Raw genomic sequence first — 144179 nt, 5'->3', positions numbered from 1 at the left:
GTCACACAATACATGAGTTATCACCCTGGAGGTGAAGATGAATTACTGAGAGGAGCAGGAAAGGATGGCACAGAATTGTTTGACGAAATCCACAGATGGGTGAACTTTGAATCAATGCTAAGAGCGTGTTTAATTGGCAAATTGTCTGAACAAAAAACATCACACCAAAATTCCACTTTTTTAGTTCCTTCATCTGTCAATCTTCCCAAATTAGGATCATTGAGGCAAAAAAGCGAAGCATGTATCAGCCCACCAAGCAATAGCACCAGCATCCCTCAAGTTATGGTATCATCACCTGTGTTTGAAAGTTTAAGGACAGATTGGTCACAAACAGATGAAAAAATCAAAGTTATTTGTTCTACTGGCTGTAGTTCATTAACTGAGACCAATGCAGTTTGCGATCTTGAAGAAAATGGACATTCAATAAAAGGGGAGATTTTTGTTGATGATGAAGTCATGATTATTGATGTAAATCTTCATGAACAAGTTGAGCCACCATTAAGTGTAAAAGTGTTGGAAAATAGTGGCATTATTGAAATCGAACTAAGAAAAAAGGCAAGACATTTGCAATGGGAGGTTTTGGGAGAATTTTCTAAAAATCATGGAAAAACTCATGATAGAAAGTTACACATATTACGCTTTCGTTCGTGCAAACTAGTTGATATAACTGCAGTGACACATGACACATTTCTTTATCACTTTCACCTTCCTGAGACTTGTTTTATGCACATTCCAGCTGGTTGTCATGTGTACCTTCAGGCTGTCATTGAAGATATGTCTATTTCCAGACCTTACACAGCAGTTGTTGCTGACATAACAAATGATAAACTTATGGCTGATAACCACAGTATTTATGCTATGGTTAAGATCTATGCCTTTGGTACCTTTACATCCTACTTAAAAAATCTGGCAGTCAATGATAATATTTTCATCAGTTCCTATGAAGGAAGTTTTAATCTCAGTGTTATATCCCCGTATCAGTGCGTTGTGTTGTTGTGTGCTGGAACTGGTTTCACTCCAATGATAAGGATCCTTCATCACTGTCTGCACAAGACTAACAAACAAGTTTATTTGCTTTTCTTTAATAAACAATCCAAAGACATTTTATGCAAAACTGATTTAGAAAAATTGGTGAAAAAATTTCCTGCACAATTCCATGTTGAAAATATTTTATCCAATGCTGGGGTGGATTGGAAAGGTCAAACAGGACGTATCACTCTCCCTCACCTTCGACATATTTATGACAGAGTTAGTTTGTCAAAATTTACATGTGTGTGTGGGACTCCACTGTTTACTAAGCTCACTCTGAAACTGCTGACAGAGCTTGGTATAAAACCACCTGAAATCCACAGTTTCACCAATTGAACAAGATGCTTTTGCGTGATATGTGTAGATGAGCTGTACTTGATTTCCATTTCTTGTACTCAGCCTTGTGCTGACAGCCAGGAAGAACGCTCCTTTCTACACAATAGTTGAAAATGTTAACAAGTGTTAATGTAGTATTGAAATTGTGTGCTGTTCTTGGCCCTATAATATAGTCAAGTGGGGTACCCACTTGACTAGAATATTAAGATTTAAGATATAGATATTTAAGAAATAAGATAATAAGATATTGAGAATATTCTGGTTATAGTTTTTTGCAAAACTATACATATATCATTGGCAGAGGTGGGCACCCGCTACTTTTAAAGTAGCGCGCTACCGCTACTTGGACCAAAATAGCGCGCGCTACTAATTTACAAAAGTAGCACGCTACCGCTACTCGGACCAAAGTAGGGTGCCCTACCGCTACTTCTTCCGCTACTTTTGTCTAAAATGACACTAGGAAACACTCAAGTCCCTAGTGACGCAAAAATGACCTTGAAAACGAATGTTATCATTCGTTTAATCTGTCATTTTAGCGTCGTTATAGAAAACACATTCTAAAGGAAATTTAGTGTTACGCATCTTTCAAAAACACAAGCATTTCAAAATGAGAGTCACTAAGTCCTGCCCGCTTTGGCTTTAACCACATCTTTTTTAACAGAGAACAGTCTCTCCATCGCAGCACTGGAAGGAATGGGGATGTTGTATTTAATGAACAGATGTTTTAACTCGGTATTCGAAAAGCTCAAGCCAAGGACTTGCTCTTGTCCGAAAAAAGGCGTCCACAATTGCTGTTTCCTTCTGCACCGACGTTTCACGGGATGGCGCCAACACACCAAAAAATTCATCCTTGGAGTCGTGACTGGTGTTGGTGTCACCCTTCTTGGTATCAACCTGTCTTGATGTCTCCGGCAACAGTCGAATTACATCTGTCTTGGCTTTTTCTCGCAGTGCGTCAGCATCATCCGTGGAAACGTAGTGCAGAAATTGTAACCACGACGTCTTGAAGGAGGGATGACGACATGATGCCATAATGCATTTCATGTTGTTGAAGCACTTGTTGAATCGTTTCTTCACCCCTTCAAGGACTTTCACTCTCAGCTCCACAGGTCACAAGATCACTGATCTCGGTCAACTTCTTCGCGCAAATTGTAATGGTTGGATACAAGACTCCGTAATACGCCTTGGACTCGCCCTGGAGAATGTCTAAAGCCTGGCAGATAGGCTTCATCACACGGAGATATTCGCCGAAGAAGTTGACGTCAGCTAGAAATAAATGAGCTGTTTAGAAATAAGATAAACTATGTTGTAACTTCTAAGTTTTAAGCAAAACAAATCACACAAAATTGCCCTGTAATGATTTCTTTTAACAAAAACCATCGTGTAAGAAAATTTTATCAGCAACAAATATCTTAACTAACCATTTGTCAACAGTTTTACTTTAACCAATACGATAAAACCTTATTTTTGGACGTCTTAGCATCGGTGATGACTGATGAGGCAATGCTCACTGCGTGTAGTCTATATTCTATAAACCATATACAACTTTACTTTGGCTATTAGTAAAATGAACATTATCGATTTCATACCTTGATCGCAGGATTGCAGCTCCACACCAGAAAACGAGATACTCAAAAGACCGAAACTTTGCAACCAAACCGATTATATAGGCTAGGCTATATAATGTAACCGCTTGACCACGCCAGTGTTGTGAAAAAAATGACTATTTTTTTCACTTTAAATTAAAAAGTAGCGGGAGTGCGACTGAAAAAAAGTAGCGCCGCTACCGCTAGTTTGGAAAAAAATAGCGCCGCTACTCCAACTAAAAAGTAGCGCGCTACTGCCCACCTCTGATCATTAAACTATTATCGTACATTCAGCATTGATTTTCTCTTGTTATTTTTATGTTTATAAACGGTTGTCATGTGTTTACTATTACTAGTTAGCAGGCTCTATGTCTGCAATAGACTATACTCAAGATATTTTGAATAGTTTTTTTTGGTGACTAAAAATTTTAAATTACATATAGAATCTGTCAATCATGTAGCCCACCCTGTTGTTGAGACGGTTTGATATGTAGGGATCCATGATGAATATCTACTGCTTTCGACCTTGTGCAAAATGTAATTCTCACATAATATTTGCGTTTCTTGAAAAAGGATCACTTGTTGTGCACCGGGATAATTTTGATGGATCATTTTTTACTCAAATAACTTACCACCCGCAACTTTCCCAAGTGAGGCTGTCAAAATGGCCATTGATTGCTTTCAATCTTGTTCAGTATACCCGCAGTTCACCTCTGTAATGGAATCTCACTAGCAGGAGTTCACCCTAGTTCGTAAACATATTGTTGGAATTTGCCAATTTCAAATTACGTAACTGTTTGCTTTTTTCTGAAAGTGGTTTATATACCTCTGCACAAAACAATTTTAACTCAGACTCATAAGATAACTTTTCAAAATTTCAATTCTAACTCACGAATAAAAGAACTTGAGACTCATTGCGTTACCTTTGTACCATCGAAGCTTTGTTACGCCAGCAGCGGTTCTGCTGTCATCAGGGGCTATAAACTTCCTTCATAGGCCCCGATAGCTCAGTGGTTACGCGCCCGGCTCAAGATCACGCTGCGCTGGTTCGACTCTCGGGGTGTGCGCTTGAGCAACGCATTTCAGGACTGCTCTCCATTCAGCGGCACCTAGTGAATGGAATAATTCCCCGGCAACAATCGGAAAACTTCACTCTGCCAATCTCGGTAACCGGCCCTGCGTCAAGAGCCTCTACAAGTATGCGAAACTACCAGGAATAACCTATCAAGGCTTTGTCAGTCCGAGGATAAAGATTCAAAACTTAAGTTAAGAATCAGTCCTGTCACTAAACTACCCTAACAGTTGAAGAGTGTCACGATTCTTTCTATCTCTTACCAGGAAAAAGACTTGGAAAGGTTTAATGACGTATGTTACTGCCAAATTTCTTACTTAAGCCCTCTGCATTCATTTGTGACTCGTTTGTTAATATTTGGCTTTTTTCTCTTTTTGCAGACCACTGTACTAAAAAAGCCACCTGTTTTTGTTTCTCTTATAATGTTTGGCCTCTGTCGCATCTGCGTTTGGCACCTGTGGTCTGTTTTCGTTAAATCAGTAACTTATTAGTCAACGATAAAACGTCAGTTTACATCGAATTATACAACCATTATGACCTATTCATTTCGTTTTTTCAATAATTGCCAATCCTTGAGAAAGGGAATTCGTAATTGTACTGTAAATCGTTTTTGTTTCATTCTACAAAATTGCTTTTCTCTAGACGGTCGCAAAAATAAGAAATCTCAAAGTTACCTGTGTTGAAAAGATTGTCTAAAAACGCACATTAAAAGAACACGTGAAAACCAATTCAAATTCATGTGTCGTGTTGTTGGAAGCAATCTAGACAGAAGAAACTGACCAGGCAGTTCAATAGAGCAAAGGTCAACGACAAACAAAATACGTCACTGTAACGTAGCAATCAAATAGACAAAGCGGACGTTACAACGTAGTTTAATGGGATATTACCAAAAAGCAGTCAATTAAATGGTCAAATAGTTCTACTAGTGAGATAATAAATGAAAATTCTTAGTTGAAGGACTTCAACGAACGGCTCAACACTTCCAGCTCATAATCAAACTAACAGTGAACAGCAATAGATTCCAACGCTTCTAACTCTTAATCGACTTTAACGTGATTCACTCACAGCTTCTCATATAACTCTAATCTCGATCACAATTTATCATAGCACCAACTCCCATCTACTCGTATTCAATAACTTCAACTCTCAAATCAACCAATGTTAATCTCTACATGTATTAGATTACCAATTACCATCTACAATACGCAAATTACGCTACTATTTATGGCAGGTTGTTTGGTTTAGTAACTTCGAGAAGGTAGGCTACCATAATGTTACATCATAAGTACTCATTGTTCTCAAGTTTTACTACACGTAAACTTGTTTGTGACATCACAACAACCCACACCTAGCAAGTAAAGCAAAAGAATATTCCCGGCTTGCACGTACCGCTACACAGAATGTTCTGGAAATACGTCACATAATAAAGATTTCGCAATCAGAGGTCAGGCGAGGAGGAACCACGTGAGCAGGGCCGGATTAAGGTTTTGATGGACCTGGGGCTATATAGTAATCTGAGGCCTATATTTCATTCCCTTCGTTGTAGCCTACCATTCACAATTAAAATGAAATAGCAAAAATTATACCCGAAGTACAGTATTTGCTTATCAAACACATTCAAATGACATATTTTCTGGATTTAGACAAAGCAAAGCTGTAACATCATCGGTGTCTATTTTTTTTCCAAAATTTCGTTTTCCATGCAGAGTAGAGCTAACTAACACTAAGAAATAAACAAATTTTAGTCAAATGCACCATGCTTGAAAATTTCAGGAAAATAGTTTGTCTTATGCTAATGGGGCTAGTTGGAAAATAGTGGGTGGGGTTAGTTGGAAAATGTTTTGATAACAGTATGACGATGTAGTATGATAGGAGTAGGCTATGTCGTCGTGGTATGATAGTAGCCTAAGTAGTATAAGTTCAAATGTACTTGTTTTAAGCAGATATAGGCTACTGGTAAAATTTGAATAACTTGAAAAGTGCAATATATACGATATCACAAGTTTTAACAACGAAATTCCAAAACTGTTTGTTTGCATCTCAACATTCTTTGAATTAGCAGTTCAGTTTGTTTTTATTCCTTGCTATCACGATAATAAATAGTGTAGGCTATGTCATCGTTAGAAGTCAGACAAATGATAGGAGCTACAATACGTAGAAACTAGTTTTATAGTTAAAAGTTCTCTCCAATTACAATTTTAATAGATTTGAATTTTTACATGTTGATTATCATCTTATTATCTAGTGTATTGACCTAAAGTCTTATAGTTATGTATAATATTTGATCTTTTCTATTTTTTTACTATATTATCTACTTTTTTTAACACTTTCATTAAATTTTATAACCATCTTAATAGTATATCATTCTTTATTATTGTTGCAGTTTATACTGATGAAGCCACACTTGTGTGGCGAAAGCTCTGTATTTAAATAAACCGATTCTTCTGATTTGGTGTGATATTGTTTACTTTATTTTTAACAACGAGTTTATAAAAAAACGTTTTTGCGGTGATTAGGTGTAGAATGCATTGCATTTTAATTTCAAAGCAAATAAACATATTTGCTTACAACCCCATTGTTCCAGACAATTGTTTACCTAATCAAACGTCATATAAAAACCGTTCAGGTCTACTGAATCTTAGCGTATTACGTCATGGAATTTTTCCTAAAAATGAGCCAAGATTTCACCATCGTTTGTAAGACTTGTATCACACCTGTTGAGAATTACTTCACAATGTTTCACTATGACGTCACAGTAACTGCGTACGTGAGTTTGAGATATTGCAATGTATTCTGGTCATTCGTAAAATGGTTGCTTGAAAGTTGGTAGTATATTTAACTGTTTGCTTAGTGCTTGTCAGCTGGACGAAAATTCCGTCTTTATCTAAGTAGTTTGGATTGTAGTGACAAGTTTTTAGTGGTGTATCGCGTTGCACCTCATTTTCGATAGCCGCAGGCTAATTTTACAGAAATACAATTTTGAAGAGACGTTTTCAAAGGAGTGTTTCTTTCGTTCATTACATACAGACGAACGGATCCGAGAATCTTATGTTACAATTTTCCCACGAAGAGATTATGGTTTACCGCTGTGACCATTAATAATAAAGACGTTAGTCTGTCTAGTGTTGGTTCTGAAGAAAAAACAACATTACATTCATTGGCAAGATAGAAGATTAAAGACAATCGATCTGTGCTTGAAGATTCAAGTGGACGAATCCAAGCAAGTTTTGTGGAACTTTGGGACTTTATATATATAACCCTACAACTACGGTACTGTGCATTTAAATTCCTTTTGTATTTGTACGGTCTTTGCAGTTAAGTTTTTTATAGCCTAACTACTATAATAATTTTGTGTGTTTGTGTAACTTAATTTTTTAATTGTTAAATTTAGCCCCAACATTTAATATGTCTACACTCGGTGGCGACAGGGACTCGGCCGCCGTCGACTCGACTGAGTTTAAGCCTGATGATGTTTTTTGCGGTCGGGCAGGCCATTCTGGGGAGGGACCCAGTAACGATGAAGCTAAGTCAGTTCGAGAGGCCCAGCATCTTAGAAGGGATATTTTAACTCAAATTGGGGAACTTTCTGTAGCCCTAGGTTCTTTGAGTGATAAGCAGGAACTGTTAATTTTTAGATCTAAGTTCTCTACTTTAGAAGAGGAATTACGGCATTTCCATGCTCTTTTGAGTAAAATTTTTAACTCTGCAATCTTGGCAGAACTTTGTGATAGGGTAGATCCCGAATTTAACTCGTTAAAAAATAACTTCAAACAAAAAGAAAGTAAGTTCTCAGATAGGTTGGATGCTGACATACATCCTGAGGATAGCGCCTCAAATGTAACCATTAGGATGTCTGAGATCTCGTCATGGATAGTTGCACAAATTAACCTACAGCTCAGAAGAGAAGAGCTCCAGATACAAACCGAGGCCGAAGCGAGAGCTGCTGAGGCCGAAGCGAGAGCTGCTGAGGCCGCTGCGAGAGCTGAGGCCATACGAGCTGAGGCAAAAGCTGCTGAGGCCGCCGCGAAAGTTGAGGCCGAAGTGAGAGCGGCTGAGTTTGCACTCAAAGACGCCCAGTTGAGGGCTGAACAACGTAAGGAGGTAGCTTTAGCTGAATATCGATCAGAGGCGGGCTCCCGGCGTAGCTCTAAGAAGGGATCTTCTAGGCATTCCAGAAGTGAACATCAATCTCGGTTAAATTTAGATAACCTTTTCCAGACACCTGTTCAATCCGTAAGTGGTCCAGTAGGCTACAATCCACACGTTTTCAAGCTGTTTCAGGAGGTCTCGGGGCCGCGGCTAAGGGTCTTCCTAAGGATCTAAAGCCAAGGCCTGCGAATAATACCGAACTCCTCCTCCAAAGCGTACAGGTCACGGGCCGCCATCAGCAGTAATGTTTTGCCCCCTTCACAGTTTTCTGCACCGCTAGGTTTTGATCGCCCGGCTACACGTAATTTGGGTGATTGTGAGAGGCGTGTCGCGTGTACTGATTTTAACGTTTGTGAGGATCTTGATCGTGCTGTGCACGTGACTGAGCCCCCTCAGACCCTTGAGGGATATAGTTTGTCTTCTCCTGCTAAATCGAGTTCTCAACAACAGGATTGCTTTGTTGAATACCAAAATAGTAGGACGTTTTTCGATAAGGCGGCCTTGATTGGTTACGATGGCAATAATATGCCATTTGTCTTCTTTAAAAATCGTATTACGCCTTGATGGCAGCTTCGCCCTTTAAAGGAACTCGTTTGACTTTGTTACAAGCAGCTTGTGTTAAGACAGCTGCTCAAACGATTGCTAATTTGGTTTCCGTCACTCCTGGCTTGTCAGAAGAAGACAGGATAGAAATGTCGTTAGCTCGCTTGTCCCAACGTTTTGGAGTTCGTGGAGGTCTTTTCGCAGAACCGGAAATTAGAAAGTATCGCTATGGAAGCAAATTGACTTCGATCTCTTCAAGTGATTTGAAGGAGTTTAAAGATGAATTGTCGCAGTGTCTGCTTTACGCGCAAGCTTATGGTCAGCGTGATAAATTGGAAGGACGTTTTGTTTTGGATTTGGCTAAGCGACTCCCGTTTGACGCTAAGCAGCGTTATCTTGACTTTTTAGGTGATCAGTATGGTAGCACTAATGAGCCTACTTTTCAGAGTTTGTTCGAATTTGTAGTACGGGAGGAAACGCGTAAGTCGACTGATTTTAGCATTATGCTAATGGGCGATTCTAAAGTTTGGCAAAGGAAAATTGCCTTCATGTCCGGTTAGGCAGACGTCGGTAAAACCCCCCATGATAATGTGATTTTAGGTAGTTCGCAGCACTCGACTGCTGTTGGCGCACCGCGCGGTGGTGAGGCCAGAAGTAAAAACCTACCGGCATGCATTTATTGTTCGTCACGGGGTCAAGTTGAATATCATTTTTTTTCTAATTGTAAAGATTTTTTGCGCTTGACACCTAAAGATCGGAGAGATGTTATTGTAAAAGCTGGAAAATGCTTGAATTGTTTGCGCCAGCATATGGTTAGGGACTGTAATCATGCAAACAACTGTCCTAAGTGTGGGCCTAACAACGATAAGAAACACTATTTTCTTCTGCATGATTTTTATGTGACGTCACGTGATTCTCTGGATTTGATCGGCAAAGATGATGCTGGTGCCAGAGTTCCTGTGCGTAAAGTTAAGATTGGAAATGTTAAAGCAGCCTTTAACCGCGTTACTGCTGCTCGTGTTTTGAATCCAATGACTGGCAAATCGAAGTTGGTGTATTGTCAGCATGATCCTGGTTCGCAGTTAACTTTTGTTTCGAGTGATTTGGTGTGCAAACTTGGCCTTAAAGGGCGGGGAAACCCAAATTAACTTTGCGAGTTTTTTGTTTCAGCGTGATGTCATTGTGTACAACATGCGTTTTAGCAATAAAAAAATCCAAATTTTGTTGCCCTCGTCTCGCTAAGGCCGCTTTTGTTTGATACCCGTTTGCGAGGTCTCGTTGCGCATCAAGCTGTGATTCTGTTCGCTGTGACGTCACAAGGTACATATAGTTGTGGCCAAAAGTTTAAGACCAGACTTGATTTATGACGATTTTTGCATTACTTTAAAATACTGCATCAGATATAAGATGATGCATAAAGATGATGCAATTGAAACAATATATGATGCAGTATTTTGAAGTAATGCAAAAATCGTCATAAATCAAGTCTGGTCTTTTAAACGCATGTTGTACACAATGACATCACGCTGAAACAAAAAACTCGCAAAAAGTGAATTTGGGTTTCCCCGCCCTTTAAACCGTATGATAAAGCGTCGTTTAAAATGGATACTCTGGCTGGTCAGAAACCTACTTGTGCTAACCTTGTTAAACTCAACATCCAGTTGTTAGAGACGGATGAACTGTTTTGCGATATAACTTCGGTGGTTAACCAAGCTTGGGCTGACGATGTTAAAACTTTACCGCATAAACAAGATTTAAGTGGTTTCCGTCATTTTCATGACGTGAATATGTTTCATTTGAATGATTGCAGTACTGTAGATGTACTGATTGGTAACGACAACGCTTATTTGATGTGGGCTAAAGAAGAGCGTGTTGGTGAAAATCGTAGTGAACCACATGCTTTACTCACTCCTCTCGGTTGGTTGGCTTGTGGTGGTAAGCATTGATGTACGCGCATACACAAAATATTGACGTCGTCAGCGTTAACGCAAACGTTCGAAAAACCATACGCCGTATGCGTCAACGCAACTTGTAAAAAAAGTTGGCGGCGTCAGCGTCTGCGTATACACTAGCGTAAACTCATTTTGTTTGCTAGGTGCCAAACATTCACACGGTATAAACCACTCGAAACAAACAAGTTTTATTTTGAATTTCCACAAAGAAACACAAGGTTCTGAAAGTGTTCATCTGACGTTTTGCTGCGTTTTGGTTTCAATATGTCTTTGCTCATTGAAAACATTCTTTCAACTGCAGCGCTGGAAAGTATTGGCGTGTTGTAGCGAAAAAAAGACATTAAAAAGTATGCGTTGACGCTATGCGCTAAAAAACAGCGAAAACTTTACGGCGTACCCTCAAGCGCAAACTATCCAAAAAAATGTGGCCGCAAGCGTTAGCGTAAACAAAATGTCTACGCCGCAAGTTTGCGCCGTAGAATTTGCGGCGTATACGTACATCTCTGGTGGTAAGTCACCCTTAGATGAAAGCGTTGCTAACGTGTGCAGAGTGCAGACGTCTTCAGAGTCGGATGTCATCTCTGGCTTTCAGCGTAAAATTGAGTCTCGGGATATGGAAATACCAGACCTGAATAAAGTCATTCAGGATTTGACCTTGCAAAATGAAACCTGTGAATTGTCTCGCAATGACATTTTGGCTAGAGAACTTGTTGAACCGAATATTGAGTTGAAAGATGGTCGATTTGAGATACCTGTACCGTTGAAGGAAGATATTGATTTACCTAACAATTTTGTGTTGGCGTCAGATAGAGCTGCTGCTTTAAGGAAGAAAGCTTTAAAGCAACCTGAACTTCAGTGTTGTACGCGTCATTGAAATAATTTGACGGCGTCAGCGTCAGCGCGAATTGCCTAAAAACTTTACGGCGTAAAGGACTGCGTAAGCTCTTAAAGAAATTGACGGCGTCAGCGTCAGCGCTAATTTCTAGCGCTATTTTTTGCCAGCGTCTCATAAAACGGAAATATTTCAACCAAGTTCAGGCTAACAATAGCTATGAATAAAGAGCAGGTATTATGTTTTGCCGAATGGATCAGAAACCAAACGAAATTACGAGATATAGCCTATTAAGCACAATCAAGAAACTAAAATGGTCTTGGGCAGGTCATATAGCAAGATATCAGGACAATAGATGGACTAAAAAATTAACAACATGGACACCACGAGAAACCAAAAGAAAGAAAGGAAAACCAAAAGTGAGATGGAGGGACGACATTGACAAACAATGCAATACAACCAATTGGTACCAACTAGCACATAATCGTGTAAATTGGCATGAAAAGGGGAAGGCTTACGCTTTGCAGTGGGCTCTCACAGGCTGAAAATGATGATGATGATGATTATGTTTTGAGACTGTATTGTAATTAGCTGCTCAGCCTATTAGTTATTTCCTTGCAGAAAAACAAGCATTTCAAAACGTTTGTCTGACAATCTGCTGCGTTTGGGACGCATATTTAGGGGCGCCGGAGCGATTTTTGACTGGATGGGCAGGAGTATGAAAAAAGGGCACTTTTGTTGCTGAAAGGCCAATTTTTTTGTAAGTTTTAGGATAAGATATAGCGATAATGCTCATCTATCAGCTCATTATCAAGTAATGATACAAGTGTCAGCTATACAAAGAACAATGGCACGGAAGGGCATCATGCTATTTTATAATGATGTAATATAACTTACTGTGATGGAGAATTTTGTGTCGTGAATATTATTTTAAGGCAAAAATAGAACATTATAATTAGGCTAAAAGCGAATAGCATAAATTGTTATATTGCAAAGTGTGCAGTAGCTTACATGACCTTAAAAGGGCATCATTGCCCCCTCTTCCCTCCCCATCCATAGAAATTTGAGGGCAGGAGGGCATCCGCTTCCCCTGCTCTCCCCCGCTTCCGGCGCCCCAGCGCATATTGTCCTTTCAAAGTGAAAACATGCGTTCCACAGCAGCGCTGGTTGGTATTGGTGTGTTGTATTTCAAAAACAAGTTGAAAACGTTTAGTCGGAAAGGTATCACTGTTCCAAGCGTGCTGTGATAGTTTAGCATGAATAACTCTTTTAACGAGGTCCACTGCACCAACATCGCTCTTTTTAGGGGCATAGAGCCCTTGAAATAAAGTATATTCAACGTCCGCGATGCCATTCTTGGATTTTTCGCTTTCTGTCTCTGATCCCTCGTTCTCAATACAAGGGTGATCACCATTTGGCGAACTTCTTCCGCATGTATTCCAGGGAGCCATTGCAACCAACGCAAAAGCCGGTAATTCGCATGAGTCGTGCTGGCCAGAATACATTGTGAAACTCTTATTGTGAAACGAGATTTTCCATGAAAACAAAAAATGACGCATAGCGCTTGACGCTTAAAATCAGCAAAATAGTTGACGGCGCTATCACTTCCGTCAACTGAAAAATAAATTGACGGCGCTAGCCTCAGCGTCAACAAAAAGTTGACGCCGTCAAATGACGCCGTCAAATTGACGGCGTCAACGTACAACACTGCTGAACTTCATGATTTCTTTACTGACACCATGAAGGATCTTAAATCTAATGGCCATATTAAGCGTGCTGGTGAAGCAGGAAATGTAAAGGGATTTGAGTGGTATTTACCATATTTTGTGACGTCACAATTAAAAAAGCGCATTGTTTACGATGGCAAGTCTGAATTTCGAGGAACTTGTGTTAATGATGTAATGTTTTCGGGTCCTGACTTGTTAAACCCTCTGGTAGATATCTTGGCTAGATTTCGGCTTGGTAGATTTGGTCTCATGGCTGATGTGACTAAATGCTTCTTTCAAATAAAGTTACCTGAGTCGCAAAGGGATTTGTTTCGTATATTGTGGTTTGAAGATGATGACCTTGAAAATGGTAGGATGATACCATTTCGTTTTTGTGTACACCCTTGGGGAATAAAGAGTAGTCCATATATCGCTTGCTTGGCTAAAAAGAAAATGATCGAGCAGAATCCCAGCGGTGCTGGTGAACTAACTCTCTGCAATATTGCAAATAATATGTACATGGATGATTTTATATTTTCGGCTGATAGCTTAGAGGAAGCTCAGCAAATCACTCATGAATCAATCGCTTTGTTTGATAGCAGTGGATTTAAACTTGTTAAGTGGAGTGCTAACAAGGAGGCTATGATTGTCTTGTCAAATTTGGATAATGAGATGCTTTCACCTTTGATATTGTAACATTGACTCTCAGACTGAAAATATGACTTTGCCATCAGCGAAGACATTGGGTTGTGTGTGGCAAACCGAGTCTGACGAGATGCGTATCGCATGTTCCTTAAAGCCCTTAGCTAAACACACGCGCCGAAGTATGCTCAGTCAGCTTGGACAAAATTTTGACCCGCTAGGCCTTGGAGCGCCATTTTTTCTAAAAGCATGCCTGATACTTCAGCAATTGGCGATAGACAAGTTTGATTGGGACACCGAGGTCCCTGATAGCTTTGTTAATGAGTGGGAGTCGTGGCTTCGCTCTTTGGACCTGCTTAAGGATTTTTCGTTACCGAGATGGCATTTTGCAAACTCTGGTGTGTGTAGTCCGGATGATGTTGTTTCATATCAATTACATGGGTTTAGTGATGCTTCGAATCAAGCTTTTTCTTCTGTTGTTTACTTACGTAGACTGGTTAATGGAGTTCCTAGTGTGTCTTTCGTTTTTGGTAAATCTACCATTGTTGTAAAAAATCAGTTTTCTTGGCCGATAGCTAGGAAAGAGCTTGTTGCCGCTTTGAATACAGCAAGACTCGTGAACCAGGCCTACGAGGCCTTGAAGATGCCTGAATGCATTAAATATTTTTGGTGTGATTCTCGGACTGTGTTGCAGTGGGTTAAAAACCCTGATTTAAGTTTGAATAAATTTATCACGCGTCGAGTTGAGCATATTTTATTGTTATCTGGAGCCCAGGATTGGCGTTTTTGCCCTACCGATATGAACCCAGCTGATGTTGGCACACGGCCAAATCTTATTACAAAGAAAGAATTTCGAGAGTTGTGGTTGAATGGTGTGAATCTTCTCTATCAGTGTGAAGAAATTCCATCTGTAGAAAATGCCACTTCAGTACCTGTCCATAGCCTATATCTTCGTGACGAAGAGGGGTCGCTTGACGTTGGACAGGGTGGCCTTCACAGATTGATCGAGGCCGCACCTTCTTTGTATGTTATGAAAAAGAGAATCGCTTATTTGGTTGCTTTTGTTGAAATTTTGCACTGTAAAACGAGAAAGCGTAGCTTTGTGAAGCCAAAACTGGACGCCTCTTATCTTAACAGTGCTTTAGAGTTGGCTGTGAAGTTTGTTCAGAAGAGCGTGTATGGCGATGTGGTACATTTAATGACCAAACTATAGCCGGATGCCCTTGAAGAAGTGATAAAGCGAGGTAGTGTTGGCGCTTCGCAACGTGAGAAGGAACGCTTGAAAGAATTGCGTTCACTTAAAAAGTACAGACCTTGTGTAGATGACGCTGGTGTAATCCGCATTGAAGGGCGTTTAAGTAATTCTCCCGAGATCTCTCTAGAAGCAAAACATCCGATTGTTTTGCCTTCGAAACACCCTTTCACTAGGCTTGTTGTACTGTCGCATCATAATCGAAATGCGCACTGTGGAGTAGGCCTACAGCGCACTTTGTGATCTACGCGACAGAAGTTTTGGATCGCTAATGGTAATGCCTCCGTGAAGAGGTATCTTAATGATTGTGGTGTATGTGCGATTGAGAAAGTGCGGCCTATAAGGCAGCTCATGTCTGATTTACCTTTGTCTCGCACAACTGCATATAGGAAACCCTTTTTTGATTGCGGCTTAGACTATCTTGGACCTTTAACCTTTGTTAAAGGTAGAAGTCATAAAAAAGCTTGGGGACTCTTGTTCACATGTATGGCATCTCGCGTAACCATGTTGAGCTGGTTACGTCATTGTCGCTGAGTGATTTTTTACTTGCTTTTACTAGGTTTACAGATTACGTGGGCAGGTTAATGCTATCTATTCCGATAATGGAAGCACCTTTCAGGCGGCATCTAGGAAGTTACCCGAGTTGATAAAATCAACTGAATCTCACAAAGCCCTGAGACAGAAGAATATAAACTGGGAATTTATACCTCCGTATGCTCCAGCGCAAGGTGGCGCTTGGGAAGCAATGGTAAAACAATTTAAAATTGCGTTTTTTAACATTCTGGACTCTTCAATACGCAAGCCCAATTTCATTGAACTGCTTACGTACACAGGCAGTGCTGTTCGGATCGTGAACGAACGCCTTTTGGTACCTTTGAGTGACGACCCTAGGGATTTTACTGTCATCACCCCTGCCTCACTTTTGACCCCATACTTAGACCCGTGCTGTCAGGAAACCACATGATCGTGACCAATTAAGAAGGGACTATCGGTTCAATTTGTCACTTTCTCAGCAGTTTTGGAGTAAATAGATCGATTTTTACTTGCCAGAGCTTCAGGGCGGAAAAAATGGCTAAAAATGGCCGAGAATTTGGAGCCTGGTCAACTTGTAGTGGTGGGTTCTCTTCAAGACATTGGTAAACGTGGGAAGTATCAACTTGGAAGGGTGTATGAGGTAGTTCCACAAATTAGGAAAGGGAAGCCTGTGGTTCGTAGAGCTAAAGTTGTCGTCTGCAATTATGATGAGAGTACAGGGAAAGTGAAAGTAGACTACGTGTTGAGGGATATTTCGTGCCTCGCCCCCGTAAAGAACACTTAAGTGTTAGGGTTTGAGCCTGGTTTTGTCTGCGGTGGCCGACCCTTGTCTGAGCCCAGAACAGTCGGTTATTATCGCAACCATTGTATATAGCGTCATTTTTGCGTGTACCTATGGTACCAACTTCATGTATCGTCGTGTTTTATTTTTATTGTTGTTCATTCTTTGCATGCCCTTTGTATTTGCGTATTAACTTAAACGTGAGTGATTCAAACAGTTTGTGTATCGTGTGTTTTTATTCATTGGCTCACAATTGTCGTCAATTCTTTTTTAGTTATGCCATGTTAGACTGTCATAACTAGGGGCCGCAATGTTCCAGACAATTGTTTCCCTAATCAAACGTCATATAAAAACCGTTCAGGTCTACTGAATCTTAGCGTATTACGTCATGGAATTTTTCCTAAAAATGAGCCAAGATTTCACCATCGTTCGTAAGACTTGTATCACACCTGTTGAGAATTACTTCACAATGTTTCACTATGACGTCACACTAACTGCGTACGTGAGTTTGAGATATTGCAATGTATTCTGGTCATTCGTAAAATAGTTGCTTGAAAGTTGGTAGCATATTTAACTGTTTGCTTAGTGCTTGTCAGCTGGACGAAAATTCCGTCTTTATCTAAGAATCTAAGTAGTTTGGATTGTAGTGACAAGTTTTTAGTGGTGTATCGCGTTGCACCTCATTTTCGATAGCCGCAGGCTAATTTTACAAAAATACAATTTTAAATAGACGTTTTCAAAGAAGTGTTTCTTTCGGTCATTACATACAGACGAACGGATCCGAGAATCTTATGTTACAATTTTCCCACGAAGAGATTATGGTTTACCGCTGTGACCACCCATGTCAATTTTGTTGGTTGAAAAAAGAGTATCCAGTTAATTAGTGTGCAGTAAATTGACGTTTTTCAACTAACCCCAAGCATGGGGTTAGTTGGAAAATCAATTGTATGTTTGTTTATTTTAAATTTGCATTAAAAGTTATATTAACTGAAAACGTATTTTTAGTTGTATGATAGGAGACACAATAGGTGATAGTTTAAGCCACTTCAAGTTGTCGGGTTATGCACCGATTGTTTTAAATTCCATTTAAAAAAAATAACTTTCCAACTAATCCCAGTCTCCCCTACTTGATGATGTGCACGAAGAGCATGGTAATAAGCTGCTCTAATTGTTGGTGGCATTTTTTCTGGTTCCAACACACCTTTGGTTGCCATCTCCATATACTTTCTATGTCTAAAATAAAATTAATAATGGAAGGTAGCGTATATGAAATAATAACTTTTTACAGAGATGTTTAAAAGACCCAGAAAAGACCAAAGAAATTATCTTGAATTGCCTCTCTTCTGCGTTAATTTAGTTAAAGTGTTACACTCTTAGCCTATGCACAAATGTAATGTTTTTGAGATTCGTGCTAAATTGATGATTTGTTAATACCGTAGGCCTACATGTGGTTCGTTAATTTTCTGTATTAGGGTACTCCAGAGTGATATTCAGTGAGAAATATACATGTAGGCCTATCTACAACAACTGATTTAGCCAATACTTAACTAACCTGGGTTTCGTTAAGGTGTCAAATTTCTTTCCACCATAGGCTACTGTAGGCTACACTGACGACTTATTGTTGTCCCGATATCTGCCCCGATAGCTCAGTTGGTTAAAAAGCGCCTGACTTTACAAACGAAGAATTTGCAAGATTAAACGACGCTGGTTCGACTCTTAGGGTGTGCGCTTGAGTGACGCAATTTGATTGATTGATTGAATCTTTATCCTCGGACTGGGAAAGCTTCTTGGAGAGCTTAATCCTGGCAGTTTCGCATAGCCTACTTGTAGAGGCTTTGAATCACTGACGCAGGCCCGGTCACCGAGATTGACAGAGTGAAGTTTCCGATTGTTGAAGTCTTGTAGCTGGGGAATTATTCCATCTATTAAATGCCGCTGAATGGAGAGCAATCCTTAACGTGCGTTGCTCAAGCGCACACCCGAGAGTCGAACCAGCGCGCTTGATCTTGAAGCTTCTTCGTTTCAGAAGTCACGAGCTAACCAACTGAGCTATCGGGGTGGACCTTTCAGGACTGCTCTCCATTCAGTGGCTCCTATTGGATGGGATAATTCAGAGACAATCACAACCACACTTTAATACATTAGCAAACAGTAACTTGTGAAGTTAGTAACTTCACTTTGTCAATCTCGTTAATCGGACCTGCGTCAGTAGTTTAAAGCCTTTACCACAGATTATCGTAAAGAGCCTAAAACAGCTTGAAACTACTGTAAGATCAGTTCTTACTGTGCTTTAAAATAAATGAGTTTTAGATGACACAAGCACAAAGAACATTCAGTAGTCTAAGTCAAGTCTGCAAAAACAATACCATTGACAATCACTGCACAAAATGTTTCGGCCCTTCCCAACTTCGAATAAAATGTTTCGGTTAAGGTGTTTTGCCACTCGCTTTCCATAACAGCGCTTTGCCAAAAGCCAATGTCTGGTAGGGCCGAAGCCCGAAAAGTCGGGATGAAAGGTTTCAGCTTCAGGGCGAAACATCTGGTAAGCGTCAGACAAACGTTTTGAAATGCTTGTCTACAGGAAATAACTAATAGGCTAAGCAGCTAATTACAATACAGTCTCAAAACATAATATGTGCTGTTTATTCATAGTTATTGTTAGTCTAAGCTTGGTTGAAATACTTCCATTTTGTGAGACCCTGGCTAAAATAGCACTGACGCCGTCAATTTCATTAAGAGCTGACGCAGTACTTTACGCCATAAGGTTTTTAGGCAATTTGCGCTGACAGCCTGATGCCGTCAATTTATTTCGTTGACGCGTACAACACTGACTAATAACATTATCTGACGAATGAGATTAGTAACCGGATTTCCATGTATACCGGGTTTCCATGTGTTACAGTTTGAAAAGTTTTAATTTGGTTAATCACTTTTTGATTAAATTTCAGATTTTTATTTAAACATTATATTTCTAAATATGTTTCATATTACACAAGAATCTGTTGATAATTATTCTCCGAATGGGATTGAAAAAGGTTATGATCCCTTTGTTTTACCTGTACAACCAATAACACTTCAGTATCATGGATCGTTAAGCCCTGCAGCTTCATTTAGTTTCCCATTTTTGAACCGTACAGTACCAACAACTGATTGTCTGACTCATGTAAGTATTCTGTCTTATCAACCCTAGGCGGGCAATGGGCATCCAATACTTTAAAAGCAGTGTGCTACTGCTATCCACTACTAATCCATAAAAGTGGCATGCTACCGCTACTCGGGCTAAAGTAGCGCATGCTACCACTACGGTACTTCTCCTGCTACTTTTGTTATAAACTGACACAAAAAGCACTTCATAGTGATGTAGGCTAAATATGACCTTCAAAAAATATGTTATCATTTGTTTACATTGTTATTTCAACGTCATTATAGAAAACACGTTCTGGGCTAAATGCAGTGTTGTACGTTGACGCTGAGGCTAGTGCCGTCAGTTTATTTTTTAGTTGACGGAAGTGATAGCGCCGTCAACTATTTTGTCGATTTTAAGCGTCAAGCGCTATGCAACATTTTTTGTTTTCATGGAAAATCTCATTTCACAGTGAGAGTTTCACAATGTATTTCTGGCCAGCGCGACACATCCAAATTACCCGCTTTTGCGTTGGTTGGAATGGCTCCCTGGAATACAAGCAGAAGAGGTTCGCCAAATGATGATCACTCATATTGTGAGCAGTATCGAGAACAAGCGAAAAATCAATGAATGTCAATGAATGTCATTGAGGTTGAAGAAACTTTATTTTAAGAGCTCTATACCCGTAAAAAGAGCAATGTTGGTGCAGTGGACCACGTTAAAATAAGATTTATATATGCTAAGCAATTACAACATGGCGTACTGTGACCACTTTGGCAGGGTGTTCAGTGACGGCAAAGCAACAGCGGGGGGGGCTCCCCCGGAAAATTTTTAAAATTAACATTGAATTTGGTGCGTTCAGAGAGCATTTTCAGCACAAATTCTGAACATGAACAGAACTGACAAAAATAATGTTGTCGGAATGGAGAAGAATACAAAATAGATATTTATTTGACAGCGCATTGAATAAAAGACTTAATAATATCAAACATTAAGTTGCATTTCTAAAGTCACATACTTCAGTTCACTTTTTATTTCCGACCATCAAAACGAACAATATTACTTGCCATAACACAGCAGGAGTCTGAAAAAACGCGAAAGTTAAAGCGTGCTCGAGATGGAAATGATTTACTTCATGCAAGGATTAGGCACGGTCGCAACACCTTGAGAAATGTACAAGCGAATTAAAAACAAGCAGGTGAAAGTTAAAACAAAAAACAATAGCAAAGCAACTCGATAATAAACAAGAAAAGAAAGTCGATTGTAGAGATGTACCGATACCAATATTTTGGCCGATCCCGATACCGATATCACTTTTTTAGGCCGATACCGATATTTTGGCCGATACTTTGGTGTTACAAAAAGAAGCAAATTTTGGTATTTGCAAGGAATTATATCAAATGCTAAGTTTTACCTTATTTGCGTAAAACTATTAAAAAAAGCTTTCAATTGGCATAATTTATTAAAGATTTAAGAATCCAACCTCAACCGCATTGTTGTGTCATAGTAGTAGGTTTTTGTAATGAAAGGCCACCGTAATTGAGGTCTGGGGTATAAGGGAAGAAACATTACATCATAATTGGGGTTTCTTGAAAATTAATAAAGTGTTTGCGCAAACTCTCCAAATAGGCTATCATAATTGATAAGATGTAAAATGTAAACCAAGTGATTTGTGTAGTCGTACAAAAATTATTCGACAAGTAATGTGCAACCTAAGGGCGCTTGTCGTTTGGTTGAAAAGCTTTTGCCAGGCCAAGACCACCCAGGCAGCAAAAATGTACAACTCTGCATCGCCCCCACGTTGCCAAACGTCCAAAAAACCCATGTGACCCGGCTGCCCCCAGTAAGCCGGCACCACCAGTCCACGATCTAACTTCCACCCCTCGCCGCAACAAACCCACCAAGCCCAAACAATGTCATGGCAGAATAAGCAGGCTCAAAATGAAAGCAATGGGACCACGAATCCCCACCAAACCAATCAAAATGGTCCCACTGCACCTAAGAAGACAACCCCACCGCAAAGAAAGGAGCGCTCCCCCCGGCCACCAGCACAAGGCCGAGCACTCACCAGCACAGCGACTCGCCAATCACAACGGTGCAGCTTCCACACCAGCCACTTCAATTCTTGTCGATGTCAATTCTTGCTACAAAACGGCTGCTGAGAAACATATAGTTGATTGGATAGTGTAAATGGCTAGCGTGGAAGCCACACTGTTGTGGCCAGCGAGCCGCAACAGCTCGCTGCACCAGTGAGTGCTCAGCCCCGCGCCGACAGCCCAGGCGCAACAAGACCATTTATTGAATAGCCCAGCGAGGACCCGCAGTCCCACCGCCCCCACCCCGAGCCCACCCACTCCGCCATGACATTGCCCAAGCCCGGCGGGTCCACCACAACAAAAGGTGGAAACCAAATCACAAACTGACAGAACCAGCCCACTAAAAACAACCAAGCCACATGGCTCCCTCAAACGCCCAGCAATGCAAAAACGATGCAAAACTATACATTTCTGCAACCTGGGTAGTATTGGCCTGGTTTTATCCTCTGCTGAGAGTAAAAAAGAAACACAAATGATAAATATTGAAGAAATTGAGTCTCCTTCACAACTTAAGAATCAAACAACGCAAAATTGCTGAAACAAAACGTTTTGTTTGAGTGAAAGAATCACTGTAAGCAAACAATGCCAAAAGGTGCGCGCATGAAGTCATGGGAGTGTGAGGTATCAAAAATTTGAACAGGTTGTTATTTTTCTACATCAATGTGACGTTAGTTACTACTTTAAAAAATCTATATCTTTGCTTCTGCAGAAAATCTGCAGCAAACGCCTTTTTTTACATGTTTAGTATGGGCCAAATTTTGCCGATACCGATACTCAAAAACTGGCCGATATATCGGTACATCTCTAGTCGATTGCTATGTTGGTCGGCTGTACTTTTATCCGCCGTACTACTCAGTAAAAACGAAAATGTTTAACACCTTGACTACAGAAGGAAAATTCATCTATAGCATAATTCGATTCTTCTTGTTTGTGCAATAAATTTTTGAAATACATCGTCGTAGAAAGCTTGCTTTTGCTTCAGTTCTAGCAAAAGTTGTTTCCAACGCTGATCACCTCAAACTCTAATCCAACAAGCTAAAACTTGCTATTGCCTGGGATTCCCCCAATGACGCGCCAAGGTGTGCAGATCAGCGAGTGCATAGCCTGGCTGACCTAAAACCATTGCTGTTTTCGCTGCCTTGTGACGTCATTTTTCTTTAAAATTGTTTATTTTAAATAGCACTCGCCAAGCTGTCAGTGCACACCCAGCTTAAAGGTAGTGACCGAAAAAAATTAAAGGCTGTCACAATCAAGGTGCAATGCCTCGCGATGGCTTGCTTTGTATCTTCAACGAGCGTGTTGTTTTGGTTGTAGAATTCTGGTGCGGTGTGTTATTATCGGTTATGACCTGAAGTAACCTTTGTATGAGAAATCTGTATTATGTAACAGTCCTCTACTCCTACGTGACATTCTTTAGACTTCTTTAAACTTGCTTGTTTATGCCGCTCCATGCTACGTGACCGACGATGAGTTCGTGTGATGCAACACTACGTAACCTTCTCGAAGTTACTAGACCGAACAAACCTTTTATAAATAGTGGTGTAATTTGCGTAATGGATTATTATGATGATTATTATGAGTTGATTATGAGAGTTGTGCTATGAGTTGTGGATTGGTAGTTGATGCAGAAATTAGAGTTATTTGAGAAGCCGTTCGTTAAAGTTCTTCAAGAAGTCAGATTATCATTTCACTAGTAGAATTATTCGACATTTAATTGACTGCTTTTCGGTTTGACCCATTAAACTACGTCATTGAACCTTTCCAAGTCTTTTTCCTGGTAAGAGATAGAAAGAAATCGTGACAAAGGCAATGACCTCAAACGTTGGAATATTAAAATTAGAAGGGGACGAGTTTTGCAATTGAAAAGAAAGCAATCAGCATGCAGCAAGATGTTAGAATATCATGAAAGTAAAGAACATCGACAACCGATGGAAATTTTCTTTTTTTCTGGATTTCTTGGGGTGTGCAGTGCACACCTTGAACACCCTGAATATACGCCACTGATTACAACACCCTCGGAACAGTGATAGGCTACCTTTCGAGTAAACGTTTTCAAGACTTGTTTTTGAAATAGGCTACAACATTCCAATGCCATTCATTGCTGCTGTGGAACGCTTGTTTTCGCTTGGAAAGGACATCATGCGTCCCAAACGCAGCAGATTGTCACGCAAACGTTTTGAAATGCTTGTGTTTCTACAAAGAAATAATTAATAAGCTAAAGCAGCTAATTACAGTACAGTCTCAAAACATAAAACCTGCTCTTTGTTTTTTATACCTATTGTTAGCCTACACTTGGTTGAAATACTTCCGTTTTGTGAGACCTTGGCTAAAATAGCGCTGACGCCGTCAATTTCTTTAAGAGCTTACGCAGTACCGGTACTTTACACCGTGAAGTTTTTAGACAATTTGCGCTGACGCCGTCAATTTATTTCATTGACGCATACAACACTGGCTAAATGTATCATTGTGCAATGCGCATTGCGCATCTTTTAAAAAGATGAACCTTTAGAAATGCAGGTTGTTGAGTCCTTCCACTTGGGCTTCAGCACGTCTTTTATAACAGAGAAAGGTCTTGCGAGGTTTTGCCCTGGATTTCGATGTTATGTAGCCTGGAATTTTTTCACTCAGCAATAATTCTATGGCAGTTAGTTGATGGATGTTTGCATTTTTTGACTAATTTTTTAGATCGAAATTTTTTCTTTGTTCTCAAATTAAATTTAAGAATATTTTGCAAAAAGTAAAAAGCGAACTAAAATTTATTTTTGAACGCCTATGCATTCATGCATGACATTTGCAATCTCGGCAGAATAAATGTCATGTAAGTTGATGATTTCGGTGCTTGACTTAACGTTACTGGCAGTCATTGGTGCCATAGGTGTAGACATAGACGAAGAGTTTTACAAATTACTGGGGGTGCAGTTATATCAGAATATCACACGCATAAACATCAAATTCTGTATATACTCGAGTATAGGTCGAAATTTTCACAAGTGATTTTCACATTAAAAAAACAGGTTCGACTTATACACGGGACAAGCTGTTGTCTCCAGCTCTGCAGCCTTCAAAATTAACACATTTTTGCTGCGGTAAAATCATTGCCGACATAGATTACGGATTGTGAAATTGCGTCGTCTGAAGTAAAAGTTATGAATACGTTTATTTGCGTTGATTCAAACTTAATTTACAAATTTAATGATTTCTTGTCAATTCTAAACTTTATACACTTGTTAACCGATTAATTTTTTATTTTTGCATGTAGGATATAATCGGTCTTATTAGTTACAGAACATTCCATGATTGTTGAAGTCGATGTCAAGCCTTAGTGACCGCATAAAACAATGATGTCAAGCATAGGCGCCGAGTTTTTAAAAAAGCTGGGCGGGCGAACACATACTGTCACGTCATAAAGGTTATTTTGTGCGTTTTTCAAAAGGGCAATTTTGCTAGGTTGTTGGGCTAGCTTAGTTTTACATTTAAGTCTATGTCTCCTCTAACACGATTTGGAAACAAGTACTAGGCTTCCTAGTTCCTACTACTATAAATAGCAAATATCTAGCAATAAACTGCGCTATTGAACCGAGCTTACATTGAATCTACAATTAGAACAGTTATATATATAACGAAGGAGCTGAATTGCAACTAATGACAACCAACAGTTTCATCCGGCCAAACCAACACTTGTGCACAGTTATCAGTGGCGTAACAGACGCAACTGTGATGATTGAGACGACAAAGTAAAGCATTTTGGCAGCAGAGTTAATTGATAACGTCGTTTGCGAGAAAATTACTCCTTTGAAGAACAATGCTACAGTTTTTACACCGATTTAACATCTGGCGATGTTAAAACGATGTAAAAGCAGTGGAAATTGCGGTCAGACTTTTGTCGCGAATGAAGTTCCTCGCAGTCGCAGGTTGCGCAATTTACTTGATTTATAGCACTGGCCTACGAGTGGCAGAGTGGAGACAAACGGCGTGGTTGGACACCTTTGCTTGTTTAACGGCGAATCAACGTTGTTTAACGTTGCACGAATGTAACAATGGCAATAATTGACGAAAATTAATCGCTTAATTAGTAGGTGTAGTGTGGCCTATCATATGGCGACAAAACCTTGCGAATAAGGTAAGTACTAAGTAGGCTAGTATCAGAAGGTGGCAAATGGTTACAGAAATTTTGGGACTTAAAATTGCATTAATTTTTTTTTTTAATTCCTGAAATGTCCGGCGGGCGCGGCCCGCCCGCCCGGGACTCGGCGCCGGTGGTGTCAAGTTGGCTAGGTGATAATAGAGGGAAGTGACGTCGTGAATGCAGGCAATATCTGCGACCAAGACTATTAAACACTTTTTCCGGTTTTCGGTTTCATTTTCACACATTCTTCTTCATCGTGTGTCACACGGCCGTAGCCCAAAGCATCACGCAGGCTCTTGCTCTATCGTTGAACTCGGCCAAATCCTGTGCAGAGCACCTTGCTTTTAGGTCAGGGCATTCGAGTAGACGTTGCATCGTTTGCTCCTGTTCGCATTTGCAACTTGTGCTCCCCATGGAATACCCCCAGTGTCTCATCAAGGTTTTACACCTGCCAATACCAGTTCTTAAGCGGTTGAGGCATCGCCAATACTTCCACGGTTCACCTTTTCCGGAGGAAGGCTCTCCATGGGTGTGAGCTCCATATTGGCCAATGTCGGTCCTGCTGCCAGTCTCTCCTGCCATAGTTGAACCCGCACATTGGCGGCGACATCGTCTTGACCTAATGGGACAGCTGAAGAAAGGAAACTCTTTCTTGACTTCAGACGCCTGTGTGCTGGAGTTTGGCCATACAGTGGGTTTCTCAAATCTATGTCCTGACAAAATCTTTCCTTTCTGCTGGTCACGCTTCTTCTGATGTCGGGGGGAGCAATTCCAGACAGAATGTGCAGCGACGTGATGTTGGTTGGTTTGAGACAACCTGTAATCAGACGGCAGCTTTGGTTCAATATGGGGTCAAATAACTTTTTTTCTGTTGCTCTGAGACACTTTAATATATTTTTTGAACTCCTTTCCCCCAAAAACCCCTTGACAGCAACTTTCAATATATTTCTAGTATCATTTGGCAAAAAATTAACAAAAATCAGTCATGTGTGACTACGTAATCTGGGTACTTAAACGGTCATAACTCTGGTACCAATTGTCCAATTTTAATAATTTTTTTTTTAATTCTTCAGCAGAAGAAATGCTTTCAGATAATCTAGATATCTGGTCACAGCGGTAAACCATAATCTCTTCGTGGGAAAATTTTAACATAAAGTTCCCGAATCCGTTCGTCTGTATATAATGACCGAAGAAACACACACTTGAACTTCTTTTCAAACAGTGTATTTCTGTAAAATTAGCCCGCGGCTATCGAGATGACTGGTGCAACGCCTTACACCTCAAAACTGTCACTACGATACAGATTACTTGGATAAAAGACGGAGAGTTTGTCCAGCTAGCAAGCACCAAATAAACCAGTTAAATGTGCGACCGACTTCCAACAAACAACTTCAAGAATGAATCAGAAAAATTTGTGATAACTCAAAGGCACGCCAGCAGTAGCGCGACGCAACAACATGTCCAAACAGGTTTAAACCGGTCTGACACGAGTCTTACGGACGATGGTGCAATTTTGGCTCATGTTTTAGGAATTTCCATGACGTAATATTCAGTAGACCCGAACGGTTTCTACATGACGTTTGACAAGGCGAACAACCGTCTGTAACAATATCAGAGTACTAGGTTAAAAGTAAAGGGGTTTTAAAGAGGATTTTTGTAATTTTTATGAAAAGTTGTTGCTAAGCAACAGCAAATAACTTCCCAGACGTTAATCGAAAAAAATTTTTATGCATATTTTTGAAATCAGAGTTGAAAACACATGCAGAAAAGTCACAATATAGATGAAAACAAAAAAAAGTCCGGGGATTGGGGAGGTCTAATCTTGACATATACTCGAGTATATTATAGCCTACGGAATTTGTTGTTTATGCGACGTGTGTGATATTCTGACATAACTGTACCCCGGTAATTACTAAAAATTTACGCCTATGATTGGTACAATAATAATTAATCCAACCGTGCGATAGTCACTGATGCAATATAATCGTTTAGTTCACTAACACTTCAACACCAAAATTAATCTGCATTTTTCTTACGTGACACTCTAGATCAGGGTTTCCCAAACTTTTTTGGGCCACGGACCACTATTTGTAAATCTGTTTATTTGCGAACCCCCAATACAAAGATAAAAATAAATAAAACCAAATTTTGTTTATTTAAAAAACTAACAACATCAATGGGACGGATGGGATTGCTTTGCCTTAAGTCATGGAGTTATTTGTGAAAGGCAAACCGTAAGTCAGGGTCCACGGAAAGTCTGGACCTGTATTTTGTCTCCATGTTGGTAAGAGCTGAAAATGCTGTCTCACATGTAGGTCGTGGAAGAAGGCAATAAAATTTCGGTTGCCTTTTGCAATAGCAATGGGTATTCCTCCACAACACTCAACCAGAAAGATGCAATAGCTGTTTAATTGAAACTAAACATTAAAGTTCAATCAGATGATATTCGGCTAATTCTTCTTCTTCGCGTCCTGACAGATCAGTCTTTGACTCTTTGTAACAACAAAAGGGTTTAAAATCCAGTCAAAATTGTCATAAGTCTCTTTTAAAAAGTACTTCTTGGAATATGCAGAAAGCAATTCCAAATGTTGTGTAACGTCAGAGAAAATCAACTCTGTATTAATTAAGGGTTTGTTGGTAATGTAGTCACACAGAACAGGAAACATATCCACAACATTATCATTTATCCTTGTTTTCCATATGTTGAGTTTCTTTATGAATCCTGTTATTTTGTTTTGAGTAAGTAAAATGTTTGCTTCTCTTTCCTGAAGTGACAAGTTCAATTGGTTTAGAAGGTTAAAAATGCCTGCCAGGTATGCAAGTTTCCCAAGCCAGATTTCACAGCCAGATGCTACTAGTGAAGCCAAGTCAGCATTGTGCGCATGCAGGAAAACTAAAAGCTTCTCTTGCAGTTCAAATACGCATTCTACAAGTTTTACTAGTAGTCCAGTTTTAATGCGGTGATGTCCCCGTTACTGAGGGTGGCCAGATTCACATCCAAGTGCCACAATCGCCTTCACACCCTGCCTCCACATCAATTTGTCTAACGCATCCTCTCTTGTCAAGCCCACATCGCTGCTTTCCTCCTCAACTTGCCTTTTCCACGTTTTCTTGGGTCTTTCTTGTTTTCTACGACCCCCCACTTGCAACTCCAGCGCCCTTCTCAAAATATCATCTTCATTCCTTCTCAAAACATGCCCAAACCACCTCACTCAATTCGCTTTTGCCAACTTATCAACATTCTGATTTAACCCAAGCAAGTTAAATGAGAATGTTGAATACGAGACTGTTTCGAAAACAACTTTTTAACTGCAACAAAAGTGCAACAAGTAAGATTTACGATACTATATAGCAAAAGCTTTCGAAATCATTTAAGTTGTAAAGAACTGCGGCAATTATCTTTGACAGGGTACGACTACGTACTGTACAACATATATGTGTGACTTTTTAATTTCTAGTCATATCGCCACGGACCACCTGTGCAGTCGTCGCAGTCCACCAGTGGTCTGCGGACCACAGTTTGGGAAACCCTGCTCTAGATCAGGGGTCACCAAACTACAAACTGATTTCATCCGGCCCACCACATGCTGCGGAAATAACAACTGCACTACAACTGTTAGGGAAAAAAGTTACCAAACTTTTTGTAAAGGACTGACGTTGCTGTTGAGCTACACGCAACCTGCTAAATGATTTTTCCATATTGTTTCTTATGACATCACAAACTTTGTTGTTCCAAACACCAATGTTTCATCAGTGCTATATCTCTGTTTAGGCAAATCATACCAGCCAGACTAGACATCATATGCAGTAGGATTTGGACAGTACCAGTGCTAAATAATTAACTTTTAGGTTGTGTTGTATAGGGCTACTTTACTCTTTAAAATGACTACTAAAAAAAGAAAAGTAGATTCTGAGTGTCGGGTGTTTAAAGAAAAATAGGAAGAACAGTATTTTTTTGTGGAAGGCAATAATGGTACAGCTAGTTGACTGATATGTAACGAAAGTGTTGCTATTCTGAAAGAGTATAATCTTCGTCGGCACTATGAAACGAAGCATCACCTTTCGATTTTCATCACATCTTTGCTATTCCACCGCTGACTTTGTTATTTATTGTGCTCAATTCAAGTCAATGGAGATTCTAAATAGTTGTATAGCCTATCCTTTTGCAATTTTCGCACAGAAAAAAGTTTGGTGACCCCTGCTCTAAATAACAAAAACCGTCTTTTTCATATTGTGGCAATGTTTGCAGATGGTAAATTAAGTTGAAAAGCTTTACCGCTATATCTGTTGGTTGGTTCATTTCGTTTGAATAATTGTATTATATAGGCTACCGTAAATGAAATCAAATAAAATCTCGTCAGTGCATGTCATGCTGTTAATCGCCAGGGTATTTGAACAGCAAACCTGCATTGCGTGAGTCTCAACATAATTAGTTTCCACTGCAGAGTTAACCACTATCAAATTAAGACAATGTTTAACAGGAAAATGTTGGAAACCCATTAACACAGCACAGCTTCATTTTTTTTGACAAAAACATTCTAAAAGATCCAAATTCTTAACTATTCAAAATGGCCTGTTCTTAGTGTTGGTGTCGCTCTTGTCGGTATCAGCATGGCTTCATGTTTCAAATCTCCAAACTAGAGCCATTTTTTCACTTTAAATTGGAAAGTAGTGGGAGTGCAGAAGTGCATTTATATCAATCTGCAAATATTTTTCACCATCTTGTTTGCAATGTTTTTACGTAAGTGAATGTAAAAAGACACAACGTATGCACTAGCAGTCTCGATTATGAACTGTTCTGTTGGTTGCAGAAAAACACTTTTTGCTGTAATGACGGGTATTTAATTTGGCTGCCAAAAGAAGCTCTGGTAGGCCATTCTTGGTTGCCAGGAAAATAATAGTGTTTAGAGGTCTGCAAATGTCATGCATGAACACTTAGACAATCAAAATTAAAATGTAATTTGCGTTTTATTTTTCTCTAAATTTTTAAAATCTATATAATTTGAGAAGAACCGAAACATTCTAACTGAAATAAAATGATAATCTCCAATTGACTAAAGGTGAAGAATGTGATTGTTTATTCTTTGAAAATATCTGTCAGCTAGTCTCAAAATTTTTGGTCTCAAGAATTAGTCAAAAAAATACAAAGTTACATCAACTAAACGCAATAAAATTTTTGTGTGTTGAAATTCCAGGTTGTATGACGACGAAATCCCAGTCAAGTACTTACAACTCCTGAACAATATTGTCACAGTTACAGTTCTGAGGGAAAACCTCAAAATTGGCAACTGCGATGCCAATCAGTGTGTGTGTGTGTGTGCGCTTGTGTAACATATTTGTTGTGCAACTTGTGCACAGTTCTTCCGTGATGAATTGTGAAAATGTGGCGTGAAAAAAATAAATGAGATACATACCGATTTCCGAATCGTGTTTAGGATTTGAATTATTCGAATCGATTTGATTCTACTATTCTAAATTGCCCATCTCTAGTTTCTCGGTTTCTGATATTCATCACACAAAATGCATAGCTGCTCATTATTTGACTACCCAGGCAGCAAAATCTGTCATTTCACATTGATTCTGCAGTAATCTGCAATGTTGCAGACGTTAAATTAATGCAAATATGATGGATTTTGTTGTCGGAGTACGAACTAGCGAAATTTATTCGTATTTTTTATAGATTCAACGTTTACATGCATTTAAGGTACTGCATGATTTCTATGTATGATTTTTCTGGTTAATCTATAACAAAATAATCCTCTCAGTAAAGAATGTTTCTAAATGTGACATAATTTCTCATAGTTTCTCGTCTCAGTCAAAACTGGAGCCTGAGCTGTTACATTTTTTGTGGCTCCAGCTCCGACTCCACACACAGCAAAAAAAGTTGAAGGCTCTGACTCCAGCTCCTGCTCCAAAATAAGCAGAGTTAAAGGTTCCGGCTTCATAGCAAACAGAGTTAAAGGCTTCGGCTCCATTGAAAACACTTGACTCCATGGATCTGCAGCTCTGGTTGATACTATGCAATAAACAAGCAATATGTTTTTTGTGGCAAATTTATCGAGCTTGTATTTTTCATTGCAGCCTGTTTCAGCACCTTCAGAAATGCATTGGCAGTCTGTTACAAGCAAAGAAAATAAACAGGAAAAAGTTTTAACGCCAACTAATATGCAAGGTTCAATACTTAATACAGGTTTGTTAATGATATATTTTCATCAAAAATAATTATGTTTGTTAATACTGGTTTGTTAATGATATATTTTCATCAAAAATAATTATATATAATTGATTTCATATCAGCAGGAACGTAATACCAAGTACTGTAGTGGAATTCCTGTTGTGTTCATTGAACATTTCTATGTTCATTGCATAAACAAGTCACTACGGTACCCTTGCAGTTATAGAAATAACTATACTTTGTCTCGGAATGGCCCGTTTCGGTGAGTCCGATTCGGAGAGTTCCCAATTCAGAGACAGCCTTTTTCAGAGAGTTCCTTATTCGGAGATTTTTTGAAAATCCAACGACACTTTCTGTAAATCCAATAACGCCTTCTGTTTATTTAGAGAATTTTGTATTTTATTCCACAATATCGTTTCTTTTGCATATTTTATTCCACCTTCTTTGCGTCATGTTTATGTCATTTTCGGTTTATAACATTTTGAAGTTGTACTTATTATTCAATAATTGCATTTAAACTATTCATAAAAACATTTCTTTTTTCTCTTATTAATTTTAGTAAGAAATAACCAAGTCTCGTGTCATTCATACCCTACGGCATTTGGGCCTTGTGTCATCTATGCCTTGCGCCCTACTGATGGCATCATACTTTTTCGCGGCATTAGGTCATGTCCCGGATTATTCATATGAGGGTTTTTCAAACTATGTGCCATTGCACGATGGTATACACTACAGGCCACAGGGTCATCAATAATTAACGTTACAAGACAAGAGATCCAATTCACAAACTGGCAAAGAAGGCAAACGTAGCCTATGGAACCATGTTCAAAGTTCTCAAAAAGGATTTGAAGATGAGCCCATTCAAACACATGAAAAAGCAGTTGCTAAATGTCAATACCATTGAGAAACGTCTTCCCAGAGCCAGAATTCTGCTCTCACGCATTGAAGGAGAAGGCATGCTGCCAAGCCTTGTGTTCAGCCATGAGAAAAAATTTAATGTCCAGTATCATTTTAACAGTTAGAATGATCGTGTTTGGTCAAGAGATGGTGACGTGTAACCCCAGCTGGTCACTCGGAGACAAGGAGCGGCATCAGTGATAGTGTAGGGCCCACAGCCCCACACCACACTGTGGGCCGCAGTCAATGAATCAGAAAGGAGTCCATCGATTTTTGTGGACCAAGCAGTGAAATTGAACCAAGAAAACTACTGAAATGATATGCTTGAGGGTTCATTGTTGCCTTGGGCAAAGAAGCAGTTCAAAAAACGTAATTGGTCATTCCAACAAGATAAAAGAAAAGGTGTTTAATGGTCTTGGTCGCAGATATTGCTTGTATTAACGACGTCTTTTAACGCTATTATCACCTAGCCAACCTGACCTCATTGTTTTATGCAGCGCTAAGGTTTGACATCGACTTCAACGATCGTGGAATGTTACGTAATAAGAACGATTATATCCTACACGCAAAAATAAAAATAAATTGATCTCTTAAAACAGCTCTTCCTGCTGTTTTGTCTCGTGAGCTTTGCATATTGCTCAACAAGTTCATACAGTTTAGAATTGTCAAGAAATCATTCAATTTGAAAATTAAGTTTGAATCATTGCAAATAAACGTATTCAAAACTTTTACTACGACCGACAACATTTCACACTCCGTAATCTACGCCGGCGATGATTTTGGCGTAACAAAAATGCGTTCATTTTGAAAACTGCCGAGCTGGAGACAAAAGACTAAGTTATAAAGACTTTCGATAAAAAAAGAAGAGAAAACGCTTCGCCGTTGTTAACGCTGGACTCCCACTCGGCATAAAATCATAAAAAATCATAAAATTTTGCTTGATTTGGAAAAAATCATAAAATAGCATAAAATTTAGACACAATCATAAAAAATCATAAAATTTAGTTGTGGAGAACTGAGCATGGAAAATTAAAAATTTTGTAATAGTGTGATGTGTAATAGTTGTGAAGTTCCAACCATGATGACAGCATAAAATACCGATTGCGATGGTCGTCTGTGGAATGCGCTGATTTAGGATAACATGTGGTTGCGTAATCAAGTCCAGCGTTGCCTGTGGAGCTGGAATTAGATAAGGAGCGTAACGTATACTATATACTCGAGTATAGGTCGATGGCAAAAAACTCCTAAACTTCATATTTATGACAAAAACTCAGTCAGCGAATGAACATTCAGTGCTGGTAGACATTGAATCAATATTAAAAATATGCTATGTCCGCCAGCGCCAGCAATTGTTTATCTCGGACAAAAAAGCATATCCAGTTGTGCGAAGAAGAAACTGTAACTTCTGACGTGAGTGGTTGAACTCAAACAAAACTAGGCCAGCAAAATGTGCTATCATGACGTTCTTGAAGCAAAGATACTCACAATGTGTGAGAATTATTTTGAAAACTGATAAAAGACTGCAACGATCATGGAATGTTACGCTTTGAAGGTACCGTAAGTAATTAGTAAAACGAGGTCAATAAAACTGAAAGCAGGTTTCCACTCTGTTTGAGATCATGATTTTTTGCGTTTTATTTCGATAACTTCACTGTCTTGATCGTTGTTATTCAGTATTCACTCGCACGAAAAGGAAATGAATCAGCTTGTTTTCCAACTGTTCCAATTATGAGCTAACAATATCAAAATTTTTTCGACTAGGCGTACTGCATGCGTAAAACTCATTGTTTTAAACAGCAGTTCTAATAAATTCGGTTTGCGACCTAGGTGTCAATAAAAACAAGACGGTAAGCTTAATCAAAGACTATTTTAATTGAGTAAATATGCTGATGATATATTTGCGTGTGTTACTGATGTATTTGCGTGTTACTGATGAAGATTCATTGTGTTGTATTAAGTCAAAATTCCAAAAATGTATGGTTGATATCTCAAATTGGATGTCTTATAATATGTTGAAACTGAATCAAGAAAAATGTGAGTTTATTGTATTTTCTCCGAAACGATGTATTTCAAAGTTTAATGACATGACCCTTACCCTGAGTAATATCAATCTTTCTTCTTCTAACTCAATTAAATTGCTTGGTGTAACATTAAATCAACATTTGTGTTTAGAAAACTTTGTCAGTTCCACTGTCAAATCTTGCTTTTTTCATCTTAGAAATATTGGTTCCATCAGACAGTTTATTAATGTTGATGCTTGTAAAACTTTAACTCATGCACTTGTGACGTCCAGGCTTGATTATTCAAATTCATTGTTAAATAACATTCCACATTGTACTATTTTGCGTCTTCAAAGAGTTCAGAATGCTGCTGCTCGGCTAATTACTTTAACACGTCAACGTGAGCATATCACTCCTATACTAAAATCCCTGCATTGGCTTCCAGTATTGTATCGTATTCGCTTCAAAATATGTCTATTAATTTATAAAGTTTTCCATGGTTTTGCTCCAAACTATCTGGACACTTTGCTTGTTCATTATAAACCTGCCAGAACTTTGCGTTCTCAACATCAATTGCTCTTGTGCAACCCTTCACAGGCCTCGAAATTCCGGCGGTCATGGCGGACATGACCTCCGGAATGACCTCGAATGTCTGCCGAAGCTGACTCATTGGTCGGTCATAAATGACCGCCGCAAAACTCTTCACAAAAATAGAGCTAATGCAGCAAAAATATATTTTAAATTTGAATTGTTACAATTGTTTGTTTAACGCGAACAAATACGGAGCTGAAGCAATAATAGTACAGGCAATTGCTAAAGATCACATTAGAGTGGCGTAGTTAACGAGCTGATGGCAAAAGTAGCCATTTTTACATCATTTCAACGCCTTGCAATGTTGCCTTGAAATAAAGTGGTCTGAACTTTTCGGCAGGATATGTATTCTAATTTTAGCAATGAAGATTATTGCGTTACATTGATCGTTTGTTAAAAAGAAACGTCACAGAGAAGCAAGTCTCAGCTAGGTTCCGCACGTGCTCAGGCGAATGTGGCAACCTTATTCACGCTGATACTGATAGAAATAGAATTTCTGCACAGAAGGGAGGGTGTTAGACTAACACTATTGTGTTAGTTAGCTAACACTAACACTATTGAGGGCTAACACTATTGAGTCACTAATGCGCATTTGTCTGGGCGGTCCTGAGCTGGAGATTTACGACACCGCGCCGGCAGTAATCGCTTGGCACAACGATTCTATAACGCGAAAACCACGGAATAAGTGATCGTAGTTGCTTTTGTAATAAGGAAATTTGGATTGTTGTTTTCAATTGTGTTTATTGCGTCATTAACGCACTGATTTATTTGCAAGCAATCTGCTCCAGTATACTTCAGGGTCGGTTAATTAAGCCATCAACCATTGCAGAGTTATTCTGTTGTAGAAAATCTTCTACAAACACGACTACACAATACTGTAGTGTGATTTTGTGCAAAATCTACATGCAAAAATATGTCCGGTTGAGATATTAAATGTCCGCTGAATGGGCCAGTTCGGTAGGACATGCTTGACCGCCGGAAAAAAGTACAAATTTCGACGCCTGCCTTCATATAAGACACAATATGGAAATCGTACCTTCCCAGTTGTTGCTGCCAGTTGCTGGAACTGTTTGCCTATTTGTGTGAAAGAAGCAGAAAATTTAAATGAATTCAAAACTCGCTTGAAAACGTTCTACTTCAATGAACATTATGACTGAAATTACCGTATTAATTATCACCATTGTCATGTACAGCGCCCAGGAGCACAGTTTGACTGTGGATGTGGCGCTATATAAATGTTGTTATTATTATTATTATTATTATTATTAAAATAGCGTTATGGTTATGACGTCATCATCTTTCTCACCCCCGAAGGTTTTTTGAAAAGTCGGCGCCTATGTCCGTGATACCCACATGTAGGGATGGGCAATTCAGAATACCGAATCCAGAAGGATTCGGATCCAAACGAATCCAAACCGGCAATAAAACCGGGTAATAAGATTCGGTTTTAAAGATATGCATAAGTCTTGTGCAAGCTGTCAGCTGGAGACAGTGAACTGAAAAAAATGTGGTTTACCCACGCAAACGTTCGAAAACATTGTGCACGCGTTGTGCGCGCACGGCGCATGCAACTCTACGTCACTCGCTCGCATGAGCAATCAAAGAAACTAAGCGTGCAATTTTCTTCACGCTTTGTACACATGCACAATCGTGCAATGCTTTTTTTTCAATCCACGTGCGTATGCGACTCTGCGATAGTTTGACCGGTGGGCGTAACAACATTGAGCAGATGCCCCCTGCTAAAGGAGTTGGCTCTGAAACACCTCAGCATACCTGCCACATCAGCATCTTCCGAGCGATTCTTTTCGACCGCGGCTTGACGGAAACTAAGCTGCGCTCCCGTTCAGCGTTGCCAGATGGGGAAATAGAATATCAAATTAAAAAATTCTGGTGAAATTTACAGGTCTTTATTGCCAAGCTTTTTGACATTGGAACCAGATAACTTTTTGGTTAAATCTGGTGAAATTTTCCCTACTCAATTTTTTTCAAGAAAGTTTTTTCAATTTTTTTAAACTTTTTAGCAATAGGCTATAATCCCTGCTCGTATAGAAAACGTTTTGCAAGAGGTTTGCATATGGATGATGGCAGTGTCTTATGTCTTAAAAACTATTTGTATTTAAGCGAAATTGCTTTATTTAGGGTCAGGGCCGTAGCCAGACCGCAGAGCAAGGGGGGGGCAATTTTTTTTTAGGGGGGGCCGAAAGATTTTTTTGGGCAAAATCATTATAATTGTAGCTGTTGCTCGAGAATGTTGGGATTTTGCCAGGGGGGCGAATTTTTTTCAGGGGCAGGGTGCGATGCCCCCCTGGCCCCCGGCTGGTTACGGGCCTGTTTAGGGTGTTTTAAATATCTGGTGAAATTTTAGTTACTTTTTGTTGCCAAGCGCTTTCCATCATCTGGCAACACTGCTCCCATTTGGCTGGAAGTCATTTAGAATGCCTTAATGTGTTGCATTGCAACAAACATTTACTTTGATTGTGTAGCTTTTGTGTCTGAAATTTTTTACTTTTTGTGTTGCTGGAGCCTGGAAGTTAATAGGATTCAGTATTCTGGATTCGATTCTGGATTCGGTTTAGTATTCCGGAATAATTCTGGAATAGTGAATTATTCTGAATTGCCCATCCCTACCCACATGCTTTGTGCAAAAATGGATTGTGTACAACCGCAAGGTAAAGTACAATGGTGAGTGTAAACGAGAGAATTTAAATGTGCTTTTTACAAGCACGTTTGAGCAACTTGTGTTTCTTCTATAGGCATGTATGACTGATTTGAGTGTACTTTTGCTGACCGATGTTTATCGACGAAAAATAGCCAATACAATATATCGGCTAGCCTTGATATCAGCCGATATATCGGTCGAGCTCTACTTTCAGCCAATGTGTCGTTCTTCATTTCCAAGGAAGAATGGCCTCCTTCATCCCCAGACCTGAACTCACTAGACTTTGGCACCTGGTCTTACCTGGAGAGCAAGGTTTCGACTAAACACCACCAAAGTTTAGAAGCGCTGAAGGCTAATCTGAAAAAAGAAATTGCCCAAATACCTCAAATAGTTATTCGTGACTCTTGCATGTCCTTTTCGAAGCGTCTCCGACTTGTTATCGACTCAAATGGCAGACACATTGAGTAGGCTGTAACTTGTTTTTCCTAAATATTTATTTATTTGAAAATAATATTATTATGTTTATTACTCAAAAATTGTCTACCATTGGTACCACATTTTTTGATAAGTTTTACTCGACATGTCCGTCCATCCCAATAGCTCAGTTGATTGAAATCTCAACTATGTCAACAAAGGCATTTGAACAGCTAAAAGGACAGCTTTTCGTTCAGCAGCATCTGGTAAATGAAGTGATTTGTGGACAACAACACTTGAACAACTAGTAGGCTACAAACTTCTCCCTGCCAATGTCGGTATCTGAATCAGGTCTGCTACTATTCGGCGAGTTTGATTCGGCAATTTTTTGAAAATCCAATGATGCCTTCTGGGTCATTCCATATCAAAACAGCCAATATGAAGATATCTTGTATATGGTACCTCTCAGATTTTGCTGAAAAGTTGTCATACTATGCCATAGGCTACCAAACGAAAGAATCCTAAGTTTTAGATCAATATCTCAAACGGTTTTCCCATGGCGGCCATTTGAATTTCAGGCGCTACGGTACTCTAGTTTTTGACTTGGGGGGGGGTTAGCAAATAGCAATTTAAGCCATTTTCAGGGTCCCATAACTTTTATTGTAATTGTGGTAGAAGACTAAAAATTGCTGTGCTAGTTCATCATAAACTATACTACACAATTCAATAGTAACAAACAACATCTCTTGATGCATAAGTGTTAGATGGGTCATCAAAATCCTGTTTTTTTGCCCCGCATAAGTGATTTTTTCAATTTTCAAATGCTTCTACTACCCAAACCAATCAAAATATTTCTCTAAAACCTAATTATTTGTAATATTTGGAAACTTTTCTTCTGCCAACTTCAATTTGGGAGTTGTGGTACCATTAACAGAGATCTTATGGGGGTCTGAAAACCCTATTAGGCAGAAATGGCCCTTTTTTACACCTACGTTTAGAGCCCCAAATGACCGCGTGGGCATTTTATGGTCATGCTGAAATTTATACCAGACAAACACTTACATTTATTCTTTCATTTCTTGAAATAAAATCTTTGAGTATCAAACTCCTTCACTATAAATTTTATGTTTTTAAAATGTAACATTTTGGTCATTTTTGGCAAATAAACTCAAGTCCTTAATGTAGGTCAGAGAAAATTCAACAATGATTTATCATGAAAACAGTGAAAATAAGTAGGTAGGCTACTATGCTTAATGATCATAAACATTGGAATGCTGACATTGTTGACCATTAATTTATGTTTAAAATGATGCTTTCACCTCTTCTCACCCATGAAAAAGTACCCACCTGCAATCAATAAGCTATGGTGTTGAGATAAAATTGTAGGAAAATGATCAAGTCGTGTTCAAAAATTAAATTGTTTTCAATTTGCACTATAATTCTGCATTATGTAAAATGCATAGCTCAAATCAGCTCAGTTGAGTTTGCATATCATCTATTGTCTAAGAAACTGTGGAAATAGTGTCAGAACATTTTCATAATCTTTTTGGTTAAGTTTGTATTTTCGAGCACTGTGTCCGTAGGTTTCTGGTACACCAACACAACAAATTATATGTTGGAATGGCACCCAACAAGGCATTTGTCTTTGGTCTGGCAGCCATATCAAAATGTTGTTTAGACGCTTCATGAATTTTACGAAAACATCACCATGTTTATCTGAACGTTCAATAATATTTCCAATGAACTCATCATCATAGATACAGGCAATGTATATTCCTGGTTGGAACAGAGTTAAGATTTTTGATTGATCTGAAAGCAAGCGTTCTTCATCCAAATGTTTTGCATGACAGATTTGTTCTGCACTGATGTCAGTGAATATTATTGAATCTTGTGATATTCTTTTCATTCGTACTATATTGATGGAAATTGGAATAATGCAAAGGTGTGAACGTTGTTCATTAAACATGTTCCCCTAATAGTTTTTGTCGAGGCATAACGTCTCCAATTCATACTCTTCTTCATTTTTTTAAACATTGTCTGCACTAATGCAGAAGAACTGAATGTTTTTGATGTTTGTTGTTGCCCATTCAAACATCTGCAATGGTGTCAAAATATGGTTTGCATCGGGGGCCTGAAGACTTGCACGTGCTGTAAGACGCTTAACAGTGCCTCCAATTCCGTCACATAGGCTTTTCCCATGCAAAGTGGCAAAAAAGTGCCATTCAGCAGAAATACCAAAGTCATGTTTGTGATAGCACAGGTTTGTGAAGTTCTTATAATTTTTATACTGTGAAGCTGCACCATCGCTAAAATAGATTACTTTGTGCAGATTCGGGATAAACTGTTTTAGATGAGGTAACAAGCATCATAGAAAACAATGAACTGCAGTTGTGTCATGCGGCAATCTGAAATTACGGACAGGCTGAGGCACTTTAGTTTCTGTGCATCTTTGTACCACAAATGGATGAAGGGTTGCTTGGCTGTTATCCCAGTGATAACCTTGCACAGCATCTTGGACAATAAAACTATAGTTCTCTAAAAAGTCCAAGAGAACAATTGCTGTAGCAGGGGCAACTTCTTCCTGCAGTGATCTTAGAAAAGACGCCTAAGGTGCTTTCATAATGAAATGATGTTGTCGCAAATGATCAAATAATGAACACACTATTTCTATAAATTCCTGGACTGAAATTTTGCATCGACACAAGTGTTGTCCTGTCAGTGTGCACCAATTGTTTGTAAAAAATGGTATCATCAACATCAAAGTCATTTTTTCAAACATATCGTTTAAGTAAGCTTGCAGTCCTTCCTTTCCTGGGCATGAGTCACAAAGATGGATCATGCATTCCCTTTCATTTTGTGCTGTAGCCTGTAACATGGGATCAAGTATGACAAACCAAAAATCTTAAATATCTTAAAAACAATACAAAATCAGGACAGGTGAATAGAAAATTTTGCCAAATTGGAAATCTACCTAAAAAAAATACTCCTAAATGGACCCATCTACATAACCCTAAGCATTGTTCACTGCTTGGTGAGAGTGGTGTACCAACAACCGCACAATTGGAATATTGATTTGAGCTAAACATTTTACATAATGCAGAATTATAGTGCAAATTGAAAACAGTTTATTTTTTGAAAACGGATCATAGATCATTTTCCTACAATTTTATCTCTACATCATTGCTTATTGATTGCAGGTGGGTACTTTTTCATGGGTGAGAAGAGGTGAAAGCATCATTTTGAACATAAATTAATGGTCAACAATGTCAGCATTCCAATGTTTATGATCACTAAGCATAGTAGCCTACCTACTTATTTTCACTGTTTTCATGATAAATCATTGTTGAATTTTCTCTGACCTACATTAAGGACTTGAGATTATTTTGCCAAAAATGACCAAAATGTTACATTTTAAAGACATAAAATTTATAGTGAAGGAGTTTGATACTCAAAGATTTTATTTCATGAAATGAAAGAATAAATGTATGTGTTTGTCGGGTATAAATTTCAGCATGACCATAAAATGCCCACGCGGTCATTTGGGGCTCTAAACATAGGTGTAAAAAAGGGCCATTTCTGCCTAATAGGGTTTTCAGACCCCCATAAAATCTCTGTTAATGGCACCACAACTCCCAAATTGAAGTTGGCAGAAGAAAAGTTTCCAAATATTACAAATAATTGGGTTTTAGAGAAATATTTTGATTGGTTTGGGTAGTAGAAGCATTTGAAAATTGAAAAAATCACTTATGCGGGGCAAAAAAACAGGATTTTGATGACCCACCTAACACTTATGCATCAAGAGATGTTGTTTGTTACTATTGAATTGTGTAGTATAGTTTATGATGAACTAGCACAGCAATTTTTAGTCTTCTACCACAATTACAATAAAAGTTATGGGGCTCTGAAAATGGCTGAAATTGCTATTCGCTACCCCCCCAAGTCAAAAACTAGGGTAGCACCTGAAATTCAAATGGCCGCCATGGGAAAACCGTTTGAGATATTGATCTAAAACTTAGGATTCTTTCGTTTGGTAACCTAAGGTATAGTATAACAACTTTTCAGCAAAATCTGAGAGGTGCCATATACATGGGTGGCTGAGTTGATATGGAATGACCCTTCTGTAAATCCAACGATTGAATATTATTCAATTTTCAGACATTTAACTGGTATTTTGGGCCAGTAAATACGAACTGTTAGGGTAATTGGGTTCTTTCAACAAATCAAATGGCTTTTGTAATTGTTTCTCAGGTACAACCTGTACCTGGTCAGCAAAAGTTCCCTTTTGTACATGATTTCAACGTCTGGCGATGTTAAAACGATGTAATTGCCTTTACATTATATACATTCAAAAGTTTTGTTGACATCAAAAATTCTTTGACTGTTTTGAGTTTACAGCATCGTTTTGTGAATAAGGTTGTTTTGATGTAAAATATATTTGAAATATCATATAAAATCAACAAATAGCTTACCGTATTTTACGGACCATAAGGCGCACCGGACTATAAGGCGCACTGTCAATAAATTGCTTTGATTAGTTTTTTGTTCATACATAAGGCGCACCGGACCATAAGGCGCACCGGACCATATATAATAGTATATCGGTACTGGTTTTGAGTGTAGGCAATAAAGCACTACCGCACTTGATCCATACATAAGGCGCATCGGACCATAAGGCGCACGATCAATTTATGAGGAAAAAAAAGAATTTAAAGTGCGCCTTATGGTCCGTAAAATACGGTAATTAAAAAATGAATGACATGACGAGGTGAGAGCAATGTGTGGGGTGAAAACGAGAAGGGAAAAAAGGACTGAAGATTTGTTGGATATGCTAGAGATGAGAGCTACCATAGACCAACTGGCAAGGGCAACTGGAGTAAGATGGTATGGACATGTGATAAGGAGGGAGGAAGGAAGTTTTCTTAGAAAGGCACTAGATCTAAAGGTGGATGGGAAGAGGAAACGCGGTCGTCCAAGAAGAACGTGGAAACAACAAGTGAAGGATGAATTTAAAAAAGTCGGACTGAAGGAGGAAGATGCAAGGGACAGGGTGAAATGGAGAAAAGGGATTAAAACAATTGCTGCGCGGAAACAATCGGCCACCCCCACCAGTGGGGAACAAACCGACGATGGATTATGATGATGACGAATGACATAAACATGACGCAAAGAAGGTGGAGTACGTAGCATACTTGTCAATTTTATGTGAGTAAACATTTTAATTTATTAGTTCAAACATTTTTCGCTAAATTTCATTGTAATTTATTTTTCTTTGTCGGAATGCAAAAGAAATGATATTGTGAAATAAAATACAAAATTCTCTAAATAAGCAGAAGGCGTCGTTGGATTTACAGAAAGCATCGATGGATTTTCAAAAAATTGTCGTATAGGGAATTCGCCGAATAGGGAACTCGCCGAAACGGACCATTCCGATCTGAGTCTGCATTGGTGGTTTAAAGACACTACTATGCAGAATTGTCAAGACTAAGCTCTCAAAAGAAACTTTATCAGCCAGAGGATAAAGATAGTTATACCCAATCAACCTGAAGAATATTCACTGTGATACACAATTTGCCAATTTACAATTTGCCGCTTTGTAAACAATCTAACTCAATGCCGACATTATTAGTACAGCCAACCCTGCTTAATCGGACCACATCCGGACCAAGCCAAATTGGTCCGATTAAGCGGGTGGTCCCATTAAACGGGGAGAACGAATTTCGTTATTTTTTTCATCGTTTTTGAAAATAGTTTAAGCACCTCGTTGGCGTTTACGCGAAGCTGTAGCTGCACTACCATTATTCTCATGCTTTGCCCATAGATCTTGCAATTCCCTCTCCTGTACACGTAGCCTTCTTAATGTTGACTTTGGTAGGCCAACCAATCAACCATCTCGGCTAACTTCCTCTCTGACGTTCCCGAAGGCTGGTTTTTCATTTTGTTAAGAATCTCTATTTTTTCTTTAAGTGTTCGATCTACGCGAGTTATTGCTGCCATTTTTAGTCAAGCGCTAAAAGCATTCATTCTTCTGTACAGTACAGTATTCGGTGCTGCATCACAATTACTGCAATTCTTATAGATGACAATTGACCTTATGAAGTGACAACAAGCGTTTGTTTATCTGTAGCCTACTTCACTTTAAAATGGCTTAGCGAGAACGTAGCACGTTGCCCACATCAACTCTTGACGCGTCACCTCGCAGAGAAATGTACAAAAAGTAAAAAACGTTAACCATAAAGGCCTATTTTAGGGCGGAGGGTGGTCCGTTTAAGCGGGGTGGTGGTCCGTTTAAGCGGGGAAAATTGTACAGAAAAATGGATTTGGATTCGGGACCAGTGCAAAATGGTCCGAATAAGCGGGTGGTCCTATTAAACGTGGGCCGATTAAGCGGGGTTGACTGTATTATGGTAACTTTCTGGGATTTAATTAATATGCATTTTAATTTGGTTAGGTCTGACAACGACAACGCCCGAATTTGTTCATCCTAGAAATTTGAATGTTCCTCAGTGGCTTATGTCTCCACCAGTGAGCAATGGAAGCCCAGGCATTGGACAGTTTTCTGTATCTGACACTGCTGTGGTACCTGTAAGCAAGCACCTGCTTACACCAGAAGATTTCATCCTGCACAACTGTGATGATAAGATTATGTCACACTGTTGTTGTAAATTTAAGTCAAGTTGTGTATGTGATTTATCTGCACCGAGTGATTTTGTGCTGAATTCAACAAAAAAAACACAACAGAGGGATAGTACATTGATTGATTCTGTGCTAAATGCAGGATTCACCACAGACTGTACAAAAAAACGTATTTTTAATAAATTTACTGACTCTGTAAATAAAGGTTATCATGGCTCTTCCGCTTTGACACCTAATCTTAAAAACTGCTCAGATTCTGGAATTAGTACACCTGTGAATGATTGCTCAAGTTTTACTCAAAGTAGAAGTGGCGAGTTTATAAAAAATGTATATTCACTTAGCAAAAGATGCAAAAACTTTGTGGATTTTCAGCATGAAATGGCTAATTTATATTGTCACCATGTTTGCGATGCTGTTTTGTCACATCTCATGGAGTTTTCTTTTTCTCAAATGACACTGCACCGTCACTTCCTTAATAAGGTTAGTTTGTTTTGTTTTAGAGCAACACAGTGTTTATATCCACTATTTAAAGTGTGTATTGAGTAGTAGTAGTAATTTATATCACTTATGTACATTTACTGGCCCTAGTTATTTTGATGTTGAAATTCTGTACAGAAATACATGGAAGCGTCATAAACAACTTTTTCACAACATTTGTTTGTTTCTTTCATGCTGCTTTAAGCCGCTGAACTGCCATAATGAACGAATACGTGATACTTACCATGGCTACTTCATACACAGGCCATGCCAACTTGCAGCTTCAAATTTTCGATCGATCCATCAGGAGTCGATCCATCAGTAGCCAAAACTGCTAGTTGATAGTTTGAGTAGTACCTAACTAGAGATGTACCGATACCAATATTTTGGCCGATACCGATACCGATATCACTTTTTTAGGCCGATACCGATACCGATATTTTGGCCGATACTTTAGTGTTACAAAAAGAAGCAATTTTGGTATTTGCAAGTAATTATATCAAATGCTAAGTTTTACCTTATTTGCATAAAACTATTAAAAAAAGCTTTTTTTAATAGTTTTATGCAAATAAGGTAAAACTTAAAGCACAAGAGCACAAGATCAAAAGTAAAACCACAAGATCTTGTGCTAAAACACAAGCGGTGGCACCACCGCGACTGACACAGTGACAAATTAGTCTAAAACCAAAAAATCCCCTAAATTTAAAATTAGTTGTGTTCAAGTTTAGCGCTTACAATAAATAAATTCCAAAATACGCCACAAAACCAACCAAATTTGGAAATTTATAGAGCAGCAAGGGGAACTTCAAATGGGCAACATTAGGGGCCAAAGGGGCATTATTACATCATTATGAGTGACAATGGACGGATTTCGAAGTCCTTGGTACTTGAAGATTCAAGAATCCAATCCCAACTCAATGTTGTGTCATAATAGTAGGTTTTAGTAATGAAAGGCCACCGTGATTGAGAGCTGGGGTATAAGGGAAGAAACATTATATCATAATTGGGGTTTCTGAAAAATTAATAAAGAGTTTGCGCAAACTCTCCAAATAGGCAATCATAATTGATAATAAGATGTAAAATGTAAACCAAGTCATTTGTGTAGTCGTACAAAAACTATACGACAAGTAATGTGCAACCTAAGGGCGGTAGGCACTTTAACATACTGATATCCCATTGAATCATCAACCAATCAGAAGCTACGCTGTTCATGACGTCATAAAGGTTGCGTTTCTCGGAACAAAGGAAAAATGCAACTTCCCACCACTGCTATTGCTCTTGTTTGTTGTGTAATTACCAAAAAAAGTTTAAAGTAATAATCAACTCTCTGGCTGAATGCTGAAATAGCCACAATTGGACGGACAACCTAACATCTGATGGTTCGGGTTCGTTCAATTGGATATCAGTATGTCAAAGGTTCTACCCTTAAGGGCGCTTGTCGTTTGGTTGAGAAGCTTTTGCCAGGCCAAGACTACCAAGGTAGCAAAAATGTATAATTTTGCATCGTTTTTACGTTGCTAAACGTTTAAAAAAAACATGTAACTTGGTTGTTTTTAGTAAGCTGGTTCTATCAGTTTGTGATTTAATTTCCACCTTTCGTTGTAATAAACTCATCAAGCTTAAACAATGTCAGAGTAGGCTAAGTAGGCTGCGCAACAAACTCCCACAGCCACAGTTATCCCCACTTGCTGCTGACAAGTCAAAGAACATCCATGTCTTTTGATGTTGCCTATTTGCGTTGCATTTTTGTGTTTTTTTTGTATAGTGATACTTGCTCTTCGCTATTTCTGTTACGTTTAGATGATGTCACGTTATTATGCCGATTCCAGATATAATAATTTAATTCAGATAATATGAAACCAAGGAACTTTCAGAAATAATTAATTAAACTACCATTCAACGTTTTATAGGCAGAGAAAACTTTTTCTCGAACCGTAGAAAATTTCATTATCAGATCACCGCTTCAATGCGTGATGGAAATCTACAGATAAATCTGCATCAGGCATTGCAGAGTGCAAAAAACAGTGTTGCAGAACGCGTTTTCGAATATTAAATTCTCATCAGTGCAACTACGTTTATGAACGCAATAATGACGTTGTATGGATGAAAAACTTTTACAAGTTTCATACTCTGCTGAGAGTAAAAAAGAAACACAAATGATAAATATTGGAGAAATTGAGTCTCCTTACACAATTTAAGAATCGAACAACGCAAAACCGCTGAAACAAAATGTTTTGTTTAAGTGAAAGAATCACTCTAAGCAACCAATGTTAAAACTTGCGCGCAAGAAGTCATGGGAGTGTGACTATCAAAAATTTAAACAGGTTGTTATTTTTCTACATCAATGTGACGTTAGTTACTACTATAAAAAATTTATATCTTTGCTTCTCTAGAAAATCCGCAGCAAAAGCCTTTTTTTTCCGTGTTTAGTATCGGCCACAGTATCGGCCAAATTTTGCCGATACCGATACCGATACTCAAAAAATGGCCGATATCACCGATACCGATATATCGGTACATCTCTATACCTAACTAATAAATATTGTCTTCGTGTATCTTTTATGTGATTTTGAGCTATTATGATGCTATAGTTATCATACAAATAATAGACTAGATTTTGATACTTATGCTGGAAATCTAGAAAGCGCCTGGCATCATGCTTTGGCAATTTTGATTCTTAAAACCATCATTTTAAGGAGATAGAAAGTAAATTTAGCTTAGTGTCGCTATTTTGTTTCAAATTTTTCTAGGCTACGGTACTTAATTTTAATCAGGTCTCTCACAACATATGTACTTGCCAAGGCTCTCTAGATAGCTCATTCATCATCATCCAAATTCGGTTTTGTCCCAACTAATGAGGGTGGCCGATTCTTACCTTGCAGCGATTACCATCACTCGTCTAGTTGCCATATTCTGTTTATCGCATTGTCTTCCTTTAGTCCTAATTTGTCTGCTTCATTCTTCATCTTTTCCTTCCTTGTGCGTTTTGGATGTCCTTGTTTCCTCATTCCATATACCTTCAAAGTCAATGCTTTTCAAAGAAAACGTCCTTCCTCCCTCCTTAGTACGTTGTCCCTCCTATGTCCATACGATCTTACTTCGTTTGCCTGGCAAGTTGTTCAGTAGTCTCCCTCATCTCAAGCGTATCCATCAGTTCCTCAGTCTTTTTTTCCCTTCTGGTTTTTACTCCACACATTGCTTTCACCATTGCCCTTTCCGTTCTCAAAATAGCCAGTTCACTCTCTTAATATCCATGTTTACTGCCGTACAATATTGCAGGTCGCACACAACTTCAATAGACTTTTCTTTTTTAACAAAAACTTTTCTCCACAACATTTCCTAAACTTTTTCCAACCCATCCTTGCCCTTCTTGTCACAGCTGCTCCGCATCCATCACTTCCATTTATTTGATAACTCAAATAACACAAGTTGGTCACTATTTCTAGTCCATAACAGAAACTTTTTTTGAAATTCTCAGCTAAATTATTTTCTTTATCACATTTCCCACAAATAAAACAATTTGCCAGTATTGCTGTTGCTCTATTCGTATTGACACATATTGCATGTACGTACCCACGTCCCATGTACTACACTCTTTGCATGGCATCGAGATTTTCATCACTCTCCTTCCACATATTGCACATTGATCGAGTTTGCCATGTACATCTGGGCACAACGTATGCTCGTTTCAGTGGTAATGGCCAGAAAATGGGACTTCCACAAAATGGGAATAGATATGCCCAAAGCCTTTGACACCATCAAACGCAAAAAAAATCCTTCAAATTTTAGACCAAGCTGGTTGTGATGAAGATGAACTGCGACTAACCCGCACCCTGCTAGCTGGCACGAAACTTTATGTGCGCATTAACAACAAAATGTCCGCAAACTTTGAGACAACTATCGGTTCCGCTCAAGGAGACAGCCTCTTCCCAATACTCTTTACCTGCTACCTATCTGCAGGGGTCTGCTACTATTCGATGAATCCGATTCGGTGAGTCCGATTCGGTGAGTCTGATTCGGTGAGTCTGATTCGGTGAGTTCCTAACCTCTAACCCCTAACTCCTAACCCCTAACCCTAAAACGGCAATGATAATTAGGCTACGGTATCCGATAATTTAAAAAAAAAATTGAAAAAATCCCCCGTTAAGGGATTGGACTCACCGAATCGGACTCACCGAATCGGACTCACCGAATCTGACTCACCGAATCGGACTCACCGAAACGGGCCATTCCGTATCTGCAGCATTGAGCTCAGTGCGAGAACAGTCCTCCAGACCAAACCCCCCTATATCTGACACATGCATGCCTTTGGAAATGGAGTACGCAGACGATGTTGAGTTTCTGGATGAGGAAAGACAGCCACTTGACATGCTACAATCTATTGCTACAAAGAACCTGAAAAACTACAATCTTTTCATGAATGAGACTAAAACTGAATTTACCCACATATTTCTTGCAGACACAAATTAAACTGATGCTGATAGCCTTCCGATTCGAGGAAACGAAAAATGGCGTACACACAAACTTTTGGGATCATCATTGTGCAGCACTGCCGATGTCAAATCTCGCTGCAATTTAAACAATGTCGCTTTCAGATCACACTGGTAACTATGGAGCAAGAGATCGAGAATCCCATTACAGTTGCGACTAAGATTGTACAATGCGTACTGCATCCCAATTATGATCTACAACTGCAGTAGCTGGTCTGTTACCAAAACAAGTCTTGAAAGATTGGATGCCTGTCATCGAAGACATTTACGTGTCATAACTGGTCAATGGTCATTAGGGTGGAGTGAAAACAATTTTTTTCCTGAAATTCAAAAAAGTGTAGTTCTTAAAACCCGACAAATGATCCAAAACCACCATAAAAATTGATTTTAAGGGGTTGCCACTTTCATTGTCCTGGCAACCGGCCACAAGATGGCCGGAGAGGCCCCAATTTCTGAAAATAGCCATAACGCTTAAACTGATCATTCTAGAAATACATGGTTGGTCTTAAAAGATGCAGAACTATCAAGTTTCTATATGTCCTAAAAGAAGTTTTTGGTCTAAAGTCAACAAGAAAAAAGTTATGTGAAAAAATGTACATTTCTCCCAGAACGAGCAAAAGCATAAAGCAAAGATACATTTAGGAGCAAAATGAGTGGAGCGTTTAGTTAATCAACGCTAACATATAAGAGCCAACAGATTATCAAATAGACTCATATCTTCATGAGACATTTTGGATAAAGACTATTTCCAATTATCCATCATCAGTGTTAAAAATAAGTTAAATTATTGCATTGACATAATAGAGTCATTGAGGATCAATACAAAATACACATCACAGACCTGTTTACACAAATTGCTTCTTGGTATCAAATCGTTTTATCAGCCTCCTCGATTTTATTCTTTGACAAATCATACCATCTCTTCGATCATGTCCTATTACAGCAGTGGAAGCTTCCGAAATTAATTTGACATGCCTTTCTACGGCTTGATTGTGGCAGGGTTGTTTAAATGTTAAGGGTTTCATCCTCAGTTCTTCAATAAGCGAGTCAGTGAGATTTCGGATTGCTGGAGGTTCTTCGATGTCAACTGCATTGAGGTTAACAAGTCTGTGGTAAGACTTGGCATTGAGGTTGAGACGGGGTAATAGAAATCGCCTTATTGATCCGCATCTGGCATCAGTGTTGGCATCGTCCTTGTCATCGTCACGTTCAACATACCCTCCTTTAAAATTATTATCACTTATTACAAAAGGTATTTTACCCCTTAATGCCTGGACTTTGTTGACTGCTAACCTGCGGATATATTCATCCTCATCGGAAAACATCCCAAAAAGAATATTCTCAAGGTGTGCAAAGAATGCATTTCTTTGCACAACTTTCAATGAAATATCTCGAATTTCTTGGTTGGGAAATTGAAGAATTCTCTGCACAAGATTGAAGAAATTCTTGGATCCATCAGTGATTTTGTTTTTTAATTTTATTTGAAACCAAGTAGGAAAATAGATATGAACACAGAACTCAGCCAGGAGTATTAAATTTTTGGATGGTCTCCTTGTTGAGGTATAATATCGGAGGATTCGGCAAGCAAGAGTAAGTCACCTTGCATGAGCAATTGGACCTATCTCCAACAATTTTAGATCCGTGTCTACCGTACCAAGAATGATTGCCATACATATTCTGTAGCCATAGTATTGATCATGGCTTAAATCATCAATAATTTCATTTGGAAGTGTTGGGAAATTTTGGTTTGGTATCCGCTTGAAGTTTTCCACTGGCCAGTCTGAAACAACCCCACCCAAGATTTTACCAATAGGTCCTGAAAATGTAGTTGGACTCTGAGTTGTCCCATCCAGACTAAGAAAGACATGTCTCAGGGGCAATTCGTTGCAGTTTAAAAGACATATGGCCCATTGTAGTGGCCTGTTCACTAGTTCTTCCAAAACTCTGATGCACCCATTTTTTGCACCAGTCATACATGCAGTGCCATCTGTCCCTGCATAACCAACGCTTCCTCTAAATCAGTATCTTTGATTGTGTTGTATATATCTTGTGCTATAGTGCGACCTTTACCATTCTCAGGGGATATATGTGTGAGGTAAAACTCTCCAGGCTCGCCAACTATAGCATAATGCTCTTGTAACTGTGTCGATCTATACAATTTTTCATTTTTCCCCATAAGCATAACCAGAGTAGCATCCTTTCTTCCACCAAAATACAAACTATCGACCAAATCAAAGTACTTCTTCTCTTCGTCCTGCACTATACATCTATATTTATTTCGCTCCCTTCTCAACTTGCTTCTGTCAATCACGTAGGATTCATCTGCATCAGTTATTACACCAGCATCTTTTATCATGCCTCTAGATCAAAAGAACTAGCTCATTTACATACGTTAAAAATGCATTTTATTTTTGGTTGCACTTGCTCTAAAATATAGATTTTTTCAGATAACTTTTTTTCTGGTGGATTTAGACCAAAAACTTCTTTTAGGACTTATAGAAACTTGATAGTTCTGCATCTTTTGAGACCAACCACGTGTTTCTAGAATGTTCGGTTCAGGAGTTATGGCTATTTTCAGAAATTGGGACCTCTCAGACCACCTAGTGGCCGGTTGCCAGGACAATAAAAGTGGCAACCCCCTAAAATCAAATTTTATGGTGGTTTTGGACCATTTGTCGGGTTTTAAGAACTACACTTTTTTGATTTAGGAATTTCACTCCAGCCTAATGGTCATACTTGGCCAAACGGTCTTATCTCGAACAAAAACCTCTACAAAATATGCAACAGTGAACCATTGTTTTGCAAGATCTCTACCATGAGATGGAACATGTTTGGACACATTCTGAGACTTCACCAGGACTCACCTCCCCAGAAAGCCCTTGAATTTGCGATAATTGGCAGCAAAAAGTACCAAGGCCGAACCGGACGTCACCGTACCAACTTATTACAACTGTTAAGGTCTGACATCAGAAAAGCTGGCCTGGGATATCTGCTCAGCACACCACATCTCCATTGATTGCAAAACATCGCAAAGGACAAAACAGAATGGAGATCCTATCAACCTTGTTGAAAGACTGATGGAAGCCAGCGGATGCCAAACGATTTGGCTACATTGGCGGCGGAGGCAGTTACAATAACAATAATAATAACCTTCCGCTCCACTCACCATCACTTCCGTTTTTTTTCTTCTAAATTTACCTTCATACCCTTTCATAGGCGAAATGGCCTGTTTCGGTGAGTCCGATTCGGTGAGTCCGATCTCTTAACGAGGGATTTTTTCATTTTTTTTTTAAATTATCGTGTACCGTAGCCTAATTATCATTGCCATTTTAGGGTTAAGGGTTTGGGGTTAGGGTTAGGGTTAGAGGTTAGGAACTCACCGAATCGGACTCACCGAATAGTAGCAGACCCTTCATAGGCGTAGAGTTTTAGAAATTACCGGGGGTGCAGTTATATCAGAATATCACATGCATAAACATCAAATACCGTATAACGCTCGAGTATAAGTTGATTTTTGCAAGTGATTTTCACCTCAAAAAGACAGGTTCGACTTATACAGGTCTGCTACTATTCGGTGAGTCCGGTTTTCTGAGTTCCTAACCTTTAACCCCTAACCCTAAAACGGCAATGATAATTAGGCTACGGTACCCAATAATTAAAAAAAAAATTGAAAAAATCCCCCGTTAAGGGATCTGACTCACCAAATCGGACTCATCGAAACAGGCCATTCCGACTTATACACGGGACAAGCTGTTGTCTTCAGCTCGGCAACCTTCAAAATTAACGCATTTTTGCTGCGGCAAAATCATTGCAGACGTAGATTACGGATTGTGAAATGGCGTTGGCCGAAGTAAAAGTTTTGAATACGTTTATTTGCAATGATTCAAACTTAATTTTCAAATTTAATGATTTTTTGTCAATTCTAAACTTTATACTGTTGTTACACTTTATACACTTGTTAACCGATCAATTTTTAATTTTTGCGTGTAGAATATTATAATCGTTCTTATTACGTAACATTCCATGATCGTTGAAGTCGATGTCAAACCTTAGCGCCGCATAAAACAATGATATCAGATTAGCTAGGTGATAATAGTAGTAATAGACGTCGTTAATGCAAGCAATATCTGCGACCAAGACCATTAAACACCTTTTCTTTTATCGGTTTTCGATTTAATTCTCACACATTGCGAACTATCTTTGCTTCAAGAACATCGAGTCGAGTCATGATAGCACACTTTGCTGGCCTAGGTTTGTTTGAGTTCAACCACTCAAGTTAGAAGTTACAGTTTTTCCTTTGCACTACTGAATAAGCTTTTTGCCGGAGATAAACAATCGCTGGCGAACATAAGCCCATTTTTTACACTGATTCAATGTCTGCCAGTGTTGAATGTTTATGTGTTAATGAGCGAATTTCGATTCTCCTGCGTCTGATGACAAAACAATGCGTTCTGTTGAATCATAATTGGTCTCACAGCGGAAGACCTTGTTGAAAATAGCGCGTCTAATTTAGCTGGATTACTTAATATTGCCGTGAAGAGTGTTGCAGCGTAAGTTACTCTACGCTCTACTTTGAAATTTCCTCACCGATACCGATAAGAGCAGGGGGTGCGCTGCACCCCTTTACTCTACGCCTATGGACCCTTTGTCTTAAACGCTTCTTTTCATTTCCCAAACTTTTTTTCTAGTACCTCCAAGGCTCCATACTATCACTGGACAAGACCTGATCATCCATAAGACAAAATTTTGCTCAGCAAATCCTCCCCCTCACCCCTTCAGTCACAACATCAATAGCAAATATAAGAGGTGACAGTACCGATTTTTGATGTACCCCGACTTTCACAAAACATTTATCTGAGTACTGATTTAAACCAACTTTTATTTTTATTCCTGCGCCTTCATAGATCTACAATTTTTCACCACCGCCCTTACTAGCATCTCCGAAATCCATCTTTTTCTCACTGTCCATTCCATCACTTTTGTTGGGTCTTTGTAAAACGCCTTCTCCAAGTCAACAAAGCTCATGTGCAGTTTTTTCTTTTCCTTGTAAGCTTCTTGCATTCATATTAAAATGAACAAAGTGTCGGTTTTTTTTTTTTTTCTGGCATGAACCCAAGTTGCATAGCATTCAATTCCACCACCTCTCTCAACCGCTTCTCCAATACTCATTCTACAATTTTCATTCCATGATCCAATTATTCAACTCCGCTATATGCACTGCAACTTCTCACATCCCGCTTTCCCTTGAACAGTGGAAAAACAATGCTTTCTTTCCACTCTTGTGGCATTCCTTCACCATCCAGTACTTTTTTGACAAAGTTGCATTATCACTAATCTCCTCCTCAGCTTTCCACTTGCTTTTATCATCTCTGCATTAACATCAGATAGACCAACCGCTGTACGTTGTTTCATTTTCTCCATTGCTTCCACAATTTCTTATCAAGGAACTTTTTCCACAGGCCCCTTCACTGAATTAGCCTCTGTGATATTATCTCATACATTTTGCTCATTTATAATGTTTTTCATATGTGGTTTCCATGCTTGTCTGCTTTCCGGACTAAAGTGCAACTTTTCATCTCTGCTCTTCATGCATCTTCCCCCTGCTATATTCTTTCTGTCATTTTTTATTTGTTTTATTAGCTTAAACACATTATTATCGCTTTTCCCCAAATTGTTAAAGTTTTTCTTCGGCACTGTTTTTCATTGTTTTTGCCACCACCCTTTTCTCATTGTTTTTCAAACTTTTGTATCTCTTTCCGTTCTCTTCTGACCTGTGTTTGCGCCACTGTTTGTATGCCTCCCTCTTCTCCAAAATTTTATGTTTCACCTCTTCATCCCACCAGCACATATCTTCACGAACTCTCCTTGCTTTATTTTCCCTACACGTTTCATCACAAGCTGCTATAACATCGCTCTTAAATAAAACTCTCAGGCCCTGAGCAGTGAGCACTCATGTCTACCAGATCCTTTGCTCTGTTTGTAAATTTTGTTTTATTGTCTTTCCCTCCCAGTTACCAAACTTTTCTAAGTAAAGTTCTTGTTTCACAATTTTTTTTACTTTTTTCAAATCTAAGTCTCCCATTATCAGTCTATGCTGCAATTCCCATAGTATTGCTTCTACATTCATCAATCCTGCACAATCAAGATAAAATCAATCTTCGAGTCATGTCTTCTTGAGCTATATGTCACCTTCTTTTTAAACCAAGTTTCTTTCTTGCAAAGGTTCTTTCCCCAAACCAAACCCCCATGAATACCTTCAAAGCCATCTACTTGTCTTCTAACATGTCCATTGAAATCCTCTAATCCAAGCACCAACTTGTTCCAACCCCATAAATCCAAGTTTCTTTCTTGCAAAGTTTCTTTTCCCAAACCAAACCCCCATGAATACCTTCAAAGCCATCTACTTGTCTTCTAACATGTCCATTGAAATCCTCTAATCCAAGCACCAACTTGTTCGAACCCCATAAATCCCACTTCTCTGTTAAATCATCATAAACCCCCCCTTTTCTAAATATTATTCTCTTCCACTTTGCAGTAGACAAGCACGTATACTCTTATAACATCCTCTTCAAAAGCAAGTACCATTGACATTACTCTGTCACTTTTTCTTTGAACTTTTACAACTTTTTTACATAATTCTTTTTTACCAAGATACCTACACCACCAGTCCCTGCACTATTTCCTGACCGCCATAACTTATATCTCCTCCGGTGAACACCTAAAAATCGTGAGGATTGCCCCCTTCAACTTACTTCTTCTAGGCCAGGGGTTCTTAACCTTTTTTCCCTTATTACCCATTTCTGTCCAGATCAAAGTCCCATTACCCAAAATCTAATTTTATCTATATTGCTATTTTGCCATAACTTATTAAAACAGCGTTATTCAACAAAAACAACATTTAATGTGAAGAACAACATCAACAGTGTCAGTGAGACATTTGCTCTTGTTTTTTTTTGTGTACAATTGATGCAATATTGGGTGCGATTTTGGATACTCCACAACGCAAATCTGACTCCAGATCTAACAGCTTGTTTCGAGATTTTGATTTCAAAGCAACAACACTTGAAAATGCTGATTCACAGAGATAAGTAGAAGGGAACATAGTCAACAATGTTAGTGGTTTTTACGCAACTTTTGGATATGCTTCAAAAAAAGCTTTGACAGATGATGTCTACGGTATCATGTCTATAAAAAACTCTTCTTGGATATCTTCATCTTCTTTACTTGGAAAATTTTCAACAGAAACTCTGAAAGGATTCCTTGTTAATGCCATCAAAGAAGTGTCTTGTTCAAAACCAGGAAAGTAGCGATGAAATTCCTTAATTAATCTGCTGAAGTGATCAACAACCTCACTTTGAATAATGCAATTGACACCGTTTGTCTCAATCATTTTATTCATCATTGGAAATTTGCTACTCTATAACCAGATTGCATTTTTGTTTTTCAAAGGTTAAGCTTAGCAATAAAAGCTGCAACCTTGTCTCGTAGTAGGCCTACCAACATGTTTGCATGCACACCTTGCAAGTTGCGGTTCAATTCGTTCAAATGAGAAAACCCGTCTGCTAGGAACGCCACCCTGGTCTGAAACATTGTATTTGAAATATCCGTCTTCAATTCTTGTTTATGTTGCATCTCAAGAAATTCAGTAACCTCTGGTAATAAACACACAAGCCGAATCAACATGTTTCCTTTTGAGAGCCAGCGTACAGAAGTATGGAACAACAGAGAATCATACTCAGCTTACTTGTCTTGGCACAATTTTCGGAAGAGTCGTGTATTAAGGGCACTCGCTTTTATATAGTTCACAACTTTAATAGCACAATCAAGTGCTTACTGAAGTGGCTGTGACATAGTTCTTGATGCCAACGCTTCCCTATGTATGATGCAGTGCGTTCCAATAATGTTGAGATTTTTCTGTTGGATAATTTGCAAAAAAACAAATCGCACCCCAAGCATAGCAGATGCCTCATCCGTGCAAACACTTCCAAATTTGCTTCAATTTAAATTTTTCTGTCGTAAAAAAGTCTTCCACTAGCTTTAGCACATCGCTAGCTTTTGTCGTTGTTTGCAATTGGCGGCAAAAAAGAAAATCTTCAATAGTGTTGTTGTGAAGATACCGAACAAACACCATCAGTTGAGAAAGATTCACAACATCAACAGACTCATCAAGCTGTATTCCAAACACAGGAGAAGCTTTGATATTTGTGATGAGTTGTGATTTGTTTGTTATAGATCTATAATTCTAAATATTCTGGTTCAGCTGATTACCCACCTGCTATCCTGAAATTACCCACATGTGGGTAATTACCCATAGGTTAAGAACCACTGTTCTAGACAACATACATCCACCCTCCTTTTCCTTAGTTCTTCACATATTTCAGTTATTTCAGTTCCTTTCCCACACAAGCTTCCTGCATTCCAACATCACATCTGCACTCCACAATTTTTTTTGTAAAACATGGTTTTGGAACCCAGAGATTCTTCGCCCCTTTGCCCACCTAAGGGCTGCTGAGGACTAAGGGCCATTTTTTTGGTGAGCTACTTGTACCAAGGTGAGCTGCTTGTACCACACACTAAACCTCATTACGAAAAACCTTTGATTTTCTTTTACTTGCAACTTTTATACAAAAGTTAGTTTGTGAACTAGACTAACAAATATTTTACAGGTTACCTCAGAAGGTACATCAGCTTCTCCAGGTGATGACCCATCACAAAAGTGCCCTATAGCTGTGTTTTGGGATCTAGAAAACTGCCAAGTACCATGTGGCAAGTCTGCTCTGTCAATTGTTCAAAAAATACGAAAAACATTTTTTAAAGGTTTGTTATCATAAATTGGTAGTTAGTTTTGGTATCAACTATTTTTAATAGTTGGCCCCAGCCACAAGCATTGGTTTTTTTCTCCTTTTTAAGATGACGTGTGAAGATAGATGTTAAAGTTGAATGTTTTTTTGAAGGCCCAGTCTGTGGTGGAATAGACATGGGCAAAAGCCACATTGTAAGTTATTGTATCTTGTCTTTCAAAGTGATCTTTGAAGGAAGTTTGTTTGATTACAAACTTATTACATTGTGCATATCACTTTTCAGGTACCGTATCGACGTATCGTATCTCTCTCAGTCCGACAACTATATCATCATGTGCATTGTGCAGCATAGTTAAATTAATGTTATGTATATTACTATTCTGATGTAACAATGATTTAAAGAAATACAATAATAGACAGATCTTTTGTAACTATTCGAGTGGTATTTTAGTTAAAATGTGTTTTTTGTAAGTTAGTAGCTGATGTGAAACAAATGAAAGCAGGCTACTACATTTATTCGAGTAAAAGATGCAGAATTTTGTTCCAAATGTCTTACTTTATAGAAAAAAGTTTAGTGACTAATTGTTTTGACAAATATAGATGTATGTCCCATGACAGGCTAAACTTTTGGAAAATATTTGTTCAAGCAATAGCTAGTGTTTCAAATCTTATGTTTAATAGCGGATCACTCTGAAGAAGAATTTATGGTCGTCTGTGATATAAACAAGGAAAGCAAGAATGTCATTCAAGACTTAAATAATGCTCAGGTGTGTGTTATTGGCATTTTAACAAGAACATACAGAAAGAATTCTATATGACTTTATTGTGTTATTTCCTTTTTTAAACTACCTTGTAGCCTACCTACCGTATTTGTTTTCATAACCTAGAAATCGTTGTCAAATAAATCATATTAATCAAATATATAGATTCTCAGCGAAAATGTCTTAACTGAACTCTCGGCAAGAAAAAAAAAACTTGTCAAATGGCGTTTCATTATTAACAATAGAGGTTAATCAATAGATTAATCAATTTTTGTGGTGCAGTATTTAAGAAAAGGTGGGCATCCGCTGGTGTCCGGTAATTTCATCGCAGTTATTTCATCGTGGTAATTTCATCGCATGGTAATTACATCGCAGTATATCACATCGTCAGGTAATTACATCGCAGTATGAGAGCTGCGTAGGCTACCAGCTGCGTTCTTGCGTTATCTCACCAGCTGCGTTCTTGCCCAGCTGTGTTCTGCGGCTACCACCTACAAGCTGCGTTCTTGCCCTAATGAACTTTGATTGCTATCTCACAGGCCACATTTTGTGTCATTCGTTGAAGTCAGAACTGCGTAAAGGTTGGAAGATAGATTGTGTTTGGAATTTTGCTAAGTAGACTAGTAGATCATTCAAGATGCCTCTGCAGTACGTCGTAAGCATAAGAAAAAGCTTATTGTTCATAGTCATCTATTTGTGAAAGAGCGAACAAGTGGAGTAAAAACTTTTTGGAAATGTGACCAGTTTTATGCAATAAAGTGCCATGCAAGAGTTCATACAGATGAAGATTCTGTTACGCAACGTGTTGGAGAGCACAATCATGCAGGCGATATTGCTTGTGTTGAAGCTTCTAAAGTGATTAACTCAACTAAAGAAAAAGCAATCACAACTCAAAAAGGAACACATTGCATTGCAACAAATGCGTACGTGGCAGTATCCCAAGCAGTTGCAGGCAAGCTACCAACACCTCAGTGCTTAAAAAGGAATATCCAAAATGCTAGAAATGTAGCAGCCCAAGTTCCCGCAACTCCAGTATGCTTACTCCAGTTAAGCAATCCTCCTACATATAGGATAAGCCATTCAAATCAACCGTTTCTTCTGTTCGACAGTGATGATGGATCAGACAGGATTATTTTATTTTCTACTCGGAGAAATTTGCAGGTCTTATCCAGTGCACATAACTGGTACACAGATGGGATTTTCAAAACAGTACTCCCTTTATTTAGTCAATTATACACAATACATGGTATCATGAATGGTGACGTTTTGCTGCTTGTTAACGTTTTAATGGCCAACAAAACCGAAGAAAGTTACAATAAACTTTTGTCAGAATTAAAAGTTTTAGAGCCTACCTTAGCACCAAGAACAATTATGACTGATTTTGAACGTGCAGCAATTAATGCTTTTAGAGCAGTTTTTCCGAACTCAGATCAACAGGGTTGTTTTTTTCATTTCTCACAATGTATATTTCGATCCCTTCAGTCAAATGGTCTGCAACAAGTGTATGAAAGTGATGCTGATTTTGCATTGAAAATGCGTATGATTGCAACCATTGCATTTGTTCCTGTCTCAGATGTGGTTAGCTCTTTTGAATTTCTAATGGATAACAATGATTTTCCCGAAGAAGCCCAGCCTGTCTTAGATTATGTTGAGGATACATGGATTGGACGGCCAAACCGTCGCTTAGTACGTCGCCCCCCTCGCTTTGATCATGTTCTATGGAATTGTTTTAATGCAGCCAAACTATGTGGTTCTAAGACAAACAATGCCTGTGAAGGGTGGCATCGCTCATTCAACGAATTAATTGGGGCATCTCATCCTACCATCTGGAAATTTTTACAAATCTTGAAGGACAAACAAGCAAGAAGTGAAGCAATAATGGAACAATATACTGCAGGTGCGGAAATTCCCCGTAAGAAAAAGAAATATAAGGATACTGCATTGAGAATTCAAAGAATAGTCAACGATTTTGAAAATCGCGAAATTCTGGATTTCTTAAAAAGGAATTGCACATAACTTGTCGTTTTGATTAAAAAGCAACTGTCTCAGATATTTTTAATATGGTTACTAGGGTGATTTATAAATTGAAATTTTTTTTAATTCAATGGGGCACCCTCTTGTATCGTGTCAATACTTGAAAAAATAATCCTGTCAAACTTTTAGGGCAATCGAAAGCATTTTTAAGGTTGCTACCGACTTTGAAAGCTGCACATAATACACAAATGGGTCACTCCATGTCAACTCAACAGGGTATGCAAGCTCGACCCTCTTAGATTTTCTTGAAATTCACACTAAAGTTTCATACTGATGTATAATGAACACAAAAAAAATTTCAGCTCATTATCTCAAGACGTTTAAAAATTATAGCCCTTCAAAGTCACCAAGGTCCCTCAAAATGCGTTCGCATGTAAATTTTCCTCCATGTTTGGGTCTTCATAACTTTTAATCTAAAGCATTTACAACACTGAAATTTGGTATTCTGAGTAAGAAGCAGCCCTAGTTTTCATATCTACCACCAAAATTGCTAATTTCAAATTAGTTTTAGATATAGAACCTTTTAAAATTTGAAATTTTTTACATTTGAAATTTTTTTATCAATTTTTGATGTCCGCTATCTCCCAAACCAATAGTCACAGAACTACCATTTTGCATATCATTAATCTATACTAGTTGGTAATTAACCTCCATGAGACTGACACCAAACAAATGTGAAATTATTGAAGTTTAGAGGGTGCAAAAATGAAGCCTGAACCATCTTTACACCCTCCAAACTTCAATAATTTCACATTTGTTTGGTGTCAGTCTCATGGGGGTTAATTACCAACTAGTATAGATTAATGATACGTGAAATGGTAGTTTTGTGACTATTGGTTTGGGAGATAGCGGACATCAAAAATTGATAAATTTTTTTCAAATGCAAAAAATTTCAATTTTTGAAAGGTTCTATATTTAAAACTAATTTGAAATTAGCAATTTTGGTGGTAGATACGAAAACTAGGACTGCTTCTTACTCAGAATAACAAATTTCAGTGTTGTAAATGCTTTAGATTAAAAGTTATGAAGACCCAAACATGAAGGAAAATTTACATGCAAACGCATTTTGAGGGACCTTGGTGACTTTAAAGGGCTGTAATTTCTAAACGTCTTGAGATAATGAGCTGAAATTTTTTTTTGTTCATTATACGTCAATATGAAACTTTATTGTGAATTTCAAGAAAATCTAAGAGGGTCGAGCTTGCACACCCTGTTGAGTTGACATGGAATGACCCATTTGTGTATTATGTGCAGCTTTCAAAGTTGGTAGCAACCTTAAAAATACTTTCGATTGCTCTAAAAATTTGACAGGATTATTTTTTCAGGTATTGACACGATACAAGAGGGTGCCCCATTGAATTAAAAAAAATTTCAATTTATGAATCACCCTATTTAGTTACTTCATTTTAATTTGCTTATTACAACAACTTTGAATTTTAATGGGTTTCATTTACTTTATCATCCGCTTTTTCACTTTAAAAAAAATGGGTGGACGTTGACAAAGACGATTAAATTACTGACGATGTGGTATCTTGCGATGTAATTACAATGCGATGACAATGTATGCGATGTAATTACCATGTGATGAAATTACTGCGATGAAATTACCACGATGAAATTACCGCGACGAGATTACAGTGAATGCATCCGCTACTTTAAAAATGTGCGTTCTACCCCAACTTTTTTCTTAACCTAAACTGAAACAGGAAGCACCTTATGATGTCAAAATGATCTTGAAAAGGAATGATATCATTCGTTTACTTTCAACAACGTTTACACAAATACACAACTTCCATTTCAACAAAGTTATAGACAACACGTTCTAGGTGAAGTTTATTGCTACTGTATTCATCTTTTAAAAACACTGCTTTTAAAAAACCTGCCTGCTTTGGCTTCAGCACATCTTTCCAATGGAAAAAAATCTTTCCACCACAGCACTGGAAGGAATGAGGGAGTTGGATTTAATTAAAAACGGTATAGATCGGCACTAGGAACGCTCAAGGACTTGCTTCTGTCTGAAAAAAGGCCTCCAAAATTGACTTTTCTTTCTGTACCGATGTTTCATGTGATGGCACCAACACACCAAAAAAATAATTCCCAAGGTCATGACGTCGGTATCAGCGTGACCTAATGTTTTCTGTAAAAGTCAAATGATTTCTGCTTTGATTTTTTCATGCATTGTTTTTTTTTTTAATCTCCAAAAACAAGTCATTTTTTCACTTTAATTGAAAAGTAGCGGGAGTGCAACTGAATATGCCTCTTCGTTACCTCTACATTGAAAAAGAGCAGCACTGCTACTGTGCCGCAATTCCAACAAAAATGTAACGGCGCTACTTTCCACCTCCGTGTTTGTGCTTATGAATTTGAAAAGTTTGGATAAAGACTGCGATGCAGGACATGTCAATTGTATGTGAGCAAGTATTTTAATTTAATTGTTAAAAAATAAACTTTAATTCAGTTTTTATTTTTCACTAAAACGATATTGTGGAAATATAATAAGAAGGTTCATCGCGGAAGCAGTTTCAAGCTTTTCTAACCACCTTCTATTTACCGATAAAAATTGAATCATAAAGTACTGTCAAGCCTTGTCACTTGTGTGAAAAACACAGTGTTGAACAACGTTTAAAGAAAAAAAAAACCCTGATAACCTTTGACTCCTGTTTAGTCATGCATTTAAAGACAATTTTAAGGTACTTAGAAATATTCAGGGACAAAGCTGAAACTCCCTTACCAGCAAAATAAAAGGACCAGAAACTTTATAATACAAGCATTAGAAACTTTCCACTGTGGGGTCAAATTTGACACCCAATTGCAGATGGGGTTATATACTGTATTTTTAGACTCAAGAAAACACACAGAAAAGTAACACCAAAAGATATTTATTCTTAGTTTTGTTAAAACACAACAATTGAAAAAAAATGTGAGTGCTGCGCAAAATTTTAAAAATTCAAAAAGTTGTCATTGATAAATTTTTCTTGAGGGCCAGGTTTGGCCCCAATAACTGTTAGAGGGTTATGGAAAGCACTGTTTAGTCTAACTTACCAAGCTGAAAAATGAAAATCTATCACTACAGTTTTTAATATCATTGTTTCTTTTAAACCTACCTGTTACTTGTGATCGTTTTCTGTTGATCAATAAAATATAACATACGGTACCTGTTGCTGTTTGTTTGTTGAGCAATTTGGGCTCTTTCCCATGACCAACGTTGAGGCGTCTTGAATTGCAATCAACTGCAGGGTTTTTGAAGTAATCCTCCTTGTTGTCCAAACACAATTCGCTCAGCTTGTCGGGTGGTAAGCTTGTTCCCTTACATTAAGAGCAGAGTGCTCAGCGGTTGCAAACAATGTCAGGGAAGTACTTGAACCCACTCCATTGCTGAGTGGCAAGCATGAATGAATTTAGTCCCATTTTAAACATCTTTGATATGACCCAATAGGGAAGTAAACCCACATCTACCAATGGAAAGGTGAACACTTTCATACAATCGACACAACATACGTGAAATAGATCGTGGTTGTCGCTATAATAGCATCTGGACTGAATGCCAAATGCTAGGCTTCATCTTGCACGGAAATCAGGATTGCCATATTGGCAGTTTTAACGCCAGATTTTAGGAACTTAATGTTTTTTTAATACATTTTCAGAATTAAATATGGCACTGTTGTAACACGTTAGGCTATGGTAGTAGGCTAATCATGTTGTTGACAAAATTAACCCGAAATGCAATGGTATGAAAAGCATCATTTTGTTTGGGAAAAGTTGCCTTTTCAAACCTGATGTTTTGTAAAGAGGCTACTGCACATTGATAAAACAAAGTTCATTAAACTATTTACAATGCTGAAAAAAATAAAAAAAAGCACCAAAAATATGCTTATAATTAGTAATGCTTAAGTCAAAGTAGCCTGCCAAGCACATTAAAAAATGCTCAAATTTCTAAAACTTGGCGTTGAAACTGCCAATGCCATGCAACATTTGGCTTCCAGTCCACATACTATCATAGTGATGTCCACGAATAGATCATAATAATTATGGTAAAGTGAACACACAATTTACTTCTTATCTATGCTAAATGTAATCAGTACGATCTATTTAATTTTATGAAAACATTTCAACCTCTGATATATACGGACGTTTAGTTCTGTCATTTTGGATTTTGTACTTATACGTATTGACAAATAATTCTAACCATATTCTCATTGTCATTATACTTAACATCTTCTAGTAAGAGTGTGACTCAATTACAAAAATGTCAATAGTCTTGACTTAATAACTTCATTCTCATCAGGTCAATGTGGTTCATGTCAATGCAACTGCAAAAAATGCAGCAGATGACAAACTTAGACAGAGTATTCGTCGTTATGCCCATTGCCACAAAGCACCTGCCACTGTTATTCTTATCACAGGTAAGTAAGTTTGTCAACAAAAAGAAAATTAACTGTTTGAAATAATTAGGGCAATATTTTCAAAGAAATTAATTTTCCAAAAAATTAAACGATTGCAATATAACATAGTAGTAAAATAACATAACTATATTTGATGTAAGATGAAAAGATATATATTTTTATCAAAAGTTGTGATTACCACAAGGACATTGATTTTTATAAATTTTCACTGGTAAATTACAGGGTGGAGAAACTTTACTTCCACTTATTTTGCAAAGTTAACACATTTACTTTGAAGCAATTTGATTTCTCATGTTAATTAAAGCTATCAATCAACAATATAATGAATAATGTACAAACTGAAAGGACTAGCACAAGTTATAACCTATAATTAACGGCTGTTGCGCAATTAGCCTTGTTTAAACTAGTTCGCTTTTTTAAAAAGCATGCAATGGTGGTGACATGTTTTTTTTTTGATAAATTTATTACAGTAGACATATCTACTGTAGCCTATCGAAATTGGTTTATTGCTTGCAGTTTTTAACATTTTATTTAGTTTTTAATTAACTGTTTTAAAAGTGCACTAACGTTGTTAATGAAATTCATGATCTCACACAAAAACAAACCAATGTTAGAATTTACTAAACAGTAAGTAATTCAAACTTTTGTTTAACCCATTTTATCATTTCTGATTCATTTGTTCATGTTGTTCTTAACTGTTAGTTTCATAACTGATGATGAACTTACATTATTAAAATTCTTGGCCAAGTACGTTTGAATATGTAGCCTAAGTCTTGGTAAGTGCTTTTTAAACTGGCTATACTGTGAATAACATGAGGTGCTTAATCGTAAAAAGGTGCACAGCCGTTCAAGTTTTGTGTGTGTGTCAACTGCAGTACTTCCAGAAAACTTCATGGTTGTCTTCCATTGAAACTGGATTGATGAATTCTCTGTGATAATTGGTAATTAAGTAAAGCAATCGTCACTGTTTTTTATTTGCCATTCACTTCTTACATGAGACAATTGATGTGATTTCAGAAGCTCAACTGATTGCATAGTATCTTATAAGCTTGCTGGTAGTGGCATAGACAAATTTTTTGAGCATAAGCTGGTGTACCACTGATAAGCACAGCAGCTCCAGTTATTTTTCAAAAGCATGATGACTTCAAGAAAAACAAATTTAGTTGTCAGAAATGTAAGTCAGTGACCACAGTGCAGTGCAAGGAAAAATGTAAAATAAAAGAAAAATAAAAACAGCCAATTTGGCTTGGCTTAGTCTGGACCATACTGGGTCGCAGTATTTCGCAGTTGAATAGCATAGAGCCAGTGCTGTGTGTATCAGTGTGTGCTTATCTGCTCTTCAGTTTGAGTTTTTGAGCTTTTGCAAAAGGTTGTTGGTGTCCATTCCATGAAGAAGGTTGTTGGTGTCCATTCCAGGTTGTTGGTGCACTGAAGAAGTATTAAAACATTTAGAAAACTTGAATGCAAATAAAAAGCTCCGAGATGCATGGAATACCAATTAAGTTTTTAAAGATCTTCTCTCCAATTATTTTTCCAATCATAACTACCTTATTTAATGAATGTGTTGTGCAATCTACATATTCAGACTAATTCACAAGTCTGGTTCATTTGAAACCTGTAGAAATTATAGACCAATATCACTTCTATCTAGTACCGTATCTATCCCCTATTTCTAAAATATTTAAAAAATGCTTAGTATGAGAAATTATACAGTTATTTTGACAAAACAGATCTTCTGAACTCCATGTCAACATGGTTTCAGAAGTGGTCTACTTTAATCGCTGTATCTCACACATATGACGAATTCATTTGAGCTCTAGAGTCTAGATCCTATAAATATAACTTGTTTAATTTGTCTTGATTTTGCAAAAGCATTTGATACTGTAAATCATCCTATTTAATGAAATTGCAAAGATATGGAATACATGGGCTACCTTTGCAATTACTAGAAAGTTATCTCACACAAAGAAAGCAATACACATTGCACAATAATTAATGGTATGGCATCAGGTCTGCAAAGTGTAACATGTGGTGTTACGGCAGGATGTCCCTACAAGCGCGCTTCCTGTCTTCCTTTATGTTTACACATAAATCACCGTACTTGCCATGTTTCCTGTCGGCGACATTTCTCGAAAGGAATCCGCACCGTAGTCAAACCGGCAGGTGACGTCACATACAACCGTAACATCGTCAGCAAAATGGCCCGTTTCGAAGAATCCGATTCGGAAAAATCCCGATTCGGAGACAGCCTTTTTCGGAGAAAGCCCTTTTCAGAGATTTTTTAAAAATCCAATGACGCCTTCTGTTTATTTAGAGAATTTTGTATTTTATTCCACAATATCGTTTCTTTTGCATTCTGACAAAGAAAAATAAATTAAAATTTAGCGAAAAATAAAAATCAAATTAAATTTATTTTTGAACTATTAAATTAAAATGTTTGCTCACATAACATTGACATCTATCCTAACATTGTCGCCGCCTGTATGCAAACTTAGAATATATTCGAATCCTCAACTATTAAAAAATTCCAATCCCTAGTTCAACAAGTCAATACAAAAACGCCGGAGATGATTCAATCGATGTCAAATAACAAAACAAACAAAAATAACAGTTGATGCGTCCATTTGGAAATTATGGCTGATTATTACTATTAGGTAGGCTATAAAAACACCTTAATCTTAATGTTAAGCAGGGCATATTTCAAAATTGTGTGACAGAAAAAGTAAAAAATAAAATTGTAACGCAGTTAAGTCTGAGTAGGTTCAAATGTTAGGGTAAAGTCTCTACAGTAAATATTTAACCTTACTTTGTTTTTATCATTACAGACAAACTTTTTCTTAATTTCTGAAATTTATACAGGTCTGCTTACAAGCAAATTTTCATTAAAATTTCACTTAGAATGGTACAGGGTGTAAATGACTTTTGTTTTATTCTATTCTAATTTCAACGTATCTGGAGAAGTCACTACGGTATATTATGAAACATTATAAAAAAATAGCTCTATGTTTAGCTTGTGTTTAGTTGATACATAGTTTAGAAAATAAAACAATGAAAACTATTAATACAGTACTACAAAAAGTGCTCAATGCCAAGCAAAAAAGCAAAGCAGAGCGAATTAAATCAAATATAGTTATTACTATCTGAAGCCTTTACAAATTGTTTCACCTAAGGGATCATCAGAAGGTCTGAAAAAACATGCAAACAGTAAAGAATCGATAATTCTGAAAAGATATTAAATATTACAACTGTAATTTAATCTGCCAAAAAAAATCTCTAAACCTGTACTTCCTGAGAAGATATTAAATATTACAACTGTAATTTAATCTGCAAAAAAACCTCTAAACCTGAATTCCTGAAAAGATATTAAATATTATAACCGTAGTCCGTAATCCAATCTGCAGAAAAAAAACCTCAGAATTACTAAGGACAACCTCCATCCGTTACGACAAAGTTTCAATCAATTTGTCCCAATGGAAACCAAGCAACATGATGGCAACATCTATGACATCACAAAGAAGCAAAATGCATTTGTGATGATCAGCGCAACCTGTAGTAACCTGAACAAAATGAATAAAAATTGTTTTTAAACCTGTAAAAATCAAATGAGATTTATAACCTGTAAAAATCAAATGAAATTTAAATTTTTCAAAATTATAACCTGTGAAAATCCCAAGGAATTGTGATGATGTAACCTGCAGTGACCTGAACAAATGAAATAAAATCTGTTTATAAACCTGTAAAAATTAAATGAGATTTATAGCCTGTAAAAATCAAATGAAATTTTTTTTAAAAAACCTGTGAAAATCAAAAGGAATTTATTTTATTTTGAAGTACTTGAGTGTAAATTTGTTTCTATGACGACATTTGCCGACCAGTTCCGAACGCTTGTTCAAAAGGTGGCCACTATCAGCCTTCAGAATGGCCAGCTTTTTAGCCAAACATAGGCCACAATTGTTACGACCACCTCCACTATAAGGCCGAGCACAGCTGTGGATGGAATAAGTTATTTTAGGATTAACACCCTTGTCCTTAAGGTTCCAAACTGCCTTAGATAGTTCGGTGCTGTTTCGTTTATTTAGACCTATCCATGAAGGAACATTTATGGTTGGAAATACGTTTTTTAAAAGTAGTTTCACAACAACCAATGTAATTAAGAACCTTCGGGCCGTTATCAATGGTGGCTTTGTAAACAACAGCTTTCTGCAAGCATTGCCCTTTCAAAGGACAATCTGGCTTTACCCTACAATTGCAACCAGGCTGCGATGGTTCATTATCGGCCTGCAATATTGCTTTATTGTGGGAGGATATAATACATGCAACATTCGGAGTACAACTGTAGCTCAGTTTAATAGTATTACGGTTGAATATTTTGTGCAATCTATGATGGGGCGGAAGTGTATGGAAACAAGCCTGAAAAATTCCTTACCAATATTGCTATCAACCTGCAAGCTTGTAAGGAGGATTAAATCATAAAATTTTTCGACTTCTTTTCCTAGATGTTCGCAAGTTATTAGCAGGGTTGTAGCAAACTCTCTCCGCAAAACCACTTTTTAAAAGGGCATCATTATAAACAGCTGCGGTCTTGTCAAATTCATTTTGGCCAAATGATGTGGCGGACAATCGCTTTGCAATCATAGTCGGGATTTGTCTCTTAATATTGGGTGGGTGATTAGACTGGGCATGGATGTAAATTGGATCATTATTGGGTTTTCGATAAGGCCAGAATTTACCAGATAGCAAATTCAAAGTGATGTCAAGAAAATCAGTCAATTCGCATGGTGGTATGGGAAAGGCAAAGTATTTTTTTGTCAAGTTTTGTGCTGAATTAAAATATGTAGAAGATTACCGTACATAACATTACCATAACAGCCTTGGTATCAAATTTTGTTGTGCGAGATGTACGTTGTGCATGAAGCAAGTCCGAATGTTGTGAGCATGAACGATAGGATCCCCTATAACTCAACACAAATGACGTAAGTCCTGAATCCTGCAAGACATGAATGACTCAGGTTACTTCTTATGTTGCTGAGATTTGTTTGTTTCTTTGTTGAGCAATTTGGGCTCTTTTCCAAATTGAAGGCATCCTTGCAATCAACTACCAGGTTTTTGACGAAGTCCTTCTTGTTTACCAAAGACCATTCTTTTAGCTCGCACAAGAAGCATGCTTATCCCTTGACACCGAGTGCTCAGTAGTTGGGAATGACATCGAGAAAGTATGTAACCCACATCAGTACCGTACCCCACCCTAACCCACATCTACCGCCTCAGAGGCAAGCACTCAGACTACTAGGCCATTGATCAGGTGTTGTTGAGGTGGGGCTGTTCAGTGTTCAGAGCTATTGGCGTATTGCTTACAGTGCTGGTGTTGCAAAATAAAATTTCTCAAGTTTTATCCAAGCTTTAAATTTGCAATTATCAAATCAAAGGTGCAGTATCATTACACCGACTGCTGAAATAATTTACATCATTTGGAAATTTAATTTTGCTGCACTAGCACTACAAGCGATCCCTCTGACCAGAGCAGTCTTGACAACAAACAGAACAAATAACAAAGTCATGTGTCATTCATGTCTTGTAGCATTTATGTCTTGCTTCATTGATGTTTTGCAGTATTGGGATCGCGTCATTGAACATACAACATGAAGCCATGTACCACATTGTACACTACATCAAATTGTCCATTTTTTGATGTAATCTATGTTGCAGATTTTTTGTTTTTGGAATAAATTGAATTTGTTGTGCAGGTGATTGCAATTTTATGTCTGAGGTGAGTGATCTTCGACATCGTCACAAGTTCTTTGTTGTTCTCATCCACCAAGTGAACAGCTCGGATGCTCTGGTACAAACTGCTTCGTCTGCATTTTCCTATGAAGAGTTTGTCGATGACTTGCCCACTGTGTACCCTGGAAAGGTCAAATAGAAATTGACATTATAGAAAACGGTGTTTTAGTAGTGTTTTTAGTGTCCTGCATGAGTGTCATGAAAGTAATGCAAGTGATGCTGCTCAATGGGATACACGACATCCTGTCGCAAGGACATTTCACCACAGCTGACCTGTCGCAATGACATTTCACCACTAGACGACTTGGCACAACTTCTTACTAATCCGATTAATGCTTCCTTATCATAGCATTCACGTGACTTGTTTGACTCGAACGTTGGACAATGGACATTTGTTAATCTATTTTAGAAACCAGCAACAGAGTAATCTTGAAAGTTCTATCCAATACCGGTTGATTGCCAATGTTTTTGATATTGTACTATTGATGAAAAATATTTAATATTAATCAAAAATATAAGCTGCCTTCAAATCTGAACCCCACCTTATGGGCGTTTCAAAAACTTTAAACAAAGCAGAAATATTTTAATTTAAAAAAAAAAGGGGAGATAACTTTAAACCCGTATCAACGTAAAGTCAATCGAGGATCCGCGTAAAGCAGATACAAAAGCATCAATAAATTTGAGAAAAATGTGAACACTGTAATATTAAAGTGTTCACAGTGTTCACATTTTTCTCATATTTTATTTTTATTGACTTTTGATTACCTCATTCACTAACTTGAAAAAGTAATTGGACACTAACAAATAAACAGTTTTTACAGATGTCACAAAGTCAGAAATAAGCTCTTGTTTAACTAACTGATCTGCTTGCAGGGTTGTCTGTATTTTACCCAACCCAAAAAAACCCGGGTGGGTTTTTTTTGTGTTTTTTTTTTTGGTTGTTATTTAACTTAAACCCAGTTGTTAATTAACTTGAAAAAAACACTTAAAAAAATAAAAAAAAAACATAAAAAGCCTAGAGCATCATATTTGTCCGATTTTTATCTGAAAATTGAAAAAATGAGCCAAAGCACTACAAGATACTCAAAACAAACTTTAAATTAGGACTTAAGCATGTGATTGTGAAGGAAATTGCCAAGGATAAATTGAAAACACTGGATATTTCTGTACACAAAAACCAAGCAATGCCACTTTGTACTACTCTAAAACTCATTTATGCAAGAAGGCCTCATAGTTAAACAACCCTAGTGTATTATTTTATTGAGTTATGCCAGCATGTAGGGTAGGCCTACTGTGAGTGAGAGGCACTTCATTGGTAAAAAGTAGTATTTGACCTGAAATAAGCATGAATCTACCTTTTTTGCATCTTTTTTAAATAAAACCCCCCAAAAAACGGGTTTTTCTCAACCCTGTCTGCTTGGAGTGTGAATGTGGCATGATAATCAAAAATTCAGAATTACACATCAAAAAAGTGAAGTAAAATCAATTCTCCTAAAAATGAGAAACCCTTGCGGAACCTTCTTGAAACCCTTTAAACTTCTGGGACCCCTGTTGAGTGTTGAAGACTACCGATGTACGGTAATTGAGCTAACTCTGGTACTTTATAACAATTTCAAACCTTTGTGACTTTATTTTGACTCCGTAAAGTTATTTTTGGGTGTCGATTTAATGAAGTAAGCTAATGCCAGGGTGACAAAAATTCCTCACTAATTGTGAAAGCAATTTGTTAAAGTTGCCGATTTTCAGTCTAAACAATTATAATCCACTATTTGTGGACCCACAAGTCAGTCTGTTGCGATTGTCGTGCAACATTTTGTGCACCGTTTAGATTGTGTAACATTGACCAAACAACTAGGGGAACACATAGCGAAAACCCCTCACATACTTGTGTAAGACCTTGTTTAATACAATACAAGGCAGTGAATGGCGTTTGTTCCAAATTAAATTCGTAAGTCAATCATGCATGTTTAGTTAGTTTACAGCAACATGGTCCTGTGTTTTGTCACGCTAGACATGTAGTCATTACCTAATTTGGCTCCCTGTAGTGTAGAAGTCAGCCTTGTCCGTCTATCTGATTGACGAAACATCAGAATAAAAGCAGATTATTACCTGATACATCTTGTGATGGTTCAGCTTAATTTGCACCAGTAGAGCGTATCATGTTATTTAACTAAATAAATAAACACGGATTATTATCATCTGAAATAGTTTAGCTTATAGTTAGTTTACACAAGAAGAACGGATCATGTTATTAATCTAAATGCTTGGTGAATAGTTTCATTTAATGTTTACCTGTACAGTAACGATTTTTGTGTCACAAGTGTTTGTGTTTACTGAAATGCAGACTTCCATAAAAGTGTTTGTCAATGCAGGGCGATCCATCCAGCTTCCAGTTACTTGTCGCAAATCTTCCTATAATTGATGATCTAAATCTAATCCGTGTACGGCTTAAAAGTCTATCGTTCAATTGTGGTGGCAAAGTTTTAAGGCTGACACCCCCAACTGCTATTATGAAGTTCAGTACAGCGGAGCTTGCCAAAAGGTGAGCTTCTAACTTAACTTAGCAATCAAAACTCTTGGATGGCCAAAGGTTGTGAAAAAGATGTACAATCCGTCTATATTATAATTATAGTATGCGTGGCTTTTTATGTGTGGAACTGAGTTGTTAAATGAGGTCCAACCTAGTTGGTCTGAGAGGTCTGATGCCAGTGGCCTACATGTGATGCTAGCGGCCTACATGTAATGCTAGCGGGGCCCAGTGACCCATGTGTAACTACATCTTCAATGGTGTGTATGTTGCGTGTGGTATAGGTGATTAGATGAAGGTCGAGTTTTCATCGTGAACAAGAATAAATGGTATTGCTTTGCTTTGAAAAGTTGGCAAAGTTACATCACCTGATGGCGAAGTTATGTCAGTTTCACCACATTTTCTTCAGGCATTAAAAGCATAAGAATGTGTCTTGAGTAGGAATGCTGCATATTGATTTGAAACACTTGCTGAATATTTACATCTCTGTAATCTGTATGTTTTCGTAATGTTAGTTTGGACAGGTAGTCCAAAATAACTTTCACAATTTAGCTTTTGAAAGGTATCTGCAAAGGTTAGACGAATCCATCATCTTATCTGAAGCAAACTACTGACGTATAGGCTTAATAATTTCTTGTAACTTATATATAGGGCGCTGAAACGGTTAAAGGGCGAAGACGTGTTTGGCAAAAAGATATCTGTTCAACTAACCACAGGCAGCTTGTCTGCATTCTCTAAACATTTCACACCTCGACGAAGGAAACATCAGGTGCGATATCAGAACCAGTTTCCCAGGCATCTAATTCTGGTTCATTTTAGGAGGAACTAAAATTTTGCAAACCAATTGTTATCTAAATTCAATTTTAGTAGACATTCTTTTGTTTTACCAAATTTGTTTGCTGCTTTGTTCAGCTTCAAAAACAGGGTTTCACCCTAAATTAGCTTCAATGCTGTTACTTTAGATCTGATATCGTGTAGATTACTTTTCTGAAGACTTTATTTTCAATACTTGTATATAATTGTTTTACGTATGTCGTATATACATTCCTGTTTTGATGAATCTTTTCACTGTCATCACAAAAGTCCAACTGTTTGGTTATACATGTAATAACTGTACTTACAATATTCCCAGGCACAACACAAGCAGCCACCAGGACAAACAGTCGGGTGAGGCTCGTTTTATAAACTCCCGCATGTTGGTGCGCATGGTTTTGTGGCTTTCTTCCAAAGATGCATTTGTTAACAATCCTTGACCCATGCGACTATCAATGATAACTTTTCGCTTTGATAAAATATTGACAGCGAACAGTAAGTGACTTTTATCTGCATGAAAAACCATTAAAAATGTTAAATTTCAAAAGGTTTTTCTAGCCTTTTCAAGAATTGTACACTTTTGGATTGAGACTCACATGTTTGAAATCCGACTAAAGTTAGTTTGAAACTACTGGTCATGAAATACTTTTTTTATTTAAAATTGTTTCAGGGATGATTCTTCGAACAATGGAATAAAATCTTCTAAGAAGAAAGGCAAGTTGTGATATCAATACGATATTCTACATGTTGTCTATATCACTGCATCCTGGCTCACGTCCAAACTGTTCCATTGGAGATCGACTGTTTTCCACCCATTCACGTTTAATGAGTTAATTATATTTGTAACAACTTTTTCACTAGCTTGTCTGATTACTTTAATTTAATACTTTCACAGTTGTACATTGGAGCATTTCTGTTTTATTAGGGAAGAAGTCAGGTTTTAAGGCAGTACTAATCACAACCCGTTTAATAGATAGCGGAGGCATTCAGCTGACTATCAGCAACATTGACTCACAGCTTGGCATGAAAGCAATTCAAGAAACTATTTTGAACTTGGTGTCAGAAAGCTGCGCGGTGAGCCAAACTGGTTATAATCACTTGCTATTCAATTAGTATTATTAATTATTATTGATGTAGTTTTATTCAGTTTCTACGACGAAACCTTTTTTACTTGTGAAGTAAAGAATTTGAAGATTTCAGTTTTAACATAGGCAAGCAGATTGAATCTCAATCTTCTGGAGACGCTCATTGTTTAAATAAACCACTGTGTATAATTTTTGGCTATCGTTTGTTTTTATTTTTTGAAACTGGGTCAGCGTGAAAAATAACTTTGGGACAGACCCGATCTGGATCAAGTGTCTTTTTTGGGTTGAGATTCTTGATATCAGTGATTCTCCTGGACAACTATGTTGATCTTACCAACCTTTGCAATAGATTGAGTTTCGCTTTTAGTAGCATGATCATTGACTGTTGCTTACTCCACAATGTAATAACCTGTTTTAGCCTGATGCTGCGAGTGCGAGTTCACTGTGGTAATAACGAGTTGTACCAGCTTTCGGAACATAGTTTCCTAGTCATGTGCTTTGACGAATAGTGTTGAGGTCAGTTAGTTTTTCTTTAATGCGGCTCTTTTGTTTGGCTTGAGGCTGCTGTCTGTTGAGTTTCTGTGTTGTTAGGCATTATGACGACGAAATGTGTGCCACTAAGAACTGTGTTTACAAGATCATATGCAAGAAATGCAGGGAAAGCTATATAGATAAACGTTCGGTCTTTGAACATCAACAACAGTGCCTCGCCGACTTTGAGTTTACAATCATTACCAGAGAAAACTTCAAAGAGGCTATTTTTGTAAGTAGATAGAATCCAAAAATCAACAACCGTGCCGAAAGGGAAGAACTACGTCATATAATTTAATAATCAACTGATTCAAAAAAATTTCACAGCAATAACGCCAATAACACAACACAGAAACTCAACAGCCAGCAGCCTCAAGCCAAACAAAAGAGCCGCATTAAACAACGACTCATACTGACTTCAATACCATGCGTCATAGCACATAAGCACATGACTAGGGAACTGTGTTCCGAAAGCTAGTGCAATTCGCTATTACCACAGCGAACTCGCAGCATCAGGCTAAAACAGATCGTTAATATCTACATTAAGGTGGTCCAAAAAAAACTTTTTTTGTAAATGTTAATGTCTCACCCTGAAATATTGTTACCATTGATGAGAAAATGACATCTGTAAATTTTCATAAAGATTGACATTGATATTTAGAGGTTGCTACCGGGGTTCAAAGTTTTGTCGTTTGCCCCTATTTTAACGTTTCGAGAGGATATGATACAGATATGATTCGGTATAGTAAAAAATACGGTACAGTGCCATGGTATATTGCAAGAAAAATACAGTTTAATAATTACGCTATAGTCTGTTTATAAACTCATGTGTCTGTATTACGAATTACAATAACTGGTCTACATATACAAAATGTGCGACTTCGTATAAGGTAAAGGTGAGTCCCATACTTGAATCCAAGCATTGGGAGTTAAGAAGATAAGGTTCTCATTATACTAAGCCTTTGGCACTAATTAGAATAGGGTGGCCAGTTCCTTTCTCTTGGCCGCTTTTACTTCAGCAACTACGCCCACCCAATATATTACACCCTGGGTAGAGGTGAGCGGTGTTTGTCAGCAACCAGCATAAGCCGGGAGTCGAACCAGGATTGCATAATTGGTAAGCGAGCGCCTCACCCGCTGCGCTATCTCACCGCTGCGACTTTGTATACTTGTGTTTAAAATTCAGAGACTAAATTGGACATCCAATAACAACTTCAGAAGACAGTAAATAAACTACATGTACAAATGTGCAATGTGCATGATGTAAACTAATATACATAGTATCTGTTTTCCGTTCCGTATACATAGTATCTGCATAGTTATCTGTTTCCCAGATATCTGGGTCTATCTCCAAAAGTGATGAAGACAAATTCAGGGCCTTAAAAATCGGTTTGTATTTGATGTAACAAAATCTTCCAAACTTTTCTCCACAATTTCTTTGTGGCCAATTACAGCTTTTTTACTATGCTCTACTTCTTTGTCACATGTCTTTATTGCAGTCACCATTTTCCGTTTAGTGTCTGATGATACAGAATTATCAAACAATGCCAACACGATAAGCTCCTCTCCTAGGTGCCACAAATGACGCAACATCTTGTTCACTGCGGCCTTCGCCATCTTTGAATGAATATCTTTGTACTGATCGAGTTGTTGAGAAATGCGAGATCCTGAGATGGTGCAAGAATCACCGATGGGGTGACAAACCAAGCTTTCAAGTACACTCTCACAAAGAACACACAGATATTGCGCAAATTGACATCCTCCCTATTAGTCAACGTGTACTGTTTTCATTACATCCAACTTTGAGTGCATAGATGGCTTTTGCCATCCACCTGGCATGATGAAGGGCACCAGGAGCCATGATTTTGATGCCACGAAGAGGAACTCTAGCCAAGAATATGATGGTCAACTCAAAGAGCTCTCTATAGTCGTCACAAATGTTGCTGTATCAACAATTTTCATTAGTGAAAGTTATTATGACATCTGCTACGTCTGTCACATGCTTAAAAGCCTCGTCATCAGTTCACGCACATTGTACATCATCTTTAGCAATGAATGACCGTTTCATTTGAAATCGCTTGAATAGTAGAATGTCCGGACCAGACGAGCGACCCATCGCGCATGAAAATATTGCCTCGAGAAGTCGATAACTATCTCGTGAATATGGTTATTTGGAATTCGGTTGTACAGTACTATTCTAGAATATTCTGTAAATCTCCTAACACTCCGGGTTACGTATTAAGGCTCAATGCCTTCGTTCATCGAAAAAGTCCAGCGGTCTGTTTTCACGCTTTTGCGTTAGATAAACGTTCGGTATTGACGTATAGGATACTGTCAAACAATGTAAACGGTTAAGCGCATATACCGTTTAAGCGCATAAAAAAGCTTGACAAATTGACTATGCGCTTAAACGATTTCGACTGTATTAATCAATCAATTGTTTCGAATTATCTTACGCTGCCTTCGCCTTGTAACGCTGTTCTTGCCCGCTCATGACGGCAGGCCAAATACAACAAGTCTTTGGTTTTCAAATGAAAAGGTCATTCATTGATTTTGTTACATCAAATACAAACCGATTTTTTAAGGCTCTGAATTTGTCTTCATCATTTTTGAAGAGAGACCCAGATAACTGGAAGACCAATGACGCATATCAAAAAGAGAGAGCAATTGTGAGTGAAATGAAGGTTGTAAATGAGAAAATGACATTGCCGACTGGCGTTGATCACAGAATGCAACATATTACACATATGTGACGATGATCAAAAGCAGTATTTTTTGTGCGGTGTCGCTGATCACCGATATCCAGAGTGTAGTAGAAAGACCCTCGCGCAATAATTCCTATATGTACGGTATATATGTACTAAACAATAAAAACTATTAATACTACAAAAAGTGCTCAATGCCAAGCAAATACTGTACGGTATCATATCTGTATCATATCCTCTCGAAATGTTAAAATAATGGCAAAACTTTGAACCCCGGTAGCAACCTCTAAATATCAACCAATCTTTATAAAAATTTACAGATGTCATTTTCTCATCAATGGTAACAATATTTTAGGGTGAGACATTAACATTTACAAAAAAAGTTTTTTTTGGACCACCCTAATCCACATTGTAAAGTACCAACCGTTGATGCTTCTGCGACTATGTACTAGTGCAGTTACTTGAATAAATGAGGTTGAAGCTTGAAACGCACTTAAGCTTTTTCTATCTCTGACTTTCATGACGTCCATGAGGCTGAAATTGTTTTTGTTGCTTACTTCACAATGTAGATTTTAACGACCTGTATAGTCTGATTCCACTATTCTACCACCTGATCAAGACTCACAAAGAAGGACCTGACATCAAGATTTGTCCAATCGTCTCATGTACAAACGGGTCATCCGCCAAACTGTCCCACCTAGTCTTCACCTTACTCAACCCCTTATGGAAAGACGTTCTGGCACACTTTACAAACAGTCAAGAACTACTCAACCAAATCAGAGACATGCCGTCAGACACTCTGAGAAAATTCAACTTCCTTTTCAGCCAGGATGTGACAGCAATGTACAACACCTCCGACCTCCGTCCCTCCTAAGGAAGCGATCGACAATGTGATCCAATGACAAGCCATCCAAAAACTTCCGACAGGAAGAACACAGCTCTACAACCTGTTCCACCCTGAAGAGGTCGGTTTCCTTCTCGAGATTATCCTTTAGAACAACATCTTCACATTCAAGATGTTCTATAGCCAAGTTGACGGTCTACCAAAGGGAAACGCCGTATCTGGAATCTTCGCCATCCTCTTCATAGACACCCTTAAAAGTAGACACTGCAGAAGCACACAAACCTCACCCTCTACAGATGATACGTTGACGAAACATTCTTGCTGACAGTCAATAACAGAGAAGCCTTAGCAATCCAAAACGCCCTCAATCAAGCACACCCAGCTATTAACTTTGAAATAGAACTACCAACAGCAGACAACACCGTCTCACTACTGGACTTCACCATAAATCGACAGAGACGGCACAATCCACCACGAACTCTACCAGACAAAAGCACAGACAAAATTACTCCTACACTTCGACTCGGCCCTACCCACAAATACCAAGAAGACCATACTCCTAAACGAAATACAGAGAAGAAAGGATAGATGTTCCTCACCCAACAGAGCAATACACACCTGATGGAATTCGAGAAGACAATCGAGTAGAAGGGATACCCCAAGGACTTTCTGAAGCAACCACCTAGACGACGACGACACCAGCAAAACGGACACTAGCAAAATCAGGCTAAAACAGGTCGTTAAAATCTACATTGTGGAGTAAGCAACGATCATGCTGCTAAGAGTGAAACTCAATCAATTGCATTGTTTTTGTTGGTTTGTTGCTTCAAGTGTGTCAACATTGGTCTGTCTGAGACACGCACGCTTTACTTCAATCGTATTGGTGAAAGGTGTTCTTGTGTTCCAATTCTCCTTCCCGAAGTACACTTAAGACCTGCAACTTATTTCTTGCTTTTCTGCTGCAATTTAAGTCTAGACTAGATTGTCTCTAGTAGTTGTAGTAGTCCAGTTTTAATCCGGTGATGTCCCCGTTACCGAGGGTGGCCGGATTCACCTCCAAGTGCCGCAATCGCCTTCACACCCTGCCTCCACATCGATCTGTCTAACGCGACCTCTCTTGTCAAGCCCACCTTGCTGCTTTCCTCTTTAACTTGCCTTTTCCACGTTTTCTTGGGTCTTCCTTGTTTTTTACGACCCTCCACTTGCAACTCCAGCGTTCTTCTCAAAACATCATCTTCATCCCTTCTCAAAACATGCCCATTGCCCATGCCCTCTTACTCCATTCGCTTTCGCCAACTTATCAACATTCTCATTCAACCCAAGCAAATTCATAAGTTTTTCGGTATTTTTTTTGTCCATCAGCTTCACACCACACATTGCTCTCACCATCGCTCTCTCAGTTCTTCTTAAAATTGCCAATTCGTTTTTCCGTAAGCACTTAAGCAGTAAGCACCATGTCTCACTTCCGCACAGCATTGCAGATCCCACATTAATTCTTCCTCTCATCATTGTCTCTATTCAATCATTTTTTTAAGTCTAGTCGTTCCTTTTTACCACGTAATTGAATTCCCCAATTTTTTTATGAGACCACTTACACACAAAACAAAGTATTTGTTTGTATTTTTGACCTGAGTTATGATATCATTGGTCCAAAAAGCATACAATGAGACTTTTTGTTCAGAAAGTTTGAGTCAGAATTGAAGATTTGAGGACAATTTTGTTTAACACCAAGGTGAACAGTGGCGCCATTAGTGGCAAAAATGCAAATTTTAAATTTGACCACTAAGCGGTTTTAACCGGTCAAAACTAGGTTTAAACCGGTCAAAACTGGTCAAAACCCAGAAAAATATTTTTATGTAGTGAATGGTCGGCTACCTGGGCTATGGGCTATTTAGGAAATATAAAAGTAGTTGTGAGTTGTGACCATTTTGATATGCAGGCCGCCAATACCGACCTGTCAGGCAAAATTTGATGGCAAATGTTTTTCATAAAAAGATTTGTTGGAATAAATTTTTGTTCTTCAGTTGGCTGTGCTAATTGGTTATCGTTCTATCAAGCATTTTTTGGTTCATCAGAAACTTATTTTTAGAATTTGATTTTTCTCAATAATTAAAATATTCGTATTTTACGGACCATAAGGCGCAATTTAAATCCTTTTTTTTTTCTCATAAATTGATCGTGCGCCTTATAAGCCAGTACGCCTAATGTATGGATCAAGTAGTGCATTATTGCCTACACTCAAAACCAGTACCGATACTATTATTATATAAATAAACCACCGTCTTACACAATAAACTACGGTAAAAGCGACTAGCAACTGTGATATTCACTAGGCCCATTTTTTCTTTTGCTCATTGTACTATTGTGACTTGCTTACATTTATTAGGCATTTTTGTTTAATGAGCTTTATACGGTAACCCATACTCCTTAAAATACTTTGCGTTCTATAGCCAGGTGCGCCTTATGTCTGAACAAACAACTAATCAAAGCAATTTATTGACAGTGCGCCTTATAATCGGATGCGCTTTATAGTCCGCAAAATACGGTAACCAACTGATTGAAATATTAAAAATAAACAGAGAAATTGAATATTTTTTGTTTCAAATCCAGCATTTAGGTTATTGTTGATCAAAACAAAATATAGTTGAACATCATTACTAAACATGGACGGTAATATTTTTAATTCAATTGAAAAGCAACTTGATTCATACACTAAAGGGGTTTTGACCAGTAATAGGTGGTCAAAACTGCCCAGTTTGAACCAGGTTGTAACCGGGCGGTTTAAACCGCCACGGTTTAAACTGATCAACCCTGCTAGAGCGAGTCTTCGCAACTTTTTTTTACAGCTTCCGACAGCTTCCTAAATACTCAGAATTTATGTAGCATGATGTTTTAAGCTGTTTGTAGGAATTTTATATTGCAACTTTTTGCAACTTATTTATATTTTACATGTAACTTTTTACTGCAACTTTTATCAAGTTTTGCGCCAAATGTAAAGGTGTGATTTAAAAAACATGCTATAAAACTGTTTCTAGTATGGTTCTATTTTCTTTGAATTGCATAACAAAGAAATATTTGGCATTATACGTAAATAGATCGCTTGAGTAAATCAATGTCGTTTAAATTTGACAGCTCTGCAGGAGCTGACAGCGAAATGCTGTGATCTAGGTGTCAAATCTCAAGAACATCAAAATGTATACATGATCGATAGCGTACAGAAAAGAAAGTCTTAAGTTGTTGGATTATACAACAGAACCTTTCGAGTATCTCATACCCTAACAATTTTAAAATACTTGTGCATAAATGCAACTTTTTACTGCAACTTTTGTTAAAATTAACTGCAAATTTCTCACGATTTTAATGCAATAAAAACTTGTCCTAGTGATTACTCAAAAATAAAATAAAGACAAAGTTTAAAGATAAATCCGTAATCATTTCTCTATCTTTAAAATATTCAAAAATAAAAAATGTGAGAGGTAATGGTTTTCAATTTTCTTGAAATTGATTGAATTATAATGGAATGACCCTTCTCTTGTTTGATTGAAGTCGTCCGGAGTCACATCAATCTTTAATAAAGTTTTATTAAACGGTCAAATTTATTGTTTATGTATAAGTGGGGGCTTCTTGTGTTCGTTTTTCAACCTAAAAATATTAACTAAGGGAATGTTTTTAGATATATCGCTGGCTTAACACAGGTTACAGTCTGTTTGTGATAATATTTTCTGCTTGATCTGATATCAGACTACTAGCTGCATAAATTTACCTTTTTGTGATTTCATTTAAGGTGTAAATTGTCCATCCAAAAATTTAACAGCCTAAAGACCTGTGCGGTATCTTTACTCTTCCTTTAGTTTTACCTCATAAGGAATGACCTATAAGGCTATAGACCGTGGTTGAGCACGGTAGCATAACGTTGTTCATGTGCTACAGCACGAATGTGTTTACATGGCACTTCTTACAACGTCAGTTATACCACCAAATACTCAATAACATATTCAGACATAACAGAACGTACTCTGTCCAACTGTGTGCCATCCACTCACCCGTACGGTGAGGATTTATTAACACCAACAGGTTTGATGCCACCTTTGAAACTTGCTCTGTGAAATAGGATGCCCGCCATGCGGCGTCTCTAATCGCTGTTTTTTATAGGTCTGGAAGCTGCAGGTTCGGCCTCACAATCGTTTCACGGTTATGTGTGACGTGACCGTTCCTAACGTCAATGCTGCTCTTCGTGTTCTTCTTCAGCTCCACCGGAGGAAGATGGGAGGAAAGCGGGTTTTGGTTACCATCACACAGCAGCCATCACCCCCAGCGCAACTGAGGTACATCACGAGACACCATCAGAAAATTTACGGATATTCAAAGTTGTAGTAATATTTATTATTTTGAAACTTGGAAATGTGATTAACGTTAGTGTGAAAACAAATTACAAAAGTAAAATGAACTATATCCGTCCGCACAGCAACCAAAGCATGAAAGAAATAATATTTAAATTTTCAAGATGTTTTTGAGACTAGATGACGGAGCGTAATAAAAAAAAGTTTATCTTATCTCACTTTCAGCAAGAAGTTTGAAAGCGCTCATTGGGATTAAGTTTACAGAATGGCCCAAGGTTCGTTATATCGGATTGTGGCATTCTCTACAATTCATGCTTTGTGAACATAAGTTCATCTCATGCGCTCTATTTTTTACACTTTTCCTTAGAAACCGCTCCATGGATGTTTTACTTTTTACATTACTGTTCTCATTATCTTATTTGTTCTCAGAAACGAGCTTTTCTTCCTCCTCCAAGAGTACGGACGAGATGGTGTCCACATCAACAAGCTAGCTTCTCTATACATGCGCAAGTAGGTCCTCAACCACTCTGCGTTTGTCAAGAGCTTGACTTTTCAGTTACAACTTGGTTCTGCAACTGTGTAGGCTATAATGGAGAATTGGAGATTATATGTCAAAGTGCGGCTTTTGGTCGAAGAATTTCTTAAACCGAGGTGAAGGCTACCCAGAAAACATCTCGAACGGTGTTTTTTAATTTGTTTAGTTGCACCCTTGCGTCGATAAACATCAAATGCCACGCTTGCCTTCTCACGAATTTAAATAAAACTCTTTTTCAGTACGAACCATCTCTGTTAATTCACGTGTGTTTGTTAGAAAGCACATACGTGATTTTGAGGTTGTTTGGAGTTAGACTACACAATGCACATTTCATTGATAAATCTGTGATGAATTCTCCGTGCCAATTAACAAATCAAAGATAAATTATTATCAAACACCTGCAGTACAGTATGTGATCAATACATCGACACATTTCTTTACCAAAGGCCACTGTTTTTCAAAAATTGCAAACTTGTTTTTTTGCAAACTTGTTTTTTTGCTTCGCATGTTTTTACTCACTTTTCAAGTACTTTTAACTTCAATATGTCTCTGTTGGATAAACGAATACGCTCTTTGTCTTGAGGTAACTTCAGTAACCCACCAAAGTTAAAATGCGTTTTTCTAAGATCGTGAAAGCTCAATTAAATTTGGCGTAGCAACAACACCCATAAATGCACTATCACTTACACAAAAAGTTAGCAATTGTCAATTTTGTGCTCTCTCTTTATGCACCCCAATTCAAGAACCACTGTTAATGAAGACAACTAGCAAAACTAATTTGTTTGAAATTATTTTTATTTAAATTTTCTTCTTTGTTTAGAAAAATCACACAATTGTTCTTGATTTGAGATTGAATTGTTTTTTAAAGTTTGTCCGGGTTCATTGCATTACGTTTTTGTGAGCAGTTATCGCAAACAACTTTCTCTGGAAGACTTAAAAGAAGTGGACGATTTTGTTGCTGTTACCGAGTGCGCGGAAGGCTTGTTTGTTTTCATTAAAAGGTATATCGCATTGTTATGTTATAGCAAATCAGTGGGTAACACCAATTAAACAGATTCTAAGTATTCCTTTTTGGTTTTCCAAGTGATGCCAAGTTATTTCGCAATGTTTGGCTATGTAATTGTTAGTTTTAAACACACAATTTTGGTAAAGAGGTGACTTTCTTCAACCATAGACAGATAAAACTGTGTGGTTGCTTGGTTTTATCTGTCTATTGTTAGTTTTATGTAGAGAAATTCCTAACCTTTGTCCTGCAGAAATTTATGTCAATCTAAGTCTTAAGATGAATCAGGTTCGCTCTTCACTTTTTTCTGTATGTGTTTCATTTTCAAAGCCATCTGGGGTCTCGGTTGCAATTAAATTAATGCAAGGATCATTGGCACTAATGACACTAGCCAACAAAAAAAAATCATGTGAAGGGGCAGAATCTTGTTGGAATGACCAATTACATTTTTGAAGTGTTTCTTTGCCCAAGGCAACAATGAACCCTCAAGAATATCATTTCGGTAGTTTTCTTGGTTCAAATTCACTCCTTGGTCCTCAAAAATCAATGGACTCCTTCCTAATATGTTGACTGCGGCCCACACCATAACTGATGCCGCCCCTTGTCTCCGAGTGACTACCCGGGGTTCCATGTCACCATCTCTTGACAAAAAAAAAGGGGGGGGGAGCCCAGCCTCATGGGCGAAACACGTATGTATCACTGAGTTCTTGCTACACTCCACTACCGAGAAATACTGTACCAGTTGCATGAGCTACTGGATAAACGATAGATGATGTCGTAATGATAAACTGTGCTAAAAATAAGTGATTTTACTAATTAAAAGCTTTTATAGGCTACTACAATTTGGGTAGACAGTAGCTAGTTAAAAGCTTTTAGGTAGCGATTTCGAAAATACTTTCATTGTCAAATATCTCGAAAACTAGAGCCAATTCGAAAAAATAAGTGAAAATTTTGGAATATTCTAAAATAACTCTTAACTTTTTGGGCCAAATTTTTGTTGTTGATCTGTATTGTTCATCATAAACCTCTGTTTTTCAACGGCCGGATGCCGTACTGGGTAGCCTACTTTTCAACGGCCGGATGCCGTACTGGGTAGCCTACTTTTTGCAAAAAATGTTTTTGTGTTTTTAGTGATGTTGAAACGCCGGGTGTTTGCCAAAAACACTATCGACCAACCAGGTGAGTGCAACGGCTTCATTCTTCTTGTAAGAACTTCATTCTTTCGTTTATTGTGATCATGAGTTGCATTTTCTCGAGTTAAAAATATGTGAAGCATTCAACATGGCGTTCATTGCAGCTTTCGTCGTACTGACACAAAGATTGAAATGTGCCTTCGAGAATTTTCCGCCAAACTTCACGCTCTGTTGCACTCGCACGATGGCGTTCTGCAGTTGCAGGGGTGAGACTTCCATCACATTCCTTTTTTGCTTTCACGAACGACCGAGATGATTTGTTTTGAAATAATGTTTGTTTGTGTCGTGCACGGATGACGACGATGACCAACATTTAATATTATGTTTCCACAGATTTGAATGTTGCTACGAAGCTGAGTTTGGTGCCTTTCCTTACCCCAAGGTGACACGTTAGCTTCTGGTCTCATAACAGTCAATTAATTTTACAAAATGTTCACAAAGTCATCAATATAAGTGACATCGACTTGCACTAATTCATTGATTTAATCCGCATTGTTTAGAAAGGACAGGGCGGTGTCTACTTGGAGCACGAGATCAGCTACGTGCCGGGTGTTCACATCGTGGATGGCCGCTCGAAGATGATTGTTTGGTCACAACCCCACGCAGACTCAGGTAACGCACCATTGATCCATGCGACCATCTACTGTACCTCAGACAGAAGTTCTAGTTTCGTGGTGATGGTGAAGTCACCATGTAATTTCTAATTCATGATTTACTGTGTGTATACGTTAAGTTGTCTATACAATGTACACTCCAGGTTCCGACACAGTCAGTGAGTCTTCATCGTCGTCACGCTTGGGCACTTCCGCTCTGTTGTTGTTCACTAAAGAGCTGATTGATTTATTAAAGGTGAGATTGTGAAAACGTTTTAAGTTCTCTTTGTATGAACACGAGTTGTTGAAGACTCTTGAATCCATTATGCACTGCGTCTAGTTTTGACTTCATATTTTTCCTTGGGTCTGGGTGAGCCAATCCAAGCATAAGTCACCGTTTCACTTGTGCATCGATAAATGACAATCGATCAGGTATCGACCCAGTGATGTAAACTACAGGGTGGCCTAGCAAAGTGTGAACAAAATTTCACATTAAATTTAAACACATTTCCAGACTACCAATTTTTTAGTATTTATTACAGAATTTATGGTGCAATCATCCTAAAGTACTGATGTTCTATAAATTTTCTGGAAAATTACAGTTATACCCATGACGAAGACTACGCACTGTCATAAGGGGTTCACACCTGCTAAGATTTTCAAGGTTTTGAAAGGAGTTGTAAGTCGTTCTGGTGTATACAAGACAGTAAAAAGGTTGAGAGAGACTGGTAGCTGGTTACCAAAAGTTAGGAGCACCCCATAGAGGTCCGTATTAACCAGAAAACTGATTAAGAACATTAGAGAAAAGTTGCAGCGGAATCCTTGAAGAAGCAGCAGCAGAAAACTTGCTAAATAGGCACATGTTAGCCGTTCAACTGTCCAGAGGGTGGTGGTAAGGGATCTAGCGTCAAGCCCTACAAAATTATCCCAACGACAGTTTCTTTCTGGTGCCACAAAGAAGAAAAGGTTTGAAAGATCGAAGATTCTTCTGAATAAGCTCCTTGATGGCACGCAGCCACAAGTTCTCTGGACTGATAAGAAATTATTCGCCGTTCAAGCCATACGCAACAATCAAAATGATCGGATTTGGATTAAATCTAAAGATTCTGTGCCTGTTGAACGTCGAACTTTATTCAGGAGGCAAAAACTAGCTTCGATAATGGTGTGGGCAAGGGTTACGTTCACAAGTCTCAAAACCCCTTTGATTTTCATCTAGGGTAGTGTCAAAATCAATCAACATGTTTATCTGAAGATGTTAAAGGATGATTCTTGGTAGCGAAAGTCACTGGAAATGAAGAAATTATACTTCAGCTGGATAGAACAACCTCTCACTCAAATGTTGAGGTTCTGAAGCAAAAACTGACTACGTCTTGGGCAGAAATTGACGCTGAAATTGTGCATGCCACGTGTGATCCCTTGTCTCCGCCAGGTTATTAAGTAGAAAGGTGGATATGTTGAATAATTTTTGGATGTAATTGAAGACAATGCATTTCTCTTTTATTTGATATAAGTTGTTTGATTGGCCACTATATATTTGAGAAAAAATAACTTTTATTTGTCCACACTTCGCTGAGCCACCCTGTATTAACAATCTCAACTGATTTTGCTGTCAGCTGTTTAACAATCCGGGCCGCTTAAAACTTACTCGTGGCCTGTATGTCGAAGTCTGGGCCACCCTGAGCTAGCCTGTCTGTGTAAGTGCAGTCTGCAGTGGGTCTTTTGGAGAAGGATGAACGAGTCATCATGTCCCCGCTGGTGAAGTGGCCATTTCTTTCCTTGCAGCACCTACATACCTTCTTCCTTCAGTACAACCTTGCCCACCTCATTCTTCTGTTTATTTCATGTTCTTTATGAAAGTCTTACCATAAATACTATAAATCATCTTACTCCATTTGACCAAATTTGTCTATGATCTCTTTCATTTCTAGCATGTCCATCAGTTCATCAGTCTTTTTCTTCTCGGTTTTCCCACACGTTGCTTTCACCATTACCCTTTCTGCTCTTCTCAGAATTGTAAGTTCACTCTCATCTTAGCATCCATGTCTCGCTGCCGTACAATATTGCAGGCCACACACAATAGGGTGGAGTGAAAAAAAAATTTTTTTTTCAAATCAAAAAATCAGATTAACCAAAAGTGGCGTATGGACCAAAAACCAACTTCTGAGAAGGTTTTGGGTTTGTGCCACCTACACCCAGGTGGCCCATAATTTTTAAAGGTCATCCGAGGGTCAAATTTCATAAAAATCCCATAACTTGGAAACTGGTTAAGCTAGAATGTTGGTTTTTGGCTTAAAATTTCCAGAAGGTCCATGTTTATATAATATATGCTCTAATGCAACTTTTGTCTCTATTTTAACTACATAAGCTGATAAGAAACCAAAAACTGGAGCATCTCTCTTTAACTGGTAAAATTTTTGGAAAGCGGGCACCTGGCAAACAAAGACAAACACATCTGGAACAATTTAACGACAAAACAGAAACAATTATCCATGCAACATATAATAGGAACATTTGGTCTAATTATTCATCTGAGGCCGTCGATGCCTGGTTCAGGCAAGGCAATTGAAGAAGAAGAAGAAGCTGATAATAATAAAAAATGACGTTTTAGTTTGAAAGTTATATAACGTGAAGAAGTGAAAATGCTATATTTGAACTATTTGCACCAATAGTTACGTATGTGTTAAGGCATAATAGGTACAAACTGACTAAGTATTGCTTAAAATACTTTCTATGTAGTTAGTACAAAACAAAGGATATGCAAACAACAATCATGGATATGTGACAAAAAAACTCAATCCAAAAAATAAGTAGCAAAGACTCATATGCAATAATGTTACAATGTCATTTGACATTATCTTTGGTTTCCATGAAATTTATAAGAAACTACTTACAATCAGGGTCGCATTATAAAAATTATCTTGTGGTGAAAAATTATTAAAAACCTTCAACCTGAAAACATCAGGATTATCAAAGTCAGAAAAAAATATATTTCGACTCTAATCCATTGCAAATTTGGGCAAGGCTGACTGGGCTTTGGTAAAGAAGACCCTTGCCAACCTTAATCCACCACTGTTTGCAATGAGTGTTACAGAAACCATGACATCAACTCATTTATAATTACACGTATCCAATAGCAATACACAGCCAGGGGCTCATATCATTTTTGGAGTAATTGATCTACTGTAGCTTGTAATGTAGAATTGTAATCCACAAAATGCAGAGAAGCATGGATTTGAAACTGCTTAAGTAGGCTTCTTGAAGGAGGCAGCTTTATTTTGAATTTCCTGTCTGGCCTGGTTACACTTGAAAATGAGGGTCTGCTACTATTCGGTGAGTCCGATTCGGTGAGTTCCTAACCCCTAACTCTAACCCCAAACTCCTAACCCTAAAACGGCAATGATAATTAGGCTATGGTACCCGATAATTAAAAAAAAAATTGAAAAAATCCCCCGTTGAGGGATCGGACTCACCGAATCGGACTCACCGAATCAGACTCACCGAAACGGGCCATTCCGGAAAATGACACAAGCTACAGTAGATCAATTACTCCAAAAATGATATGACCCCGGGAGTGAAAGCAGCGCTGCGTGATCTTGAGCCGGGCGCGTAACCACTGAGCTAACAGGGCGAACTTACGCCTGGCCAACGCAGTTTTTGAAGTCAAGGTTCTGTTGGTCAAGCAAAAATAGTAGGCCACACGCTTAGCCAAACGCAGCAGCACCAGTTTTCAAGTTAAAACAATAGAAAATTGATAATGCAGAAATCAGTAGGCTTAACAGCATCAAATTTTACGTCTTGAAGCAGTTTAACATCGCCTACCTTAATGCGAGAATGATTCGTTCTTGATGAGATACATTTGAAGTTACATATACTATGATCGAAAAATGCTTGGAACTGCCTATTTCATTCAAAAATTTGTTTTTTTTAAGTTGGTACACTATCATTTTAGTGGCAAAAATGGGCCCCCTCAAACGTGGAAAAAACGAAAAACTACTCGTTTTTTCTTTACATTGTTGTGCTAGGGGGAAAGTTGCCCGACTTCTCCCCTTTCGGAGCCCCTGGCTGTGTATTGTTATTGGATACGTGTAATTATAAATGAGTTGATGTCATGGTTTCTGTAACACTCATTGCAAACAGTGGTGGATTAAGGTTGGCAAGGGTCTTTACCAAAGCCCAGTCAACCTTGCCCAAATTTGCAATGGATCAGAGTCGAAATATATTTTTTCTGACTTTGATAATCCTGATGTTTTCAGGTTGAAGGTTTTTAATATTTTTTCACCACAAGATAATTTTTATAATGCGACCCTGATTGTAAGTAGTTTCTTATAAATTTCATGGAAACTAAAGATAATGTCAAATAGCATTGTAACATTATTGCATATGAGTCTTTGCTACTTATTTTTTGGATTGAGTTTTTTGTCACATATCCATGATTGTTGCTTGCATATCCTTTGTTTTGTACTAACTACTTAGAAAGTATTTTAAGCAGTACTTAGTCAGTTTGTACCTATTATGCCTTAAGGGGGTAATGTGCTCAAATATTCAAAAAAAATATTTTTTTTTTCTGTTTTTGTTGGTTTTGGATACGTTAAGTCTTCTTCTATAAAATATACCCATAAAACTTGGAATATGTGGCGTATAAGACATTGAAATTCAATTTTTACGAAGGCCACTCTTATTTTTGACAACCGATTCATGGCGTTTGGTTAGCATTTTATTGCTAATTTTGCATGTTGTTTTATCGTTATTTATCCCCTTTCAAAAAGAATAAAGTTTAATAAAATTTCCCATAATGCACTGAATGTGTTTATACAGAAAAGCTGACTGCATGTTCACTTGTTATGTATTTCCAGTCGTATATAATTCACATAGTTTCTCAAAAGTGTTAACTTTTTGGCTATTTTGAATTGTAAACTTTGGAGGGCAATATCTCCAATTAGTGTTTTGGTGCATGTGGCCCCACGGGAACAAGTATAACTCCATGACCAAACATCACATTGGTGTGAAATTTGGAATATATTTTAAGAACAACTATATCTACAAAATCATGAGAGCGTTTTTTATATTATTTAGGCAAAATGGAAATATTGCTAAAAATAATTTGATTAGCTGTTGTTAAGTTGCCATGGCAACCTAAATTAAATACAAAAACATAGTTTTGTGCGCAATTAACATTAGAACATATTCTGCAAGTTTGGTGCCTGTAGCTTAATTGGTTTTTGAGTTAAGCTTGTTATTGTTTTTTGTTACTAGGCCCCCCCCCCCCCCCGTTGGTTACCATGGCAACCAAATGATTATGAACGATATTTTTCAAATGTACTTACCTTGTGTTACAATAATATGCATAGCAAACGAATGTCCATTTTCTGATAGTCTCAAAATTATGCCATTGAAATATGTCAAAATCAAGGCACATTACCCCCTTCACACATACGGTAACTATTAGTGCAAATAGTTCAAATATAGCATTTTCACTTCTTCACGTTATATAGCTTTCAAACTAAAACGTCATTTTTTATTATTATCAGCTTATGTAGTTAAAATAGAGACAAAAGTTGCATTAGAGCATATATTATATAAACATGGACCTTCTGGAAATTTTAAGCCAAAAACCAACATTCTAGCTTAACCAGTTTCCAAGTTATGGGATTTTCATGAAATTTGACCCTCGGATGACCTTTAAAAATTATGGGCCACCTGGGTGTAGGTGGGACAAACCCAAAACCTTCTCAGAAGTTGGTTTTTGGTCCATACGCCACTTTTGGTTAATCTGACTTTTTGATTTGAAAAAAAAATTGTTTTCACTCCACCCTAACACACAACTCCAACACTTTCAACAAAAGTTTCCTTTCTCCACGACTTTACGCTGCCTTCCGAACGACGCGATCCCTCGGCCGCAAGGCACGAATGACACAAGGCACGAATGACGCAAGGCCCGAATGACGCAAGACCTGAATGCCGCAATGCATGAATGACACAAACCCCGAATGACGCAAGATTTGATTGTTTCGTACTAAAATTAATTGAATTCGGTATTCAGTGTAATTTGATCTGTCACGGTTGCAATTTCAATGTTTATTTTTTTAACAAACAAAAATATAAAATTGTTTTTTGCACTTAACATAATGGAGATGAGACCTGGTTATTTCTCACTAAAACTAAATGTTTTTTTAATGCTGTAGTATTTTCAGTTGCCACGGGAGCAATTTCAATTTTTTCCATAACAAAATAAAGATGAGTATAGCTTTGGTAGAGAGGTACTTTTTAAAAACCATAGACAGACAATCGATAACAACTTAATAACATTGAATTGCATAATTCAAAATTAATACAGAAATGAAACAGATACATAATTTCAAACGTTTTCGGCAAAACTTTCTGTCCTCTTCAGGAAAATATCTTAATTCATCTAAACAAAACAAAATTATTCGTGAAATGTTAATAATAAATGACTGAAATTCAATAAAACTGCACTGACCTGCGTACAAGCAACAACTGACGAACAAACACAAAAGGTGGTAGCAATCTGTCATAATTATGCGGGAGTGTGGTCATGAGACAAGATAGTGAGCGGACAACATAACATAAAATAAACGTAAGCTAATACAAATTCAACAAAAAAGATGCCCCTTTAGCGAATAATTGTTTGTTGAGCCTGGGGTTGTGCTGCTTTATTTGGAGTGCCTCATGAATTTTAGTTTCAAACTCTGATTGACAGTTGAAGCTGCCACTAAAGTTGAACAGTTGAAGCTGCCAATAAAGATGAAGCTGCCACTAATTCATTGGTTGCTTTTAAATCTTAATGGACACATCTGCAGGGAAATCTTACTAATCAGAAATGTTTCGTAATCTCAAAGCGTAAGTCTGGCCATGGACTTCTAAATAGTAGCACCTGGACTGGACACGCAGTGGCCAACATGTGGCCAAACAGTTGGTACAACAGTTTGCCAACAGTGGGCCAACAGGGTTAGTTACTTGGCTGTTGGCCCACTGTTGGCCAACCGTTGTACCGACTGTTTGGCCTCATGTTGGTCACTGCGTGTCCAGTCCAGGTGCTACTATTTAGAAGTCCATGGTCTGGCTTCCCACGGTTAATTTCGGTCTTTCTTGCTTTAGGAACAACACAAGAGGTCAGTTACACCAGGGGTGGGCAAACTTTTTGTACTGAGGGCCACATTTGAAAAATGTTGCAGCCTGGGGACCGCACACTCTCATTAGGCCTACAAAGTAGGAAAATTTACCCGGTGTGTAAATAAACGCATATTCATATTAAACACAATTTTTGTATTTTACACTCAGTTACGTTTAAAGCTATGCAATCATCATCACAAAAGTTAATGAGACTTGTGCAACTGTTCACAGTTTTTCACAATCTTCTGCAAATTGGGAGCAAGTTTGCTGGTAGATATCTTCATAACATCATGCAAGTTGGTGTTTGTCCGCAAAGACCTGTTCTTCGACTTGTTTATTTTTAAACAAGAAAATGATTGTTCGCATATGTATGTGGATCCAAAAAGTTAGCAGCAAAGTTTTTTAAGTTTGGAAACAAATCGTCAGATAATGACTTGTCGTCGTCGTCGTAAAAATAGTAATGACTTGTAAAAGTCAGGCAGTGAATCTGACTTAAACTTCTCTTTCAAGTCATTATTTGGCTTGCAAGTCCAGCAGTTCCAGCTGTAAATCCTCGGGAGCCGAATAAACTTATGTAGTGAATGGAGAGCTGAGCATATTAAACTGCTGTTCCAGGTTCTTTAAGTCTTGGAACCTACTGCCGAATTCGATAGCCAAGGTATCCAACTGAACTTTATACTTTGCTGCAAGTTCACCAGAAATGTTTGCTTCTTTCAGCAAAGGAAAGTGACAAAACCTGTTGTTACCAGCTTGTCTGAGGAACAATGAAAGCTTCATTTGGAATGATATAACGTGGAGGACGTACATCTGGCGTGCAAATAAACCATTGTCCATTGCCCTGAAGTTTTACATTCAATTCGTTCAACTTTTCTATGATATCAATGGCAAACCCAAAGTCCAACCTCCACTCTTCATCAACTATGTTGGCACGCACTGAAAGTGAAGAGAAAAAAAAAACACTTGTAAAGGGAATAATATTTTGTCATGTAATGTGTAAGTCATGTAAAGTGCCGGCATTGTCATGTAAGTGCCGGCGGGCCGCATAAAATGGTCTAGCGGGCCGCATGCGGCCCGCGGGCCGTAGTTTGCCCACCCCTGAGTTACACTATTGTTTTCAAAGACCGATTAGGTTTGGACTCGCTGTCAAAATAGCATTTGGCTTGAACTCGCTGTCAAACAGCGTTTTGTGATTAAAACTATAGTTCATATGTCTTGATCAGGCACTTATGCAAGCTTGCTCAATTTGCGCTTCACGACTTTTTCTGCGTTATAACATTCTCCTGCATTTTCATATTTTTTCAAACGCATAACAAAACTCTACTGCTACGATTTCTAAATGAAAGACAAAGATTTTTCTGTCAAAATGAATCAAAACTTTGTGAAAACCTTGTTAACTTCTTCTTTCATTGTCGTACTTCATTCCAAGCTTCTTGTATAAAACGTTTCCAAGATTCTCGGTCTTTTGCTGTATGTATTAGGTGTATGTTGATGTTGGTATTGTCGGTTCCCCAAGTCTCACACTATCGCCTCTACGTGGCGGAACTAGTAATGCTGAGGATTAACGACGATTAACCCGAAGCAGTCAAGATCGTGGGGCACTGTAGATCAGGACTGGCCGACCTACTTCAGTAAACTCTTGGCCTGACCTCGATGAAAAGTATACATGAAATTGTTAACATAAAAGCAATAATTAGCTCACCAAAATCAGATCTTATTGAAAAGTCAATTTTTTGTTTGTTAAATAACATGATGTGTTCTACTGGTGTAAATGAAGCTAAACTATCACAAGATAACTAAATGCCTGGTGAACAGCTTCATTCAAATTAAAGCAAGTAGTCCCAATATAGCTACGTCAAAACCAAAGCCTATTAAAAATTAGATGAGCCACCAGTGAAAAATAGACCGGTTATTCACACTGGTGGTTTGCATGGGTTGACCTAGTTTGCTTCAACTAAGCTTAACGTTGGCACAAAATTTAGAAATTTTGATACCAGCTCGACATTTTTTTACTAAAATTAGGTTATTACCGATTTATTGCTTTTGCATATTTTTCGGGACCTTCTGATGATCTCCCTTTTAAGAGTGAAACAGACTGTAGAGGTTTTAGATAGTAATTATAACTATATTTGATAGAAAACATATTATATAATCTTTGGAAAGAGTATGAAAGTTGCAATCAAAATATGTCACTTAAATAGATGAAAAACGTTTTTCTTTGAAAAAAAAATGTCAAAAAAACCCAAAAGTTTTTCCATTTTTTAAAAATTTTTTATCACCAACAGAAGTTTTAATAAATCTCCAGTGAGAATTTATATTATTCCCCACTTTTTGCTGGCATTGTCACCATCCCTTACCCATACAATGAATAATGATGAGAGATTTTCTTCCACACATGTAAAATAAAATGAATTTTGAATTTATGTATGTATTTGCAATTGTTTTTTAACTTTAAGTGAAACTACACAGAAATAGCAAAAATCCTCTCATATATTAAATATGCCTACAAAATTTAATGTCATTCTTACAAGAAATAAATGAGTAGTTGTAATTTGAGTAGTTTAAAACTTCAACTAATGACTCGAAAAAAAAACAGGACTTGAAAATCACCCATTAAAATACCGGAATGGCCCGTTTCGGTGAGTCCGATCCCTTAACGGGGGATTTTTTCAATTTTTTTTTTAAATTATTGGGTACCGTAGCCTAATTATCATTGCCGTTTTAGGGTTAGGAGTTAGGGTTAGGGGTTAGAGGTTAGGAACTCACTGAATCGGACTCACCGAATAGTAGCAGACCCTAAAATACAAGCTACATTACTCACGTTTATCACTGTAAGTTTTGACACACAAAAATATTGATTAGAGTGAAAATTTTACCATATTCAAAATCCTGATGAAATTTATTGCTTTTTACATACAAAAAGAATACTTTGATAAAAAAATAATTTCCGTCAGGAGTGTCCCTTTAAACTAACCGAGTGAATGAATGTGTATTCTTCAATGTCGATGTTGTATATTCGATACATTGTGAGTTTTGTTTCTGTAATAGCCATAATGTCAGGTTTCCGTCTAAAGTCAGCTAGATAATTGATCAGTTTATCTATGTTTTTTGTGAACTTTGTATATTTATGTGAATTACAAATGGAGAATCGTCACATGTTGCAGATATTTTAATATTTAGTGATTTTTGTTGCCAATATGTACTTTCATTGAAAGGATTATTGTATTAGTTAGTTACCCTACCTTTGTGCGATTAGTGCTTTCGTTACTTCCATCCAGTCTGAGTTAGAGAGGCCATGAAAGAAATGAGAACCTTATCTTCTCATACCCGACACTTGAATTAAGTTTACCTTGCACTGCAACTTCTCACATCCCCTGTTTCCTTTAACAGTGGTAAAACAATGCTTTCTTTCTACTCTTATGGCATCATCACTTCAATCTCCACAAGCTTTCCAGTTGCTTTTATCATCTCTGCATTCGCATCTGATGGACCGGCCACTTTACGCTGTGTCATTTTCTCCATTGCTTCCACCATTTCTTTTCGAGTAACTTTTTCCACAGGCTCCTCCACTAAATTATGATATTATCTTATCATTTTCCTCATTCATAATATTTTTCATACGTGCTTTCTGCTTTCCGAACTAAAGTATAGTTTTCTATCTCTGTTTTTTATACATCGTTTCCATTCTTTTTTTTGTTTTATAAGCTTGAACCGTGGTTTACGAAAATAGATTGCTCAGACGCCGTGCATAAGCCTTCACAACTGAAGACTGAAGTCGATTGCAGATTGACATGTACTTGGGTTTCACATCTGCCTAAAATGTTTTTTCAAATGTTTTTATTCAATTGTTTCAATGTTCAAGTTCTTTCGTTTATCATAAAAAGTTGTGATGACAAAAATTAACGTTTTATCAAGCATATGTAGGCTAAACATAATTCAATAGTTTTCATTGGTGGATATTACTTTATCAACTATCAAAGTGTTAATACTCCGATTGCAAGATGAAAAAAAACACTTAACACTGCTGGGAACTAGGGGCTATTTTTGTTTTTGCTGCACCATTCAAAATTTGGGAGCATAAGGTTTCCAGTCAGGTGCCCTTTCTGACGTCAACCAAAACTAAACAGGATGAGTGCCGGTTGACAAATTGCTCCATAATTTTGATTTTACTTGTATTGTAGCTTTCTGTGTTAAGCTGCAGGATAGTAAAACACGTAAATCAATAATAAAAAACAAGACGCATCTCAACCCTGGAGATTAATTATTGAAATTATTCATACAAAAAAAACACTTTTATTCTGGATTTACCCAGGAACTATCATACCGGTTAATTGACTGGTAAGGCATTTTGTTTTTGCGATATTTTCTGCAAATGACAATATATTCAGACATTATTTCGTCTAATCCTTGAGGTATAGGTATGAACTATGTGCTCTATCAAAATATTGCGAGTAGAAGGTTGCACATAGCTCGAAGCTGCAGGTTTTCGTCTGACTCTCTTCAGGAGCTATCGTCAAAATAAAATAAACTGAAATGTGGTGAAGTATTTATCGTAGAAGAAAAACATAATATGAATTTTGGCTAATCAGAAGAATTCAAATTAACGAAAGAGCTTGGAGACATAAACGAATTCCTTTTGGCGGCATAAGACTGGATTGAGAGTTTTTATAAAGATTGCTTCCAGTGCTACAAAGTGGAATGAAGAACGACCTTTAGCAAGAACTGAAAACATTTCGAGTCTAAAGTTCAAAGCACATTCTTCATTATCCAGCAGGTGTTGTTCAATTGCAGAGCTATTAAATATATTTTTGTAATTATCAGTTTTGCAAGCGTGATTTGGTTTGATTCTGGTTGTATTATTTCCTTCTCTAATTATTTTTGGGACATGTTTGATTTGTTCCTCCAGGCGTTGGGACGTGCGGCCTACGTACTCGCTGTGGCACTTAAATTGGTAAATTACGTTGCTACATTTTATGGCGAGCTGTTTGTTGCTTGAAAAGAAAAGTTCAGTTCAGACGAGCTATGTGTTCTATAGTTGAGACGAAAACCTGCAACGAGCTATGTGCAATCTTTTACTCGCAATTTTTAAGTTTTATTCCACCAATCAACTCTTCCATCACGATAATCGCTTTAATACGTTTTTACTAATAAATCGCCTTGTTTCATTAAATATCACAATATTCTAGGGGCAGAGCTCCCACAACGTCACTTGCTCCAAGCCGAATAATATTTTTATTTGAGCTTGCTTACTTTCTCCTCTGCGAACCTCAACAAACTCCTCAAATGTTCTTAAACTAAACGATCAATCTTAAACTCGCCGTTTTCATAAGATAGCCTAGAGCCCCTAAAGACACCTTGAAAAAATAAGGTGACTATAAAAAGGACAAAAGTATGGAGAAAATAGCTGAAACATTATCTGGGTTAGAGTTGGCTGTAGTGTTGTTTTTGTAAAATGGTAGAAGTTGTGTTCAAAAATCAAATGGATTGGATGCAAATGCTCTGGGCCCTGGTTTAAAGTACCCCCTAAAAACTTTTCAACGCATTGAGAAACCAACGGAATTTTTCATCCATTCTTTCAGTTTCAAGAATTTTTATTGGAAAATTGTTTCACTTTTATTGCTATGTGTGATTGATACCAAGCTATGTGTGATTGATACCAAGCTATGTGTGATTGATACCAAGCTATGTGTGATTGATAACAAGCTATGTGTGATTGATACCAAGCTATGTGTGATTGATACCAAGCTATGTGTGATTGATACCAAGCTATGTGTGATTGATACCAAGCTATGTGTGATTGATACCAAACAATGTGTGATTGATACCAAGCTATGTGTGATTGATACCAAGCTATGTGTGATTGATACCAAGCTATGTGTGATTGATACCAAGCTATGTGTGATTGATACCAAACAATGTGTGATTGATACCAAGCAATCAGTAAAACATTTAACTCTCGCAACTACGCCCCTTTGTGGCCAAGCTATTCTGCATCAAATAGGCAAATAATTTTCTCCTTGTGTGTTGTAAGTATTGTTATTAGATTAGAGCTTTTAACACACGACTATTCCTATTACAAAATGCCTTAAGTTTTCTTTACCGCAGACGTGCCGGTGTTGTTGCATGCCGTTCGATGACTTGAAGTCTAAGTACCAACTGCATTTTGGGAAGCCTCTCCACATTTCCGGATTTCGTGGTCTTAATGATGTTTTGGCAGCTCTACCGCACGTTGCACAGGTTATTTATTTATTTTTATTTTTCGCGCAAGGTTACAGGTTATTTTTTTATTTTATTTTTTTACAGGTTAATGGAACTTTGTTAAATCCACAATTTTGTTCTATTTTATGATCACAAACATGAAGAAGAGAACAGGCTTTATTCTTTTGAACTAGACACCACAAATATAATGTCCTGGACACGTCACTCGTGTTTGCTACACACCTTGCTTGAAGGTGACACAACCCAAAACATTTTTTTGCTGTGAATCAAATGCTCGGTTTTAAAATGAAGATATACGTACGTATTGCGGCATGAACAAGCTTGTATTGCGTTTGTGGTATAGATATCACATATTCACAGTAGCTGGTTTAAGGTTGTCTTTGCAGAATAACTTTCTTTCATCTACTTATAATCTGGTACCTCTAAATACCCACTGTCAGGGTTGCCAATATCAACTGGGTTAGTTTTTTGAGATTACTGGTGGGGTTACAGTTGTTTTGAAAGTGGGTCCCTAAAAATGCTGACAATGCATTTTTAGGGACCCATTTTCAAAAAAGTAATGCCTAAATGCCAAAAAAGTAATGCCTAGGCTGCCAGTTTCACGGATTTTGCCTGTGGAACTGGGTTAGTTTTATTTTCCAGATGCAGGAAAATTTTGGAAGTTTCTAGTTGTAATTTTGTTGATTCCTACGATTTTGTTTGATTTTCAACTGACTTTCGTAGAATAGGTATTATTTTTATTTAAAACATCTGGCAACACTGACAATGAATATTTAGAGGTACCGTAAAACAGCACAACTTTGCCCGGGTGGACAACTTTGCCTAAAATTTGTGAGTTAAAGTGCCCGCAATATGGTCTTCGTGTTTTTTGGGTTGTTCTAAATGGATAATATTGTTAAATGTCATCTATTAGTAAACCCAATAAAACATGAAGACCATATTGTGGTCGGACTTTAACTCACAAATTTTAGACGAAGTTGTGCTGTTTTACAGTACCCTTTATACGCGAACGCGGTGGGATGGCGCAGCGGATAAGACGTTGGCTTTCCAATAATGCAAACCTGGTTCGACTCCCAGCTTAAGCGGGTCGTTAAAAACACTGCTTCCCTCGACCCAGGGTATAATGAAGTGGGTGGGCGTAGTTCCTGTTCAAAGGAAAGGCGGCCGAGAGAAATGAACTGGGCATATAGCTACCCTATCCTATTCTACTTAGTGCCAAAGGCTTAGTACAATGAGAACCTTATCTTCTCATCCCCAACATCTGAAATCAAGTATTGGGACCATGTTTACCTTTTTACCTTTTTTTATAAACTGATAAACAGTTGATGGTGCAACATTTATTCTATTAACCTTTGAAGTAAGATTGTTTTAACTATTCCATTGTGAGTAATACTTAAGAACATGAAAAACAATGCTGTTTGAGAGTAAAACTTTCAAAGTTTAAATCAAACGTTGACATTCAAACTTTCCGTTGTTCAGTCAATGCACAATGAAACATGCGTCATGCACCAAGGAGGCAACGATCAAGGGTTTTTTTGTATTGCAGGTGATGGGACCGAGTGATAGTCGCTTAATTACTTTAACTCACCGAGCTCAAGTGAAACGATTCACTCAGGAAATCATCAGAGTATTGAAGACTTCTCCTGATAAGGCTATCCTGGTGGCCCAGCTACCTGACATGTATCTCAAGTAGGTCTCCACTTTGCATTGTGACGTGTCATAGTTGAGCGAATGACGCGAGAGAGATCGATTGTAATGCGTTGTCCTGACAATAGAGTGGTTTCTTTCTGGCTAACACTTACAATACTTTTAAATTTAAATATAATTTTTCAAAGAATTTGTATACACAATAATCACTCCTAAAACGTATCATTGCTTATCTTCTTGCACATAGTCTTTATGCCTCTATGTTGCCTTGTTTTTGTTATTTCACTGTTATGTATTATGTTAAGTATGCTATCGGTAGACGGTATTATGTATTATCTATCCGATCTACCGGTATTATTATTAAATGTTTTAAATTTTTGGTGTTTTGTTTAGATGTTTGGGTGGCAGCTGACTTTGGTGACCTTTGATTCGCTGCCATCCTTGTTGTGCAAATTATTTGTGTTTATAGTAGTCCAGTTTTAATCCGGTGATGTCCCCGTTACTAAGTGTGGCCGGATTTACCTCCAAGTGCCGCATTTATTCACCTCCAAGTGCCGCATTCATTCACCTCCAAGTGTCGCAATTGCCTTCACACCCTGCTTCCGCATAGATCTGTCTAACGCGTCCTCACTTGTCAAGCCCACCTTGCTGCTTTCCTCCACGACTTGCCTTTTTCACGTTTTCTTGGGTTTTTCTTGTTTTCCACGACTCTCCACCTGCAACTCCAGCGCTCTTCTCAAAACACCATCTTCATCCCTTCTCAAAACATGCCCATACCACCTCACTCCATACCACCTTCACTATACCAACCACTCCATACCACCTTCACTATACCAACCACTCCATACCACCTTCACTATACCACCCACTCCATGCCACCTTCACTATACCAACCACTCCATATCACCTCACTATTGTGTTTTAGTTTATTCGCCAACAGAACAAAATAAACTGAACTTAGCAGTAACTTACTTTTAAAGTTTTCTGCAGTGCTGGATCTTTTAAGATTGATGTAACTATAAAAGCTATGCATTAGCGTACATGATTTGTTGATTTTGAAGCAATCAGTGTTGAAATTTTTAGCAAATTTTGTTGGTGAATCATGCGCCATTGCGCCTGCAAGAAGTTAATCATTGCCCCTCAAGTTATCTTTTGTCGCAGGACGCTGTCTCGTCCTTGGAGCGTGTACGACTACGGAGTGTGCTTGCTTTCCGATCTTTTAGATGACATTCCTGATGGAAACATTGGCGTGTCCGGGGAAGGAGATAATATCATTCTCTCCCTCCCAAAACGAGGTGAGGCTTATTATTATTTGGTAGATTTCACTAAATCTTTCATGCTTTGGATGGGAAAATGTCGCATCTCTTAAAAATATCCCGATCTATGTAATTCTTGGTTTGTATAAAAAACGCACGTGGCTCAACTGAATGAAAGTGTTTCAACACAACGGTTCTGTTGAGTGCTGGTCGCATATTTGTCGCCAAGTTGATCTCTTCCACTTGATAATGATTTTTTCCTAAGCTGTTTTGAATGTTGTAGCTGGTTTATTTAATACCGATTCGCAATTTATTACGATTTTTTGTTTCAAACTTCACTATTGGCTTCAAGTTAACATTCACTCTACTTGATATGAGGACTGAGGCAAAATGCATTGCTCGAAGGAACTTTTTCAACATCAACTTTTAAAAAGTTTCTTTCGTGATAGTTTCACTTTTCTCTCAGAGCGTAGTGCGGACGAAATCATGCGGACGAATCAATTCTCCCGCGAGCTCATCGAGATATTAAAGTGCCAGCCTCGTTTTCGGATGCGCTTTACCGACTTTGTACCGGCCTACCACCGCCACTTTGGCCGCCAGTGCAAACTAGCTCGATATGGTTTCTTCAAGTTGATCGATCTTTTTGAAGCCATCCCTCATGTAGTGCAGGTACGTAATGAGTGCCATCCTCTTTGACCTATAGTGTCCTTCATTGGTTCGCCCACTTACATTGTATCGAAATTTTTATTTGACAACTCAATGGCTGATGAGAAAAGGCTAATTACTGGAGGTTACGCTTACTATAAACACATTTGCCGTCAAGAATATTGATCCGGAGAAGATTTTTGCATACATTCTCACATGACTAATTGTAGAAATATACCTGGTATATGCACTTCACCTCACGAAACAGTGAAATACCGTAAAACCTCTATTTGAGCGCCACCTCTATTTGAACGCCACCTCTAATAGAACGCCACTTTTAAAGAAGGGTTGAAAAATAGAGCGCCTCCCTCTAATTGAACGCCACCTCCAATAGAACACCACTTTGCCGTGTTGCCAATAAAAACAAACGAATTTTAAACTAAAAATTACCTGTATACACCGGTAAATGTGTTTGGTGTTTTTTCTTTTCATTAATAAACTTTATTTCAAAATTCTGACCAGCTAGTCGAAAAGTAGAGCGCCAACCTCCAATTGAACGTCACCTCTAATACAGTAGAACGCCACATTTAAACAAGAGTTGAAAAATAGAGCGCCATGACGGTGAAATAGAGGTTTTACGGTACCTGTGAAAGTTTCAAAACAGATTTTAAGTTGATGTGGTTATAATTATGACGTTGCAATTATGACGTTGTTAATTTCATCACCATACAAAACTTCGTAACTAAACTTTTTGTTAAAAATCTTCCTTTAAACTTGCCAATGATCCAAATGGACGCGTAGGGCGATTAACATTCATCAAAGAAATAGAGAGTACCACACTAAATTGCTTAAGTTCAGTGTATTGTATATCACACAAGTTGTAACTGCGTTAATAAAGACATATCTATAAAGTTCTATTATGGTAAGAATGTACAAATGAAGCCACACTTGTGTGGCAAAGCTGCATAACCAGTATAGTAGTCTACCGGTACTCTCCATATCTCCAATACAAAATATCTGTATGGACATCATGCTTTTGTGCATGTGCGTTGTCTTGCACAAATCAAAATGACCATTTTATTCTGTTTTATGATATAACCTGGCCCACAAAAACTGTTTGCGCTGTCCTGTGATATTTCAACGAGTTTAAGTAAATGTCACAAATTCAATTGTTCTAGTCTTGTGCGTTCAGTCAAGCCTAGTTGTTGTGACCTATCATGGTCCTTTTGCTTTATTATGTCAATGTATCATTTTATTTTGATCAAAGTTTGTTTCCAGCTGAGGCATGACTCGTTGCTGGATACAGCTTACTTCATCTCTTTTTGTCTGTTGTGTATTAGAGTTGAGTAAAAGGATCAATTATTATGACGGTCGGTCTGACGTGCAGGTCAAAGATGAACTTGCGGATAAGTTCCTTCACTTGGCGGACGAAGAGAGATTAAAAGTCCTCACTTCGCAAGTAGTTGGAATAATTCGAAAACCGAGCAGCGTTGACGAGGTTGGCCAGCACACTGGCGTTCCACTGCAACGTCTTCAATCTCTCTACTTGAGAAAGTATGGATTCCCACTTGTCCCGAAGGAATACGACTGCACCTCTCTGGAGGCTGTTATTAGAATGTTAGGTCACGCTGTCAAGGTATTTAATTGTTTGAAACAAAAATATCTTTCATTGTGACATTTATGTTATCAGGGCGCGACAAGTAGCTAGGCATGACTTGTCAATATGCGCGTGGTATGTCGGTTGGTTTGGACGCCGGTGCCTTATGTGAATCTTTGCTTTTCAGATGGTCAATGATGTTCAGGGTGGTCTTGTGGTGAAACCTGCGGAACGGAAACCTCTCAGGTTGTTGGCTGCACAACTCCTCGTACTGTTGTTTGACATTGGGGGGGATTGCGTGACGTGGGAGGAACTCCGCCAAGCCTACCGGGACAGGTTGGCCAACAATCACTTGTTTGTTCGGTCGTCTTGGAGTTAACTTGTTATTTCGGACAAGAACAACTCGGTTCAATTGCGTCCAACCTTTTGTACGCCACTGATGACACTTCTAGAAGCAGCCACTATGAGTTTCAGGCAACATTCATATTTTAGTGATCATCTTTTTATTTTAGTTTTTTACTTGAAATCATCTCTCCGTAAAAGTTCCTAAACGCAACTAGAAGTGGTTGTGACGCGCTTAAAGTTTCACCGTGCATAGTTTCGAGCGAGGCTAAGTATGCCTCGATGTTTATCATCTAATCGTTTGCACAGATACAAGGAGGAAGTAACCGCCACCGAGTTTGGATTCGTTTCCATTGATGACGTCATTAACAAAGCGTTGTCCGGTATAGCCAAGGTTAGACCGATATTTCGTGCTTGTGAAGGTTGTTCTCACTACCAACGTTTCATGGTTCATTTCATTGCAAGGTTTTTGCAACTGATGTTTCCTGGATAAGGATAACAGTTCCAGTTCCAATACGCCACGCGCCATGGCGATAAATGGGTTGTCGTCCCAGTCAATGAAGGAATGCAGGCTGCCACTGATTCCGTTCCACCCAACAGCCGTCCTTGTTGCTCGGTGAAGTAGAATGTAAACTTGGCCTCCATGCTCACTTTTCCCCAACAATTGAACGAGTTTCTTCGTTGCAGCTTGAACTCATTGACGGCGGTTTGCTCATCCACATCAAGCCGATTTACCTTGTTGCGAGACGGGCCCGGAACATCCTGCTCAAACATGGCGGGACGATGTCGCTCGGGTGAGCCGAACGCCTCGGTTATAACAACCATTTTGCTTGTGGAATGTGTACTTTTTATTGAGGTCAGACCTTGCGATTTCATTGGATATCGAGCAGCTTTGTACAAAACGGCCGCGCCAGCTATGTTTCATTTTTATGTATACTATTTGCAACTATTCCATACATTTTTGTCAAGTGACAAAACAAAATTAACTTTCAAAATAAGATAACTCGGGTTTCACTTGCAGCTGTGCTTTAGATCAGTAGTTCTCAACCTTTTTTTCGTGGCCCATTTTCGTTGTTCAAAAACTCTGTGCCGCATTAACTTTTTATGCAAGGAAAAAACAGCAGAATATATTTAAAAAAATATTATTCATTCAACCGAGAATTAGTGAGGTACTTGCTCCTGAATACGTTTGACCAACTTGTAGTTACAGTTGTTCTCAACATTTATGACCTATTCCTCCTTCGAAAGCCTCAAGTATTGTCAGTTTCTCCCCACAGTAATTCACAGAAAGAATACTAAAAAGAGATCTGCAGAAGTCAAACGAGAGTACCGCTTTCAGTTACAGCTTGATTGTAATAAAAAAGTAGTCTATGACATCATAAAGTGTTGTAAAAACTCAACGTTGATCTAAAAATGTGTCACTGCTCAGTGCTCAGCCATAAATAAATTAAACTTTTACCATATCGGTAGATCAAATCAAATAAATTTATATTACATTTAACTGCAGACAATGCACACTTCTTCGGCCTTCCAGCCTCCTCAGTGCAGTAGGTACACTGGTATGGCCACGGAGACATATACCTCCATGTGATGTTTTCCCATTTGTGGAACCCAAGCTACAAAAATAGTACTACCGCCAACCTTGCCAAAGTGCTCAAACTGCAAGCAGTGAGCTTTGCACAATGCACTGCAAGGTGCCTCTAGTAAAGTGCTCAATCGGCATAAACTAAGAGCGTCCATAACTGCAGACAGTCCACAATGCACACCGTTTCGGCCTTCCGGTTCCCTCATGCATCAAATATAGTTATTACTCTCTAAAACCTTTACAGCCCGTTTCATCAGAAGATCCTTATAATGATCCCCCTTTTAGGGTGAAACAGGCTGTAGAGCAGCGGTTCTCAACCGGGGGTCCGTGAAAGTTTTCGAGTTTGCAGCATGATGGATAAATTACGAAATTTAAAAATTGGCTGATTGCGCTTTATTTGTGTATTACCGTGATTTTCAAACTGTGCTTTTCAACGAACTGGTGCGATGTCCTTTTGCTGCTTTGAACTTTCAAAGGACATTGCACAAAGGTTTGGTTTCCTAACTAAAAATATATCATATAAATGAATTAATTTTTTAATAAGGCTATGTTCAACTTAATTCTTTTGAGACCTCTGTCTATTATCAATGCTTAACTTAGAAATGCAAACGTTTGACAGCAGTCACCACAGTTTTGTAATAACAAAGATTATAATGAATTGATTAGAAATGAAAAAAGTGAGAAATTCTTTGTCACGGTCGCAAAATTCTATTGATTTTTGATAAAATTTATAGAAAAACATCAAATCCACATATAAATTACTGATGTTTGATGCTGTGTGACAACATAAAGCTCATAACATAATTTCGTCAATGTCATCAATCGTGATAAGTGCGTCGCGAGTTCAGCAACTTCTTCTAAGTGTGTCGCTTCGAAACTTATGAAACATTTGATTCCATTATAGAAGAAGCAATATACCAAAATTTCAGATAAAGATTTTTTAAGGGTCCGCGACCGCTTCGAAGGTACCAAAAGGGGTCCGCCAAAACAAAAAGGTTGAGAACCACTGCTGTAGAGGTTTTAGTTGGACAGTAATAACTATATTTGATGTAATTCGCTCTGCTTGGCTTTTTTGCTTAGCAATGAGCACTTTTTGTAGTATTGATAATATTTAATGTTTAAAATAAAAACAATGAAAACTATTAATACTACAAAAAGTGCTCAATGCTAAGCAAAAAGACAAAGCAGAGCGAATTAAATCAAATATAGTTATTACTATCTGAATCCTTAACAGCCTGTTTCATCTTTAACGGATCATCAGAAGGTCTTATTCAAATAGTATCTATTTGAATAATACCTATTATTATATTATATATTTTAATAAGACCTTCTGATGATCCGTTAAAGGTTAAACAGGCTGTTAAAGATTCAGATAGTAATAGCTATATTTGATTTAATGTTTAAAATATATATATAATATTTAAATCAAATATAGTTATTACTATCTGAAGCCTTTACAAATTGTTTCACCTAACGGGTCATCAGAAGGTCTTATTCAAATAGAATCTATTTGAATAAGACCTTCTGATGATCCGTTAGGTGAAACAATTTGTAAAGGCTTCAGATAGTAATAACTATATTTGATTTAATTCGCTCTGCTTTGCCTTTTTGCTTGGCATTGAGCACTTTTTGTAGTATTAATAGTTTTCATTGTTTTTATTTTATATAATATTTAAATAATTTATATTTTTAAAAGATTTTTTTGGCCTGTGTTAATTCTTCTTTACGCTACGAATTCCTTAGAGAGCTTAAAACCAACATCAGTGCATGACACCGCCTTAGCTATTAGGCTGGTTCAATACATAATTAAAATTGCCATTTTGTAGCAAAAAGCAGCAGCACCATTAATGTATATACAAATGTTGCCAGACAGCAAAAGCTCTAGAACTTGGTTCGCAAAATATTGAAACGTTGTGCAATTCCAACTGTTGGTGCCTTCTGACCAATCCATGTGCTTACATACACTGATTGATATACATATACATTATACGTAGATAGCATCACTATTATCAAAGTAACTTTTACAGCCTGTTTCACCCTTTGCGGCATCGTCGGAAAGTGTTCTGAATGGTGAAATAGTGATTCAATGTATTTGAGTTAGCTCTGCTTAGCGTTGCGCACTGTGCGCTCTGTTGTGGTGTCAATGCCATGTATCGTATGTTATGATGCATTTTGAAGACGGGCTAATAGTGGAAGAATAAACATTCTCTTTGATGGATGTACGCTTGTATGTGGTTCCAGCTGTTATTTGTAATTGCGTTGTAGTCCAAATGTAAATTAGGAATGGATACAAATTAAAATGCCTGGTTTTGTTACATGTTTTAAGATTTCATCCATATTGCAGAAATCGTGAACTTTGTTTTGTGACGTCACATAGCACTGTATCATGTATGACGTGATGTCAGACTTAAAAAATCAAATTTCGGAATCCTTGGATTTGCTTTTTTCAAGTTATTTACAATTTTGAAGGATTATTAACCACTGGTTAACCGAAGTTATGAATGCAAAAATTGGGCTTTTTTCGTAAAGCCGGATTTAAACACTCCAATCCTTCTAATTCCGTGATTCATGATTGAACAATTGAACATATCCAAAAACTGTCCTTAAAATATAGCACAGTGCATAAATTCAAAAACTAGCGGACAAAATGATTTAGATCACTGGCAACATCTGTAGACTGTAGACATGTGTTCTTCTCTCCAGGGAGTTCAACCAAGCATACCGGACACAGTATCTTAAGTCGCTTGATGCTGAGCATCATGGATTCCGATCCGTCGAGGACTTACTGCGTGCATTGTCATCTGTGCTCACCCTTAAAGGATTTGGAATAAAAAAGACACTGTCCTTAAGGAACCATATGCAATGTATGTTTTGTGGATGATATTGTATCAGGCTCTCTCGAGCCATGATCAAACCTTGCTCATTGGTAATAAGTTTTTTTCAATTTGAACAGATGGACCATTGTCCGCCTCCCTTCCTATCGTGGAGTCCCATCAGGACCTGGATGAAGTTGGAGTGATGCCTTCCACCAAACCAAGACCACTGGAGGAGATCATTTCTTTAGTCGTTTCGGTACAGGATGCTCGCGGTTTGATTGCTTTGATGTAAAGTTGAGATAGTTTGTTCACTATGGCTTGCCGTACCTGCACTGCCTGACAATATCTAAAATATAGGATGACGAATGAAGTGTTGAAAAGCGCTGCTCCAACCTACATGACTATTGTGAAGTAAACCAGACTACTTTGTAACACTGGTCAACATAATTTTTGTGCTGGAGATGTTTTATCGATTTTGGGATTAATTTGGGGCTGCTAAATCAGAAAATTAACTTATTTTTGTCGAATTAGCTCTGGTTTTTGAGATATTTTGTAATTTTCGGTTCGGGAACGATGAAAAATGGTAAAAATTACCATTTTTTATATTTTTTTACTTGTCATGGTATACAGAAATTAAAGACATATTTGATACGACTTTGTCTTCTTGCAGTATTGCTTCCAAAGCATAAAACTTATGCTGAGATACTGTCACGTGTTCCAGTACATAAATAGTAGAAATCAGGGAAAATTTCCAAAAGTGAAGTAGAATTACAAACGGTAGTGTAGATATAAGCAGGAAAGCACAACAATTATTCTATACAACAAGCGAAAGAAAGGTGTAGTTCCTGGGTCACATTCAGCCAACAAGACTCATTTCCTGTGGTCAGGAAATTGTGTAGTAGTGTGTAGTGGGTGATGAGCCTTATTGCATCATGCTATAAGGCTCATCATGCTATGAGGCTCATCATGCTATAAGGCTCATCATGCTATGATTCTCATCATGCTATAAGGCTCATCATGCTATGAGGCTCATCATGCTATAAGGCTCATCAAGTCATCATGCTATAAGGCTCATCATGCTATGAGGATCATCATGCTATAAGGCTCATCATGCTATAAGGCTCATCATGCTATGAGGCTCATCGTGCTATAAGGCTCATCATGCTATAAGGCTCATCATGCTATAAGGCTCATCATGCTATAAGGCTCATCATGCTATAAGGCTCATCATGCTATGAGGCTCATCATGCTATAAGGCATATTAGTCAGAAAAGTGTCTGTTGTTGTTTTACTCCCAACAAAGCATGGGATTTGAAACTTACTCAAGTGATATGTGATAATGACGAGTGATATGAAAATAAAGTTTATACTTTTCTTATTGCAATGAGGTTTATCCCCCTTCTGGAATAATTTTATACCAACTCCATCACAATATTATAAATTTACCATTAGTACCATTACCAGACGCCCATATTAATGCGATTATCCGGTATTGGTAAAATTAAACATGAATATCTCAAAAAGTAGAGCGAATTTGATAAAACTAACTAATGTCATCATCGGATTCAGCTCCCTAAAAACACCCCAAAACCGTTGAAATAGCACCAGGATTTTTTTATTTTTGTTGGCTAGTGATTATCACACTTTCAAACAAGTTAGCACTGCAGCCATACTCTCTAAATCAGAGGATCAGAGAAAGTTGATCAGTATCAAACGATGAACAAAAAAAGTGTGCGCTGGGAATTAACTAGGGGATTAACATGGCATCGTGGGTGAGAGACTTTCTTTTCAATGACACGAATCTGGTTCGACGTCCGGCTTAAGCAAGTTAATACAATATCTCTTCCCTCTAAGTAATAAACGGACGTGTCGCTTTTTTAGAAAGTCATCCAGTAATGTCTTTGTCGTCTCATAGGTTACACAAGATGTGTCTTCGTTGACACTGCGCTAACAAATATCTTTCAGCCTTCCAGAATTACAAAGATGGATCCACCTGAAGCCATCCATCTACCGGGTGATCCGAAGCAACTCTTCCGCACATCCGAGCCTGCTTGCCCGGACACAGCCCCTCAGTGCGTTTACACGTCGGGCATCGAACTGTACCATCGGTACCAGTCTGTCATTGGTTACTCTCCCACACAGCTCTTCAACTCGACGCATCCATCCTCTAGGGACAGTAAGTTCTCTCTGCTGGTCATGTGATCTTGGAACGTAGCATCAATATTTTTGGAGACATCCTAATGTGCTTGGATGTCCGGTTGCCATGTTGATGGTGCTTCAAAAGACATGATACTTTCTTACCTTTTTGTTTACAACCATAGAGGTCAAGCAAGACGACTTGTATCCTGGCTCAGCAAGCAGCAACCGTAGTGGGGCTGACAGTCAACCTTCCTCCCCCTCTCCCGGCCCGCTCTCAGGTGCAACATCCAGCTTATCTTAAGATTATATCCCATTTGTGGGTATGTGTCGCCGCTTCAATAGACTTTTACCCGGCCGATATTTATATATTGGCTTACGCCGATTGAGCACTTTACTGGGGGCACCTTGCTACGCATTGCGCAAAGCTCACTGCTTGCAGTTTGAGCGCTTTGGCAAGGTTGGCGGTAGTACTATTTTTGGTGCTTACGTACCACAAATAGGAAAATGTCACATGGAGGTATATACCTTCATGGCCATTCCAGTGTAAAGTGTTGAACTGTTTTATTCGCATCAGTGGCTCACGGTACAAAAGATTGACACGGTGAGAGAGTACAAACAAACATAGCCAGGTCGAAGCACTGCACTGACGAGACCGGAAGGTCGAAACGGTGTGCACTGTCTGCAGTTATATACATATATATATATATAAATCAAATATAGTTATTACTATCTGAAGCCTTTACAAATTGTTTCACTTAACGGATCATCAGAAGGTCTTATTCAAATAGAAATCAAACAGATTCTATTTGAATAAGACCTTCTGATGATCCGTTAGGTGAAACATTCTAACTTTTGCGGACGAGTCGCACAAAATTCTCGATCCACACTTTCCTTCCACAGGTACCTAGACTCCCCAGCCTGGCCCCCGCGACCTAAGCTGGTGGACTTCCCTTCCGGGTGCATCGCCACCCCATAATCACGCCGCTCCCCGCCTCCACGGGGCGTGGCAGGCCGGTTCTTTAAAGTCTCTGACCTGGCTATGTTTATTGTGTTCTTCTCGCCGTGTCATTTATTTTGTACTCGTGCGTCGTTGATCAAAATAAAACAGTTCATCATCTTCAGATAGTAATAACTATATTTGATTTAATTTGCTCTGCTTTGCCTTTTTGCTTAGCATTGAGCACTTTTTGTAGTATTAATAGTTTTCATTGTTTTTATATATATATATATGAAAAGTGCGTCACAAGCATGTATTGCTTGTGATGCACTTTTCATATTTTTTTCCATCTTCACAATTAGCCTACGCTCAATTGCTGCTTCCTATCGAACATGCCTATAGCTTTTTGCATTCGCTTTAATCTATTTACCATAATATCGCATATTTTTCTTAACCATTGCCTTTAGTTTTCTTTTTTTACTCCCTTTTCTTTTTCAAAAAATTATTTTTAATTTCTTATTCAGACGTCACAATGAATGATTGTTCGCTTTTCCTTAGCAACATCTTCAAAATATTTCTAAATTTTTTCTAAATTTTGCTTGATAAAAAAATTGCCTTTGACGTAGGCTATAGCTTTTAATTTTCTGCTGATGTGTTTTTTAGTATGCGCCTGATGATTGTACCTTGCAGTACATGAAACCAATGGTAGCGCAAACTTTTTGTAGTTGAAAAAATAATGGTTTACATTAGCTCTGTCTTTTAAACATTGAGCACTTTTATTTGCAACTGCTGCAATCAATTTCTGGATTATATACATATTTATATATACAGCATTTATATTTACACACAGTCCTTAGAGACGGCGCAGTCACAACTGATTTTGCTTGAAACTTGTTGCATTTTTGCGCGTGTTGTAAGTTGTAACAACATTGCAACGTTTTCTAAGTAGTTTTCATCTGGACAAACGTGTGTTTTAATGACTATGAAACCTATAATCTTGCATTCGTTACTAACAGGGTAAGTTATGATCATATGTAAACTTGAGTGCAGTAGCCTACCGGTAGGTTACAAAGTCAGAAATTTAGATTATGTTGAGATTCAGTTCAGATTATATTAATTAACTACCACACCGGTAGCCTGCAATCCTAAATTGTGTATTTTCCTTTGTAAACCAAAATAGTTCAAACAAGCACTTTATTTCATAAAAACGACTGTGATTACTGGAGAGTCCTGCTGGAGCCATAACTTTTAGCGCATACATTCTTGTAGATTATCTTTATAGGTACAGCAACATAAACATCTTCACTGTGAAACACCATGAAAAGCTGTTTCGTGTTTGGTTGTAACAACAATGCATCTATGCCAGGAATATCCTTATTTCAATTCCCTGGAATAAATGAGCAAGAAAGGTATAAATTCTATTTTAGATTATGTAACTAAAGGCTTATCAAATTGCTGGGTATATGTTGGGCCTACCCTAACCCAGCTTCAAATAAAGCATGATTTAATACGTATCACAGTGTACCGGTACTGTTGTAACATTGTGCTGCTGAAGGTGTTCTGCTGGTGTATTGTCACAGATCACTGTAATTAGTTGTATTGTCACTTGATTGGATTGTTTATTTTTTAGATGTGGGAAGCCAGCACAAAGCGTGCAAATTTTGTTTCATCTGATGGAAAGTATATTCACATTTAAGTGAAGAAGATATGAAGGTACACCGTTCTAAAAAGTGTCTCGTTGCTGATCCTGTTCCTACAACATTTCCATGGAAGCAGCCCAGCAAAAGACCATAACTAGCATACCATAAAACTTCTGTGGAAAATGATGACAAGCAAGAATGTATGGAGAAGGCAACTCAAACAAACAACCCTGTGATAAACTTTGGTTACAAATATTTAAGAGATCACAAAGACTCAAGTCTTCTTCAATTTCACACTGGCTTAGAGAGTTGTCAAATGTTTGATCTATTGCTGAACCTGATTTTACCTGGTGTTCCAGCCAATTGTTCACCAAATCAAACGTCATATAAAAACCGTTATGGTCTACTTAACCTAGCTGGCATCTTACGTCATGGAAATTGCGAGAAAATGTCCAAATATTGCACCATCGGTCGTAAGACCTGATGAAATATTGCATCACTACCTTTGAACACGGGTTTGAATTGCGTGACAATGTCTTTCATTATTGCGTCACAGTTACTGTGTACGTGCATTTGAGATATTGAAAATTATTCTAGTCATTCGTAAAATTGTTTGTTGGAAGTCAGTCGCATATTTAACTGTTTGCTTGGTGCTTGCTAGCTGGACAAATTTTCCGTCTTTTATCCAAGTAATCTGTTCTGTAGTGACAGTTTTAGAGGCGTACGGTGTTGCGTCCCATTTTCGATAGCCGCAGGCTAATTTTACAGGAATACACTTTTTGAATAGACGTTTCGAGGAGTGTTTCTTTTTCGGTCATTACATGCAGACGAACGGATCCGGGAACTATATGTTACAATTTTCCCACGAAGAGATTATGGTTTACCGCTGTGACCACCTGGGTAAAACCGTCGAAATCTTTTATATTATGGCACTAAGGTACGCAAAACTGGAATTTCTGGACAGAAATTCTTTGAATTAGATGAAGTAAATGAAGCTGAACATTTCTTTTTTAATGGTAGTGATCAAAAGGGTAATACAATGCCAGAAGATTGTTACAAATTGTCACTTGAAGATGAGTTTTTACTGGTATTGATGAAGCTACGACTTGGTGTATTTTATAAAGACCTTTCAACCAGGTTTGATGTTAGTTTAACATCAGTACATCGCATATTTTACACCTGGATTAACCTCATGTATTTCCGTTTGGGAAGTGTAAATGTTTTTTTTCCCGCCGTGATGTTATCATAAAAAATATGACATCATAGTTTCGAACTGATTATCCTACATGCAAGATGATCATGATCGACTGGACTGAAATAAAGGTTCAAATCCCATCATCAATGGTGCGGCAATCACAAACTTTCTCCAATTATAAATCCACAAACACTTTAAAAGGATTGATTGGTGTGGATTCATAAGGTGCAATTATGCTTGCATCCCAACTGTACACAGGATGTATTGGTGATAAAGAAATCTGCAAAAGATGTGGTTTTCTGAATTTATTGCAATATAAAGTGACAGTTGGTGAACTACAAAAAGGTGATGTAATAATGGCTGACAAAAACTTTAATGTAACGTCCGAGTTACAATCTATCTTACAGCATGTGAATTGTTTTCTGCCGCAGCAATGTCATTTGTTACGAACTCAAGTTGGGTGTCGGAACCGCTTGTCTGACCACTAAGCTGATAGCTCAGAAATGAACCCATGGTATACTGTTCATAATGGGTACTTTTGAGTCCGGTGTCAGACCCGATCATATACGATAAAGGGATGTCATTTGCAATCTCTAAACATGAATCGGAGATGTTCTTTAATTCGGACTCAGTGAATGGTTGTCGTAAAGAAAGGTTCTAATATCTACCATTTTGGCCTAGACTGGACTTTTTATCCCTTTTCCATGTTTATCAGTGGTGGCTTTTGCAAAGGTGCACTTCATTATGGGTTCTGAGTCTAAGGCATGTAAAACGTTTCTTGGTTTATGCCACTGTTGTTCTTTGCTGGTTTTTGACTCATCTGCAGGAACTTCATGGAGTTTACGTGCCTGAAAGTCCCGTAGATTATACATTAATGCAATCACATGGCTGCATTTCCCACCCGATCTGTAAAAACGATACTACTGTGTGTTAGTTACCAGTACTGTACATACACTATATATACCAAAATCAACCCCACTGACAGGCCGAAACGGTGTGCCATTGTCTGCAGTTATACATCCATTTATAGAGTTTTTTTATACTTTAATACCCAAAGAAAAACTCTACATAGTAGAAGATGGATACATACCCAGCTTTGCAGGAGCACTTTGCTTCACGGACATTTCCATCCTGTTTCGATTGCAGAGAAATTTCATGTAGGTCAGAGTTTTTCTTTTGTGAAGCGTAGCACTTTGCTTTTACCTTAACCAAAAACAGTAATTAGACTTTCAAAGGCTAGTAGAAAAATCAGTACAAATGTTTTTCATTCAATTTCAACAAATCCTTGCACATCTTTCCAAAACATTGTTCGAACAAGAAGTCTGATATGTGCCTACATCTTTCAAGCAAAGTTTCTGAATTATTTTCCATATTAATTTTCAAAATCAGACTTTGCATAAAACGTGAAATTTTGTTCTTGGCATCCACACACTCAATACATACCTTGGTGCGATCTTCTTTGCCAGCAGTATGCATGTCATGAATATAACTTTCCAAAAAGAATTTGTATTCTTTCTCATGAGTTCCGTCACAACGAGACCAATCATACAAAGAATTTAGGCCAATCCTGGGAAGTTATCCAGTTATCAGTCATACTCTATGGCAGGGGTCCGCACATATTTGTTGGCGCGACCCAAAAAACAATCGTTCGAAATCTTCGCGAGTTTAATACGGTCGTCCCCGCTTATCAAGCCTACACCGGAACCTGACGATTTTGGCTTATTAAACGGGAAACAATTTTTTACCACTCCTATACCTTCAGTAATTCCGGAATGGACCAAATTGGGCTTAGTAGGTGAGTGAACCTATTAACCGTGCGCTTCTCCGTCGTCGTTGTGTAAGCCTCTGGGACCGAGGGTCCATCCTTTTACCACCCCGGACTCACGATTTCATCATCCATGACCCATAGACCTTCCACTCCGTTAGGTGGCTTGAAGATGGAACAGTCATTGATGATCAGTCATTGATCATTCACAGGAGGAGAAAGAGGTCATTCCCCATTGGAACATGGTTGAGCGGAATAGCCCGATGCCTGTACGAAGAGGGTTGAAGCGCACCCATGCCTGTCTTGTAGTGTCGGGCCGATGGGGCATGTGTCGGAGATGAACGAATGAAGTCTGGTGGTACTTCACTTCCATTCAGAATTCCATGTATGGTCCGCCCAAGTAGCTGCAGAGACGTCTTGTTCATCAGCTTTGTTGATCAGAAGCTGAGCGGCTGGCACAAATGGGTGTCTTGGATTCAGTCGTCGGGGGATACTCGTTTAGGGGAGCAGAGATCTTGTGGTGGAGAAGGTGGTTAGGCTCCAGTGCCCGTCGGCCGAGAGACAGGGTGTGGCTTCTTCGCGACGATGCTCAGCAGGTTGGATGCTAGCACGAATGGGAAAATTGTCCAATGGTGTGGGACGCAGGCATCCGGTCACTGTGCGCAGGGCACTGTTTATGGCAGTGTCGATGTTGTGTTAGTGTGAGCACTTCAGCACCAAACAGGTGCACTGTACTCTGCTGAAGAGTAGACAAGGGCTATTGCTGCTACACTCAAAGTGTCAGCTCTCGCCCTCCAACTGGAGCCTGTCAGGAGCTTGAGTAGCGCAGCGCGGATGTCAGTTTCTTGCGTAGTGACACCAAATAGTGGTGGTATGTGAGTGATGTAGTGTCACCACAAGATACTTTAGTTCGGAGCAGAAGGACAGAGATTTTTCATTGTTCTGGACATTCAGCTCACGATCAGCTTCCCGGTTAAGCAGATGGAAAGTTGCTGACACAGTCTTGGTTTTGCTGAGTTTCAGTCGCCAGTTCTGGAGATAACCTGAGAGGGTTTTTATGTGCTGGCTCAAGGTGTCTTCTAAGCTTCATAACCGTGGGCTTAATAAGCGGGGACCATTGTACTACAATCGAAAGTATAAATTTTCTTGCACAAAATTGTACGAAACTCAGCACATCAAAGAGTATATGATTGTATTTATTTTTGCCATACAATTTATACTTATAGTAAGTTTAAACCGTTTTGCGACCTACTGTGGATGGTCTTGCGACCCACTATTTGCGGACCCCTGCTCTATGGTATGGATAATTTATTATCTGTCTGATGTAGTTTTTAATAAAGATGTTGATTGTTTTTAAAGTATTGATCTGAGAGAAAAATATGTTAATTAGTCAGATCCAAGTTAAACAAGATAAGTTATTTCAATTTTCATATGCACAAAGGTGGATATACAATTTAGGCTTTCATGGTGTTTCACAGTGAAGATGTTTATGTTGCGGTACCTATAAAGATAATCTACAAGAATGTATGTGCTAAAAGTTATGGCTCCAGCTACTTTTTTGTTGTTCCCTTACTTCGTCGTCAAAACGAATTTACGAGATTTAGTTTTCGGATTACTATCCGACCTAGTCCCCTTCAGGTTTTCGAACTTTAAAGGATTAAGGAAAATTTTGCGGCAACACAGTTCAGAAAAATCATGCCAGTGAAACTTAGGGTAGCCACTTTAACAAGTCGAAATTCTGCCACTGAAATTGACTAGAATGAAACTGCCAACCAATCATAAGCTACGGTTTAAGTGACGTAAAAAATGGCGAAAAGAAGATGATAAAAAGCAAATTAAGTGATGGATTTTTTGTCAGCTGGTTGGCTTAGGGGTTCCCACTACTGCTATTGCTCTTTTTCTGTAATTACCAAATAAAGTTCAAAACAAGCATTAACTCTCTGGCTGAGTGCTAGAAGGGTCACAATTGACGGTAGCCTCTTATAACATGTTCTGATTGGTTGGCGGTTGCATTGTAGTCATTCGCAGTGGCAGAATTTCGACTTGTTAAAGTGGCTACCGAAACTTAGAGTGGTTAACAGTGTTGCCAACCTTGCGGTTTTTTCGCAAGTTTGGGCTTGTTTTTTTTTTAGTTTGAGTTTGCGGGTTGCTTGTTCTTGAGCTTATTTTTTGGGCAGTCAAACTTTTTTAAACTTGTTTTTGACACTGAAATTGCGAGGTTTTTATTGTAGTCAACATTGTATCCCTTTTTTTCAAGATATTATTGCCTGGAATGGCGTAAACAAATGTCGTTCTTGAAATAAACGTGATGTTATGGACTGCAATAGTTGTATTGAAAATTTTGAACTGCTAAACTGCGTGCTTTATGCTAATTGGTATTGGTTGCAAATTATTGGGCTTGTTTTTGTGTTAATTTGCCTGTTTCGGGCTTGTTTTTTAGATTCACTTGCTTGTTTTCAAAAAACAACCTGGCATCTCTGGTCATTAAATACGCAAATACAATAATGGCAAGGCAAGGCAAGAGAGTGATGAGAAATTCAATGCAATGCAAGGAATGTGGAAAGTGGGTACATGCAAGATGTGCTAATGTCAAGAGAGCCGCAACAAGATTGGCGAAGTGTTTTGTTTGTGGGAAATGCAGTAAAGGAAGGAATGTAGTGGAAGGCCATGATGATGAGTTCTGCCATGGCATCGAAACAGTGACAGACTTCTGTTATCTGGGTGATCGGATAAATGGAAGTGGTGGATGTGAAGCAGCGGTGACAACAAGGGCAAGATTGGGCTGGGCAAAGTTCAGGGAATGTGGGGAAATGTTGTATGGCAGAAAATTTTCACTAAGGATGAAAGGAAAAGTATATCGGAGCTGTGTGCGGCCTGCAATGCTATATGGTAGCGAGACATGGGTATTGAGAGAGAGTGAACTGGCAATCCTGAGAAGAACGGAAAGGTCAATGGTGAGAGCAATGTGTGGGGTGAAAACGAGAAGGGAAAAAAGGACTGAAGAATTGTTGGATATGCTAGAGATGAGAGAGACCATAGACCAACTGGCAAGGGCAAATGGAGTAAGATGGTATGGACATGTGATAAGGAGGGAGGAAGGAAGTTTTCTTAGAAAGGCATTAGATCTAAAGGAGGATGGGAAGAGGAAACGCGGTCGTCCAAGAAGAACGTGGAAACAACAAGTGAAGGATGAATTTAAAAAAGTCGGACTGAAGGAGGAAGATGCAAGGGACAGGGTGAAATGGAGAAAAGGGATTAAAACAATTGCTGCGCGGAAACAATCGGCCACCCCCACTAGTGGGGAACAAACCGACGATGGATTATGATGATGAATAAAATACAATATTTTTAGTAAATGCTATTCATTGCTTTTTAAATGTCGATAGCGGAAAGTCATTGCTTTTTTGAGCACTATCGAATAGTGAAATAGTCATTGCTTTTTGACTATCGACTTCTAACCCTGGGTTTCATAGTCATTAAAACACACGTTTGTCCAGATGAAAACTACTTAGAAAACGTTGCAATGTTGTTACAACTACACGCGCAAAAATGCAACAAGTTTCAAGCAAAATCAGTTGTGACTGCGCCATCTCAGAGGACTGTGTTTACCCGGTCACGCTTGATTGATATCAGCTCGGAAAAGGTCTATTGATGATTTATTGAGAATTTCTTGCTCTTTGCGTTGAACCCGTGACCTGCATCTGTTGCCCTTGTGAGCACTACCGTTTACATGATATTGATATTCTTATAGTCGCCTACTGAATATAGCTGTAGTCGCAAGCGGTCACAGGAAACCGTTTCTTGTTCGTATTTTGACATCAATTTTGTCGCTCTACGATAAGTAATTTTCGAAATACATAAAAATTGAGGTATTCGAAACTTAAAGGGCCGTGCCCCACTTCTTTATGACATCATATGAGCTAAAATTTTAGGTTTTACTCAAAACTCCATCATTTCAGACCCCAGGCTTTTTGAAAATATGAAACAAGCTGAGCAACTTCTTTGCCTTTGGGCTTACACGGCCTCTTTTTAATATTGCTGCTGTTTGTTAGGGACCAATTGGAGATACTGTATTCTCGGTCCTGTACGCTGTTGCCAACAATTTTCTACTAGTTCCTTAATTTCTATTTGCGTTATTGCAGAAACAAAGCCTCAGCTTGTTGACAGTCATGAGTACAGCGCGCCATCTTGTGGGTTGTGGTCCATTCCATTCTCTTCAAGATGACGTCATCTTTTTATTATTGTGATGTCAAAATGGCCGTAACGCACCACCTGAGCGTGGTGACAGAACCACCGCTGTTCATCATGACGTCCTCATGTGCTTCTTCCGGATCATGGTGTTTATTGTTGTGTGGTTTTGCACTTAACTTTTGCGTATTGCAGTCTTGGCTTGCTAACTGCGAGATACAATTATCATGAGTATCATTAACTTGTGTGGTCAATGCCACGTTAAGACCTCTATGAGTTGGAAAATTTTAGTTCCCGTTTTTTGTTCGCAACAGGGCTCTACCCTTTTTTCTAAGTTTCCTTGGGTTGACTACGAAACCTCCTTACACTTTCTCGGATTTAGCCTTGGAGCAGTGTTTCCAAGGCAAGTTTTGCCACATTCTTACATGGTCGCAGTAAATCTCAGCAACCCAAGAAGACAGGTTGTTATTGAAACGCAGAGCAAACATATGATTCTTCGGCCCGACACTGTGCTTTCGCTTTATACGGTGCTGCGTGTATGGTATATACCGCAAGTGAAAAAAAGATTTCGTTTGAAGCGCCTAATTTGCTATCGGAATTGTTAATGCTGTGTCTACATCCACCATTTCCATTTTTTGTTTTGAAGACTTTGCATATTGTATTCGCTCTGTTGCCCTTCATGCTTCAACAGCACCACAGGTCATTGGTGGGCATTATGATTCATCCAGGAAGGACCACCGCCGCTTTGCTGTAGAAAATATTTACTGAAACCCTCAGTGGTTTGGAAAGTCATCTACTTATAACGTTGCTCGCATGCAGCTGTGTGTACCTCATCACGTCAATTTTCTAAGCCTTGTTGATTGCACAGGGATGGCCACTGTATCATACAACATCTCAACTATGAAACCGTGCTGGATAATTGTGTTGTTTTATTATTTCGTTCGCTTTGTCGCATATTTTTCTTGCTTGAATTGTTGCAATAAAATTATTATTTATTTGAGATCAATTTTTTTATGTCGCGCCCTCAAGTTGGGGCCTAGCTTTGTCCGAATCAGGAAAGTTAGTAGTGATCCGTTTTGTGTCACTTTTTTTTGTAGTCAACATCTTATCCTAATTCGAAAACACCGATTATTTCATGGAAAAGAACATTCGATCCAGGTGCAAACCAAGTAATTAAATATCTTTGCCGTACAATAAGTCGACAGGCCACATTCAACAAGTAGTAAGTTACCGTAAGGAAAAGTGGAGCAAAGCGAAATATTGGAATTTCTCATGGACTAATGTAAACATCGCTACCATCACAAAACAAAACTTTTTCCGAGTTGGTCAAATGAGAGCGCAAAATACTATTTACGTAGATTTTTAGCACCGAGTTTGCCCATCCTAACGTGTCGTTGAAGTCTTCACCATTTAACCAAGCAGATTAAAAACGATTATTCGAAACTGGAGCCTATCCGAACATTCTAAGGCTACGAGCTGTTGGCGTCGAATTTGAAAGAGAAAAAAACTTGTTCAATCAGGAACGCTCCTGCTCGCGATCGGCCTGTTAAAGTATAAACCTAAAAAGTTTGTAGCCTACTTAACACAAACTGCTAGATAATTCCAGACAGACCCTCGTTAAACGTATCTCCAACCGCAGCTTCATCCTTGAAATCAATGAATGAAAGAAAGGCCTACATAGACGTGTGAGAAATGAAGTTCCACAGAGATCTGATTCCTCTCATTGCTGTTTAACATGTATAGCCTACCTAATAACCTTTCAAATACTTACTCCAATAAATATGCAGATGACCTGGCGATTCTTTATTCACATCACAAATGGGAAGTAGTGCAGAACACCTTGACCAAGGATAGCCCATGGACACTCTATCCTCCTATCTAAAATGTCAAAATTAATAGCTGGACCCTTCCTTTTGAAGCTACACCCACATAATTTTGGGTTCGACTCGACCGATTTCTTACATAGCCTACTGTGTAGCAATCCAAAATCATGTCAAACACGTTAACAAGTGAACCATTTTAACCCATACGTCATTTCCTAAAGATTTTGTATTTTTTTTCATCTAAGCTGTGCTCTAAATAGAATTAAAATGGTAGCCTACCAGAAAATAAAACTGTTCACACTCGCCTTTTGAAGAGAGAGACGAACAGCGACACGAGAGAAAATAAAAATTAGAACGTAGGCTAAGCTTATACAGTAGAATTCGCCTATAACGGCTTCGTTTATAACGTCAATTCGCCTATTACGTCGGCAGCCTTGGCCAAGTGGCCCCACAGAGTCGGCAGCCGTGGCCAAGTGGTTAGCGCGTTGGGCTCGCAGTCGAGAGCCTGCATGTTCGACTCCAGCCACCCGCACTTGCTGTTGTTTCTCTGGGCAAGAAACTTTACGATAATTGCCTCTACCTAGTGATCGATTTCGAGTAATGGGTAGTACCAAATTTAAGTCATAAGCAGAGTAGACAACCGGAAACAGACATTGCTGTCGGCTGCAGCGTGGGTCAGGTGTATGTCGGAAGGCGTACACCGATGCATAGCGCTCAAGTCCGCTTTCCCGCAATGCAGGATAAAGATAAACAAACAAACATTTCGCTCGGTCCCAGCAGAATTCCTATCTTTTACGTACATTGTAGTTCGGCTACAACAGCATCGCCTATAACGTCAATTCGCATGTAACAGCACCCTTTATTGGTCCCCAAACGTCTTTTGTTCGTTTATAACGTCACTTTAAGCCATCATCTTCGTTAGCGGTCAGTTAGACTTCGAACGGTCAGTTAGCGCTGCTGCTTGCAAAATGTCTTCCCTTTATTTTGCCACGTCGTTCTCAGCAGGGACTTTAACTGAATTAACCTTTTTTCCGCGTGAATACCTATCACGTATAAAACGCAGCTCTATAGCTGCTGTGTCAAAACCGAAACAGCTCAAGATCAATGCCTTTTTTGCTAATAAACAATGAACTTCTCTACTACTGTATTTAACGAGCTGTATTGCGCAAATTTCTTGTAACTTTCGCTGTAGGTTATTTTTTTTAAACAATTTCTTTGTTTACTGTACAGTAACCCTGACTGGATTATACACCTCTTTCTTTAATCAAAAGACAGTTGTGGAATAGTTTGCGGTAGTTCGTCTATAACGTCAATTCGGCTATAACGTTAGTTTTTGCAAATCCCCTAGAGGTGCCGTTATAGGCGAATTCTAGGCTACTGTACAATTTGGATGACTGTTAAATGCATAGCCGTACGAGACCAAACCATTTTGGGGGGGCAGAACGTAAATTTGCCCAAATATGCACGCTTTTATAGAAATTGCCCAAATATAGTGTAGCCTATGTGGTGCATGATAACAGTGAAAAACTAACATAACAAGATCACCAGCTAGCTAGAAGTTCTTATCAAAGTAATCAAGATAGAACAACTGAATCCATCTTTGAAGATACCTTGCTTGTGCATTGCTCGATGCTTCTGCACTTTGGCATGATAGGTAGGAGTAACAAATATTGATTTACACACCGTTAAAACGCCTCATTGAGTATGCATTCAAGTGCTTTAATTAATTCTCCATTGTATAATATCTGTGCCAATGAGTTTAATATCAAAATTAAGATAGGCATACACATAAAACTATAAAAATATGCTTCTACATCATCACAAGAAACACTTTCTATGCATGCAGCTTGCCAACATTTTTTTGCAACCAGAAAAAGCAGGTCAAGTTAATGTAAACAACTGGATCTGTCTCCACAGAACAGAAGTCAAGATGTTAATGAAAAAAAGGAGAGCTGCCATGTTTCATACAAGATCTTGCAAAGCAAATATTTTGCCAGCTTGCATGGCAGGTTTTGAGTTTGGAAAGCTTTGAAATAAATGAATATATTATGATTGGTTTGAGATTATATATTTCAGCAGTAGCATTTTAAATGTTGGTGAAATTAACATGACACAGTTGCATAAACAAACTAAATAGGCCTATTTTATTTTATTTTGGGGCGCAACTGCATCATTTTAATTTGGGTAGTTTTATAAAAGTAACCAAACAAAGCTGAGCAACACCGCAACATTAACATTAACAGGTAGGCTATAACATGTTTTTGTTAAATGTTGTGGTGTTGCTTAGCTTAGCTATGTCCGTTTATGGTTGAAAAAGTAGTGTAACCTCTCCACCCGAATTGTTTTATAAAAGTATTCACCAGATTCATATAAATTCATATTTTGTAGTTGCCCAAATCAAGATGATGCATTTATGGATATTATGAAAAAAATTAAAGACTGTAAATTTTGATACCGAGGCAACTGCATCATGCCAATTTGGGCAGTTTTATAAATAGACTATGATCAGATAATTTTTAAATTTTATATTTTTGTTGCCCAAATCTAAACGATATTATACAGCTTTTGTAAATGGGAAAAAATAATGAATTTGTTCATTTTGAGGAAACTGCCTCACGTTAATATGGGCAGTTGCATAAACAGACTAATCAGTTTTATCAGATAATTTCATGTTTTCAGCTGCTCAAATCAACACGATGCATTTGTGAAAATTAATAAAATTAGCTATAGGATAGCAAATTTTGCGTTTTGATTTGGGCAGTTTCACAAAAGTATTAGAGTCATATTTAGGTGGCTGCCCAAATTGGCATGACGCAGTTGGTTAAATGCATTTCGTACTACAGTTTGATCACCATGCAATACAATAGCCTACATCAATACGGGTGTGCTAAATGAAAATTTTGCGGCACATTTCTTGTGCAAATAAGAGGCTGTACTTAGTTTGATAGGTAAAAGATATTAATTTATAGTTTTCTTAATTCATGCAATTTTGAAGCTTTTCATATAGCAATTTTTGCCCTAATATTTGCAAGATTTTTCCCGAATTCGCAACGTTTTGAAAGAACTGGGGGGTAGCTGCCCCCCTGGCTGGTACGGCTATGGTTAAATGTGATAATTCGTAACCTCTTATTGTTTCGTTATTCTGTAATGTTTAAATTCATTTTGTTATAGATATATAAACCTACAATATTGTACGAACACCTTCTGATAACTAATTAAAATTATAGCTTAGTTTGAGTATGTGGAAATAGTTTAATTAATAGAGTCAGATAGTCAAATTAGTTAGAATATTCATCAAGAACACACAGTATTTCATTAGACAGTCAAATAACATTAAAAATCTCAATAAAGACACTTACGCAGAAAAGTGTCAGCTTGCAACGCACTCTTGAAGCGTCTTGCGGGCACAAGGTAGGGTGCTAGCCTTTCAGTGCTGAGAACAAGTGATTTAGCCTTAGTCCATCCCCTTGCTGAATACGCTACGTGGTGCAGAAGCGCCCACATCAACAACTGACTTGCCTCATCAAGGCGTAACCGTTTGCTCACTGGTATTGGACGATATGGTGCAGACATGTTGCGTTGGGGCTTGACAGAATGTGGTAAAATGCAGACGGTAGCCAACTTAATCAAGGATTGTTCTCTGTACAAACCTCATGGTATAGAAGGTCTAGTCTCCAATGACGATGACACCAGGTAATAGGCTAACCGATGGGTGCCCTGATATATAGCAACAACACGTTGTGCTATATTGTGGCATTACCAATCAACAAATTGTGGCATTATCATCACATGGCAAATCTCAAGAATGTTCTATTGATGGAGTCCCCCATCAAAGGAAGCGCGGTGCTTGATGTAGGAAAAACTGTGCAGAAGCATTGTCAGGTAGTCAAAGGAATGCTCCCGGCACGCACTTTCTGGCTGTGATACCGTCGTCTCCTATTTTAAAATTTGGAAGGCTACTGCACTCAAAGCACTTCGATAAATCCAACGGAATATGGGAGGGCACGCCCCCGGACCCTCCTAGAAAAAAAATCCTCCACGAGTTTTATTGTTTCCCTTGCTCAGCCCACCAGGATACGCCACTGGTCTTAGCAAATATTTACTTTTGGTTGTCAATTCACCCACGTACCCAACCCAGTGGCGTAGCAACGCAATATGCCGGTCTTGGATTGTCGCACGAAATGCCGCTCCCTTTAACACCGTCGTAAAAGCGGATTAAAATTCCACACAACAGAAGAATTAAAGCAGTGTTTGTTCAACTTTATTGAAAGTTCAAAATTCAATACGTCTAGCTTTCATTGAAGCAAATTCAGCAATTATGTCGTCAAAAGATGATGTCTCGACTAAATCACTTTTAATGAACAGTAGGCTAGTCTATTGCTAGCGCAGATAGCCTGCTTTCTCCCTTAGACGATCTCAAGTAAGATTTTATCAACTTAAGTTTTGAAAAAACTTCTTTCACATCTTGCGATAAAATGGCAACAGTGAGGTAAAGCTTATGGCTCATGAATAAATAAGGTGTTGATTCACATAAACGATGTTTGCTTAACCACTACAGCACATCCAGTGCTTTAGCGTCATTTTTAAATATAAAACCACTATAGTGACTAGATTGTACCAGTCGATTAAATTTAGAGATTTCTAGTCTCAACTCGGTAAAAGTTACGTCATCAGCATACAGTTTCTAAAGTTTGTCCATAGCCTATCTTCTTCGACATCGTCATTTATTTTCTGTTCCCTTTTTCTTATTTACTTCGGGAGCAGATTGCATGGAAAATTACAGAAACATTAGGAAATAAATTTAGGTTAAACTAGTTCACTATAGTAAAAGAAAGGGAAACTTATATAACGAAATAATGGATCGCTACAATCTAAGTGATGTATCACATGAATTGACAAAACACGAAAAACAGCCACTCCAATGCACAGTACTCTATCTCACTGCGCTCTCTACACAGTAGGCTACACAACAAGTGTTGAAGTTGCACCGAAACAAGACCACATAAATTTGTGCCTCAGGTAATGAGTTATGTTTGCCGAGATCACCGTTAGACAAGCCCTGAAAAGAGCCATTCCCTGAACTAGTGGCTAGAGTGATCACGGTTGTCGTGTGACGTAGTGAAGACATTGGCTTCAGTTCTGGTGCTTAGCTCTGGTCAAAGTTACTTGTAGAGGAGAGTAGCCTACAGCACAGGGAAGAAAACAGTACAGCCACGTAGAGGCTGTCTTCATCTTTTAGGCTGACGTATATGCTGTAACTTATCATACAACCCTGTATACCAACCTGTATACAACCCTTCAACCCACTTGCGTACATAAATTAGGCTACCTGGTTAATTCTTCATGGATTGTTTTTTTTTTTTAAACGCTTAAGGCACATAGCCTACAAGTGCATTCCAACTCACTGGGGTTGACGTGTTTGTGGTCCGTGGATCGCTACAGCGGATGGAGTGTTATGACCACACACGCTTTGAAGATCAGACGTTTTTTATTTTGTTTTTTCTTGTAAACCAGTTAACTGCAGGTCGTTGTGACCCTTCTGGCGCTCGGCCAGAGAGTTGATTCTTGCTTTGAACTTTGAAAAGATAAAAAGTGGTGACGAGGGTGAATTGAGCCCACGTAGCCTACGCCGTCGAGATTGCTGCCTCCCTAACTCTGTAGCCAGTGTTGGGCGCGATAACTCATTTATCAGTTAAGCGATAACGATAATCGATAAACGAAAAATGCCTAAAGCGATAACGATAAACGATAAATCAAAAAAAAGTTAAGCGATAACGATAAACAATAAAATTATCGCCGATAATATCCGATAACGATATTTTTTTTTGATTAGCGCTGCCCCATCCCATGCAGCACGAACTGTTTCCATCAACATGACAAAAAATCGAACATAATATACTGTAAAGGGACAAAACTTTTTGTAAGTTATGCATGAATAGAATCGCAACAGCGGCAGTGGGTATCGAATCTTCAACCTCTTGATCCAGAATCAAACCACTGAGGTAACCGTCGTGCTTATAACTATACCTTCAGGTACCAGTTGGGTGCTTTTATCAAGTGAGTTACACTGCCGCTTACGTGCAGCAGGCAAAGTAATTAAATCAAATGAAAATACCATAAAAAATTCCAAACTTTGTATTTTGCTTTCTGCTTAAAGGGCTGTTTACTGCAAAGTCGCCTGTGCGCTTACATTTTAATTGTAAAATTCACTCGCGATTGCCGATTGCAGCAAAACAACAAGAGAATTATTGCATGCATTTCATTGCATTGCAACTCTAAAAATTATTGTGTTGTCAGGGCCGTCGCTGAAGGGGGGGCGTGCCCACTCCCCTGACAACGTCCTGTGCTTAGGCTGTGCACACACACTTCAGGCACTGAAGAAGAACTGGTTTCAATTTTAGTTTCATTAAAAAGGTGGCTAGTAAAAATATTACTTTTCATGTTCTTTCCATTTGTGTGTTGATCCGAAATAAAATTTATCGGCGATGATCAAATATTGCCTTTGGCGATAACGATCAACAATAACTGAAAAAATAATTGAGCGATAACGATAAGCGATAAAAATTTATCGCCGATAATTATCGCAGGTAAATTATCTCCGATAATGCCCATCACTGGGCCTAGACTCTTTCTTCGCACTTCTGGTTGAATAGGCCTACTTGTGAATGTCTTCAGATTTTGTGAACATGTTTTCAAAATGATTCGGTAATATATATGATGAATTTTAAACATAAATTTTTTTAGTTCTAGTCGATGAATATCCTCTATCTTGAGTATATCAAACCCTTTATATTTGGGAGAAACTTTTGTATTGTAGTTGCAGTTGGCTACTACATCTCAGTGCATTGTTTTGCAAGGTGTTTAGAATTTTAAGATTGAAAGAGTCAGCTGTGCCCCAGCTTGTGATGCCATATTGGAGATGAGTAGGCTAGGCTATAGAGCATATTATAACATCATCAGTGTTTTTTCATCTACATAATGCTTAATCTTGTACATAAGACCAATAGATTTTCGCAATTGATTTGACAGTTTTTCTATGTGATGTGTCCATTTCATTTTGTCATCAAATATAACACCTAAGAATTTTACATTATCTGTGCGATCGATTTGGGTTCCATTGATAGATATTGCAAAGTTTTCATTTATATTATTCCCTCTTTTCTTGATTAGCATATAGGCTACATAGTTTTACAATATAATTCAAAAAAAGCTTGTTGTATCGAAGCCAACAATTTGCAGAAGTTCTTTGTTAACATTACTTTGGAGATCATTTAGTAAGTTTGCTGACATGGATAACAAGGTGTCATCTGCAAAGAGGGTGGTTTGAAAAGAAGAAGCCAATGGCATATCGATCTAAATTTATACAAAAAATTATTAAGGTGTTGCGACCGTGCCATATTTTAAACTGATTGTCCTGTTTTGGTATCATGCTTTGTCGCTTCTATCTTTTCTGGACCTCTGCTTTTTCTTTTCGTTGTGATGGTCAGAAATAAAAACGAACTGAACTTGAACCGATCTGCACCCGGCATTATTACTCAAGAGCTACATCACGTGGCAAAAAGTTATTGTAATTGAGGTTCCATAGCAACGCGAGGCTACAATTGGCAGAATAGCGTATTGCGCCTAATTGGGCTTCTTTTGACTTTGGCTGGCGTTTTATTTTTCGGTTTGGCGGCTGTCGGTTTTTTTAACTCTATTTGAATATGTTATTTTTAATTATTTATGTTGCATTTTCATCCATAATATAAGCTTTTAAAATATCTGCTTTGTCAGCCATGGTTAATTTTGATTTAAATGCATTTGAAAGGATGTTTTTAAGATCAACCTGAGTAAAATATTGAGTGCTGAGACTTACACAGTACCGTACACTGTGTACAGTACTTAGGTTGTTAGGCATCAGTTAGTCACTCTTTTAGACCACGGTTGGATGATTTCACTGATTTCTTTGAAATTCAGCCCCAAACAATAAATAAAACTCACAAATATGAACAAAACCTGGTTTTCCAAGGTTTTGGTTACTTTAAGTTTGTGTACCGACTGCTGTCTCATATTCGGCACCAGCGGCATATTCTGCTGTTAGCCGGTCGTTTGGTCGACAGACATTTGGTCGACAGAGACAGGACATTTGGTCGACAGGACATTTGGTCGACAGGACATTTGGTCGACAGGACATTTGGTCGACAAGACATTTGGTCGACAAGACATTTGGTCAGCAGGACATTTGAATTTGGGTTGAATTTGGTTTAACCCTAACCCTAAAATGAGTCGTTCTGTCGACCAAATGTCCAGTCGACCAAATGTCCTAACGCCCTGTCGACCAAATATCTGTTGACCAAATGACCGGGTACCTATTCTGCAGTACAATCTGGTGCCGAATATGAGACAGCAGTCGGTACATGTGCGTGATATTTCTATTATTTTGTGTGTTTGTCGCATCCAGGCTTACGTCAGGTGATTGAAGATTTGGATTAAGTGGACTGGAAGTCAAGGAAGCCAATCTTCGTGTCCACCTTCAGGCATGCCTTTAAGTGTCTTACCAAAGACACAGCCACATGCTCTTGAGCGGTGTCGAACCGACGCCCTTTCGAACGTCGTTCCAGGGCTCTCACCACTTGGCAATGCAGCCGACATGCTTTGAATCCATTTTTAGCTACGGTACTTTCAAAAAATTTGGCTTGTTTTTACATTTTTTGGCTGGTTTGAAATTGGTTGTAAGTTTTCTTCTTCAACACCTTTAAATTTCCTCAGTTTAGGACATAGGCCTAGTTCCTTATCTGGCAACACATAGGAAAAAAACAATTTTTTTTTCAGTTGTGTGTATAATTTTGACTATCACAAAATTCTGCAAGCCAACAGTATATACCAGGGGCGTGCAACTGCTTATCTCAATGGGCCACAACGTACAATTATAATGAAGCTGAGGGCCAGTCTATCGAATAACACATGAATTTATATAAAAAATTTATTTAATGGAAAAGTACACACAATCGTTACACATTGAGTGAGTGATTAATGAGATGTCTGATATCTTCTCTGTCCAGAGATCTTGCCAATGTCAGCTTTGACGGAGGAAGTGGCAACTCGAAGTTGACTTGACAAGTGCTCATCTGAAAGCTGATTCCTGCATTTTGTCTTGAACAGCTTCATTTTTGAAAAGAACTGCTCTCATAATGCAATGCTATCATGCTATAATAATTAGCAGAGTGTTTTGCACAGTAGTGTCGCTTGATATTGTACTCTTTCATTAGGCTACTGCTATAGTGTTTTGACAAATCAGGCAAACAACATCTAGATTGTGTTGAACAACGAAGTAATTTATTCACCACTCATTGTTGAACTTCCGCCTTTCATAATCAACCTTCCTTTTCTTACTTGTAGACATTTTTACTATGCTAAGCTTTTTGTAGAATAAATATTAATATATTCACCACACTGCACCCATAAAGTAAGATTTATGTTAGGGAACGTTCAAATATTACGTAACGCTTTTTTTCCGAATTTTTGACCCCCCCCCTCCCCCATGTAACGCCAACGTAACGCTTTTTTCAATCCCCCCCTCCCCCATGTAACGCTTTTTCACTACGAATTCAGCACAAAAAACTACCATTCCGTACTCGAAAGCGTTACGTAACGTTTTGCTTGAACCCCCTCCCCCCCGATGTGACGCTAACGTAACGCTTTGCATAAACCCCCCCTCCCCCTCGAAGGCGTTACGTAATATTTGAACGTTCCCTTACTGAATCATTGCCAGAAGAACAAGGCGGTTTTCTACAACGCTTACTAATGACGCAACAATAATGTTAATGATGTAATAATGCTAAAAGTCAATAACGCTAATGATGATGTTACAAATAACAACATCTTCCGATCTAACAGTGAAAAGTATTTAAAAATAATGGGCTACTTGATGAAGAATGTGCGGGCCACGTAAATGGGTACCGCGGGCCGTGCTCTGGCCCGCGGGCCGTATGTTGCACACCTCTGGTATATACAATACATGTCTAAAAAAGGTTGAAGCAACAAAACACAAAGTTAAGATGTGCTTGCACCTGAAAAATGATAATAAGGTCGTATGTTTACACTATATAGTGTAAATATAGTTGAATGGCGTGGCCAGATAAAGAATTCTACCCTAATTTGAGAAAAGTTTAAAGCTGTTGAAAACAAAAACTTGTATTTTGGAAATTTTTTTGGTCCTGGGCAAAGATCAAAACCCTAGCCTTATTCCTAACTCTAACCCTTCCTAACTTGAATTCTAACTCTGGCAACATCTAATTGTAACCATGGCAACAAGTGGGTAAAAATAGCCACTTCATAAGTTGACTTGGACAGCAAAACAAAATAAGGGAAGGTATAGGCACTTCAAAGAGGATGCAACCTATTCCGTCCCTGAACACTTCGTCCCCCGTTTCCTCCCCTGAAAAGATGGAGAAAAAGAATAGAACAAAGCTGAAGTCGCTGATTGGAGTTTCCGCAAACATTGTAAAATTTTCCCCTTCAATTGATCATTGAATTTTTATCAGCCACCACAACATAAGTGTGACTTTTTCTTTGTAATTTTGTCTACAAATGTTAGTTGGAAGTGAATAGTTCATTCCCGTGTAGCAGCTCGTGATCATTTGCAATGGAGAGGCTACAATCTTAATTTGATAACCCAAAAGTAAGGTATGGTGTATCAACTATTATTTCAAGATACTGAGCGTGGTCAACTGTTTCGGCAACTCCTATCAGCGACTTCAGCGCTTCTGTATTTTTTTCTCCTTCTTTTCAAAAGAAAATTTTTGAAATGTTTGCGGCAACTCCGATCAGCGACTTCAGGTCTGTTGTATTTTTTTTCTCAATCTTTTCAGGAGACGAAATCGGGGGACAGAGTGTTCAAGTGACGAAATAGGTTGCACCCCTTCAAAGGTATGACCATTTTAGGCATGTTTTTCTTGTTTCCTTTCTTGTCTTTTCGCTAGTGCCAGGGCACTCATTGGGTAGTTGGCTGCTGTCACCATCAGTGATGTTGAGAGGGGTACCTTAGGACGGAATGGCCCATTTCGGAGAATCTAATTCGGAGAAATCCCGATTCGGAGACAGCTTTTTCCGGAGATTTTTTGAAAATCCGATGACGCCTTCTTTTAATTCAGAGAATTTTGTATTTTATTCCACAATATTGTTTCTTTTGCATTCCAACAAAGAAAAATAATTCAACACAATTCATCAAAGCACATGACTAGGCAACTGTGTTCCGAAAGCTAGCGCAACTTACTATTGCCACAACAAACTCGCAGCATCAGGCTAAGACAGATCGTTTAAATCTACCTTGTGAAGAAAGAAAAATAAATTGAATTTAAATTTAGCGAAAAATAAGGTTGTTTTGATGTAAAACAAATATTTTGAACAGTCTGTTCAAAATATTAACTTACAGGCTAAATGCACTCAGAAGTAAACACTGAATGAGATATAATTTGAAATATTATATAAAATCAACAAATAGCTTATTTAAGAAATAAATGACATAAACATGATGCAAAGAAGGTGGATGAAACAATATTGATTCTATAGCCCAGAGTTTCTCACAATATGTAGCCCATGCTGCGAAACGGCTACATACACTATATAAACACCTTAATCTTAATGGTGAAAAGCACCACTGTGCTTGCAACACCATTATTATTATTAATGTTAAACAATTGAAAGCAAGATTGTTAAAACTAACTTTTAAATTGGGTGATCATTCATTACACAGGCCAAAAAAAAATTTTTTTAAAGGCACGACATGTTAGAGTCATTTTAGGGTATTTCGAGGCCCCTGATTCCAAAAATGCACTTGTTTTTTTCGAATTGGCTCTAGTTTTTGAGATCATCCTCATACAAACAAAGGGTCATTATCAATCAATGGTTTATTGGCCAGAAACAGTAGGCTACACTTTCGAAATATTCAAGTTGTATAAATGTCTATACATTGCAAAAGTGGCACTTGAATTAATGCTGTAAATGTTGATTTTGTTTGGGAGAATTGTGTTCAACAATCAACATCACATACTTCGCTAAGAACAAATGGATGCTCCATGTGTATCTGTCGCTGTGATTTTGACCTGTTTGCATTGTTTGTTGGTTCACCTAATTTGCCACTTGTTTCAAATCCTTTTGAGTGGGGCGGTTAATATGGCCCTGCTACCCAAGACCAGTCTTTAACAATAACTTGTTTGCAGTACACAATCACAACAACGCTATAAAAATCAACATTTGGGCCATGGCCCAATGCCCCCCGGCGTACACTACTGGATGTAGCAGGATCAAGTGTAATGCCAACACCTCTTTGATGTTGATCACCTCCGGAATATAATATTTTGCAGCTATTCAGTGTAGTTGTGCCTGTAGCTTACCAGTTCAACAAATTTCTGCTACCGGTACGCCAAGAATATTTATACTCATTCTTTTCATTTCCTGCATGTTTGAATGAGACACTGAAGGTTGAAAAAGCCGCTTTTACGGTGGCAAAAGCTTTATCAATAAATTATGCAAGTTTTCGAACCTGACTGGTTTTGTTTACTTATTAAGTTTAATCGTTCTGTTGTATCCTAAATGAAGGATCCTTAGTAGTAGTAGTCCAGTTTTAATCCGGTGATGTCCCCGTTACCGAGGGTGGCCGGATTCACCTCCAAGTGCCGCAATCGTCTTCACACCCTGCCTCCACATCGATCTGTCTAGCGCGTCCTCTTGTCAAGCCCACCTCTTGTCAAGCCCACCTTGCTGCTTGTCAAGCTTTTGCTGCTTGCTGCTTGTCTTGATTTTGCTGCTTGCTGCTTGTCTTGATTGTCAAGCCCACCTTGCTTGACATCCTAAATGAAGGATCCTTAGGCCTATATAACTTTTCATCCTGCATAACATCAAGGAACCAGAACGAAGGTTGAGAGATAGATCAGCGTCTATTGCATTATTATTAGTTAGCAAGTTTTGAAACATTAGCAAGTTTCCTTTTTGATGCAGAGTATACACGTTTCTTTGGTTTGACTTTGCTGACAGTCGCATTATGACGACCGGGTGCCACCTGTCGCACATGGCAATCCCTTCCGAGCGAAGTGTGTACCTTGTAAACCCCATTTACGCTGTTCATCTGACTTTTGATTTGGCTGACCATAGTTTTCTTTGCAAAAATAACACACAGTGATTTGCAGACTTTGCCTTCTGTGTGAGCAGTGTCTCTACAGAATGAAGGTCCTAGCCATTGTGCCTTATTCAGTGTCCTCTGCCTAGCTGTGAAAGCTAGGTAGCTGTGTAGCTGCTCTACTGTGAAAAGAAGAAAACCAGTTTTGAAAACATATCAGCTGACTAATCCTGACCTGCTTACCATGACTTCTGTGTCCCTGATCGGGGAGCAATGGGTTGCTCATGCCTGCCGAAGGTACGACTCTAGACTGCAGAAGGTGGGAGCGCCTTACACCATCCTCAATGGGTAGTTTGCAAGATGGCATACCCATGCCGCTACCATGTGTACCCATATCGTTACAATATGTACCCAAGCTGCTACCATGTGTACCCATGGCGCTACCATGTGCACCCATACTGCTATTTAAAGCTAGATCGAAAGAATAAAAAAATGTCTTCAAAACCTGATGATGATGATGATGGCGTATGAGCGATCTTTCCAGGCTAGATTGGAGGGCAGGAAATCTTCAGCCACTCAGCAGTCTCGTCGTCCAGGACCCTCAGACCATGCGCACCGTGTGGAGGCCGGTGGGTGAGGCAGTGGTGGATGACATGGTCTGCGGTTTGTTCCGTGGCACCACACTCGCATTCTGATGAAGGAGCCAGGCCCCACTTGTGCATGTCCGAACGAAAGCGGCCGACGCCAGTTTGCAGGCGGTTTAGCCTGACTCTGGCAAGCCTTGCGAGGTACATCCCTGGTGGACGGGGATCTGCGTCGGGTATGAAGTCACGGAGCGTGGAACCTGATGAATGATACTTTGCAAAGTTTTGATTTTGTTGTATTTAACAAAGCTTTTTTTTCTGAGTTTTGTAAACTAATAGTTGGATATATATACTTCAAAAACGATTGTTGCACTGAAATCCAAGCCATGTAAAAAGATGTTTGGCTATTTCGCACTGACGTTTCTTCATTTCAAGGGAAACATAAGTCGGAATGATTTTCTTTCTCAAATTAGCCTACGCATTATGATATAGTTCTGGCCAATTATAAAAATAGGCCTATATTTTTATTGGTTAAAACTTTAAGTAACTTTTCAGAAATTGCTAAAAGCAGTATCTATCAATATTGGGAGCGCCTTAAGAGTAAGCTGAAGATGCTATTACTATAGCGAAATCGATTCTTAACTTAATAAATTACACTAAGAGGTTAGATTGTTGTGCAAATGCCAGCATTTGATGAATGCAAAAAGCAGTACCATATTTTAAATAAACATTTCACTTTCTGTTACAGCATCGTTTTATAGAGTTTTACATACTATAAATTTAAGCTGGAAGTACTCACAGAATGCGCAATTTTAAGGTATTTTTTCACAAGTTTTTGGGGAAGGGCTCCCGATCCCCCTTTGAGTACTTCCCTTTTGCCGACTCGTAGCAGAGCTCACTGACATGGGCAACAATACTTAGGCCTACTTGCTTCCCCCTAAAAATTTGTTTGCTGCTACGCCCCTGGTAGCTATATAAACATTTTTGTAACTTTCTCACACAACCTAAGCCAAGTGTTAAAATTGCTACCATATTGTGTTGTTCACTAGTAAACTGTTTTTTAATTTAAATTCAAGCAACTTCACGGTGATGCAAGTGTTGACAACTAAACTGTTTACAATGTATGATTGTATGGTACCAGCTTAAACCTACCAGCGTTATCACTCGTTTTATTGAAGGACTCTAGCCATGATACCGATTCCGAATTTCTAAAGATGCATTTATTTTTTTTTGACAGGCTAAGGGATGATTGTCTTCAGTAAATATGTCAAAAACCACTAGAGTTGGAAGAGGTTACCAGAAGAAACTCGCTGGCGACCACCGTGTGATCCGGTATCGTTGCGCGCTCAACAACGTCATTTCCGATACTCTAAAGCAAAAGTCTGGTTGGGTGGAAGCTAAAGATGGAGAGGATTGGGACTTCTACTGGTGTGACGTCGGTTGGCTGAGAGAAAACTTTGATCACATATACATGGAGGAGCATGTGAGAATCTGTCACTTTCGCAATCACTTTGAATTAACAAGAAAAAATCTCATGGTCAAAAATTTAAAACGGCTCAAAAAACAATTGGAAAGAGAATCAAAATCTGAAGCTGCAAAATGTGAATTTTTTCCCATGACTTACGAGCTGCCGAGTGAATATCATATTTTTGTTGAAGAATTCAAGAAAAATCCCGGCACTGTTTGGATCATGAAGCCTATCGCTAAATCCCAAGGGAAAGGTATCTTCTTGTTTCGACGTTTAAAAGACATCACTGAATGGAAGAAAGAAGGTTACAAATTAAATGGCGAAGACAAGAAAGAGGACACAAAAGATGTTGAAACTTATATTGTACAAAGGTACCTCGGGAATCCTTACTTAATCGGAGGGAAAAAATTTGATTTACGAATTTATGTTCTTGTAACGTCCTACGTTCCGCTCCGGGCTTGGCTGTACCGGGATGGCTTCGCTCGATTCTCTAATACTAGATTCTCACTGGATAGTATTGATGACAGCTACGTACATTTAACTAACGTTGCAATACAGAAGACCGCGCCAGATTACGATCCCGAGAAAGGTTGCAAATGGTCACTGCAGCAGCTACGTCACTACTTAACAGCGAAGCATGGATATAAAACTGTAGCCAGTATGTTTGAACAGATGAATGAAATATTTATTAAAAGCTTGCAGAGTGTGCAAAAAAATATAATCAATGATAAGCATTGCTTTGAACTGTATGGCTACGACATCTTACTTGATTCCAATTTGAAACTTTGGCTTTTAGAAGTGAATGCTTCTCCATCTCTCACCGCAAGCAACCAAGAGGACTATGACTTAAAGTTTGGCCTTTTAGATGACACCCTGCTTATTATAGACATGGAGAGCCGGATGACCGGAAAGGAAAAAAGGGTTGGTAACTTCGACTTGATGTGGAATGATGGGCCAATATACGCTGAGGAAGGAGGAATAGACAGTTCCGGTGGATCTTATGCTGCTAATACTTATCTTGGTTGTCATAACGACAGGAAACGGCAACTGATCCAACTGTTTCGTTCCATTCAATCAAAAAAGAATCTTACGGCGGGTAATTAAGTTTTGCGTGGTTACAAAAATATTGCGCGCATTAACAAATAGAAAAAGGTGCTGGACTACCCGAGAAAGATGCTGAAGATGTGCGTCTCTTTTCGCGGACTGTTGGATTGTTCTACTGCATTTCCTTTTACGCTCTCACGATATAGGCGGCATCACCAACAATCCTTTGCTCGTTAAGCTGGAACGCCTTGCCAACAGCATCATCCATGCATCCCATTGTAAGATGAACCTGTTTGTTTTTTTTTGTTTTGTCGCATCCATGCTTATGCCCGGTGGTTGGAGATTTGGATTAAGTGGACGGGAAGGCAAGGAAGCCATTCTTTGTGTCCACCTTCAGGCATGCCTTTAAGTGTCCTGCCAAACACACAGCCACATGCTCTTGAGCGGTGTCGAACCAGCGCCTTTCGAGTACCGTACCAGGCAGGGATGGATCCAGCCTCTAATTTTTGGGGAGGTGCTACTGAAATCTATTTTCATTCAAGGAGGTCCATTAGTGTGGGTCTGCTACTATTCGGCGAGTCCGATTCGGCGAGTCCAATTCGGCTAGTCCGATTCGGCGAGTGCCCTTTTCAACGAGTGGCCTATTCGGCGATTTTTCGAATTTTTTTTTTTAATTATCAGGTACCGTAGCCTAATTATCATTGCCGCTTTTACATCGTTTTAACGTCGCTAAACGTTCAAATAACCCCTTAACCCCCTAACCCTCAACTCCCTTAACCCCTAACCCCTTAACCCTTAACCCCCTAACTCCAACCCTAACCTCTAACCCCAACCCCTAAAACGGCAATGATAATTAGGCTACGGTACCCGATAATTTTTTTAAAAAATTCAAAAAATCGCCGAATAGGGAACTCGCCGAAAAGGGCTCTTGCCGAATAGGGCACTCGCCGAATCGGACTCGCCGAAACGGGCCATTCCGATCAGTGTGGCACTGTCAAAATGTGTCTCTGCTGTATTTGGCATACTGATAAGCATTCATGTTGTTGATAGATGTTTTTGTTTAATATTTATAAAGACCTGAAAACGGAGAAAGTGTGCATGAAAAATCAAGTCTTAAAAACAAGCATGAATTAAAAAGACTTATGGTATAACAAACTTCAAGAACGTGATGAAATTTTGGGAAATATTCTAAAGTTTAAAAACATGAACAGTACAAAACACATGATTATTTCCATTGGTACACATTCCATAATCTACACAGCATCAATTCGTTACATGCTGATATAAAAGGATGCAACCTAGTTTGTACCCCGAACAGTTCGTACCCTGAAAAGATAGAGAGAAAAAATTTAAAAAAGCCGAAGTCGCTGATCGCAGTTTCCGCAAACAAACAAAAACTCTTAGGATCATTACCGGAAATTTTAAAATGTTTGCGAAAACTCCGATGAACCCTAACCCTTTTAAAATGTTTGCGGAAACTGCAAAAAAACGGTTCTATTTTTTCTCTTGATCTTTTCAGTTTGTTTGTTTGCGGAAACGCCGATAAGCGACTTCGGCTTTTTTAAATTTTTTTCTCTCAATCGTTTCCTAACCCTTTTTTAAATGTTTGCCGAAACGGCGATCAGCGACTTCGGCAAACTCTTAGGATCATTACCAGAAATTTTAAAATGTTTGCGGAAACTGCGGAAAAACTGAAACTGCGATCAGCGACTTCGGCTTTGTTCTATTTTTTTCTCTAGATCTTTTCAGTTTGTTTGTTTGCCGATCAGAGACTTCGGCTATTTTTAATTTTTTCTTCTCGATCTTTTCCTAACCCTAACCCTTTTAAAATGTTTGCTGAATCTGCGATCAGGACTTCGGCAAACTCTTAGGATCATTACCGGAAATTTTAAAATGTTTGCGAAAAAATGGAAACTCCGATCAGCGACTTCGGCTTTGTTCTATTTTTTTTTCTCTCGATCTTTTCAGTTTGTTTGTTTGCGAAAACTGCGATCAACGACTTCGGCTTTGTGCTATTTTTTCTCTCGATCTTTTCAGGGGGCAAATTTTAAAAATTTGCGGAAACTGCGATCAGCGACTTAGGATTTTATTAATTTTTTCTCTCGATCTTTTCAGGGTACGAACTGAGGGCACGAACTGTTCAGGGTACGAACTAGGTTGCACCCGATATAAAATGCTATGATCTATCAAAATATAAAGTAATATTAGTAGATCTTAATACAATTAGTTTATTAAAATAATAGCAGTTTGAAATTTTTTGGAGGGGTGCAACCTAGTGCACCCCCCCCCCTGGATCCATCCTTGGTACCAGGGTCATCACCACTCGGCTGTGCAGTCAGGATGAACCTCTTTAACCGTTGTTTGCGAATTTCATGTTTTTAAACTTTATAAAGTTTGTAAGGAGCAGTTTTTGTGTTCTCTAATAAAAGAACATATTTCCAAAGAACTCGTTGTTTTAATGCATGTTAGCTACACAATGCACATTTGTCATAGCTTACTTGACTTGTCATAGCTTATGTTGTTTGACAGAGGTTGATTGTTACTTGCAAATTGTTGTAAATTGCAAATTCAAAAATTTACACAAACTTTAAACATCGTTCATCATATATTTCAGCATCAGTTTGATAGCAGAACTTATAAATTGAGACTTATTCACTTTTTAATCATATTAAAATTTCTTTATTTGACTGTCAGTCAATATTGCCAATGCGAATTTGAAGCCACATGTTAACAACTAACCACTGCAAGGGAACTCACCTTGAAGGATTTGTCAAGTCCACTCGTTACAGAAAAAATCATTGTGCGTGATGGCCCAAGCCAGCAAAATCGTTTGCACGAGGGTGTTTCCTTGAGTCATATTTGACGAATAGACGGCTTGTGGTCGTCCAACTGTTTGGAATCCCAATAAAGTTTTTCCAACAATAAATCCCAATAAAGATGCAAACGTATTTTTCAATTTTGTGCTTTCAGATAGATTTGGAAAATGCACGAGATGTTAAACATTCGTGTTGCCACCAATA

General features: G+C 38.3%; 4 protein-coding genes across 4 annotated transcripts in view; all 4 read left to right on the top strand.

The window, feature by feature from the left end:
* Positions 1–3865, top strand: part of LOC145784568 (cytochrome b5 reductase 4-like) — a 4258-nt gene extending 393 nt beyond the window's left edge. The window contains exon 1 of the mRNA XM_082596415.1: positions 1–3865. This exon is cut by the window's left edge and continues 393 nt beyond it. Within this exon, the coding sequence (XP_082452541.1) occupies positions 1–1365 (1365 nt within the window). The 3' untranslated portion in view covers positions 1366–3865.
* A 53912-nt stretch (positions 3866–57777) lies between these two features.
* On the top strand, positions 57778–124144 carry LOC145784666 (meiosis regulator and mRNA stability factor 1-like). Its single transcript, XM_082596532.1, has 31 exons — positions 57778–57807; positions 58763–58913; positions 59579–59664; positions 65978–66095; positions 71840–72006; positions 74249–74418; positions 75055–75172; positions 75536–75570; positions 75887–75930; positions 76190–76290; positions 84534–84706; positions 85151–85231; positions 86162–86257; positions 87391–87438; positions 87557–87658; positions 87786–87834; positions 87953–88064; positions 88210–88301; positions 101279–101410; positions 102939–103081; positions 104201–104334; positions 104762–104964; positions 106328–106576; positions 106725–106873; positions 107189–107273; positions 107567–107673; positions 111168–111328; positions 111418–111536; positions 113246–113456; positions 113602–113697; positions 123099–124144. The coding sequence occupies exons 1-31, from the start codon at positions 57778–57780 to the stop codon at positions 123179–123181; spliced, it is 3645 nt and encodes a 1214-aa protein (XP_082452658.1). The 3' UTR covers positions 123182–124144.
* LOC145784636 (uncharacterized) lies at positions 61198–61674 on the top strand. Its single transcript, XM_082596503.1, has one exon. It carries the CDS (start codon positions 61198–61200, stop codon positions 61672–61674), a length of 477 nt encoding a protein of 158 aa, XP_082452629.1.
* A 15744-nt stretch (positions 124145–139888) lies between the features above and the next one.
* Positions 139889–144150, top strand: LOC145784501 (putative tubulin polyglutamylase TTLL9). Its single transcript, XM_082596329.1, has one exon. The coding sequence runs from the start codon at positions 139912–139914 to the stop codon at positions 141217–141219; it is 1308 nt and encodes a 435-aa protein (XP_082452455.1). The 5' UTR covers positions 139889–139911; the 3' UTR covers positions 141220–144150.
* The last annotated feature ends 29 nt before the right edge of the window (positions 144151–144179 follow it).

This window comes from Aplidium turbinatum, chromosome 15 (genome assembly GCF_918807975.1).
Source record: "Aplidium turbinatum chromosome 15, kaAplTurb1.1, whole genome shotgun sequence".
Classification (NCBI taxonomy): Eukaryota; Metazoa; Chordata; class Ascidiacea; order Aplousobranchia; family Polyclinidae; genus Aplidium; species Aplidium turbinatum.
Note: the sequence above shows the minus strand (reverse complement) of the source record. Positions and strands in the feature narration are given on the sequence as shown.

Coding starts and splice junctions, on each gene's coding strand:
- LOC145784666 (XM_082596532.1), top strand. CDS start 57,778: ATGTTTCCTTTTGAGAGCCAGCGTACAGAA. Junction 84,707..85,150: donor TCACCCCCAGCGCAACTGAG/GTACATCACGAG, acceptor ATTTGTTCTCAG/AAACGAGCTTTTCTTCCTCC. Junction 107,274..107,566: donor CGTTGTCCGGTATAGCCAAG/GTTAGACCGATA, acceptor TCTTCGTTGCAG/CTTGAACTCATTGACGGCGG.
- LOC145784636 (XM_082596503.1), top strand. CDS start 61,198: ATGATTGCAACCATTGCATTTGTTCCTGTCTCAGATGTGGTTAGCTCT.
- LOC145784501 (XM_082596329.1), top strand. CDS start 139,912: ATGTCAAAAACCACTAGAGTTGGAAGAGGTTACCAGAAGAAACTCGCT.